The sequence below is a fragment of the Ambystoma mexicanum genome, chromosome 5q, assembly GCF_040938575.1.
Source record: "Ambystoma mexicanum isolate Mex_15411 chromosome 5q, UKY_AmexF1_1, whole genome shotgun sequence".
NCBI lineage: Eukaryota > Metazoa > Chordata > Amphibia > Caudata > Ambystomatidae > Ambystoma > Ambystoma mexicanum.
The window spans coordinates 1,325,059,971-1,325,204,149 of NC_090933.1; the positions used below are offsets into that span (position 1 = coordinate 1,325,059,971).

Consider the following 144,179-nt stretch of genomic DNA (forward strand, 5'->3'; position numbering starts at 1 on the left):
TCCGATTTGTTGGTCTGGAGATGATCAAACCTGATGCAAGAGGAAGAAACAGAGCCCTAAGATTACGGCAGAATGAGGCCAGACTCATTTGCAGAACACGCAACACGGAACTTGGTCTCAGTACCGAACACAAATTGAATGTCTTTCTGTGAATTACTATAATGCCAGACTTTATTGTGTCCACAGCATTCAAACCAGCCATAATTACGCATAATGAATATATATTGAACAACGAACTGAACAGAAACATATCGAGTGTATATTGAATACCGAATTGAAGGAAATACTAAAATCAAACATAACGAACACACATTGAAAACCGAAGGGAAGGGAAACTTGAAAATAAGCAAATTTAATCTTTGTTGAATGCCCAACTAAATGAGATCTTGCAAATAAGCTTATTGAATATGGAACTTTATGGACAAAGCAAAGAACAGCCAAATAGAAACTGCCAATATGAAACCAACATATAGGAAAGAGCGCAAGTGTGAAAGATTGCCATAGAAAGGTGGGAGAGAAGCAAAACCACAAAAAGAAAAAAAGTGAGCTTCATGAGTAAAGGTAGTGTGGCAAGGCCCAAAGGCTGGCAAGAGGTGTGTGACACGTTATGGCAGAGCCAAGAGACTAACCAGGAGAAGCCAGAAAAGTGTAAAAATGCATATAAATCCAAGAGGCCAAGACAGAGGAGCCACGTGGAAAAACCTGTGTATCTTGAGTTGTCTAGGGATCCTGGTTGCGTGACCTGTGATGGGTGGACTGTGTGGTCTGTCAACTGCGCCTAGACCAGTGAGCCCTAAACTGTGTGAACAACTAAAGACATTGTGAGTGAAGCAATCCAGAAAGAGGGGCAGCCATGAAGTATACCAAGGAGAAGCACTGCGAGAGAACTGGTGAAGCAATCCAGAAAGAGGAAAAGCCATGAAGTATACCATAGAGAAGCACTGCAAGAGAACAGGTGAAGCAATCCAGAAAGAGGGTCAGCCATGAAATATACCAGGTAGAAGCACTGCAAGAGAACTGGTGAAGCAATCCAGAAAGAGGGGCAGCCATGAAATATACCAAGGAGAAGCACTGCAAGAGAACTGGTGAAGCAATCCAGAAAGAGGGGCATCCATGAAGTATACCAAGGAGAAGCACTGCAAGAGAACTGGTGAAGCAATCCTGAAAGAGGGGCAGCCATGAAATATACCAAGGAGAAGCACTGAAAGAGAACTGGTGAAGCAATCCAGAAAGAGGGGCAGCCATGAAATATACCAAGGAGAAGCACTGCAAGAGAACTGGTGAAGAAATCCAGAAAGAGGGGCAGCCATGAAATATACCAAGGAGAAGCACTGCAAGAGGACTGGCGAAGTAATCCAGAAAGAGGGGCAGCCATGAAATATACCAAGGAGAAGCACTGCAAGAGAACTGGCGAAGCAATCCAGAAAGAGGGGAAGCCATGAAATATACCAAGGAGAAACACTGCAAGAGAACTGGCGAAGCAATCCAGAATTAGGGGCAGCCATGAAATATACCAAGGAGAAGCACTGCGAGAGAACTGGTGAAGCAATCCAGAAAGAGGGTCAGCCATGAAATATACCAAGGAGAAGCACTGCGAGAGAACAGGTGAAGCAATCCAGAAAGAAGGGCAGCCATGAAATATACCAAGGAGAAGCACTGCGGGAGAACTGGTGAAGCAATCCAGAAAGAGGAACAGCCATGAAGTATACCATAGAGAAGCACTGCAACAGAACAGGTGAAGCAATCCAGAAAGAGGGTCAGCCATGAAATATACCAGGTAGAAGCACTGCAAGAGAACTGGTGAAGCAATCCAGAAAGAGGGGCAACCATGAAATATACCAAGGAGAAACACTGCAAGAGAACTGGCGAAGCAATCCAGAAAGAAGGGCAGCCATGAAATATACCAGGTAGAAGCACTGCAAGAGAACTGGCGAAGCAATCCAGAAAGAGGGGTAGCCATGAAGTATACCAAGGAGAAGCACTGCACGAGAACTGGCGAAGCAATCCTGAAAGAGGGGCAGCCATGAAATATACCAAGGAGAAGCACTGAAAGAGAACTGATGAAGCAATCCAGAAAGAGGGGCAGCCATGAAATATACCAAGGAGAAGCACTTCAAGAGAACTGGTGAAGAAATCCAGAAAGAGGGCAGCCATGAAATATACCAAGGAGAAGCACTGCAAGAGAACTGGCGAAGCAATCCAGAAAGACGGGAAGCCATGAAATATACCAAGGAGAAACACTGCAAGAGAACTGGCGACGCAATCCAGAAAGAGGGGCAGCCATGAAATATACCAAGGAGAAGCACTGCAAGAGAACTGGCGAAGCAATCCAGAAAGAGGGGTAGCCATGAAATATACCAAGGAGAAGCACTGCAAGAGAACTGGCGAAGCAATCCAGAAAGAGGGGCAGCCATGAAATATACCAAGGAGAAGCACTGCAAGAGAACTGGTGAAGCAATCCAGAAAGAGCGGCAGCCATGAAGTATACCAAGGAGAAGCACTGCAAGAGAACTGGTGAAGCAATCGAGAAAGAGGGGCAGCCATGAAACATACCAAGGAGAAGCACTGCAAGAGAACTGGTGAAGAAATCCAGAAAGAGGGGCAGCCATGAAGTATACCAAGGAGAAGCATTGCAAGAGAACTGGTGAAGCAATCCAGAAAGAAGGGCAGCCATGAAATATACCAAGGAGAAGCACTGCAAGAGAACTGGTGAAGCAATCCTGAAAGAGGTGCAGCCATGAAATATACCAAGGAGAAGCACTGAAAGAGAACTGGTGAAGCAATCCAGAAAGAGCGGCAGCCATGAAGTATACCAAGGAGAAGCACTGCAAGAGAACTGGTGAAGCAATCGAGAAAGAGGGGCAGCCATGAAACATACCAAGGAGAAGCACTGCAAGAGAACTGGTGAAGAAATCCAGAAAGAGGGGCAGCCATGAAGTATACCAAGGAGAAGCATTGCAAGAGAACTGGTGAAGCAATCCAGAAAGAAGGGCAGCCATGAAATATACCAAGGAGAAGCACTGCAAGAGAACTGTTGAAGCAATCCAGAAAGAGGGGCAGCCATGAAATAAACTGGTGAAGCAATCAAGAAAGAGGGGCAGCCATGAAATATACCAAGGAGACACACTGCAAGAGAACTGGCGAAGCAATCCAGAAAGAGGGGCAGCCATGAAATATACCAAGGAGAAGCAATGCAAGAGAACTGGTGAAGCAATCCAGAAAGAGGGGCAGCCAGACCTTGAGTTGTGTTACTGGAGAAGGGAACCCTGAGACTTGAGGAACTTCAAGTATTGTCTTGAGAACAAAGTATCAAGACCGTTTTCTTTTGAACTGTGTCATTTGGAACTTGGGGAAGGGAACCCTGAGGATCGTGTGGAACTGTATTACCTTGAACGTGAGGAAGGTCATTCTAACACTTTTGTGTAACTTTCTTGAACTTGGGGAAGGGGAGCTGAAAAGGAAGATAAGAGCTGGAAGAAGCTCAGAACTTTGTGTGGATCACCATTTCTTTAATTATTGATATCCCTACACACGGTGTAGCTTTAGTTGTGAGGGCAAGCATAGGTTTGGGACACAGACAGACTTTTAAGTTGAACACTGGGTCCAACTTTCCTTTGTTGCGTTCAGGTAGGGACATCCCATCTTAGTTTAGGGCAAGTTAAGCCTGTAACCATCCTGACATTTAAGTTAATAAATATCTTTTGTTTGAACGTTAAGTCTGTTGTCTGTGTCTTGCTTCATGGTGCCGTCCCAAGTAATTGAAAATGAATACAGTTTTCTATAATACGCAAGTGCATCCGGCTAACTGCTTGGGACCCTGTGGTATAATGGTAATGAAATCCCGGACCTCATTTGTGTTATGTTCTCAGTTCAATGTTCTTTAGGTCATGAACACTCCAATGGTCAAGGCTGTGCCTTGTACGTGGGGCAACTTCCATGCATTTCTGTGCATGTCCTTAGCATCAATGAGGCAATAATTGAGGGAATACTTGATTTACATGTGTGTCTTTAAAGTATGAAATGAGTCCTTTTGCAGTGTCAGGCAGATAATTCCAATGTAATTATAGACCTGAAACAGCCAAGGAATTCAGGGGAAGCGCTGAGCCAGGGTCCAGCCTGGGGTCGGCCTGGCTCTTAGGGCCAAGCACAAGCCGAGCCGGGGAAAAGGCTGCACCAAATGGGCGAGGGACCTGTGTCAGGGGCTGGGGGATCAAAAGGGACTCGGGGCAACAAAAGGGTCGAAAAGGAGCATAAAAAGAGGCGAAAAGGGATTGGGTGAGAAAAAGGGCGAAAGGGGGCAATAAATTGACTAAAAGGGACTACGATAAGAAAAGGGGCAAACAGGACAAGAAAAGGGTATTAAGGGGCAACAAAAGGGGCTGGAGCAAAACATAGGCTACACGGGATTGGAGGCAAGAAAGGGAGTTGCTGGGGAAGTAAGAAAAGGTGCTATAAGAGGCTGGGGCAAGGAAAGAGTGTGCGGAATGTGGTGTTGAGGGCAACGCAGGTGTTTTGGGGCGGACATTGGGGCAGGAAAAAGGGGATAGTGGCATTTTGCAGGGGTGGGAACCGCTTGTGTTTTTGGGATGGGGAGGTCAGCTGGGACAAGATAAAAAAGACGGTGGAGGTTTGAGGGGCAGAGCCAGTGTTTTTGGAACATTGGGGAGAGGTGTGAGCATGGCAAATAGCAATGGGAGCGAACACCGGAGGAGCACAAAGGATTGGTAGGCACTGCTACCAACTCTTGTGCCCACTTACCTTTAAATTCACCACCTGCTGCTGCAGAGTCATGCCAGGGAAGCACCCCTGCCCTGTCCTAGCCAATCAATGAGTGGCTGGGGCAGGACAGGATGTAAGGCAGCCAGGACAAGGAGCATGTTTTAAAAAAAAAAACAAAATAAACATCTTCTGGCGTGGGATGGAGCAGACAGGCACTGACGCAAGAGGAGGGTCAGGCCAGAGTCCAAGCTTTGACCCAGTCTCTCCCAGCTCTATGTAATGTGATGAATCAGACCCAATTCACACAGAAACATTGGTCAGAGACTCCTCGCATGTGGCCATGGCACTGCAGACACCTCCTGATCCAATCCCTGATGGTGGCGCTGTGTGGGCAGATCACATGGGAGGAGAATCCAACCATGGGCAGTGAGAGAACAACTTTCCCAAAGACCTTAATGTGTTGAGGGGCTATTGTGCAGCTACAGTGGTGAATCAGACTAAGTTTCTGTTAGAGACTTTAAGTCCCAGAATCCTAGTGGTTCTGTGACAAGGAGGAGTGAGACAGAGGCACGAAGATGCCTATTGGGAGTAAATGGGCTACACCTGAGGGGATTTGAGCAGGATAAAAGGCCCCCTCTGGTGCAGGCCATTCGAGAGCAGCAGAAGCAGTTGCAGTTTGAGAAGCAGAAGGAGCACGGGTCGTGTATGCTGCAGGAGACAGGAGTAGAGGAGCTGGTGGACTGCAGAGGCTGTGCAGCGGGAAGCGTGGAAGAGGAATGCTTGCCTAATAATGTCCTGTTACAGAGAGAAGCTGAAGCAGGAGAGTCGTGTGAGGTAGCACAATGTGCAGCTGATCTACCACAGAGGAGGCATGGTAGTAGCTGAGGCTGTGGCAGGCCGTTAGAGACTGCAGAGTGCACCGAGACCATGAGCTCTGTAAGGCTGGGGTCGAATCTTGAGAGTGGTAAAGGAGTCGCTGCTCCTTTCCGCAGAGGTCGCGCAACGGCAAGCGGTGCTGAGCTGGGCCGTTCCCAGAGAGACTTAATTACAGGCTCGTTATCTCTGGGTGTCAGGAGTACACCAGAGTGTCTGAGGGGTAGTGTGAGACCCCCGTGGCAATGCGAGCGGCAGGAGACTGAAGGTGGAGAAGGATTCACAGCAGGAAGGTTTGCGGTGCAAGCAGAGGCAAGCTGAACGACCATGCAAATACCTTGTAAAACTGTAGCAGTAGATGAAGTGGAAGCATTGTTGATCCGATCCTAGCATGAGAGCCCAATACACGAGCAAAGACAAAGTAACCAGCCATTGTGAAAGTCTTTAAGGTGTCCACAAAGACAAAGTAACCAGCCATTGTGAAAGTCTTTAAGGTGTCCGCAAAGACAAAGTAACACGCCATTGTGAAAGTCTTTAAGGTGTCCCCAAAGGAAAAGTAACCAGCCATTGTGAAAGTCTTTAAGGTGCCTGCAAAGACAAAGTAACCAGCCATTGTGAAAGTCTTTAAGGTGCCTGCAAAGACAAAGTAACCAGCCATTGTGAAAGTCTTTAAGGTGTCCACAAAGACAAAGTAACCAGCCATTGTGAAAGTCTTTAAGGTGTCCGCAAAGACAAAGTAACCAGCCATTGTGAAAGTCTTTAAGGTGTCCGCAAAGACAAAGTAACCAGCCTTTGTGAAAGTCTTTAAGGTGTCCGCAAAGACAAAGTAGCCAGCCATTGTGAAAGTCTTTAAGGTGTCCCCAAAGGAAAAGTAACCAGCCATTGTGAAAGTCTTTAAGGTGTCCGCAAAGACAAAGTAACCAGCCTTTGTGAAAGTCTTTAAGGTGTCCGCAAAGACAAAGTAGCCAGCCATTGTGAAAGTCTTTAAGGTGTCCCCAAAGGAAAAGTAACCAGCCATTGTGAAAGTCTTTAAGGTGTCCGCAAAGACAAAGTAACCAGCCTTTGTGAAAGTCTTTAAGGTGTCCGCAAAGACAAAGTAACAAGCCATTGTGAAAGTCTTTAAGGTGTCCCCAAAGACAAAGTAACCAGCCATTGTGAAAGTCTTTAAGGTGTCCGCAAAGACAAAGGAACCAGCCTTTGTGAAAGTCTTTAAGGTGTCTGTTAGGCAGAATCCTGTGCAGTGCCCTTAGGGACCACTACACACAATTAAGACTGCAAGTGGTAATACAAGTTCACCTTTGGTACAAGCCTGCACTACACTGTTAAAGTGGTGGCAGTAGCGGAGCTGCCAGACTTATCTCAAGAGAAAATGAGCAGTAGTAGAGATTACACAAAGTACTACAGTTACTGTGACTCAAGCAAACACTGACTCAAGGTTTCAGGTAAAAAATATAAGTATATTTATTTTTAAACCATCTGTTATAAAACACCTCACTTCTAATACTTTAAGATCACACGTAAAATACACTACACATAACCACTTTCACTTGTTCCAATGAATTCAAGCTAAGTACATTAGGATTTGACAGACCGGTGTTGCGATACTAACACGTAACCACAGATAGAAATGCTCACAAAGTTAAAACACACTTTGTACTTTACAATTTCAAACAAGGGGAAAAGATGGAAAAAATCACAAATACTTTTGTCATGGCAATAGGATCAGAGGGCTTGTTCAAAGATACAGCTAGAAGTCAATAGGCCTGCGCCAGTGTCTATGGAGCAGATGCTCTATTGCCGAGGATCACATGTTGAACAGTTTGAGATTCAAGATGCCAAGAGTACTTAGATATTGTCAGATGGAAGGAAAAGTTATATGAGGGAAGGAAGAAAGGACAAGCCTTCGTGGAGGAAAAGGGTTCACCCCGATTCCGGATGGTCAGATGGAGAGAACGACCAAATGTGCACAGTACCTTACTCCGTTGAAGAAAGCTGGTGCCACGGCAGTTGTTCCTGGTAGTTCCTGCAGACTCTCGGTTCCTGCGGCTTCAGTCGTGGGGACAAGAAGGAGGACATCTGGAGCGATCTGCACTACCCAGGGATGAGGCCAGCAGCAGCGAAAAGGCAACAATGACTAAAAGGTGCGCTCCTTTAAATCAAGAAAGGGCACTTCTGATGGCTATCCAGACCACTACAACACAGCAGTGATTTTGACTCAGGAGAGGATTCTCTGACTGAAGAAAGGGTGAGCTGGTTGATCCCACCAGGCTCAAGGGAAGAAGATTCAGGACTGGATCTTCTCTTGTCATTGAAGGGTAGATAGCTCAGGACTGCAGCAGGGCTTCTGTCGAACAGGAAAACATATTGTGCACCTTTATTGTATATATTGGCCTAAGCCCAGTCGCTCTGCGAAGAAATCTGCATTGCAATGTCCTGACCTTAGATCAGTAGTAGGCGCCATTTTAGGTTCATCCGCCATTTTAGATTCTCACTCTAAAGTCACCCTGTGTTCTAAGATGGTGGACAGTGTCCTTTTGAATGCAACATGGTCGTCTTGACCTCTGCTTACAAGTTAATGTATAAAGTGCCTGCAGGCCAAATGTTAGGGTCATGTACTGAGACCTTGTCCTTCGTTGACCTGTGTATAGAGGATTACCTGTGCCAACAAAGCTAATCCATGAGCATATATTGTGCACAATACTGTTTGAGAAACTTATGTGAACACTTGTTTTACTATATTGTATAAAGATATGTGCGAAGGCACAGCGTGAAATCCAAAGATAAACTGTTGCTATTGTAACTTGTTGGTGAATGTATTAAGGATAACCCCTAAATGTATAGTTGCATAAATTAGGAACGAACTCGGCACAAACCCTAGATCCGAGATTCATTAACCTGCAAGTGGGCTGAACATCAGAGTATACATTGTATAAAAAGTGTGACTATTCTACTGTACAGCCCCACTCACTGAGCACACCGAACAGGGCTGGTATTTCGCTCTGTTGTACCGAGGGCCTGATAGCTATCTGTTACTTCATTCTTTGAAACTGTTCAGTTGTAGAATAAAGATCTGTGTAACTTTTGAACCCGTGTTTCGTGTATTTCATTTTGGGGTACTCAGCCTCGATATTTTCTTTTTGCTTTGACACTTGACTGGGACTCGGGGTTGCAGCAGCCGTCTTCTTCGCTTCGCTTCGGTTCTTTGCAGTTCCAGTGGCGACTCTGCCTTCTAGCTCAAGAGTCCTGTCTTTTAGGCCCAAAATCCCCCATTCACACAGCCTGGCTGTAAATCTCACAGCAGGGGGGGTTGTCCGACCCGGATAACAACCTCCGCCAATAGACACAAAGAGCGACTTAGGTTTCCAAGGAAACCCTGTGCAGGGGGGTGACTACACCCCTCCCTCACATTCAGCCCACCTAGACACCCAGGCGCTAAAGGAGGGCTTCTGGTCAGAAGCCCACCAAAGGTTAGCGAACAAAGGAGGCAGACCTGGCTTTACGCGCAAAGAAAGACCCAAGAAGGATGTTAACAAGAAGAAATGGGGATTAAACCCAACCAGAGCCGAAATAAAAAGTATTTGGGCAAGCGGGTTTAAAGTTCGAGGCTACTAAAATAGCCTAAAACATTACCACGTTATGTAATATAATTGCGGTAGGAAAATTAGGGTAGATACCACTGCCACCAGTCAAGTCTTAATGTTAAGGGAGTGAAACAACGCTCCAGGATACACAGGTTAAAAGGGCAATTAATTAACCCTTTCCAATACTCCATGCAAGATGAGGTGTACAGGACCTGTGGTTAAAATGTGACTATGTAAAGTTAATAGCAACTTTACCTTTTCTGGGGGACAGTAGTCAGCCCCAGATTATGGAGTCAGTGGGAAGTCTAAAAGACGACCCTGTGTCAGTGCACTGAAGGTACTGTGTAACAGAGAGCAGGGCACTTGAAGTGGTGTACTCCAGAGCCCACAATCACAAAAACAGCATAAATACACATGGCAAAACACAGGTAAGAGTTGGGGAAAAAGCTCACACTCTTACCAAGTGGAAAAAATAAACTCCAGCAAAGCTGCTGAGGAACTCACTAGGTAAGGGAAATTAGCCATAGAATGAGAATTCTCCCTAAGAGTGTCCACGAAGGTAAAGTAACCAGCCATTGTGAAAGTCTTTAAGGTGTCTGCAAAGGCAAAGTAACCAGCCATTGTAAAGGTCTATAAGGTGTCCACAAAGACAAGGTAACCAGCCATTGTGAAAGTCTTTAAGGTGTCCATCGAGAGAAAGACAACTTGTGAGTAAGCTTTCCTATTTTCCGAACGGTTGAATCTTTGTATCTAAAACCATTTAACACCGAATCAGCGGAAAGGGGGGAAAGAACCTTGCACGCACATTGCCCAAGCCAAGATGGTGTTGGGAATCTTGTAAAACAATACTGGGAAGTTGTTTGTGGTATCGGAAGGTTTGTTCAGAGGATTTGTGTTGAACTGGCATTGGCAAAGCCAAGAGTTTGCGGATGTTTAACGTGTTACACGAAGCATCAAGTAGCTGCTAAAAATAAAGTGCCAGTAGTGGTAGCAGCTCAGTCTTGGCAGGAGAGTGGACCAGGGCAAGGGACTTTAGAGTAGGTTTGGCAGGAGAGTGGACCAGACAGAACCATGAACTATTGATGCTGCAAAGTTGATGGAACTATGAAGAGAACAATCCTGATGTATGTTTCGGTTGCAACCATCCTAACTGACATTTTGTGTTGTTGCCTTATCAGAAGAATTGATTGGCACTTTATCCTTGCTGGCAGCGGAACAATATAAAAGACGATACCTTTACTTTGTAATCAGATCACTGGTTAAATCCTGGGTAAGGGGAACTGTTGGAGGTACATGTTGAGAGTTTATGTTAAATGCCATTTATTTATTGTTGTGTTTATGCATTAGTGTCAGGAATAGAATACTTTTGTTAGAGTGTTTGTTCATTAATGTTAGGCAGGGAATTGTGCGTTAGGGTAGGATAATGAGACATGTACCCATCCTTTTTAGGTTAGTAAAATGGCTTTTGTTAAATCCTGATGCAGCAGTTGTCTGCCTCACATTCTCTCTCTACAATTCTCAGCATAACTTCAACATTGATAAGCCCATCTATAAATTCAATTAACAGGCCTTAGGAATGTTGCAGTCTTTTGAAATTCACTTTTACTCTTTTGAAAAATGTTCTTGGGCATGTGCGCTACTATTTGCCCCTCTCATTTTACAGGGGTATGCATTTTCATCATGGCATCTAGTAAGATGTGCAATCCAACTGGAGACATGAACTGTGACTGGCCTTTCTCCATTCACTTTATGTTTGGACTTTGCCCTTTGCGCCAGAGATTCTTACACTATACTGTACCTATCCTGAAAGGAACATTATGTAACATCCTGCAAACACATGCACATGTCGAGCAAAATTAATATGTTCATAGATTAACTGTCCCTATCCTGAAAGGAAAATTATAGTCGCAGCCTGTATATATACATAAACCTTGTACTGTTCTGTGCAGCCCCTCCTCTTCCTATCTTCTGCCACCCCTATGGAACTCACCATCTCCCCTATCTTTTCTAATTGCTATAGTATCTCTTATCCCCCCTATCTCATGATATCTGGAAGAAAAAAGCTTGAAAAAGGCATCCTGACAACTAACCCTGGCCTAACTATCGCAGGCACCTATGTCAGTGCAACATCTGGACAGATCTTCACAGATATCCTCTTCTCTGTCCCATCTTCAGATCTATGGACTCTTCATTTCATCTCTCCTCCCTCACATCTTCACACATTAATGATGGCACTAGATGGGAAGTACTCTTGACAGACTTCGCACTATCTTGGTTCAGGGTCCTCAACCCAACTTCCTCCTCTTTGACCGGTGCCTGCCATCCCTCATCAACTTCCTTCCCACACCTGCTACTCCTTCTTCCACTCTCTCTGCCCCTCCTTCCGACAGGTGTACCACGCCCCTGTACTCCTACCCAGAAAACCTTCAAAAGTGGTGACCTCTTGCATCTAGCAATGCTTAATGCCAATTCTGCCATCACACACTCTGTCGACATCTGCCTCCTCCTTGAAGACCTTGACCTCGATATCCTTGCTCTAACTGAGACGTGGTTTCAATGCCAGCTCAGTCACTGCTTTTAACTCCCTTCTCCATGATGGCTATAAGATCATCTCCAAGCCTCGCTGTAACAGTGCTGGCAGTGATCTTCCCAGCCTTACTCTTCATTCGAGAGCCGGGTTTCCAAGCTGGTCATCTCTCCCACCTCCTCTCTGACCATTGCCACTATCTACAGGACACCGGGCTCTATCACCATGTTCCTCTCTGAATGGGTTGATTTCTCCTCCTCTCTCCTCACAACCACCTCTAAACTCCTTCTTCTGGTTGACTTCAACATCCACCTTGGCCCCTTAATCATGGCTTCAAATCTCTTCTGTGACCTCTGCACCTCACTCTCCCTCTCCATACTCCCTTCTGGTCCTACCTACTCATCTGGACACATCCTTGATGCCTTCATCTACACTGATCTTTCATTCTCCCTCCCACTGATCACCCCGCTCTCCTGGTCAGATCAATCTCTCCTCTCACTTGGGTCATCTGACCACACCTCCTCCAGCCCTGTCAACTTCGTTCACGAACATCCATCCGAAGAAATGAGTGTCAGCTACCCTTAACATCCTTTCCCCAGTCATGAGGATATGCCTGAAACATGCCTCCAAGTCCAACACCTGGTATGACTCTGAACTTGCACCCATGAAACGCAAGAACAGAGCTGCGGAACGGAAGTGGAAGACCTCAGGTTCACCCTCTGACAAACTGGCCTGTCACCTGCTCCAAAGGCAATACCGACTCTCCATTCACGCCAAGAAAAGGGCCTACATCCAAGCTTGCGTTCTGATGTATCCAACAACACGGCTGAACTTAAAACTTGCAAGGAACTAGCCAACCCTTCCACAGTCTCCTCCTCACCTCTTCCCTCTCAGGCTCTCTGCAACACACTGGCCACACACTTCACTGCAAAAACTCAGGACATCTTTGCATCCCTCTCCCCTCTCTTTCCACCACCCTCTGCCTCGTATAGCTTTTCATCCCCCTCTGCCTTTCTCTTCTCCTTCTCTCATATAACAACTAATGAGGTCACCAGAGCTGTCTGCTCCATGAAGGACTCCTCCAAACAGGTCTGCCCCTGTTCCTCCAGAACCATTAAGGACAATATTGACTCTCTTGCCCCTGCACTTGCTGATTTCTGCAACCACTCTCTTGCTGCTGGATCTTTCCCCTCCTCCCTCAAGCACTCCCTTGTGCGCCCCCTCCTGAAAAAACCTTCTGCAGCCCGTCTTGTCCAGCTAACTACCGCACCCATATCGATCACCCCTTCCTTGGGAAACACTTGATGAAGGTGGTCTTTCCCCACTGACCCAGCATACTGAACTTGTTGGTTGCATACACAGCCATCAATCTGAATTCCGAGCATCTAGTGGCATGGAAACTGCTCTTCTGAACACCTGTGACAAACTGCTTGCATCTCTTGACTCCAACTCTCCAGCTGTTCTCATTCTACTTGATCTCTATGTAGGTACCTCAGATCGGGCATTAAACTGGCTGACCTCCTTCCTCAATGACCGTCCATCCTAGGTTATTCTTGGCTCTTTCTCCTCCCCTATGGCTCCAACCTTTCTCCCTGGCTCTTTAACACCTATTTTGCTTTGCTTGCACACCTCAATTCCACCTTCTCCCCAATTTACAGTGTCACGCAGATAACACCCAACTCTCATTACATCCTCCATCATTCCTGACTGCCTATCTGCCATCCAGTCCAAGTGCTCTTCCAAGGATCTCTGCTTCAACGCCAGTTAGACTGAGATCATTCCTCTTGGGACTACTGCTCCCTCTTTCTTCCCCTCCCTCCAGCCTTGCTCTATAGGGTCTCCCCCTTCTCCTTCATCTGAAGCCAGAAACCTTGCCGTCATGTTCGACTCCTCTCTTTCCTTCTTCCCTCGCATGCAGGGCCTTGCCAAGAACGCCCACTTTCAACTACACCTCCTCAAAGGAATTCTTCCTTTCCTCACTTCCCCCAGAAGGTCAATGTCTCTAAAGCTCTGGTTCTGTCGTGGCTAGACTACAGCAAAAGCCTTTTCCTTAATCTACCCTCTTGTTCTCTACAACCCCTCCAGCCCCAGGGCTGCAAGACTTATCCTTGGCCTCAATCCCACGTACTGCATCTCTGCAGTCCTAAAATCTCTCCACTGGCTCACGGTTGCTGAAAGGATCAAATTCAAATCCCTCTACATCATCCATAAGGCTGTCTGGGACTGGGGACCATGCTATCTACAACTAAATACTCTCCCTCCAGATCTCTACGTTCCTCCGGCATCAACTCTCTGTGTGTCAATCACTTTGCTAAACAGCAAGCTGGTGGCGATCTATTTCCTTGGCAGGCTCCTTCTGTGGACCATCCTATCTTGAGCCGGATCTCCTCAAATTCTGAAAGCTCCTCAGGACCTTCCTTTTCAGCTCCTCCTTCCCTTCCTCCCTCCCTCCTCTTCTAAACCCCACATTTGCTGAGATTTGTGACCAGGGCCCTTTTGTGCCCTCCTAGGTCCTGGCCTCCCGCACCCAATTGCCTTCAGCCTCCACCCGCTCCCCAGCACTTGCCTTGGCACCCACTGGCCTATGCCACCGCAGGCCTGCACTTATGTTTTGGCAGCTAACCACTCTCGCCAAGTCACTTAAAAGCTAATTACTCCCCAGCACTTCCCTCTTTGGTACACCTAGCACTTACCCCCTTTGCTACACCTAGCACCCCCCGACTCCCTCATCGCTTCTTTCTCTCCCTCCCTCTCTCTGCACTTGGACGTTCTGAATGCTCACAAGGCTTAGTAGGTCCGCCTCTATCTTTCATTGTTATATTTGCTTTTCATTTCCATATTCTCTCCCTGTTGCCTTTGGGAACTTTGAAACACATTTACTTGATGTATAAGTGCTTTACAAATGCACAATCAATAAATAAATCTCATTTCGGTGAAAGTAAATGCAACACAATATGGGGTCAATTGCTAGAGTGAATTTCAAACATTTGAAAATCCTACAATCGTACAGGCAAAGAAAGAGGATAAATAAAATGAGAGCCGGGTCGGATCCTTGAAGCAACCGCCATCGTATGCTTTTCTTGTGGACAGTCAGGACATTTGGCCAGGCAATGTCTGTCAAATAAAAAGAAGAACCATGGAGATTAGATATATGACAGGAAGTGAAGGGGAGGAATGCAGCCTCCTGAAGAGAAATGGATTGATAGTTTTTTTTAAAGGAGATAGATACAAAATATACACTAATCATCTCATCACCAAACCTCTGAAACTCTGATTACTCGCCACACTACATCCTGACAAAATATACTGTATGCATAGAAATATCAAAACTCATAGTATACATTTATTCAAAATTATATTCAATGTTAAAACATAAATTGACCCTAGACCAAAACACAGTGGAAACAAAACCTAATACATCAAAGATTTGTCTAAAACAACCTAACAAAATTCAACAAACACAAATGACAATACACTGATACATTCAACTTTCTAAATGTGTCGTAAAATGATTCCCGACATGTTTCTGTTCTTTCAATTCCTCAAAGGGTGAACATTCTTCAGGGAAAACTCTGTAAAAACTGTAGACTGCTTCAACACCATGTTAAGGGGGTCATATCAAACCATCACACAAATGGATGTAAGTACACCTAAAATACAAAAGGGGGGTGCTTATTAGGAAATGTATTGAATCAGCAAGAGGTTCTTCTGCAGGGTCATGCCATTTAAGACGCATGATTCCGCAATAGTAAATGGGATACCAGTCAAAGCCTTAATTGAACCAGGCAGCAAACAAACAGCAGTAAGAGCCAATTTAATGTCGACCAGAGACTTGGGAACGGGAACCCTGAAAAAATCCCCTGCGTCCATGGGGATGAAGAGGTACATCACAAAACCCCAGTTACCATCGAGTCCAGGGAGAATCACCCCAAATACATGCTGCTATTATTCTATTGGGCAGTCAATGATATGGCAAGCATAACTACATGTCATTAGTTGATTATGAATAATTCAATTCTGTACTAACCAGGGTAATTTTTTACACACCCTGGTTAAAACCCAACAGGAATAACTGCCTTTTTGTGGTTTTCTCTGTTCTTTTTACTAATTGTCTCATTGCATTATTTTCTATTCCAATTATTTGTTGAAATCATAATGTACATATAGTTTGTTGCATGCCTCCTTTTCACCTTTTGTTATGTTGTTTTTTTTAAAAACTTGTAAAAAACTTTTTTGAAATACGTTAAAGAATATGTTTCTTTGTATAATAAATCTATTTTCATGTACTCCTTAGGTTTTTTTTCCTTTGGCTCTGTTGTTCCTGTGACTTTCCTTGAAAGCATATGCCTTATAAATAAGATGGAGATTCAACCATAAAATCATTGACAGAATTTAGGACTGTCTTGTGCGTCGGTTCCTTTCTGAGGTTCCTTGTATTTAATTATTCCCGGAAGAAACTGTATTGGCACAGACTTGCCACGTTTTTAAACCCTACAGAAAATTGCTAAACTGTCCTCCCTTTCATATTCCCCTTTTGATTCCTGGAAAGAAAATGGGTTTGTACCAGAAAAGCCCTGTCTGGAGATGGGATATCAAGGGTGAAGAACACAATTAGTTACCCAGAAGAAATCACAAGCTGATGCAGTCATTACTTCTCTTCCGGAGGTAGACCCAGAAAAGAAAGCCCTTGGGCGGAAAGCCAGATCTTAGGGGGAAAGAAATGTGATGAATCCGATGGAGTCATCACTTCTCTTCCAGAGGTAGACCGAGAAAAGAAAGCCCTTGGGCGGAAAGCCAGGTCTTAAGGGGAAGGGTATGTGATGAATCCGATGGAGTCATCACTTCTCTTCCAGAGGTAGACCGAGAAAAGAAAGCCCTTGGGCGGAAAGCCAGGTCTTAAGGGGAAGGGTATGTGATGAATCCGATGGAGTCATCACTTCTCTTCCGGTGGTAGACCCAGAAAAGAAAGCCCTTGGGCGGAAAGCCAGATCTTAGGGGGAAAGGAATGTGATGAATCCGATGGAGTCATCACTTCTCTTCCGGAGGTAGACCGAGAAAAGAAAGCCCTTGGGCGGAAAGCCAGGTCTTAGGGAGAAAGGAATGTGATGAATCTGATGGAGTCATCACTTCTCTTCCGGTGGTAGACCCAGAAAAGAAAGCCCTTGGGCGGAAAGCCAGGTCTTAAGGGGAAGGGTATGTGATGAATCCGATGGAGTCATCACTTCTCTTCCAGAGGTAGACCCAGAAAAGAAAGCCCTTGGGCGGAAAGCCAGGTCATAAGGGGAAAGAAATGTGATGAATCTGATGGAGTCATCACTTCTCTTCCAGCGGTAGACCGAGAAAAGAAAGCCCTTGGGCGGAAAGCCAGGTCATAAGGGGAAGGGTATGTGATGAATCCGATGGAGTCATCACTTCTCTTCCGGGGGTAGCATCTCCCCATGTGGCCAGAGGACGCAGCCGCTACCTGATCCTGACCCTGGGGGTAGCTATATGAGGGAGGTACACATGGTGGGAAGCAGCCAGCGGGAGGGTGTCATGACTTCATCGGATGATACATGGTATCCTTGTTTCTTTTGAGAACACCCCAGCCATTCTGCATGCATTGATGGCTTATTGTCATATCTTCCCTCACCCACCTAGGAAAATCCCTAAGGACGTTCTCTTTGACTCTCTGCATTGATCAAATGAGGACAGGACTTTTAACACCATTCAAACACTCTGCCCAACTTTAATAACAATTTGTCAATACCGAACAATCAGTGCTATAAACAATAGAATACTGAGACGAGACAGATGTACCGAGTAATGAGCATTACTGAGCGCCCAAAGCACACGCTGTACTCTAGTGTTTGGGAAAGTCAACCCGAAACCAGGAGATTTAAACGAGCGATACAGCTGAGAAGGGGTCAACCTCACTGGCTGGAGAAAGCGACCTCATTTGATGCAGAGCAGGAGACAGAGGACTGAGATGGTGTCTGTGGAGCGAAGAGGCATTCCAGAAAGGAAGTTTCAGTAGCAATGTAGGACCAAGGAGAGGGTTTTGCCGGTACACATGCAGAGCGGGAGTCATTTCTTCGCAGCCATGAAGAGCCATTCTACCATTGATTTGATAAATGCAACTTGTGTTAGGTACTGTCACACATTATGAAATAATGTTACTCCCTCTGCTCCCAGCTTTGCAAATTATCAAGGTCCCCCAGTCCATTCTTGCCACCCCAATTGTCTGTGCTCTACTCTTATCCTCTTGATGACTGTCTGCTCCACCAAAGATCAGTCGCACTCTCCGAACACCATTACACTCCCCCTTCTCATTTCCTCCAATCTCTTCTTTCCCTCACTACCTTAGCAGGAACAGCACTAGTCCTTTGGTTTGCTGACACTTCCCGTGCTTCCTTCTATCCATTTTCATCCAAGATCGCTTAAGGTGCCGACACCGCTTCCTTGCACCTACTTGTCTCATGTGTTCAACCTCTTCCGGTTCACTGCTATCTACCTAACCTACATTAGGTTGCCCGCTGTTCTACTCTGTCACTACTTCTAATCAGGGGAATGGATAAACACATAACAGCTAATGCCGTCAACTCTGCTTTACTCGTCATGTCTCACTGCTCCCCATTTCAAATTTCATGAGCTCATGGTGTTCAGCAGCATCGTCCTGAATTAGGATGCATGGACTCAGCGGCAACCTCACCCAAACACATTAACAGATGCCCAAATCCCATTTGAATTCCACAGTGAAACAGCACTCGCCCATGCTTCAAACCTGTTCACCACTCCCACACTTCTCTTGGATTTCTGATGCCTTCTGTACTGTTGCCAACTTCTTCCTCTTTGACTGTAGCATCTCGGCTTGCAGGGCAGTGCCCAAGGGTGTATTGCTACCTACTTACTGAAATGCCAGTTTCTCTCCTCCTGGCATGCCACAACATCCTCTTGAACCCCTCTTTCAGATGAGTTCCTCAAGTGTCTGTTCTTTGATCTCTACATGTTACTCTTTACTTCCAGCTCCTAAGAAAGCACATCTACTGCTGTGAGTTCCCTTACGAGCTCTTATCCAAATACTCCCAAATCGTTCTCTTTCCCTCCTTTACCCACATCTTTCTTCCCCACAGCGCTGACTACCTGTGTACTATTCAGCACTGTGCAACAATTTACCACCCAATACTCAATTTCTCCAAAACACAGGTCATCGGCCACCAGTGTCTTTCCTCAAATTCTCGTCTCTTTCCCTCCACCATGACAGGTTCACATTCCTCATGACTCGGACCCCAGAGTGATCTTTCTGACTCCAATATCGAACTACAGGAAAACAGGTGGATTCTGGGAGGGCACAATGTGTTTATACCCTGAATGAGGCAGGAGGTTAAAACATTTTTAGGTATGGGTTCCGTCAATAGGTGGAGCACCTTCACTAGAAAGCAGTGGGACAAGGAACTGCCATATGGAGGTAATGCAGACTCCCATGCAAACACCACCAGAGGAATCACTACCCCATGCAACAACAAAAAACACCAGAAGAATCACAATCCTGGGCAAAAAACACCAGAGGAATCACAATCCTGAGCAAAAAACACCAGAGGAATCACAATTCCATACAAAAAAAACACCAGGACTCAACATCTCACGCACAACAAACACCATAGGAAACACAATCACATGAAAAAAAAGAAAACACCAGAGGAATCAATCACAATCCCGTGCACAACAAACACCAGAGGAAACACAATCACATGAAAAAAAAGAAAACACCAGAGGACTCACCATCCCATGCAAAAAACACCAGAGGAATCACAATTCCATGCAAACAAAAGACACCAGAGGAATCCCAATCCTGTTAAAAAGACACCAGAGGAATCACAATCCCATGCAAAACGCACCAGAGGAATCACAATCCTGCGCAAAAAACAGCAGAGGAATCACAATTCCGTGCATAAAACACCAAAGGAATCACCATCCCATGTGAAAAACACACCAGAGGTATCAACATCCTGTGAAAAAATGCCAGAGGACTCCCAATCCTGTGCACAAAAAACACCAGATGAACAGAGTAATCAAAATCCTGTGCATAAAACACTAGAGGAATCACAATCCCATGCAAAAAGCATCAGAGGAATCACAATCCCGTGCAAAAAAACAGCAGAGGGATCACAATTCCGCAGAAAAGTTCATCCATCGCTTTTGTTAAAAGTGTAAGAAAAGTGGCAGGTCATGCTAGCAAATGTTTATATGAAAGACAGGAAATGTAGAATGTGAGATTAATTCACTGGACTGATTACTCAATTTATATCAATTCATTGATTTGTAAACACTTATCTTAATGTCCTCCATATACATGATTTTTTCTTTAATGCCATATCTTTGTTAGCTGAGGGTTAAGGAATGGAAGGGCACACCCTGCAGATTTGACAACCACCACTACATTCTCTTTACCCCACATCCCCTGTCACTACCAGGTCCCTCCAGGTTCACCTCTGTCCCGCTTCTACACTGAACCTATTAACACCTCCTTCTCTTTACCCCACCTCCTCTGTCACTACCAGCTCCCTCCAGGTTCACCTCTGTCCTGCTTCTCCACTGAACCTATTAACACCTCCTTCTCTTTACCCCACCTCCTCTGTCACTACCAGCTCCCTCCAGGTTCACCTCTGTCCCACTTCTCCACTGAACCTATTAACACTTCGTTCTCTTTTCCCACCTCCTCTGTCACTGCCAGCTCCCTCCAGGTTCACCTCTATCCTATTTCTCCACTGAACCATTTACCACCTCCTTCTCTTTACCCCACCTCTTCTGTCACTACCAGCTCCCTCCAGGTTCACCTTTGTCCCACTTCTCCACTGAACCCAATACCACCTCCTTCTCTTTACCACACCTCCTCTGTCACTACCAACTCCCTCCAGGTTCACCTCTGAATTTCTATACTCCCCAACCTCGGTGAGTATTACTTATCTGAGATAGACTAACACTTTTGAATGTCAGCCAACACAGGGTTTAACTAGGGGTTTCACTAATAAAATCACATCAAGCCAGTGATCATGTGCTATCACACTTCCGACAGGACAGCTTTAGGGAGCCCACAACAGGGTGAGGATTTCATACATTAGATGGAACTGGCATCACATGCGTAGTAGACCACGCATCAATCTTTATGATGCAAGGAATGATGTATGGCCACTATATTATCTGATAGGGGAATCCCTCTGTGGTTATTTATTTATTTGCATAGTATAGCGCACTTGCAGCCCGGAGGCATGAAGTCCAACATGGCAATGTACAACTGTAATTGAGAAGGGACTCATGTATGAGGTTGAAATTCAAGACTCCTTGTATGTAATATTCAATTTTGTGTATATATGTTTTCCTCCCTATACCTTCACATCTCTCCTGACCTTGACCAACCTACCGTATGTAATAACCAATGTGGTATTCATATGCATATTATTTGTGTTCTTGTTATGTTATTCAATGTTGATTTGTATGTGGAATATTTGACACAAACTGTATTGTGATATTAACAACAGCCTTGAGGACGACCAACTGGTCGAAACATGTGTCGGCTGTGGATTTATTGGGGATTACCAATAAACCCAACTTTGGATAATAACACTTGATTTTCCATTAAGACTTTGGTTTTAGCTTCATCAATATATGGTCCTTGTGCAGACTAACAACTTATTACTCTGTATGTTTCTAATTCCTGACTGTGGGTCACTCCTGCTGTGTGGACCATGCCCAGAGAAGTCCTTGCCAAAATCTTGAATTCCAAGCACTTCTCGCACATGTGCAGGGAAGCACAAGCTCAATGGTTTGCGGGTAGGGGGTATATCTAGCTGTCTGCTCGCTGAAATGTTTCCCCACGAGGCCTAGCACCAATTTACCTGTGCTTTGGAATGCATTACAGTTGTTTGTGTTGTCTTCTGTGCAAGGAAAATACTCCCAATCACCTGCAGACGATCCATATAAATGAAGCAACAGACACTGCTTGTGTCTTCATCTGTTAAAGAGTCACTGGAACCTATGCCACCTGTGACAAGCTCTTACTCCTTTTCCCTGGGGGTTGTGGGGGTGAAAATACTTCCCACTTGGCTCTCCCCTCCCCAGAAGCCAGGTAAGGCCCCACCGCCACCCACCAGACAAGGAAAGGAACACCCGCGGCCAGGCCCGCTTCCATCCCCAGCCCTCCACCCCCATCCCAGCTCCCCTTCCGCATCGCAGCCCTCCTGCCTCCCATCCCGCCCCCGAACCCTGATTGGAGCCTAACTCTGTGTGTGTGCCCAGGCCTCCAGAACCACAGAGCCACTCGGCTCACCCCTCGCCAGAAGTCAGGTAAGGCCCCAGACCCCCGCCACCCACCAGACAAGGAAAGGAACACCCGCGGCCAGGCCCGCTTCCATCCCCAGCCCTCCACCCCCATCCCAGCTCCCCTTCCGCATCCCAGCCCACCCGCCTCCCATCCCGCCCCCAAGCCCTGATTGGAGCCTGGCTCCGTGTGTGTGCCCAGGCCTCCAGACCCACAGAGCCACTCGGCTCACCCCTCCCCAGAAGCCAGGTAAGGCCCTTTCCTTGTCTGGTGGGTGACCCCCGCCACCCACCAGACAAGGAAAGGAACACCCGTGGCCAGGCCTGCTTCCCTCCCCAGCCATCCACCCCCATCCCAGCTCCCCTTCCGCATCCCAGCCCTCCCGCCCACGAGCCCTGATTGGAGCCTAGCTCCGTGTGTGTGCCCAGGCCTCCAGACCCACAGAGCCACTCGGCTCACCCCCAGCCAGAAGCCAGGTAAGGCCCCAGACCCCCGCCACCCACCAGATAAGGAAAGGAACACCCGCGGCCAGGCCCACTTCCCCCCCAGCCGTCCACCCCATCCCTGCTTCCCTTCTGCATCCCAGCCCTCCCGCCCCGAGCCCTGATTGGAGCCTAGCTCCATGTGTCCAGGCCCTAGACCCACAGGGCCACTCGGCTTATTCCTCACCGCAAGCCAGGTAAGGCCCCACAGCCCCCAGACCCAAACCGGGCCCCTTCCCAACAAGGAAAGGAACACCCACGGCCAGGCCCGTTTCCCTCCCTAGCCCGCCACCTCCATACCAGCTCCCCTTCCGCATCCCAGCCCTCCCGCCTCCCATCCCACCGAGGTCACCAGGTGAGTGAGGAGTGTTTGCCTGGCCCAGCTCCCCCTCTAAAGCACCTATTTGCCCATCCAATGCGTGCCCTAGGCCCTTTAAGCACCCCTCCAGCCGCCTCTCCCCCTTCCCGCACTGTCCTCTGTCCCGATGCCTCCCGCCTTCCGACCCGCCCCCCCCTGCTCTGATTGGTCCACCCACACTTCATCACTGGTCCTCCAAGGGCAGCCCCCTGCCCGTACAGCCCTGCGGCTAAGGGCCCCAAGGCCAAGGGCGACTCCAACAGAGGCGGCTCCAGGAAGTGTCAGCAGGTGCCCGCAGGGGAAGCCAAGCCAGTGGCCAGCCGTCAACCAGCAACTACAAGGACCAGTAAGGTAGGGTGGTGGGGATCGGGGAGAGTTACAGCTCTACCCTAGATACGTGGCCACTAGGCTAAACCAATGTCTACCAATATGATCACCCCTGTCACCCCAAACTGCATTATTAGGCCTCTCTCCCACTATACAGGTGTATCAAACTTAGCAGGGCCGCTGTGCCCAAATTGCATTGTCTGTTCTCCAAACTGCATTGATAGCAAGGCCGCAGTGCCCAAATTGCATTGTCTGTTCTCCAAACTGCATTGATAGCAGGGTCGCAGTGCCCAAATTGCATTGTCTGTTCTCCAAACTGCATTAATAGGCCTCTCTCCCACTATGAAGGTGTCTCAAACTTAGCAGGGCCTGTGTGCCCAAATTGCATTAGGTTTGATCCCAAACTGCACTGTTAGGCCTCTCTCCCACTATACAGGTGTCTAAAAATTAGCAGGGCCTCAGTGCCCAAATTGCATTACTTTTGATCCCAAACTGCATTGATAGCTCGGCCTCTGTGCCCAATTTGCATTATGTTTGATCCCAAACTGCATTGTTAGGCCTCTCTCCCACTACACAGGTGTCTAAAACTTAGCAGGTCCTCTGTGCCAAATTGCATTAGCTTTGATCTCAAACTGCACAGTTAGGCCTCTCTCCCACTATACAGGTGTGTAAAAATTAGCATGGCCTCAGTGCCCAAATTGCATTAGGTTTAATCCCAAACTGCATTGATAGCTCGGCCTCTGTGCCCAATTTGCATTATGTTTGATCCCAAACTGCATTGTTAGGCCTCTCTCCCACTACACAGGTGTCTCAAACTTAGCAGGGCCTCAGTGCCCAAATAGCATTGTGTGACCTCCAGACTGCATTGATAGGCCCCTCTCCCACTATACAGGTGTCTCAATCTTGATTAACCTCTCTCCCACTCCACAAGTATCTCAAATCTAACTCACTCGCACATTTAGCAAACTCCCAAGTGAGACAGAAACCACCAGCGAATTACGATGGTGGGTCGCTCTGACTAGGGCCTCTCGCATCACAAGGCGAAAGTCCAAACTACGCCCGTCCAAGCCACCTCCAACCAGCTGATACCCTACCCAACCCACACAGCCTGCTTACCACTATGAACCGAGCTTAGGGGGACGGACAATAAAAGAGAGCCACCGATAACACCCAACTGAATAACCCTACCACCCCCTTCCCCCCCAGGACAGCGACTGAATGAGTCGTCAACTCCAGCCGGAATACCACCCATAGGCAGAGCCAAATTAGTAGCGGACACCCCCTCACCAGCCACCACACCACAAGACAACTGGTCCAAAGCAGGACCAATTAGACGTAACCAAACAAAGACTAAACAACTCTCAACCCTACAATGCCGCGCAAACGACCAATTCCGAGAAAAAGACGAAAAGAGGAAAGAACAAACACGCCAGAACAGCAACCTAGAACAACCATAGACTGGACCCCTACAGGCAGGAAGACAAACCGAAGGAACTCTGAGAGAAGAGAAAAATCCCTCTACCTAACTCCATACCTCGCAGACAACTGGCCACCACGCCAATCCAACCCAACATTAGAAGCAGCAACATCAATCAACCTAACACAAGCAAGTAGAAAGATGACCAAAACAAACAACATACAGACGACAGACCCAATAACCCCCTACATCACCAAAGCAAGAGGAACTTCCAATCAACAACCACAACCCCCGGAAGACGAACCCGATGAAAATACAAAAAACCCAAGACAAAACCTAGAAGAACTCTTCGAAGACGCTGACACCCCAAACCCCGCAGCCCAACAAGTGATCGACCAAGAAGGAAACCTCAACACCGAGCGGAAGACGACCTCGACAAAACCCAAACCAAACAACAACTCCAAACTTCACTGCAATCCAATAAACGCAAGATCACAGAAACATGGCTGGATGACAACTACAAAATCACACTCCAAAGCTGCCTTCCGACAGACTTCAAATGTCTACAAATAAACAGAAAAAACAAAAAAGGAGGAGGCATCGCTATAGCATTCAAAGAACACCTGAAAATAAAAAAAACTGACGAACCACTCAACATCCTCAACTGCGAAACCATGGTAACTCACCTAATAGCGAGCCCAAAAACCAACATCACATTCATCCTGGTATACAGAACACCAACATATGATGCAACATTCGTCGATAACTTCATAGAAGCCATCACCAACTTAGCCATCAACCACGAACACCTAATCTGGAGTATTCTCACCACTTTAAGGTACCGTGTCCGCCAGGCCTCCCTTTCTAAAGATTGCTACAAGGTAATAATAACGCCTTAACCTTCTGGACTGGGCTGGCCGCCTTGACCCTCTAACTGGTCCATTTCTTTGGTCCAACTCCTTTTTTGAACTGTTACAAGACTTTTGTGCACTGCAACCGTGTGACCTTGGACACATTTTGTTTCGATCCTCTTAAAGCGATCCAGCCTACTGACTCTGAATTCACTATGTTACTTTTCCTTCCTCTCTTGTGTGTTCGTGAAAAAGTGTTGGGATCTGTTTCAATTTATTCTCTGCTTTTCTCTCCCTTTTTAAAACAAATTATTAGAGTGCCATCTACGTTAAGCGCGCACCGCTGTCTGAAAATCTTTACTTAAGACTTGTCTAATATTCTTTTAAGGGAGTGTATATCTTTTAGTGACCGTGTTTTTGAATTGCTTACTATTAGTGCCTGTGTGTTTTTCTAGATGTGGTTTTAAATAAATAATTATATCTCTTTTACACCAAGCCCTGGTCAGTGTTTACTTGTTCTACGGTGTTCTCTTGGCCTATTGTGAATACTCTGTATACTGCCTAAATCTTCTTGAGGGAAGTCTGACTGCTCAGCCACAGCTACCAAGTGAATCTGTGTGGTGCAGACTGCTACCAAGTAGGTTTACTGTCTAACACCTATAGTCTTAAATATTTTGCAGTGGTCCCAGAGGGAACTGCACAGGTTTCTGCCTAACAGATGGGTCCATATAACCAATGCCACCTTTCTTAAAATGTTTCTGTCATGTGATCAACAGGTGGGTCCATATGACCAATGCCACCTGGCTTCAAATGTTTCTGCCGTGTGATCGATAGGCGGGTCCATATGACCAATGCCACTTGGCTTCAAATGTTTCTGCCGTGTGATCGATAGGCGGGTCCATATGACCAATGCCACTTGGCTTCAAATGTTTCTGTCGTGTGATCAATAGATGGGTCCATATGACCAATGCCACCTTGCTTCAAATGTTTCTGTCATGTGATCAATAGGTGGGTATGCACTACTGTGTGCTCATCACAGGTAACAGAAGTCAACAACTACAATTAGGATTTGGTCGAATTGAGGGGAGTTGTAACTTGTACAGCACATCTCTGACCATCTTATCTGCTAATCACTGACCTGATATGATCAAAGAAATATACTTTCACTGCCTGCTCTGTTATGTAAAACAGGATAACGTTTTAAAGGTTATGATATGATATGGCATTTATAACGCGCCTATAGACAAGTGTTTCAAGGTGCGACGAGGCAGAGAGGGGGTACAGAGGGAAGACAGAGGCATCAATCCTACTATGCCAGGTGGCATTGAGATCGCGCAAGTGCAGGGGAGATGGGGAGGGGGCAATGCAGTACATGGGATCAACAGTAACAAATAAGTAAAACAATAAGTAACAAAATTCGGCCTGCTGGTGGCAAGTGCAAGGGTAAGTGCAGACATCAAGTGTCAAGTGCTGGTAGGGGACTGTAGGGATACAGATACAGCCCCCACAGGGCAGGGGTTGCCGGGGAGGCAGTGCAGGTGTGCGACTGTCGCGGGAGGAGACCTGGGACCGAGATTGGAGGGTAGCCAGATGACTAGTACAGTTTCAGTTTCAGCCAGGAGTTCAGCAGGGGAGAGGAGAGAAAGCAGAAGCACAGAGGAAGGTTTTGAGGTGCTTCCAGAACCAAAGATGGTTCTCCTCAGGTTTCAGGGAGGCTTTTCCAGAGGGTGGTCCCAGCTGAAGAAAGAGATTTGCCACCAACTTATTGCTTGGAGAAGCCACTGACCCTGAGTGAGTTGGAGGCGGATGAGCAAAGAGCTCGAGAAGGAAGTTATTTAGGAAGAGAGAGTTGAAGGTATTGAGGCCCCAGTCCCCAGGAGGCCTTGTGGACAATGCAGTGGGTTTTGAACTTAATGCTCGCAGCCACTGGGAGACAGTGCAGAGATTTCAGTCCTGGAGAGATACGATCCCTGGGCTTGAGGCCAAGGACAAGTCTCGCAGTCCTGTTCTGGATGAGTTGCAGAGGACGGAGAGTAGAGGCAGGCAGATTTAGAAAGAGGCTGTTGCAGTAGTCCAGCCTAGAGAGAACCAGAGCTCTGGAGACTGAGCTTCTGGGGGAAGGAGAGGAAAGGAAGAATACCTCTGAGGAGGTGCAGCTGGTAGTGTGACTTCTTAGAGATGTCAGAGATGTGAGTAGAAAAGGAAAGTGTGGAGTCGAAGATGACCATGAGGTTTTTAGCCTCACAGGTGGGTGCATGAAGAGGGCCAAGAGAGGCTGGCCAGAGAGCGACAGGAAAGAAGGGAGTGGGTGTGCCGATGAGGGTAGGAGAAGAGGTGGCTGAAGGGAGCCTGAAAATGAGCTGTCATCCGCATAGCACTGAAAGTTGGGGCAGAGAGTGGCAATGCGGTGGGCGAGAAGTGCCAGGTATTGGTTGAACAGCCAGGGAGAGAGGTTAGACCCCTGGGAACACCACAGGGAGATATAGAGATAGAGGAAGGACCCAAGTTGGACCTGGGACGGTCGATCAGAGAGAAAATAGGTCAGGCAAGCCAGGGCCTGATCAGTGATGCCCAGGTTATCACGGAGACGGTTGAGCAGGATGGCATGGTTGACCATGTCAAAGCGAGAAGAGAGATCAAGTAACATGAGGACACAGGGGGTGTTGAAATCGATGTTGGAAAGCAGGTCTTCACGGATGTTCAGGAGAGCAGTATCCGTGCTTCTGGCAACTCTGAAGCCAGACTGATGGTCATGGAGACAACCAACAGATTCAGCATGAAGATTAAGTTGGGAGATGGCCAGCTTTTCCAGGAGTTTTCCCAGGAAAGGAGTGATGGAGATTGGACGATAGTTAGCTGGGCAAGAGGGGTCAGTTGTGGGTTTCTTAAGATGAGGGTGCAGGGGGGAAGGGAAGACTCCTGTGGCAAAGGAGTGGTTGCAGAAGTCAGCTAGAGCAGGGGACCAGGTGTGAATGTGGTCCTTGATGGTTTGGGAGGAACAGGGGTGAATCTGTTTTGGCAATACTTTCATAGATCGTACTTGTGTAGAAACCTCGTCTGGGGAGAACAGGGGAAAGGCAGAGAAGGTGCGAGAAGAAGGGCCAGAGAAAGAGAGGGGAGTAGAGGGAGGAGGAGAGGAAGCGAGCGAGGACAGGATGTTCTGAGTTTTAGAGATGAAATGAGAGGCCAGGGCCGTGCAGAGGGCCTGGGAGGGGACAGGAGAGGTAGAGACTGCAGTAGGATTGGACAGCTCCTTGCAGATTATAAAGAGTTTGGCCAAGTTGTTGGATGCCGCAGAGATGCAGACTTGGATGTGGGCTCTCTTCTTGGTGCAGACAGAGCCTTTGGGGCAGGCAGCAGGCCAGTTTGTCAGAGGATGTACCGGAAGCACATCATTTCCTCTCAGCCACCCTGCACTTGCATTTAAGGGTGGTGAGTTCTGAGTCGTATCAGGAGTTGCACTTGGCTTTGGGCTTCAAGTGGATCCTCATGACAGGGGTAAGAACATCGAGAGTATCAGATATAGCAGAGTGGAGCATGGAGAGGGCTGTGTCAGGGTGTGAGTCAGCCAGAGGTGGAGGGGGGTGAGAAAATGGCAGCGAAAGCCTCAACTGACACACGCTTCATGGGTCGGATAACCGAGAAGGTAGGTGGCAGTGCTGGAGTTGGCTTGGCCTGAGGGGTGGAGAGAGTGAACTGAGAGGAAAGGAGAAAGTGATCACTCCAGGAGAGAGGAGTGGTGAGAGGGATAGAGATGGGAAGGTCTGTAGAGATAAGAACATCAAGAGTGTGCCCTGCAGAGTGAGTTGGCCAGAGGGGAGGACAGAGAGTGAGAGAGACGCAGAGGTTGCAAAAGAGTCCACAGGAAGGACAGGAAGCATCCAAGTGGATGTGAAAGTCTCCAAGAAGGAGGAGTTGAGTGGTCGATACCAGGAGGGAAGAGGAGAGGTCTGCTGCTCAGAATGGAAGGAGGAGATCTGATAAGGTGGCCGATAGATGGTAGCCACAGTAAGGGAATGGCTAGGAGAGAGAGCCTTCATACGAGGCATTCGAAAGAGGATTAGGTCTGCGTAGGAATGACAGAGGCAGGAATCCACTCGGGGAAGATCAGGGCTACACCCCTTCTGCAACGGTTGGACCTGGGCGCAGAGATGATCTTGTAGCCATCAGGGAGGAGAGTGTCAAAGCTAGTGACAGAGCTGGCTGTGAACCATATCTCGTGAGGACAACAAGGTCACGTTCTTTCAGGAGGCGGCAGATGTCAGAGGAGTGTTTGACAGCTGAGTGAAAGTTAAGAGTGGCAATATGGAGAAGTTTGCCTTCCTTGAAAGACTTCCAGTGAGGGGTCCAAATCAGAGGTATGCCCTGCGGAGGTGTAGAAGAAGCCCAAGGGGGGTAGAAGAGGAAGGAGAAGAGGGCAAGGTAGCCAAGGAGGAGGCAGCAGGGGGAGACAAGGAAGCCGTGGCGAGAAGAGATGAGACAGCAGGAGAAGGAAGGAAATTGATGAGGCATGGGAAGCATCTAAAATAGAGGAGATTGGCCTGAGGGCATGGACCAAGACGGTACCATTAATGTAAACATTTATGATGACCTTGGAGGAGTCGAAGGAGGCCAAGAGGGCCTCCCACCGGGTGCCACCATTAATGGGAGAAGAAGAGAAAGGAGAAAGCACAGAGACGATATGAAGAGGCCATAGATCTGGCGAGGGAATGACAAAGAGGATGTCAGTGAGGGTTTGCCTAGAGGAGGCCCTGTTATAGGTGTCAATGATAGGGAGGCCTGGTTTGGAGACCAAGATGTCATTTTTAAACATCTTCCTACTCGATTTAGTGAGAAGAGCAGGATAGCCGATAGAGAAGCAGTTAGAAAAGATAGGAGAGACAGATAGCATTATAGTGTGGAAGAGAGAAGAGGAAGGGAGGAATGGAGGAGGGGATAGGGCAGGGAGAACACTCCAGAAGGCCGCAGGCAGGGGCGCAAGAAGATGAGACAGAGAAAGACGAGACAATAGTAGGCAATTGGACAAGACGACAGGCGCTCAGACAATGCAAGAAAGTTTGCTAGGTGAATGCTTTGCTAAGAAGTCAAAACCACAGAATGGCACAAATTGCACAAAGTAGTTTAGGTACTGGAGAAAAAAACACACCTAAGTCAGAATCCTGTGTAAGGAGAAAAAAGGGCCTAGGTTTCACAATGCAATTTTAAATACTTGCACAATGCAATTTTTAAATACCAGAGAAAACACACCTAAGTCTGAGAGTCCTGTATAAGTGGAAGAGTGCCTAGGTTTCACAATGCAATTTCAAATACTTACACAATGTTTAAATACCGGAGAAAAAAATATATACCTAAGTCTGAGAATCTGTTATGTGGGAGAGTTGTCAGAGTAGAGTGCACGCTCTATTACTAACCCGGGTGACTCCTACCTTGCTTAGTTGCTGCTGGTTGATGGCTGGCCACTGGCTTCCCCTGCTGACACCGGCAGACACTAACAGGAGCCGCCTCAGTGGAGGCCACCCTTTGCCTTGGGGCCCTTAGCCACAGGGGCTGCACGGGCAGATGGCTGCCCTGGGAGGGTCAGTGATGACCAGCAGCAACCCAATCAGGGGAGGTGGGCAGGCTGGGAGGAGGGAGGGAAACAGGGACCATGAAATGGATGCCGGGGAGGGAGGTGGAACAATGGCGCTGAGAGTGCTGCGAGCAGCAGATGGAAAATACCAAATAAGGCCCAGGAAGGTCTCTTGTCTCGAGGCTCACCTGAAGATCACTGCCAAAGTGGTGAGAAAGGAGCTTAACGGGCCGGTAGGCTTGATGCACTGCAGGCAATCACACCAAATCACGGGGAGGTGGGCGGGCTGGGAGGAAGGAGGGAAACAGGGACCAGGAAATGGATGCCGGGGAGGGAGGGGGAACAATAGCGCTGAGAGCGCTGCGAGCAGCAGATGGAAAATACTAAAAAAAAAGCCCAGGAGGTTCTCTTGGCTCACCTGAAGATCACCACCATGTCAAGAAACTTGGTTGACCAAGATTGAACAAGGATAACTTTTGGTGAATTAGTCATTCCCTGAAGCACATGATGAATTGAAATACCTGTTGGTGTAACTGAGATATGCTACTGTGTGTGTTTATACATTTTAAACCTTAATGATTAGCTTCAAAGATATTCAGGAATAAGGCATTATTTAACTATTAAGTTCACTTCTGCTCTGTACAGCCTTAACATGTGATATGATTTGTATTTCTTTCTACCTGCCTTGCAGCTGTTGTTTGGTCACTCTTTCCAGCAGTGCTAATGAGAGTCGGGGTGGTTCAGTTTAGTTTGATGTTTACATCAGCAGCTTTCTACTTCCTGTCTGCCAATCAGATTGCAGAGAACAATGGGTAAATCTGCCACAGGTAGCCGCTGAACCCTGCTCTGGTATGTTCCAGCATGTGCCGATGTCTCTCACCAGTCACTTCCACCTCACCTATTACCCTTCCTGCCATTCCTTCAGGAGTGGTGTGATTTTACAGGTGGGCAGTGGGTGCACCGACACTTGGGAGTTGTTACATCATCATCTTCTGTATTTTCAAAGCACCCATTGTTCATACGTGCCTGAATCGTCACAAATCATACTCTAACCATGTTACAGCCCAGTTTATTTTTTGAGATTGATATGGACTGATCTGTTGAATGAAACATAAGTTGAGAGAATTCAATCAAATAGGATTCTACGGATATAGCATTACTCCTGTTGTGGTCAGAATTGTGTATCCTCAAGGAAAACTCAAAGAAATACAGACCTGTTGACAAGAAAGTTTAAAAGTGCACAAAAACATTCACTGCAGCACAAAACTGGAACAGAGGTGGTCACCCCACTAATTAAAACAAATGAATCACCTCTGTTCCAGGACGCAGTTTACACAAAATGTCAGGGAAAAAGATTTAAAAAAAACAGAGTTACTAACATTTCATTTTTAATGTTAACACAGTGACATATTGGCTGAAGCTCAATATTCATTTCATCAGCATTTCACTCAGTGTATGAATCCCGCTGGAGGCTTTTACATTAGACATGTCAGTTTATCCAAGACCAGCTTTATTTTGTAAACATTTATGTCCACTATTCCTTCTTGAAATTTAGAGAACAGCTGTGATATCATTCAACCCACAACTCTCATTTCAGACAGAAAGACACAATTTAATTTCCAGATGTGCACGACTTTTATCGTCTCACACCACAGAGGATATTTCTATTCCACTTGCTCTTTCGACTCTATTCACAAAATGTCACTTTTCTAAAATACATGTCCACGTAATTTAACAGAACACTTGACATCTCCTCTGGGCCCCTCACATCAAACTAATTTCTTATGAGATAGTGCTTTAATAGTGGGCATGCACCCGCCCTTTTGTAATCACACCCCCACATGGTGATCCCAGGCTAGGGAACCATCTACTAATCCTAAATTCTCCAACAGAGACAGGCAATAGTGTAATACACCAGAGGGGATCCTGGGGAGAAAAGGAAACTGTAGTGCTGTAGAACATGCAACATAAAGTGGAAACACTGCAGCATTCAGCGAGGATGGCACTCCAGGTGAGGCATGCATTTCTTGGAAACTTACTTCTGGAGTAATATTGGAGATTCCAGTTTTATGGATGCCATTCTCCATGCTTTCCATTTGCAAAACAGTCTTTGCACATGTGTTGTGCCAAGCTCAGTCTAACTGCCATATGAGAAAATAGCCTTTTCCATTTCCATTTTTAATATTCAGGAGGGCTCCAAATAATTTAGATATGGGGTATTTTAATCCCTATGTGTTGATGTTCAAAGTAAAATTACTTTATGGGGGTGTACAAATTTAATTCCCAATAGAGGCATTTCTAATGGATTCCTTCCTGTCACTGATTTCTCATCTAGAATATCCAGATCCTAGCACAGCTGTTCCTGCTATCAGGTGGCTCAGCACAACTCTCCGTCAGGTCCGTCTAAAGCCTCTATGTGCTTTGCACCAGAAACGACATTGAGGTCAGTATAAGTAGTGGAGCCATGCCCCATGACCCATGACCTCAGTTCCTTTTTTCCATGCATTCACACTTCAACAACGCAGCATTGTGGACTCCGCAGGAATATGTCCCACATCCAATCAACACTTTTATATCGAAAAAGTATGACATTTACAACGAGGAAGGCAACAAGATCCCATAGGTTCTAGAGAGGAGAGACTTCCCCGAGGAGTTCTATGGGAGTGGCAACATGCTGAACCTGGCAGCTGACCTGCCAGGGGCAAGAGGTCTGGATTGGGCATTCTACCAGCACCAACACCAGGTAAACCTCATGCTGCTTTTTAGTGCGTGATGGGAAAGGTGGGCGATACCCTGGGTCCCTCTGCGCCGCCCACGACAAGTGCAATACAAACTCTGCAACATTCTGGATGATGCACCAAAGAGGCGCTGCTGCCCTGCAATGTGGTGGTAGGGGCACCAGTGTTGGAAGCGTGGGAGAAACCTGCCTCTGTTGCCCCTAATGGGCACAGAGCTATCATGGAAGCACTGTTCTGCACCTTCTGACCCAGCTTTCCTCTCTGACCACGCATCACCTGAAAGCCTGGTGGTATAGGCCACTACAGTGATCCTGAAAACTTCTACCTTTCCTTCCCTTACACTGGACAGGGAAAGCAAAAGGCTGGACGCATGGGGCAAGAAAGTGTTCACGTCAGGCAGTAGTGGTGCGAGCCATGAACGCATCTTGTGCCATGGTGAAGTTCTCCTTTGGCCCCTGCTCAGCCTTAGTCAGTGCAGCAGAGCACGTTCCAGAGGGCAGAGAAGCAAGAAGACTGTGGTTATGGAGAACTGTGTCTCCCCGAAGGTGGCTCATCTGGCCCCACGGGAGAACATCACATCAGATGCATTGAGCAGAGAGACCTCAGCCTACTACAAGTGGGAGCTCTGTCAAGAAGTTCTGGAGGAGATCACTCTTAGGGGTGGGGGGTGACACACTCATAAAGTGGACCTCTTCCCTTCCAGTGCCAACCGAAAGCGCGAGTTCCGCTACAGAGAATGTCTTCATTAGGGAGCCCACCGATCCCAGTCATCCCATTGGCCCTCAGGAGATCCCGTCTGTTCAAAACCACACTGATCCTGATCGCCCTGGACTGGGCCAGAGAACGAGTAATCCGGAGTTGGACAGTTCCATCTGCCCTTCCTTGCGCCAATGAGTAGACTTGAGAGGGGCTGGTTCTCCACCTGAACCTCAGCATCCTTACACTTCATGCTGGACTACTGAGGTGCTAAGATACAAGGGGTGGTCCTTTCAGCTCTGAGGCCAACTACAAAAACCATGTATGCCTGCAAGTGGCATACATTTTTTCAATATGGTGCCGGGAGAGGGTCCTGGATCCTTTGTCCTGTCCTCTGCCCCATGTGATGGACTTTCTGCTTTGCTTGGCCCAAAACAGGCCTGCAGATGGACACTTTGAAAGGTTACCTTGCCACTATTTCTGTGTTCGAAAGGTCCCTAGAAAAGGGCTTTTTTTCACAATCAACACTGTTATGCAGTTCCTGTGGGGTTGATATAACCACTTTCCTCCCTGACAGTTTGTAGTTCAGGTGTGGGATATGAATTTAGTTTCAACTTTTCTAATGGGCGCTCCATTCGGGCCCTTTCATTCCTGTTCCATTAGATTGCTCACCATTAAGGTGATTTGGCTGGTTGCCATCACGTCCGCGAGATGGGTGAGTGAGCTCCAGGATTTCTTTTACCTCCCCATTTGTTTTTTTCCAAAGAGAAGGTGACTTTGAGAGCGATACCCTCTTTTCTGCCAAAGGTGATCTCAGAGATTTCCATCTCTCAGATCCATCTTCCTGTGTTCTTCCCTCCACCTCACCCTTCCAAGGCAGAGGAAAGATTTTTGACTGGACCCAATACGGGTCCTTAATTTCTATGGGCCTCATTACGAGTCTGGCAGTACCCGAGACAGAAAAACTGGCAGGTTACCGCCGGATTCGTATTACCATTCCGCCTCCATGATTCCCGGAATTACTGGGGCATTACGACCCCGGTGACAAGGGAATTCCGGAGGCAGAATTGTGTAAGTCCCCATTCCCGACTCCATGGGGGTGGGGACAATGGAAACACAGGTTCCGTCTATGACGGAGCCAGTGTTTCAATTTCTGCCTGGAGGCGGGTGGTGTTATACCCACCAGGTCAGACCTGGCGGGAGTGACACCTCCCGCCTGCAGGACTCTTAATCATCCGGTCCAGAAAGAACGGTGGTGGCGGTTTTACCACCACTGTTCTTTCCGGACCAGCAGGGTCATAATGAGGCCCTATGCCTCTCATACTCGAGAGGCTAGGAAGGATGACCAGATTTCTGTTGGCTGCGCTGGTGCTCATGCTGGCAGGGCTGTGACCAAACAGACCCTGTCCAGGTGGATCATTCTCTGCATCTCAAAATGCTATGATCTGGGTGTGAAAGATGTGGCCGAGGGTCTCAGGGCTCATTGTACGAGGAGGGGCTGCCACCTTTGCCCTGCAGAGGTGGGTGCGGTGTCCTGAACATTTGCCAGGCAGCAACGTGGGCGTCACTGCACACACTCGGTAATCATTACTGCTTGGATTCCCTTGCGGGCCAGGATACCCATTTTGATAGGGTAGTCCTGTTTTCTGGTTTAGGTGGTGTGCTGGCTTTCCTCCCTCCTCCACATTATGTACTGCATTGGAGTACATCATAGATGAGGAATCCGTGGCAGGAAGGAATCCATTAAAAGAACAAATGATTTTCCTCTCCGTAATGTTCCTTCTGATGGATGTTCCTGCCATGGATTCCTCATTGCACTTCTTACCTGCCCCTCTTCTGGAAAACTAGTACACCATCAATTCTACAGTCCCTCAGCATCAAGAGTGCTAGGGAAGGAGGGTGGAACTGAGGTCATGGGGCACAGCCAGGCTACTTATACTGGGCCAGATATAATTTTGGTGCAAAGAGGAGTTTGACCGATACAGAGCTGTGCAGCGCCCCCTAGCAGCAGAAAAGTTTCTGGAGAACAGCTGCACGAGGATATGGATATCATAGATGAGGAATCTATGGCAGGTATATCCATCAGAAAAAAAATTGCAGAGGCGCAAGTCATGTGTTTTTTTTTTTACTTAAGTAGCAAGAAATTGCAACTTTGTAATTCACATTACTTTACGGCTAGCAATTCATGTAAAATAAAATATACATTACTTTATAGTTTCTCGACATATCAAGCAGAAATCCCTGTAGACCACCATCTACTGGTACTGCCTGGCTGGCATCACTGGGCTGAACATAATCATGAACCAGAGTGGGAGAAAGCAGGAAGGTTGGCACCGATTTGTCCATTGCTTCCAATTGTACAGTTGGGAGTTTGGCTACTTTTTTGAAGGGAGTGTTCGCCAATTTATGTGGAGTAAATAGTTAATACACAGATTATCTGTAGGGTTGGCATCAAGAGATGCCTTATATTTGTTTATTAAGAACATCTTTCCCTATGGCACTTATTCACCCAAAGGTTTATGGGTTCTAACAGCAGGTGGACATTGAAACAGGAGAATCCAGCACAATTAAGGAAAGAAACCACAGATGAGTCTTCTGCAAGCTTAGACAGAAGGTGTTCCAGATATAGGGAGTAAAAACCAAAAAAAAAAAAAAAGGTTCACCACCTCCTCATCTAGAGGAATACATTTAAACGTACAGGAAGGTCAAGGGTAGAAGGATAAAATGCAGAAAGCGGGGACTTTTGCCATAAAAGGCACAATGAGTTAGACAAAGCACAGACTCAATCTGAGGAGGTCACAGGAAACCATACGGACTGTAATGAAACAGTGTTATGGCCACATTTCTCAATGGATGAAAAATGCAGGTTGGCACTTTGTGCCACCTGACGTTAGTCACATATGCCAGTGAGCACAGAAAAAAAATGGCACTGCCATATTCAAATGTGGAAATAATTAGGGTTATAACAACTGACAGAGTATGAAGGTTGAGAAGCAAAGGGCTGGCTGACCTGCTGAGGCGATGCTATGCTGGGATCCTGTCAGAGGGCGTCAGGATTGGGTTAGTATTGCAGTGGGGTTTGCTTGACTGAATAATGTACTCCAATTTTGCTATGCATTGAACATTATGATATACATTGAAATGTATTACTTGATATATGGTGATTTGCCAATGGATAGGTTTGACGAGCCTATACAAGCTATTACTTTAGGTTTAAACTATGTGATTTGCCTTTAGAAATGCAATGCCAGTTTATACATATTGATTCAGTGATGGAGCGGGTCTATTGGGACTTTGATTTTCCTGAAGCAGAATGGAAAAGGCCAACAGGACTTTTGTGTCTTTGTCAATGGAAAGGCGATTTAAACCCGAGGTGGAGTTGGACAGGGCTTTATATGCTTGACATGTATTTGAATTCCCTTGACTAAAGAAGTGATGTAGATTGATTTGATGCTTACCAAACAAATGTGTTCGAATTCTATGTGAGCGTGGAGAGTTGGAATATTGTGTTATTCTTGCAAGAAAGTATGAAGGATGTGTATACATGTAAATAAATACTTTCTTTTTACAAAGTTAGTCTTCTTGGCTCTAAGACGTTGGTCCAAATGAAATGCTAATTGATAACACGGTTATGTAATGCATATTATGCATGCCTCTCTCCAGGAAGCCTTTCTGTTTTGTGAAAACCTTCTCTATCCATATCTGCATGAGACGCAACAGGAACTGCCGTGGATGTGTTGCAGAACCTGGGAGTAAGTTGTAAGGGTTGTACGTTGATAGAGCTGTGCAATGGAGTTGGGATGGGAAATGCACTCTGAGCCCCTCCAAATCCACTTTTAGAATCTATGTAGAAAGAGCATAATATCAGTACTGAAAAAGACAAGATGCCCTCTGGGTTTCATTTCAGTAGATGGAAGCATCCCTGTTGCATGAGGAGAGCGCTAGACCTTAGCTAAGCCGAGAGATGGGGGGAGACCTCCACTTAAGGTCAGAGCCCTTACTAGCTGCCGGGGTCCCAAGGGACACCCCATATATCCTACAAGGGTCTATAGTTATTGATTCAACCACACAGTCTTTTAAGCTTTTCCAAAATGTTGGTGCCAATTAATTTGCATGAGGTCCTTAGGCAAAGTGTTCCATAGGATGGTTACCTTAATATAGAAGGTACAGTCTCACTTCTTAATATTCCAGAAGGGATGCATTTCAAACAGCAGTGATTCAATAATCATAATCAGCCATCATTCGTGTGCCCAAGGAAACCGAGAACAGCTGCAGATGCAGGTTCTTCACAGTATTAGTCAGCCATGCCAAACTCAGTATCATTGTAGAAGCACCTCCTTCTATCAGAAGCACCTTCAATTGCAGAAGAGATGTCACCACCTACATGTTCTGTCTCATGGCAGATAAGAACATCCTGTGTACTCAAGTATTCGCCACATTCACTATGCTGAAATAGACCCAGGCATGCATGTTTTGTCTGGTGCCTAATAAGGGGACTGCTCCAACTGAAGCATTTTCCACATTCAGTCCATCAATCCGTTTTCTCTGCTCCATGTATTCTCTGGTAGCGAATAAGATCACTCTTCCAAAAGAACCTCTTCTACGTTCACTACACGTATGAGGTTTCTCACCTGTATGTAAGGGCTGATGGTAAATATGACCTGCTTTATGACTAAACCAGTTCCCACACTCATCGCAGTTATGCGGTTTTCACATGTATGTGTTCTATGGTGGGTAATAAGACTTCCCTTCCGAGCAAACCCTTTCCCAAATTCAATGCACTCCTAAGGTTTCTCACCTGTATGTGTTCTCTGGTGACGAGTAAGATGTTGCTTTTGAGCAAACCCTTTGCCACATTCAATGCATGCATAAGGTTTTTCACCTGTATGTGTTCTCTGGTGAATAGTAAGACCTCCCTTTGTAGCAAACCCGTTCCCACATTCAATGCACTCATAAGGTTTCTCTCCTGTATGTGTTGTCTGGTGTTTAATAAGATGTGCTTTAAGAGCAAACCCTTTCCCACATTCTACGCACTCATACGGTTTCTCTCCTGTATGTGTTGTCTGGTGTTTAATAAGATGTGCTTTATGAGCAAACCCTTGCCCACATTCCATGCATACATAAGGTTTCTCACCTGTATGTCTTCTCTGGTGGCTTATAAGATTTCCTTTATGAGCAAACCCTTGCCCACATTCAATGCACTCATAAGGTGTCTCGCCTGTATGTGTTCTCTGGTGGCTAATAAGATTTCCCTTCCGAGCAAACCCTTTACCACATTCAATGCACTCATAAGGCTTTTCTCCTGTATGTGTTCTCTGGTGGCTACTAAGATCTCCCTTCTGAGCAAACCCTTTCCCACATTCAATGCACTCATAAGGTTTCTCACCTGTATGTGTTCTCTGGTGGATAGTAAGTTCTCGCTTTGTAGCAAACCCATTCCTACATTCAGTGCACTCATAAGGTTTCTCACCTGTATGCATTCTCTGGTGAATCCTAAGAACTCCCTTTGTAGCAAACCCTTTCCCACATTCAGTGCACTCATAAGGTTTCTCACCTGTATGTGTTCTCAGGTGGATAATGAGCTCTCCCTTTGTAGCAAACCCATTCCCACATTCAGTGCACTCATAAGGTTTCTCGCCTGTATGTGTTCTCTGGTGAATATTAAGAACTCCCTTTGTAGCAAACCCTTTCCCACATTCAGTGCAATCATAAGGTTTCTCACCTGTATGTGTTCTCCGGTGCTTAATAAGATGTCCTTTCTGAGCAAACCGTTGTCCACAATCAATGCACGCATACAGTTTCTCACCTGTATGTGTTCTCTGGTGGACAGTAAGCTCACCCTTTGTAGCAAATACTTTCCTGCATTCAATGCACTCATAAGGTTTCTCACCTGTATGTGTTCTCTGGTGAATACTAAGAACTCCCTTTGTAGAAAACCCTTTCCCACATTCTATGCATTCATAAGGTTTCTCACCTTTATTAATTTGCTGGTGGCTGATAACTGTAACATGCACATGGACGCCATTATCAAATTCAGTGCACTGATAAGGTTTTTCACCCATGTCCTCATGCGGGCAATAATTATGTTCTTGAGATGGCAATTGTTCCCACATTTTGTGCACGTGTAAAGTATCTTGCCAGTTTATTTCGTCAGGTGCCTTGACTTAAGCAGACCCTTTTCAATAAACCTTTTTCCAAATTCAAAGCACAAATGAGAAATGCTTTTCTTACTGCACATAACACATTGTCATTTTCGTGCTAGATATACCTCTCCCCCAGGATTTACAGAATCAACACACTTAGTTACTGGATGTTACCACAAAGTGTTTGCATGGAAGGAAGTCATCATGTATCAACAGGCTTCGCAATCCCAGTTCCTGAATACTCTGAAAAGGCAACTGGACTCCAAACTTGCGCTCGTCTAAAATGCTTAGAAGTTGCATTCTAACAATGAAGCCTTTCACCGCGTTAGTCCAGAGAATCAAACAATCACTGTTGTTGCATTTCTGGGGCATCAGTCACCTATTAACATAAAAGGAGATGCACATTATTAGCTTCAACACGTTCACAATTGCAGGCAGCACATGTAATAAGACTCTACTCAGTAGTAGTGATGTTAACTCCTCACATAGTAACTTATTTGACTTTGAAGTGCCATCTATTGGGGAAAGGCACCCAAATAGGTGGCAGAGAAGTGGGGCTCCAATGGGAACATTTAGTGGAACTGAGGTAACATGCAGCAGGAATAATCTGATTAATTTTTATTTAGAAATGTTTTGCATCGTAAACACTAGGAAAGAAAACAGGCTGGGTGAACAAACATCTTAAATGCATATTTTAATCCTCAGGAACATGTATATATTCTACCAATATATTTATTCAGAAATGACTAAATTTGCGCATGGAAGCTCCCAATTTCCATACACAAATGATAAAGGCAGGCGTTTGCCACCAATCAGACGCCTGCTTGAACAGTCCTTTGTGTAATCACTGATGACTTGTGTAATGGCCCAAATATGAATAATATAACCAATAGCACAATCGAGGAAACAAGGACAGAATTGTGATTTAAAGGGAAAGCGTTAATCTCTTCCCATGGTGAGAATGGCACAGGCCATGCTGCCACTACATTCAAACATTGGGGGTCATTACAAGGTTGGCGGTAGCCATGCCGGTAAATAGTGGCACGGCTGCCGCCGGAGTCATGAATTTTCCGGCACCCAGGAATGGGCAATTACCAGGGCATTACAGCCCCGGCAGATCCAGTAATTGGCCATTCCCGGGCGCCGGAAAAATATTACTCCCCATTCCCATTTGAGTCCCATTGGATTCAATGGGAATGGGGAGGAGGGATGCACCGGCACCATTCATGAATTCTGTCAAGGTCTGCTAGTAGACTCGTAGTTTGCTGGTCCGGTAACAACGGTGCTAGTAGCTTACCGGCACCATTGTTACTGGACCGGCAAACTTGTAATGAGGCTCATTGACTTTAAACCTAGATAAGCTTGATTTTTTTCTGTCAATCTTGGAGATGAGGGATGGGTTTGGATTTTGTGTCACAAACCAAAACAAAGTGTATGAGAGACTCCACGAACTCCACAATATCAGCCCATTTGCCTTCCTAATTGTTTATATAAATTCCGCATTGCCAGGTACTAAATGTAATTGGCCAGAGGGATCCCACTTCCGTTTCCCTGTACAAAATACCACAGTCTAGTTTTATAAAAAAAAGTTTTAATTTTATTTGAACTTTGTACTTAATCCAAAAAAAAAAAAGATTACAAAGTGTGCTTTTTGTCGTGGACTTTTCATAAAAGATCTTGTCTCTCGCCCTCGTTTTCAGCTATATCCTCGGCAAATTTACTGCTTCCAATATCTTGTATGTAGCTATTTGCCATTTCATTTTGTCTACTCCAATCAAACGACACCAACATATTTGTTTGTCCGACATGATAAAATCCGAGAAGATGGGTCTTAAATATCGTTCTCTTATATGTTGGTTTGCAGCACATTTTAGAAGTAGGTGACAAATTGATTCTTTTTCTTGTGTCTTGCAGAAGCGGCAAAAATTTGTTTCAGTCTTGCCTCTAATGGCCAAGATTTCATTTGTCGGCAACAAGTTGAGGCGGGCACGTAGCAACATGTCTCTCCCCTTCCAAGATGGAAATTTCTTAATGTATTCTTGGAGCTCGTAGACCTTTTTGGTGTTTGGAGGCAGGTGTGTGGTTAGTTTGTTCTTTAATGCTGTTTCCAGGGTCGATATCCAGTCGAGCTCTCTTATTTTTGTGCGTATTTTCTTTGGATTATTGATTAATGTTTCTTCATCAGCCTGTCTCCTCCAAGACTCTGATGTTCTCTTCTTTCCAGTTTATGAGCCGTTTGCTGGTGTTTCGTTTTATTTCCTGATTTACAAGATTGTAAATTGACGGAGGCCATGCCATTCGACATTTCCTGTATAGCATTAGTGTTGATTGTGCCACTGTACTTACTTTTGAGAGACGGTAAACTAAGCTCTAGGCGGATCGAAGCCCCCGAGGTGGATTTCGGTAACGTCGGCACTTTCCTCAAAAATGTAGCCTCCAGTTTTGACCAGGTGTTAGTAGGTAAATTAATCATTGCATCCCCTCCATATGTTGGTGTTGGCATCACCTTTTTCTTGTAGAATTCTCGTACTGGAATTAGTGAATATCTACCAAATTTGTTGTCTATGTCCCTGGCTTGGGCTGTCATTTTGTTGACTTTCATCATTAAAGCTGCTTGCATTGCTTTGTCCTGTTTTGAGGAGTCTAATGTGACTCCTAGATATTTAAAATCAAAAACTTTTTCGATCGGCATTCCTTCCAGGTTTAATCGTGGTTTTTCTTTTTTTCTAGAAGAAGCCTCGAATGTCAGTAATTTAGTTTTTTTTACATTGATTTCCAGTTTGTTTTTTTGCGTGTAGCTTTGTCAATTGACGTTGTAGTCCTATTGGAGTGTGGTCCAATAGGACAAGGTCGTCCGTGTACAGAAGCAGCGTTATTGAAGTTTTGCAGAGTTTTGGTGGAAATTATCGTATTTCTGTGTCTTCTTTGTTAATGTCACCAATAAATGCCAGGAAGAGAGTCGGCGCCAAAGGGCACCCCTGTTTCACACCTCATGCTGTTGCAATTGGAGATGACAAAAGTAAATTTTGATCCAGACGGATGCGCATATTGGTGTCGGTATACAGCACCTTAATTGGGTTCAATAGGGCAGCTAGACAATCCCAGGCTTCCAAATTTGACCAGAGACTCGGCCTGTCTATACGGTCAAAGGCCTGAGTGAGGTCAATGAAAGCGACAAAGATTCTTGCACCCCCTTCCAATACTTTGGCAGCCGTGCCCATGTTTTTCTTAAATCCCGTTTGGAAGGGATCGTCGCAGGGGACTTTAGAGGCCCAGATCTTGAAGCGGTCGAGAAGCATCGAACCAAACACTTTCCCCATTACATCAAGCAACGCGATTGGTCTGTAATTCGCTGGGTCCTTTTTTTCTCCTTTCTTGAAAATTGGTACCACTGTAGCCGATTTCCATGAGGGCGGTATCGTTTTTAAATCCGTACATCTTCTGAAGATTTTGCTCAAGAGACTGGCCCACTCCTTTGGGTTTGTTTTTAAGTCCACATTTGTGATCCCATCGGAACCTGGCACTCTTGAGTTTTTCAAACCAACGATCCTTAATCGGATCTCCTCTGGGTCGTCCACTCTTACCCATGGGTCAATTTTGTGCTCCGTTGATGACATTGTTGCAGTTGTTGGAGCCAGGTACATGTTTGTGAAGCATTTTATTCATGTTGTTTCACCAATTTCACTTATTTTAGATTTTTCTTGTACCTCGATGGTAGCTCTCAGGGTACTCCAAAATTCCCTTGTATTTCTGCCACTTTGATTTTTAGGATGTTTTCTGAGTCTTGTTGGTAGAGGTTCAGTCTATGTCCTTTTACCCATGACTTGTAGTGTTTTGTTGCAATATCCGCTTCTTTTACTGCCGCTGATGTTGCGATAAATTTAGCTCTGCGCTGGATTCTTCGAAGCTCGCAGCGTTTCTCGATCAAAGTTTTATCAAACAGGTGTCTTGGAGGATTTCCGCCTATCTTTTTTGAAAGTGACGTCTTTTTGTACTTTGTCAAGAGAGGAATATAGTCAGTTTTGTTTGCGCCATTTGTCTCCGACATAGAGCTAAATCTATTTTCTATGTCTGCGATAGACTCTCTAGACAGTTTTAATCGATTTCCCTGGGCTTTGATGGTTATGTTGAATTCTATATGGTCATTCAAAGGACCTAAAGACTCCCAAGTGGTCGAAAGAGGGTTATGGTCACTGGCTCTTACACGTGTTATTTCAAATGATTTAGTTACAGCCAGGATCGGTTCAGTAACAAAAATGTAATCTATTGTCGCATTGGTTTTATTTATTTCCCACGATGGTGGACGCTTTGAGTCTGGAAAAGCTTCATGGAGGTTGTGTAGGTTTCTCGAGTCCATCAGTCGGGACCATAATTTGCCCGCTGTTCGCCTGTCGAGTTGTTTACTTGCTTTTTTCTGGATTCTGAAGCCCCTACACAGGTGGCAATCAGGTCGCCACAAATCAGGAAGTATTTTACCAGGTGATCTGCCAGTGCCTTGTCTATTACCGCCTCTATTTTTTTTTAGAAAAACAGTTGTTTCCGTAGTAGATGGATTACAGTAGATATTGGCTATTATTAATGTAGATTTTTCATACCCTGCCTTGTTGTTTGCCTGGCGAGTCCATGAAGCCTTAACCATCAGTATCATTAAATTACTAATCAATGTTTCTTCCAGTTTGATCCCACAGCCATTTTTGCAGGTGATCAATAGCCCAGATGAAGGTCTTCCTTGGCGTACTTGTTTGGCCGGTACCAGGATAAGTTCAAAACCCCTCATTGAGGGTGGTAATCAGCCAGGTCTCCTGCAGGCATACTAGGTCATATGACCCCAAGTCCATGTCGCTCGTGGATAGTAGATGAGTATGACCTCTCGTGTTCCACAAGCACATCTTTATCAACCGATTTTGGTGGATCAAGCGAGGTCTTTCCCGATGGATGTCTCCAATGCATTGCTATCTTTGCTTTTTTTCCGTTAACGCTTTTGGCAACCAAGACCAGATCCCTTTCATTGGCTCAAATCTTTTTGAGGGTTCACACTCAGTTGTTTTTTCGTTTCGGTCTTCTTGTGGACTAATTCCCCTGCATCTGTTGGTCTTTCTTATGTCTTTTGTCTCTGCTGGTCTGTCGTAGTTGCTGTTTTCTTTGAAGGTAGACAACTTCGCCTCCGGTCTCCTTTCTTGTTTTGGGGCTTATATGAGTAGTCTTCATTTGGATTTTAGGGATTTGCTGTTTACAGGGCTTTGAGTCTTGCTTTTCCTGGCGCGTCTTATCTTCTTTGCTTTCTGACGTATTTTTTTCAGTGCCGGTTGCTGAGTACACTTTTAACTCATATCCCACATCTTCTAGTTCTGTTTTACTGTTAGTGATGATGTTTTTTAGCGTTGTTGATGCTATGTGCAGCATGGTTCTGGCTTTGGCATCTTCATGGCTTGGCTCTACCACCAACAGCTCTTCTGATTTGATGTATTTCAGGTTTTGAATATACTTGAAGAGTTTTAACACCGAGTTTCTATTCAATGTTATTTTGTCTCTATTTTCTTCCACTTGAATCAACTTGATTCGCCATTTTGCTTGGTCCACTTTTCTTGGTTTTTGATTGTGCGTTTGCATCTTAGATCTGTAATAAAAGCCTCTTACCCTTGAGTCCCTTGGTGAAAGGAAGCGGCTCTTCTCATTGTTTCTAGGTCTAATTGTTCTTAGATTTGGTGTGGGGCCGTGTTGGTGTTTGCCTTCTTGGGCTTTTTCGGTTTCTCCCTTGATCCTCCCGAAGATGCTGAGATTCGTCTTGCTGTCTCCTGTCTGGTTGTTTATTTTCATGGGCCTTCTGCTGTGAGTGGGAACGCTTTTGCACTTTCTCTGAGTATCTGGAAGTTCATTTGTCTGGGGTTCTTGATCTGGCCCTTTCTCTTTCTTTTTTCATTACTTTCATCATCTGTTTTAAAATTATCTGCCTTGAGGTTTCTGGAGGCCGACTGTCTTTTTTGTTTTGGCTTTTCTCTTTGACCATAGTTTGTTTCGCAAAGTTCTCACTACTCTTTACCTTCTTCCTCGGTGAGTACTCTGTTTTGCTGGTTTTCCTGCTAGTTTGGGGGTTTGGTGTTTCGCTAGTTCTGTCCGAGTTTGAGGCCATCGGAACATGTTCTGATAGGTGTTGACTCAGATTCATCAATTTATCATTTTCAAGAAAATCATTTGTCGTCGTTGGAGACGGGCTGCCTTTTTTTCTTTTTCTTTTTCCAGCCTTTCTTCCTTTTTCATTTGTTGTGCATTTACGTCACACTCTCCAGTTTGTAATGATTCTTTTTGAGTTACTGGGCGCGAGAAAAATTGGAAGATGCCTTCTGCTGTTTGAGTTCTGAGTTTATTCAGTCTTGGTGAGGTTATCTTTTTTGTTTTCAGTGTAGTGTCAATTTGACCTGGTTGTGACTTAGTATTCACCCTTTTGTTTGTAGCCTCATTTGGTATTTTATTTGATGTTAAATCAATCGTGGTGATGGTTTGAGTCCCTATTGTTTTTCCCACCACTATCTGTTCTTTGTCTTGCCGCTTCACTTGTTGGCATGTAGGCGCTGCGACCTCGTTGGCTTCCAAGGTATTTTTTTTCCTTGCTTCTGAGGCAATGATGTAGGATTCTAAGAAGATAACTCTGCTGTACATCATCGCTTGTATGCTTGTGTGGTCTTTCAGCGAGTCTGCAATAGCTTCATAAAGCTTCATGAATGGTGATAACGCTATATTTACTGATGACATGATGGAGAGTAGGTCCATCTTTTTGTTGGGAGGGTCCGCTGGACTTGCCGATTGTTGTTGCGTGGAAAGTCTCCTAGTTGGTGAATCATTTGAAGTTATCGTGTTTGGCCATTGGCTTCGTACCGGCCTTGTAGTTTCTAATGAGCCTCTTTGATTTCTGTTTTTGTCTATAAGGGGGCTGTAGCTTTCATTCCCAACCGTATAAATTATGCTGTGGTTTCGTGGCTGGGCCTTGGCTTATTTCGGTCATATAAGGCGGGAATTGTATATCTTCGGGGATTAACCTCTCCGTCATCCTACTCGACTGCCGTGTAGGTGTTGCCCGCTCAGTTAGCTTTGACTCAGACTGCTGAGCTAGTTTTTCAGGTGTTGTGTGAACTCCTTCTGGGATTCCTTTTTTTCCTTTCTGTAGGGACAAAGCCGTTTCTCCCGTCAATGTTGATTTGTCTGATGTTAGTTGGGAGAAACCCTCATTTGTTTCTGTTATTGGACTGCTGGAACCGTCCATTTCATCAGTGATGTACATCTTTTCCTGAGGGTTTTCCTTTTCAATTTGAGTAACTGGTAAAGGTTTCCCGTTAGAGACACTTTGTCAGAATTCACCCTCTCTTCACTCATGTTTGAATCGCTTTGCGGGATCAGGTTGACATGTGGTTCTGACAATTCTTGTGGCTTCGTTGGCGGAGATGCCAGTTTGGGTTGCTCCATGTCTACGCTCTCTCCTTGGTTTGGTTGATTTAATGTCCCCTTACTCTCATCTGCAACAGCAAATTTTTTGGAGGTGAGCTTTTCACTAGCATTGTATTCCAGTCTTCGTAGTTTGGAAAAAGGTAAACATTCATTTAGGGCTTCCAGAATTTCCAAGTCCGAAAACTCCATGGGATAGTGTCCATTCGATGATCTTTGACTTCCTTGGGCCGTGAAATAGTTTTACAGAATTTTTGGCTGACCCTCCCTCCCGTCGTTTGGTCTGTTTTTCTTTGACTTTGTCCAAGGTTGTTTGTTGTATTTGTTGTGTTTGTTTGGGCTTTTGCAGCAACTTATTCATTTTGCGTACCCTTTTACTATTTTACTAGTCCGCCGCGTGGAGAGAGGCCGGATCCAGGACACACACCGAGGCGGACACGGCAACAGGTATAGTTTGTGGCTGGTGAAGATGTTGAGGCCTCTCCTTAAGCATGTCCTCCAATGGAGAAAGGGGGGGGGGCTGAATGAATTTTGTTTTACTGCTTCCATTGAAACAGCCGGGTCCTTATACATAGACTGTTGACCGTCCACCTCTGTTTGAACCATTTCGTTGTAGCTCCAAGACTCCAAGCTTGTACGCTCATTTGTCCTACATGGGGTGATCAGCGTCTGTTCCTTTAAGATGTTTATCTGGTGTTTTTGGCCAGATTTCTGGGTTGATTTTGCGCTTCTTAGGCGTCGACCTTCCTCTTCCTCTCTAGAGGAGTCATTTAAGTCAATAACTCTGCTTGCTCTGGCAGCCCCGACAGTCATGACTGCAGGACTGCCACTCGTCGTCCACTCCGCATCCGCTCCGCGGGTGGGTGGAGTTTTTATGCAGGTCCTTCCACAGAGGTCAGCACAATGGAAATGAGAGACAGACTCTCCGACAGCACTGCAGGACTGCCACTCGTCGTCCACTCCGCGTCCGACCGCGAGTGGATGGAGTTTTTATGCAGGTCCTCCCACACAGGTCAGCACAATGGAAATGAGAGACAGACTCTCCGACAGCACTGCAGGACTGCCACTCGTCGTCCACTCCGTGTCTGCTCCGCGGATGGATGGAGTTTTTATGCAGGTCCTCCCACACAGGTCAGCACAATGGAAATGAGAGACAGACTCTCCGACGGCACTGCAAGACTGCCACTCATCGTCCACTCCTAGTCTAGTTTTCAGGAGGTGGTACACACTCTGCTTTACTGTTAAGGAGTGGGTGTCTGTTGCTTACTAGGCTCCCTTACCCGACCCAGACCCTTTTTTGTGGATTCTGATCCTTGTACCTTAGGTTGAATCTCAGCACGCCCTTGTGCCGTGACCAAAAACTAATTTCATCACATCACTGGTAACCAATGGGGATGTTGCCCCATCACTGCCATTATCCACAAATTGATGCCACCATTTAGTGATAACACACATGCTTACTGTTGATCTACTGTGGAGATTCTACTCACCTTACTTCAGGGGAATCCGCTCAACATAATCCCACAGATCCATGATCTGAAAGGGATGAGAATTCCAAAGTCAGCATCTCTTGCAACCCATATGGCAGCGACCCTGGAATAAGATGTACGTGTGAATAGTATGCATAGTCACCCCACAATGCATGAGACAACAAGCGTCCACCTGTTTGTCAGTCCTACATTTATTGTGTGTCTAGTGTAGGTAGCTATCACAACAGTATATGCAAGAACCTTTGAGCTTTCCAGTATGCGGGACAAACAACAGTTTGAGGTGACACGATGAAGTCATTTTTTGGGAGTGCTCTATGGTCGGAGTGGATAATCCTTAGAAGAAAAGCTCCCCCTCAACTGTTCTCAGGTGCGTCGTCTGTGCAGCCACCATCTTAGGCTGTGTGAGCTTTACCACCCTCCAGAAGCAACACCTCTTTTTTTGTAGGATGTCAAGGCCCACAATATTTAACAATATTGGCCTACCCAGATCCTTGTGTGGCACATATCAATCTCGAGTCCCCTTTGAATCCAATTTCCGTGCTCCCAGAATGTTGATCCATTTATCTGGCCACAATGTACTATAATAAGCAATTGCAATAAAAAGTAGAATGCTGTACCTCAACATCCTCCATCCTAGTCTCTACACACGTGCTTCTGAACTTGCAGAGTGAAAACGAATTAAAACTCCATCATTGAGGTTCTTTACTAAGAAGCAGAATGAGCCAGATTCCTGCCCTTGACCCAGTACCCCTCCCAACATAGCAACGACCATTGATTCATTCATGAGACATATCTTTATCATCTTCCTCTACCACAAAAGTAATGCACAGGTTTTCCCAGATCCTTGCATTGTTTCACAAGTTGGTGAACTGTTTTCAGCTGGGCTGTCAGGAACCTACAGCCGAACACTACCACAAGTTGGCAATTTAATTCTAGCAGGAGTAAAGGCTGTGCATGGCCCAGGCCCTCTGCCTCCCTGCATCATTAATATTACATCAGCCTGCTGTGATACTGTGAATGATATTGCCTGCTAGTGCTTGGTCTATAAAACCACGCCCTCCTGCTGCCTTCAGCCATGCCCATCTCTCTATACTCTAGTGCCTGGCTATAAAATGCGTCCCTTTCCCAGCAGGTCTGACCAATGGACCATCCCACCATGGTAGGGCTGAACCTGCAGGAAGCCTGAGCAACTGGTTGGTGGGAGGACTCTGGGAAGCCTAGATATGGATTGCTCCTTAGTCCTCTCCTCGGCCTCGGAGGTGTTGTATTGTGCTGTTGCCTTCCACTGCCCTTCATCTCTGCATTGGGTATGCGTGAAGAACGAGACATACTCCTCCAGACCAGATGATCCATGTCCACTTGCCTTTCTGACATTCCCCTGCTGGGTAGTGTTGGAAGGTTTGGGGTCTAGGTGTGGGAGTCTGTGAGATGCCATTTTGGCAAGCATATAGTTTAAGAGACAGTGTATATGAAGAACCTATCATAGTATACAATAAGTGGAGAGCACTAACATTACTTGAGGAACTATAAACCAAACTGGGGTGACATCTAGGAAGCAAATCTCATTGATGTTGGTCTCAAATTAATGTATTCATATGCACATTATATGGACCCTATTGAATAGTCAAAGATGATCGTTGCACGAGATGTGACGGAGGGCGTGCTATAAAAGGGCAGGGTGACATTATTGGTGTGCAGACCACATAGGGAGAAGTACAGAAAAGCCAACAGCTTTTACTTTTGGGTAGTACAATTCTTTTTCCAGGGATTGGTATCAAATCGAAAGTTAGACATCAGGCGGTCAATTCAAATGGAAGCCACTCAAATCATTATCAGGTATTGCTATTATGTGCAAGATACTCGCACAATTTGGCATGCGTTTTCCTTGCTGGTGCCTTGACACTCCTTCCCACATTTGGACGCCTCTCACCCTTAACTAGTCATGGTCGCCAGTGCAGAGCGGAGGGGCACGATGGGAGAATGGGATAACCCTGAGGTGTCAGGAATAAGTCATTGTTTGTTTCTCACGAGAACCCAAGTACTGCCGTGAAGATGGCAACAGCGGGCTGGAGAGTGCTGCTTCCCACGTGCCACAAGTTGGCATGAGGGCCACCAGGGGGGAGAGGGCCCCTCTGGTGGGCAGCCTCCTACTGGGTTCTGGCGTGACCTGGTACAGCTTAGGGAGAGCTCGGATCAGGGAGAGTCTTGGGGATATAACTACGGTGTGGGCACAGGTAAGCAACTGACAGCACTATGATATATGATATGATATGGCGTGTACAAAGCGCCTATACACAAGTGTTTCAAGGCGCGGCGAGGCAAGGGGGGGAACAAAGGGAGGACAGACAACGATCCTACTAGGCCAGGTGTTATTCAGATCGCGCAAGTGCATGGGAAGGAGGGAAAGGAAAAGTGCGCAGGGGGAAGGGAGAGGGGAAAGTGCAGTACATGGGAAAGTAGAATAAATAAGATAAATAAAATGGCCAGCTAGTGGCAAGTGCAAGGAAGTGCAGACATAAGTGCTGGTAGGGGGACTGTAGGGATACAGAAAAACAGGTCCCCAGGTGCAGGGGTAGCCAGGGAGGCAGTGCAGGTGGGCAATTGACGGGGCCTGGGCCAGAGATCAGAAAAGGTGGCCAGGTAACCAGTACAGTTTCAGCCAGAAGGTCAGCAGGGGAGGGGAGGAGAGAAAGCAGAAGCAAAGAGGAAGGTTTTGAGGTTCTGCCGGAACCGGAGATTGTTCTCCTCGAGTTTCAAGGAGGCAGGAAGGCTATTCCAGAGAGAGGCCCCTGCCAGAGAAAGTGATCTGCCACCAACTCATTGCTTTGAGAAACAACTGACTTTGAGGGAGTTGGAGGCGGATGAGCGATGAGCTCAAGAGGGAAGATACTGCCTCACAGCTCTGCTCTATACACTCACGGAACATCACCATAAATTATAATAGCAGAGCACAGTACCATGCCCTGTTAACAAGGCGTGTCCCCTGCATCACAACCTAACATATCACTGCTGCATTACAACCCGGTGGGAGCGCCCACTCACCATTGGCGGTACCAGTAATTCCATCGAGCAGAATTACCGCCAAAACAGAGTCCATGGCGGTAATTATGCCCATATTTGGTGGAATTACCATTACTGCCAGAACAGGAAGCACAGCGGTGGCCATTTTGAAAAACTCAATCCGCTCTGAATCCACCACTTCCTGTATCCATGTAGACCCACAGGAGAGAGAAAACATGTCCAAGGGGAAGGTGCCAGGACAGAGGCTGACAAAGCAAACATTTTGCAAGGTGGAGCTAACGGTCCTTACTGATGAGGTGATGGCCCATGCCAAGGAGCTATATGGCTCCCAGCATCTTAAAATATCAGTACAATGGAATGCAGCCTTCTAGTCAGGCATCTGCAACAATGTCACAGCTGAGGGCACAGTCCCACAGGACAGTGAGGACTGCAGGTAGCAGTAGAATGACCTAATGGCCAGTGTCTGCAGCCTCCTGTCCAAACACCAGCAGTAATCATTAGACACCCGAGGCAGCACCGTGGACCCCCTTGACCTGCTCCCCATGAGAGAAGGCCAGCTCCATCCTCCACATGGAGTGGATCAAGGGAGTTGGGAGTGCCGAACCCTAGAGCCAGCAGCCAAGCTGAATCTGATGAGTTTGAATGCACATCCCCCCCCCCCACCTCAACCCTTCCGCTCACAATGCACTGGGCAAATGACCATAACAAGCATGCAGCTCTCAGCATAGATGGGCCTGATGGACAGGTGAAGATATCATCACATGGTTATGCTCACAAAGGAACCCCCATCCTATGCCTTTCCCAGCAGAACAGGGTTCAGGCATGGGCGATCAGGGCAGTCGCACCACATCAAAACCCCAACCCAACACAACAAATTGGAGTGGTCTTACAAGGGCACCCCCTTGCTGGTGTGGTGAAGGCATCCAATTGCAATGGAGAGCACCCAGACCCCGTGCTGGAGAAGGGAGTTGATGATTTCAACTGAGCACCTCTGCCATACCAGCATGGGGGTAGCCTTCTGGTATTACGGTGGTGCTCAGTTGAAATCATTAACTTCCCGCTCCAGCACAGGTGCTGGGTGCTTTCCACTGGAATATGGCACTCAAGCTACACCAGCACGAGTCTGCTAGGCCGCCCTATGTCATTGTGGCACAGCAACCATAACGCAAATATTTTTTCCGAGGCGGTTTCAGGGCTAATGCTGGCACTGTAGCCAGGCATTGGTGGGCAACTGTGCACGTGCCATGAATGTGCATGGGTGGGCAACTGTGCACATGCCAATGCACAGCAGTATGAATGTGCATGGGCGGGCAACTGTGCACGTACCAATGCGCAGCAGTATGAATGTGCATGGGCGGGCAACTGTGCACGTGCCAATGCGCAGCAGTATGAATGTGCATGGGCGGGCAACTGTGCATGTGCCAATGAGCAGCAGTATGAATGTGCATGGGAGGTCAACTGTGCACGTGCCAATGCACAGCAGTATGAATGTGCATGGGAGGTCAACTGTGCACGCGCCAATGCACAGCAGTATGAATGTGCATGGGAGGTCAACTGTGCACGCGCCAATGCACAGCAGTATGAATGTGCATGGGAGGTCAACTGTGCACGTACCGATTCACAGCAGTATGAATGTGCATGGGGGCAACTGTGCACGCACCAATGCACAGCAGTATGAATGTGCATGGGAGGTCAACTGTGCACGCACCAATGCACAGCAGTATGAATGTGCATGGGAGGTCAACAGTGCACGTACCAATGCACAGCAGTATGAATGTGCATGGGAGGTCAACAGTGCACGTACCAATGCACAGCAGTATGAATGTGCATGGGAGGTCAACTGTGCACGCACCAATGCACAGCAGTATGAATGTGCATGGGAGGTCAACTGTGCACGCACCAATGCACAGCAGTATGAATGTGCATGGGAGGTCAACTGTGCACGTGCCAATGCACAGCAGTATGAATGTGCATGGGAGGTCAACTGTGCACATACCGATTCACAGCAGTATGAATGTGCATGGGAGGTCAACTGTGCACGTACCAAAGCACAGCAGTATGAATGTGAAACAGACATCCCACTCCTTACACCGCTCATCAAACCCAACATGAAATGCATTATATCCTTGGAGATCTTAACCTAGGATTCAATGGTGACCAAGACTCTAAAGCTGCATCCCTTCACACAGCACTCAAGGACATGAACTTTAGCCAGCTAGTGAATGCTCCCAAACATGTCAAGGGAGAATCCTGGACTGGATATTGTCACTTAACACCAATCCAACCATAGAGGCCATCACACCTCTCGGGTAGACAGACCATTTCTGTATAGCGTTCACTCTCATGAGTGATGAACCACACCCTCCTGTGACTAAAACAACAGACACTTTCAAAGCCCGAAATCCCTGCAAGCTCATGGCAGAGGAATTCACCCCCACCCTCAACAAACTTCTCGAAACCAATGTAGTCATTAGTAACGACCCAAGTATCATTGTTGACTACTACCACAAATGCGTCACTTACTAGTGACGAAGTAGCACCTATTACTACCAAAACACGTCGCAGAGACAACAAAAACTATTTCTGGTTTAATGAAGAACTAGTGTCCCTGAGAAGAATTAAACGTTCCCTTGAACATGCCCATAGCAAACATCCCACACCTGACACTTCTAAAGCTTTCAATGAAGCAAACAAAGGCTATAAAACAACCATATTCTCCCACAAAGCCAATGCTTACAACACACGTATCAACAATGCTTCATCTGATTCGAAAGAACTCTTTGCTATTCTTAGACAATTAGAAAATCCCATTCCAATCACGACTCCCGCCAACGTTAGTAAGGAATGGTGCACTACCATTCAAGACGCACTCTCTGCTAAAATTGCTCTGCTACAAAACAAAAAAAGTCTACCAAAGAGGGTTACTCGCAAATACAAGCGCCCCTATTCCCAGCCCCCCTCCTACAGACTCTGAAATAACTAACCCCCTATTCCACTTCACTCCGGTCACCCAAGAACTGGTGCTCGACACCATGTCCAAATTAAAAGCCTCCAACTGTAAAGGAGATAGCGTCCCAGCTAAACTAGTGAACGAATGCCCATCCACCCTCGCCCCCTCCATTACCAACTTTATCAACTCCTCTTTCAACACAAACTCAGTCCCAACGGGTCACCCCATTGGACCCCACAGTACCTACTAATTATCGACCCATAACAACAGTCCCTTTCTCACTTAAACGCAGACAAAATAGCATATAGACAAATACAATCACTTCTTGAGCAGAACCAACTCCTAGGAACTAGACTATTAGGCTTCAGGCCCAATCACAGTACTGAAACAGCCCTCCTGGATCTCAAGATCCACATGGACACTATCAGAGATTAAGGTAAACTCTGTATTTTCCTGCTGCTAGATCTATCCGCAGCATTCGACCTCGTGGATCATGATAAACTGTGCACATCACTAACTTCTCCAATGATGCCACTATCTGGGTGAAATAATTTCTTGCTGAACGTACATCTAGAGTGGCTATTGGTAGGGAAACGGCTGATCCCATACCAGTACCCATTGGAGTACCTCAGGGCTCATGCCTATCCCAAACACTCTACAATGCCTACACTAAGCTCCTCTTCTCTACCCTTGATGATATGGGTGTCATCTACACCAATTTTGCTGATGACACCCAGATCCTCATACCCATCTCAGGGGACTATGACCAGGACACCTTAACCATCAACAAAATCGACTCCACCATCCAAAACTGGATGGTGCTAAAAAGCCTCTGTCTCACCGATGAGAAGACTGAAGTACTCATTGTGGGATCACCAACTAAAATAGCGACCCATCACTCAGACTACTCCACTATCAACATTGATGGCACCCTGATCCCTGTGCTCAAGCAAGTTAAAACACTAGGCGTATTCCTACACGCCAACCTCATGATGACCAAACATATCAGCACACTTGCATCCTCCACGGCCTACACCTCCAAACTTATAGCGCTAAGCCGTCAATTCCTGACCCCGACCAATTGCTTCACATTGGCCAGAGCCTTGGTATTATCCAAGTTGGACTATTGCAATGTGTTACTACAAGGGATCTCCAACACTAACATCAATAAAGTGCAACTCATGCAAAATAAAGTGCTAAGCGCAGCACTAGGAATAAAAAAACGGGATTACATCTCTAAGATCCGGAAGAATGCCCACTGGCTACCCGTCGAAGCCAGAATTATCTTTAAAACCCTCTGAATCACTCAAATGTTTTGCTAAAAAAGCCCCAGTGATTCTTAACGCCATACAGAAAAAAGGAATTGTCTGATCACTGAGATCAAATGACAATCAACATCTAGTGACACCCCGGTACAACAATACCAGAGCAGAGGGTAGCAGCTTCCATGTTTTAGCCCCCAAACATTGGAACTCACTCCCAACCTACCTCAAAAAAGAGACCTCCTTCCCTGGCTTCAAATGGCAGCTGAAAACCTGGTTGTTCAACCAATACTAGTACACTGCTGAATCTATACTAGTGCAAACTGTTTAAACTTTAAATCACCGTGCATTCCCTTTTGTTTGTTTTGTTGATTTTGAAAATATGTACGCTCTATATGTAAACAACTTCATAAGATTTTTTTTTTCTTTCAAATGTATAACCAACTACTAAGATGTCTGTAACCACGCTGTGATACCCCAGGGTCTGGGTGTGTAGCAAATGAAAAATAAATAAATGCGTGGGAGCACATGCAATTCTATGCCGCACCCATGTTCTCTGAGAAAGGACAAGTACCAAAGTGGACCCCCCCAACCCCAGGACAGTCGTACATACAGACCATGTTGGCAGCACAAGAGGCAAAGAGCACATTGTTAAGGATTTCAATCGGGTGACACACACCTTGGTCTCAGCCTAGTATGTAGCGCACAACTGGGATGCCTTTGTCTTTATTTTATGTGGATTTAATTTGAAATGGTACACAACTCGTCTTACACCCCCTTTTTAAAATACCCCGGTCACAATGGACCATGAACCAGGCTGGTTGGTGAAAATGCAATATTTTATTTACTTTAAGATTCAAAGGAAATCATACAATTTTAATATGGGGCAGCAATCACCAATGGGGGGATAATTACAATGACAATGGATGCAATGCACTTGGTTAACCTTCTCCTAGAACATATACAAAGCACAAGTGAATAGGAGCACTTTTTGAATTAGGATAGATAGCACCCAAGGTAAGGTTTCCCCCTGAAACAATCCCTGAACCCCCACGATTCTGAGTGGATAGAAAGAAGCAGCAGGCAGTCAGGAATAAGGGGCAGAAAACTGAATCATCTGACTTTCCCTCCCAGAATAAGAGGCAAAAACGCTTTGCAAAGGCATGAAATGACACCCGGAAATGGACAAATAAATACTTAATATGCAGTTAAATATGTGAGGCAAATATGATTTCTCCCAACAACAGGAATGCAGAAACACTAGCAATCACAATGCAATGGATCATTAAGAAGCATTCAATTTGAAAATGAGTGGAGAGTTAGAACATGCTGCAGCCGAATGACACGTTGGAAAGTTGCAAATTTCTCAATTCCCGTTTAAAATTACCCAAACGTTTTTTTTATAAAAACGGGTGAAATACTGAAAAATCGCAATGCAGTTTTTGGTCTGGGGAACAGATGTATATCACAGGGACAATATTAAAGTGAAAGAATGGTGGTAGCTGAAGATTTGGATGAGATTTTCGGGGTTCAGTTTTAGGAAAAATAGAGCAGTTAAAATGAAAACTTCAGTTTTGAGAGAAAGGCAAATGTTACTTAAACTAAATTATCTAGACTATATTGTTAAAGAGGAACACAGTAAGCTCCAAGGTTGATTCGCGAGGTCAACCTTATCACCCCAGTGCTCAACTTTAACTGTAAATTAGATTGATTACTCAAAATATAACTAAGGGCTTAGGATTTACACCAGACAGAAATGCAAAGAGATGGCGCTCGCACTTAGAAATCAAGGACAGAGTGCACAGAGAATTTTAACAAGTTACCAGGGTATAAATAGGATTGCTTAGAGAGTATAATACAGATAAAATGGTCAAGATGGGGAGACTATGTGTTTCTCTGTGATGGGGAGAACCTCACATTCCACACTTAGCTTTGGAATTATGGAACAGCCAACTGGGTCTGGTCACCACACGGCGGGCGCGCCTTACAGCAAACAGGTGGGCAATTCTGGTCACCGGATGGCAAGGACAGCTGGATGCCAGGGTTGCAGCGGGCAGGCAGGTAGTGGGCAGTAAGCTCGTCTGATTTCAGGATGCAAAAGGTACCACAGCTTTTCCCTTTTTTAATGAGATTTTAGTGGTTTTTCTCTGGACCAAGGGCCTTGCTGGGACAGGATCAGCAGTGCTTTGGCCTTGCAGGAGTAGAGTCAGCAATGCGTTGGCCTTGTTGGAGTAGGGTCAGCAATGCTTTGGCCTTGTAGTGAAATCTGGAAACAGCAAGATGAATGGAGCAAATCAGGAACGCCGGCACAGGAAATTCAGGAGAGTGTGTGTCTCTGGAGCTCTGTCAACCACTCTTATTTATAGGGCATGGTGACATCACAGAATTATTGGTGGGCAGAACTGAGCTAGATCTACCGCCAAGAAGCGGATAGGACAATCAATGTTGGTTGCCTCCTCGAGGAGGAGTCCAAGTTTATGAGGTTGCATTTTATGAGGTAAAAAGCCATACCACAATCCTTTTTACTAAAAATCAGTCATAACCTAATTTAGACATTTATACATTTGTGGCACTTTAACAAATCACATGGGCAGATTACATATTGTATATAGAGCATAGCAGTCCAATCCTCACGGTTGTGGGACCTTGTTTCGCCCTTCTACCAGTTTTTCGCCCTTTTCAGTGAGAATTATATTACTTAAAATTCTATAACTTTACACATGTGTATAGATTATCATTAGGCGTATCAGTGTCAAATTTGACAGTGGCATCCTATACACTTTCCGTGGAATACCCAATTCTCTGCCATTTCTATTCCCCATGTTTCAGTGAGGTTGATGACATTTTCAATTAAAGCCCATAAAATCACATTTAAACAGTCAACTTTTCACATTTTTGCAAAGTCCTGCTGCAGAGGTAAATGTCTAACATTTTTATTAATAAATAGTCCTTGGGGGCAAACATCAGTATTGATTCCCATATATGGGCATGCCTTTCCAAGGATACCCCCTCAATCCAGGGTTGTCACAGAGATTTCCTTTGAAGCTTCTTGTAGAAGTCATGAGTAGGTGTGATTTTTCACTTCACACATCCATGTCCTAGAAGTTCCATTTGTATTTGTATTTCTTTATTTGTATAGCGCGCATGGACAAGGGGCATCTGGGCGTTTATCTTAGGTTACATAGACAGTGGGCCTCATTACAAGACCGGCGGTAACCGAGGCGGTAAAACCACCTGGTTACCGCCGGACTCGTATTACCATTCCGCCTCCGTGATTCCCAGAATTACTGGGGCATTACAACCCGGTTTCCCGGGAATCACGGAGGCGGAATGGTGTTAATCCCCATTCCCATTGAGTCCTATGGGACTTAATGGGAATCATGGAAACACCGGCAGCATCTCGTAATGCTGCCGGTGTTTCCTCGTCCACCTGCAGGCGGGCGGTGTTAAACCCCGCCTGCAGGAGTTGTGATCGCCCGGCATGGAAACAATGGTGGCGGCAGGTTTACCGATGAGGCTCATTGTGCATTAACAGTTGCAAAGGAGGCAGGTACAGAAACAGTTGGTTACAGGCAGAATTTACAGATCATATTTACATTAGAGACTCAACGCATGACGACGAGTCACTGGCGCATAGCTTACATAAACAGCATCAGTATACAGTTACAATTGCAGAACAGGGTATACAATGGCAGGTGCAAAGGCGACTCAATGGGAGTGGCAGTGGATGAGGGTAGATCAGAGAAGAATTAAGGTTGATGTGAAGGGCAGTGTATATCTTGAGCCATGATCCAGAGTTTGGCTTTGCCCTTGAAGGCCTGGAAGGAGGGTTCTGATCCAAGTGTAGTGGGCAGTGAGTTCCAGAGTTTTTAGAAAAGGACCGGGAAGCCGATACTCAGATTTCTGTAGTTTGAATCTGCGTATGGATAGGCAGTGAACTTGGGCTGCTCTCTGTGGTCGGCTGGAGGTATGTGGAATGAACCGGCTGGCCAGGTATTGAGGTGCCTTGTTAAACAGGCACTTATGCGTGAGGGCAAGCGGTTTAAGAGAAACTCTGTCTGATATGTGTTGATTTCTCGGGATGTTCAAAGCAGCCCTAATGGCATTATTTTGGGTGACCTAAAGTTTACATAATTAGGGTTCTGGCCAAGATAATGCAGTTCGATAAGTTTGCACAAATTGGCAGATGCAGAGATCACAGCATTATAGTTTGTCTTGCGAGGGATAAGGTAGAGTGTCAAGGTGGAAACCTAGAGTTTTGGTGTCATTGAAACATTTATAAGATTACCATTAATGATACAGGATTTGAAGGTGTGGTCTAGTCGACTAAGTCGGTTGGGTGAGCCCAGGATGAGGAGCTCTGTCTTATCATCGTTAAGACAGAGCTTGTGTTGAGCCATCCAGGCCTGGATGACTTGATTAACATTGTTTAAGGCTTTGGAGTCCACTATGTGATCACCCGTGATAGGGATGAGTATCTGGGTGTCATCCACATAGTTTGTGTAGGTGACACCCAGATAGTCAAGAATATCAAATAAGGGTTTTGTGAACACATTGTAGATGAGATGGGTGACACGCAAGAACCTTGGGGGACCCCGCATAATACTGGTGATGGTACAGCAGAGGCCGCGGAGGAGAAGACCCTCATGGATCTGTTTGCCAAGAATGATCGGATCCAAGTAGTGGCTTTATCTAAGAAGTGGGCAGCCGCTTTGAGGTGTTGACACAAGATTTGGTGGTTCACCAAATCGAACCCGGCCGAAGAAGTGGAGGGCCATCTTGCCTTTGTCTTTAAGATCCTCAAATTTGTGTTTTGAGGTCAATGAGTGCAGTTTCGGTTACGTGCTTGGGACGAAAGCCTGATTGCCTGAGGCCAAGGAGATTGTTACATTCCAAGTAGTCCTGGATCTGTAGGTATGCTGCTCGGTCATAGATTTTCAAGAGGAATGGCATGGTTGTGATGGGTCTATAGTTGGTAGGTATATTAGGGTCCAGTGTCAGTTTTTTCAGGAGTGGGATAACCCATGCGTCCTTGAGGTTATCAGGTACGGTGCCTGTGCTGAAGGATGTGTATATTAGTGCTGTAATGAAGGGTGCTAGTTCATGGGCGGACTCCTTTATTATGGGAGCTGGGCATTCCCGGGAGGATAACTCAGTGGCAGTGTGCTCGCCTTGGAAGCAAGACGACACGAAGCAACACAGGTTCGATCTCTGGGTCCGTGCTTAGAAACCTCTGGGTATTTAAGCGCGTTATAAATATGCAACTAAGACAACAACAAAAAAATTCTGTAACAGCGCCTCAATGCCCCCGGGCTGTGTGAGCGCTTTCAAAATGAAAATAAATAAAAAGAATAATAAAAAATGAATCACCCTGGCAATTAGATGGTTTGAGTTTATTTATGATGTTTTCAACCTTGTGGACCGTTAGCGGTGAATAGCTAAACGGTTTAAAGGTGTGTAAGGTGTGATTAGTTTTGGTAGAGTGGGAGTTAACCTGGAGGTTAGACTGGAGACTACTTTTTTTGGCAATGATTTTGGATTGTGATGTAGTGATTTTGTCAAGGAGCGCTTTTTGCATGTTCGAGCACCATGTGCTGTCTTTAATGCATGTATCAGGAGTTGTGGGAGGAATTTCAAGTTCTTTGAGGATCTTGAAGAGATATTTGGTATTGGATTCAGCTTGCAAGATACGTGTGTTACAAGTGTCTTTTTGCAAGAAAAATTGCTTTTTTATAGTTAAGAGAGGCTATGATGAGGCTATCCTTGTTGGTAGGGGTAGGGTGGCTTTTCCAGTGGTCTTCGCTAGTTCTTTATTCTTTGCGTAGTACTTTCAACTGTGGTGCGAACCATGAATTGAGGTGTAAGATGGCTCAGCCCAGACCAAAGTATGAGGAGTATGTGAAGTGTCTTTGTCTTGGTCAAAGTTTTCCAACCTAGTAATTATCATCCAGGTGTCCTGGAAGTTTATTTAATGCTTTAGTTGTTAGCCTAATATATAGCCAAACAATAATAAGCATGTAAATGTCGATTGCAAGCACTAAGTATAACCAATCAGATTTAGGTAAGTACATCAACTTATGCTATTATACAATAGCACATGCATCGAAATTAATTTGTCCAAACAAAAAGTAAAAGATTGAACCTGTGGAATATACAATCACGTAAATATACTTCCGTATAATAGGAAACATGAAAAGCAAAAGAACAGCATCACATTATCATGCAGCACTACTTAGCATCCATACAAATGGACCTGTGCAGCTGGAAAAGTAAAAAATAAAGTATGCCAATTGTGTGGGAAAGAACTGCACCATTCCCATACCAAGATGGCACATTGCTGCGGACACGTGATACACACTACTAAGTGATCACGCTTTCGCACAACGGTAATCACCGGGAAAAGCAACTAAAGAAAGGAACACCATACAGGCATTTAGATGCATGTCTACGCATCTACAATAAAGGGTTCATGCAGCAGCAAGAAGCACTACATTGTTCCCAAACCAAAATGGAGGAGTAGCGATCACGTGATGCAATCCATCACGTGACTGCGACATTGAACAATCATATAAGCGAAAACGAGCAGGTAAGCATAACGGTTATCAGGCCGTACAATCCCACGCATATGAGGATCGAATACAGGAAGCATCGAACGCTAGAGCAACAAAAGAAAAGGAAGGTTAGTGTAATAAGAGGAAACTAAGGGAGCAGACATACCATTAGATCAAGATTAAAGTGATAGTAACTAGGTGAACGCCATAACTTATTCATCATATCCGATGTTCCTCTCTCCCCAGCTTTACTTTAAATTGGGACAGCAAAAAGGGTAGAACGCTCCTTTAAGCAAATTCAAGACACATATAGAAGTTTGGGCCAGAAAGAAAAAAAACACAAGTGAGTGCGCTTCAGTACTATATATATGTGTACTAAATAGCTATTTGTTTTCAAGGTTTTTTCTACACTGCAAAAGAGCAATCAGGACCATAAAGGTTTAGACAAGTAAAAATTGTGTGAAAGTTAACCATGCTAGAAGTGCTTGCAACACATTTAAAGGACACTAAGCAAAAACATGTTTTTCTTTATTTTCAGACAAATATCTCTTTTGTTATGATATTAAATGTGTCAAAAAAGGATTGAATATGTCACATGACTCGGAAAAATAGATTTGTTATTCCCTCCTGAAGATCTGTCTGGAAACTAAAGACAGTGAAACACATGTAGAGGGCATTGATTTGAGGACATTGATTTATCTTTTTGAAAATAAACAAAGTTTTATGGATAAACCATCAAAATTGGATTACACCTTTCATTATTTTTTTCAACTGGAAAGTTCGCTCAGGGCGCATGACATTTGGTTTCCATCTTTTTGCTTAAAAGACAATTTGTTGTCCTGGAAGTTTATGGTGGATCCCTTTTGGGGGAAGCCTTAGCGTTGACCACCTGGAATAACCTGTTTTGGGAGCTTGCAAAATCCAGCCAATGCAGTTTAACAGTTTTATTTTTCTTTTATTTTATCCTGAATCAAAACAAGCCTGTTGAATAAATCTGCCCATATATGTTTCCCCACCAACAAATCCCTTTACATTGCTAGGCACGGATAAGCTTTCATTCAACATTGTACTTTTTCAAACAGGCATTTTTGTTCTCTGGTTTGTAAAAGCCCATTTTGACACGTGGTCAATGCTGCAGGGATTTATCATCCATCTACTTCCTAACATTGTTCTGTAACTGTAGCCAGCTTGTTTTACACACCAGTCTGTACAAGGTAAAAGTCTTCATGAAATTGACATGTGCATAGAAAGCTATGATTTTTTTTTCAAGCAGTGATTTTTGACATTTTGTAGCAAACTGTAAGATTTCCCTGTGTAGCTGAAGGAAAGCTTTTGCTGATTTTCTCAGATTTTGCTGGCACAGTCTGTCATTCAGGAATAAGGCTCTTTTCTGATGGAGCACAATGTGAATATGGCTGGGCATGACAGGGTATTTTTGCTAAAAGTAGTGTGATGAAGAACAGGGACAAATAGCATCAGAGCGGCATCATTTTAAAGGTGAAATATTCCCTTTTTCAATAGGAATTGTGGGCTTGCAGCAAAACAACGCTGCTTTTTCACTCCATTTCGTTGAGACAAACAAGAACACACCCTAGTAGCCTTTCTCGGGGTGCTCCCTGTTCCATCTTGCCCAATGGCGCTTGGCAAAACAGTGCAGCCATCCTTTTGTTGCACCCAAACATAGTTTGGGTGTAATGGTGCTCACAAGAGCCGCCGCAGCCATTTTGCTGGTTCTGTTGAAGTGCAGCTTGGTGATGTGGGGAAGTACTGCTGATTGGGTAAATATATACCACAACATGCCAATGAGGTGTAAAGCCTCAGAAGACACTACCACCACATTGCTGTGGCCATATGCATTGGCTTGCAATAAACCATACCATTCAATCCACATGTAGGATGTCCCTCCACCATTTAGCGCATGTGTGACTAGCAAACCCACATACAAGTACGCATGATGACTAACAGCATGTCATTGTTCACCCAACAGGTTCACAGGCGACAGAGGAGGAAGATGCATGCTCATCTACATCCCATGGTCAGGTCTCCAGGTCAAGACCAACAGCCATCACCCCTGCACCTCTAATCGGTGGGAAGGGAATGGGTAGAATTGTGACAGCAGGGCCCAGCAGCCCTGCACATGCCAACACAGGCACAGCACCAGAGAGCAGCAATCATGACACAGCTGCAGGCAAGGCTCCTACAATTACCTCCCCGCCCCCAACCTAACAGCCGGCCTCTACGGTCGTGACAGGGGATCCAGATCCTGGCAGTCGCACAGAGGCCACTGTGCACGCACCAAGGCCCTCGATACCCTCTCGTCACCTGAGTGGGGCACCCAGCCACATTGTCACTGGCCAGGTGACAGCAATAGCAGGTCATACGGATCAAGCTACATCCGTCCCAGCCCTCCCCATAGCCCTCAACCCCATGCATGTCAGGATGCCATATGGAGGAGGCTGGACGCTATGGAGCAGCACCAGGTGCGCTTGAAGACCTTTGCGGACACACATATCCAACACCTGCAGGCCAGCATGCTCTCAACAATGCAGCTCTCAACAATCCAATGCATACGGGAGTCTGAGTCAGACCAGTCCTCCGTCACCCCCACAGAGAGATCCTTGCCCAGCACCCCAAAGTGCAATTGTGTATGCTATCTGGCTCCAAAGGTGCTGGAGGAGACTAGTAAGGGTAAGAGACTATGCAAGAGACTGTACATTTGTGTATAGGCACAAGGGAGGCAGATTTGTACCATAACTGGCGAATTGCAGGGGTTTTTCGGTTTTACCTTGAACCATAACGTCCCTTTATCAAATTTTATTTTACTGAATGTACATATTCATAGTGTAAATTTGATAGATGTTTACTAGGATTCCCTTACTTTATATACATGTAACATAGAACATGCCGACCCCCCTGCTAGTGATTTTGATGTCTGCGGATTGTGCGTATGTCCGCGGACAGACGCGGACAACAGAAACACTACCCAAACACTCAGCGGGTATCTTAGATTGTTCTATCATGCCATATAAACACTGAACAAGTTCAAAAAGCAGCACATACACACATTATATATAATAATAAGTAAGAAGTGAAACCTATCTATGAAACACATCAACCGTTCATTTAAATAGCCTATGTACTAAAATGGAATATACCAAAACAAAAAAAGATATGCTTCCAACATAATTACCTCACAAAAACTGCACAGCAGTAAGAACACAATTTACCAGAAACTAGTAAGTAAACTTAATGTTTCTTATATCTTTCTAAACTTTCTGTATTAGGTACACAAAAAGTAATATATTATTTTTTACACAGAAATGTTCAGTACTTTGGAATGGCTTGAGGAAAATTTCCCACGTGAGGAAATGTCTGAAGACAGTGATACTAATGGTAGACACTTCTCTTTATAAGCAAATTAATAATCATTACTTTATGTGCACTTAACATATATATATTTTTTTAACAGACCATACAAACATTGAAAATAATACACCAAAAGAGAAATTACAAAATACTCTGCAGCGCATTGAACAAAAAATGGACAAGCTTATGGAAAATTGTAATCTTTTGAAACATTTTGTGGAGGACCACATAAAAGAAAAAAATAAATATCATTGTCCCACATGCACCTGTTCCCCCTCTCCATGTCCCAGTGAACTATACCCAAACCCTCAACACCAAGAAAAACGTTTTGATGAGACTTCAATCCGTCCTCTCCAAACCCCTAATTCCCCTGTATTTGAGTCAGTTTCTGCTTCCCCCCTCTCTTTCATAAATGTTGTATCTGTATATAATAAAAAAATATTATGTGCCTTTTAATTCAATCCTTTGTGTCTTATTTTTTTTTTAAAGTCAGTTGGGTTGTCCGCAGGCAGCGCGCCTGTCCGGGATGTCCGTAATTAGCAAAATAGGGGTGTCCTAAGGACACTATACCTGTCTGTACCGTTTGTAAGCAAGATGGACTGTTCTTAGAATACACCCAGTGTATTGGATGTTCGTAATGAGCAAAATGGAGTTGTCCTAAGGACACTATACCTGTCCGTACAGTCTGTAGAACATCTACGCACATGCGCACCGCAGCCATAAATCCTACGAACATTGCGCCTGTCCATAACTATCCGTCTCACTTGTGTCGCACTTTTATTTGTTTGAGGACCCGAACACTGTTCGTAGAACAACCGCGCACATGCACACAACCGTTCCTGTGCATTTGGTGTCCTGCGGACACCTGTTCCCTTCGCGGACGTGTTCCTGAAGTCATCATGTGACCGCACCCATGCTGAGCGTGTGTCCTGATTTGCGGACACTGTCCAGTTCCCGAACATTTTAAAATACATTTTTCAGACAATCCAAAGTATTTTACAGTAAAGATTCACCATTGCACATGTCCCAGATAATGACCCTGGCTTTCCACATACTTTTTGGAACTTTTTGAGGTGTTCAATCTGTCTGCGAAGCGCACCCCTCTACCCCTATAAAAGGCCACACCCCAGAGCTGATCTTCATTGTGCTTCTGGCTATTGCAGATTGACTTTTGCTGCCTTTGCTACTCTTGCTGAGATTATCTCATCCATCCTGATGGCATCCATGGCTGCCGTTGCTACATCTGCCTCAGCACCACCCCCAACCCCTCCACCACCACCACCTCCCTAAGGGCCTGCAGAGGGGAACAGGCGTGAGGATGTAGAGGACGAAGATGAAGAGGATGAGGTAGAGGAAGTCCCTACTACCAGCACTCGCCGGGAGTCTTGGGTGTGGCGGTTGTTTACCATTCATGGTAGCGTACCAAAAGCATGTGCGAACAAGGTCACCTGCAACCAGTGCAAAATGGTGCAGAGTCGTGGGAGGCGTGGTTCGTACAGCTTTTGTACGACATCCATGAAGTGACACCTGAAGTCGTTCCACGGTGGGGCCGTTTGCAAGGTTGTACCTTGTGATGAACGTAGTAGGTTGAGTTCCTCTACCATATGCTCCGTTTCTGCTCCTTTCACCACAAGAGACACTCCTGTGGGAGAGCGCATCCCTCCAGCTGCCTCACAGGCCATTCACGATGCTGTTGACCCTTACCTTTCGAGGGTCACAATATTGTGTATGTACTGCAACGCGGTATTCTGCAGGGGGGAGAGTCTTCGAAGTGCTTTCGAGACTGCGGTCACGGAGCACAGAAGACCTGCTACCTACCTAAGTAAGGCTCACCCCTACAACTTCCTCTCTCCACCTGCCCTTTATTATCCCATGGTTGGTGTCCCTTCATTACCCTCCTTTCCCCTCCTCTCCTAGTGTGTCTTGTGTAAAAAAAACAAATAAAATAAATAGAACAAAAATAAAAAAAAATAAAAAAGGCTCTTTTCAGAGCCGCCTTTCACAGTTTAAGAAGTGGCAAATAAACAGTGCAGGGCCCTGTGCATTTTTTAGAAGTCCGCGGACAGTTCTAGGACATAAGGTTTTAGGGTGCTGCCCTAGCAAAACCAAGGCACTTTTCTCTGGGATGAAGTGGTGGCTCTGAAAAGAGCCTTTTGGTGGTGTTTTTGTGTGTTTGAAAAACTTGAAATCGTCAACATCTACTACAAACTAGATTACTGTAATTCCAAAAAAGGTCGCAATGCATTTTGTACATTTCTCAGAAAAATCTGATTGCCAGGATAAGTAAGATGGACTCTATCTCTGCGAAAAATGTATGTGCTACAAAACATAACATTTTCATTGTGAAAAGAGGACATGCCAACATCTCTTAGACAGGCACAAACAGCCTTATTGACATTGTGTCTCACTTTCTCCATTTGTGGACCAAATGAAGAAGAACGCAGCCACATTTGTCTTTGCGCAATATGAGAAAAAATTACTTGGGAATTTGGAACATGCCCATGACCTTCCCAAGTCCTTCTTTCATTGCAAATTACAATGAAATTCCAGACACATGTCCGAAACTGTTCCCTCCACAATGAATTATAATTATGTCTGGATGATGCTCTGTCTCTAAAGTAGCACAGAGAGGTACCAAGTCCAGCCACTTCATTCCATGCTCTCCATGACAGTGCACTTCCACATGAGGGAATCCAAGATCTGCAGCTGCTCCACAGCATTCTGCATGCACCTCCAACCAATGTATCCATGAGTCTCCCAAAATCCAATTAATCTGTTTTCTGAAACACACATCCATAGCTATCTGTTCTTCTCTCAGGAAAAATAGACTTTGACAAGCTCTCTCCTTACACAACACAGCCAGTAAACTTTACTGACAAATCCCTTGCTCTGTCATTTTCATTTGCATGCCTCTCCACCCCAAAATCCATGTATGTAATACGCGCTGTCCGCGGACTACCGCCATGTCCGCAGACATATCGAAAATCTGAGCGTGGTGAATGTAAATTTAAATAGTGTGCCCCATTTCCCCTTTGAGGTTGGCTCTGAAAAGAGCCTTTTTTTTTGTTGCAGATGTTTCATAGACACCTGTTATTTTGTATTTTTTTTTCTTTTGTATTGGTTTTCTAACTTTACTCCTACAATTTTCGCATAACCTTCTCCAAAGCAACCCTTACATTCCAGCATGGCATTTCCCGTAAAAGATAAAGAGATGTCATCTTCTTTAAAATAAACAGCATTATTGGAATCAATATTCTCATTATTACAGAAGATCATACCAGCTCTAAGCATGAAAGCACACGCCTCGGTTGATTGCACACCTATCAATGTTTTGCTGAGGACAAAAAACACAACTATTGTCCCACATTTCCCTAGGTAGTAATCCAGAATAGATTACTTTGGTATTTGGAAGGATGTTCATTACTGCTTGAACCAAGTGTTCCAAATCTGCCAACAAAGTTGGGGCACTGACATAGCCAAAATGGAAAGTGCCATAGTGCAAAACTACCACATGGGGACTGTTCATCCTGCCAATATCTTCACAAACCTGTTCAATTCCCTGTACATTGCAATCAGGCACAGTGCTCCACACCACCTCCACTCCTTTAACATCAAAATGGTTTGCCACATGCCTCCATTGAGCATACTGCTGTAAACCATGGACAAACACATCCCCAAGCACCAACACCCTGACTTTCTCCACCTCTGCCATCTTCACTACACAGTCTCTTTCAACACAAATCCACAACCTCAACATCTGATTGGCTGATCCCTACACTCCCTTTTCCATGCTGGATTTGCTGGAAAACCCCAGATGTGGCACGCCCTGACCGCGGACAGCCACGGTGTCTGCGGGCGCGTAACTCTTAGACAGCCCTTCTACCCTTTCCACATCACTCTCTGTGCCATTCCCTCATTGGATACAGGTAAGCAGTCACACAACCATCCACCAATCACATCGAAGACCTCTACATCTAACTCCATCATCAGAGTTCCACACGTCAAATGTACTATTGATCACTCTGAGTACAAGTCTCATATCATTAGAAAGCACCTACTACAAAAACTACTCTACAAGTCTCCAAGATTTCTACTTGCAGCTGCATGCATATCCACATGCATGAATACAAACTACAGGTATGCATATTTTCTGCACAGTACATGTACAACTCTTATGAATGCATATAAACAGAGTAAATGCCACTTAACCTGTATAACCTAGAAAACAAACTTACTGTCATTTTTCCCCATCTGCTAAAATCAACGGTCACTTCCAAACCTGTCTGCTATCTATTTTTTTTTTTTTTTTACACACACAGCTATCTAAAAAATTATAATATTAGAAGATGGGAGAAATAACAGTATAATTGTAGAAAAACACTTAGTAGTGTATTATAAATTACACACAGCCAGGATAAGATCATGCATCTTCATACACTCTCCAAGATAGATACTATCTTTGGAAAGCATCCAGCTGCAATAACACCACTGCCTGTAAATCACACCCTTCTGATTTATTGCCCACACCTTCACAAATGCATACATGCCATGCTTTTCTATACAGTATCTGCCATTTACCTTATATCAATTGCAAAATAAGTATATCATGATTTCTTCTTTCTCCTAACATTCAATAACACACCCTTAAAAAAAGTGAGTTTCATACCCTTAGTATTCTACTCATTTTCAAAACATTTTGAACTAACATATTGTAAGTAAAATATAAAAGCTGCAGATAGTCAAAGGAAACTGCATGCACACACTATGTTCATATATCAAACAAGAATACTACTACAAAAACATAAAAATCGATGTCAAAATTAACATCAGTGCTATAAACACACAAAATTACATTCTTTTAAAATTGCAGTGAAGACCACTCTCCTGAAAACCAGCAGCATCTGAAGTATAAACAACAACTCAGAAGAAACCTGCTCATTCCACACAAAAAGAGTAAGTGCAATACTACCATAATATTCTTACTGTTACTCAAACACACTGTGGGGTTGATTCATGGAATTTGTGCACCAAAAAACTCAGATTTGTACACCATTCTGCCCACAAATCCCCATTTGTTAAACAGGGATTAGCAGGCAGAATGGCGCACAATCCCCCTTTTTCGGCGCACAAACGACATAACTAAGCCCCTAGATTGTTAGTATTACAGAACAAAGAACTGTTTTAATTCTATACCATTAGATTAAGTATTAGTGCTTCTCCTCACCACTATCTTACTTTCTACTGTCATCTGAACCCCAGTATAGTAACACACAAATAGAATAGCCTTCCCAACTAGTTGTAGCTGCCCAATGCACAATCACACACCACCACATACATCCTTACCATCATACTCAGACACTCATGCACACAGCACACATACATTGCAGAACAGCCCAACCCATACCTTCTTTTTGTTTTCAAAAGACCCCAAAGAATGCCTACTAAAAAGAAGGTCCATAGAAAGCAACGCAGAAGTAGAGCAAATTAAAATAAAACTGTCCAAAATAAGCATCCATCTCTAGAAGAATGTGTAAAAAAAGTTCAAACAAAACAGCTAATGCAGTCATTAAGTGAAACAAAACAAGCCTCCAGTACAGAAACTTTGCCTCCTCTATCAAAATGTAAAACAAAACAGAAAGTGAGTAACAAGAATTTAGCTACCACTACTGCTAACACTGCTCCTATACATCATGATATACTGGCAGGTATGCATACCAAAAAAAGTATTTTGGCAAAAATGTTCTGCCACAGAGTCCTTCAGAATCTTATAAAAACAGGAGACAATTCATGCACAACCCTTAAAACCTACCGTAGAAAACTAATCTTAGAAGCTTTGATAGACAGTGCAATCCTTCTCAAAAGGAAGTTATTTATTTTAGTGTTAAACAGAATGAAACCACTAACAAAACTAACTACTAAATTACAAAAAAGACTTCTCAATAAATGGAATGTAAACAAAAATAACTTCTTAAATATCTGTGGAGGTGAATGGAGTCACACCACCAGCACAGAACCATATTTCAATGAAGAAGCTTACAAACCAAAGCAAACAAACACAATTGCCATACATAGCAGTGGACAAGGGTATGAAAAACTTAATAATACCATAATAGAACAAGATAGACTACTTACAAAAAACTCAGTATCAACTTTCCATTCAACTGAACCTGAACGTCCAGTATACAAATGGCCATGCACGTCAATGAGTAACATTGCCAAAAAATATTTCAAATCTTTACGCCAGTTCCTCAATCAGTATGTGAAAGGCAAATACAAAATCAAAATGAAACTGCTACAAAATATGGATACCTGTCCAGTGCGCAAATACACAGGACTACAAGGACATTCATTAGCCTGCATTTCAGGACCCATTTGCAAAAGCACCTTCCATCATATCAAAATGATATCAACACATCATTCAACTATAAGAAATCTAGTCTATAAATTGTACTATGCTAAAAGTCCTGCTTTAGCACTAGCCAATTTAAATAACAATCTTCTACATGGTACAGCCAAAGACCTATTTACAAAATGCAATAGCTTTACAACAGACTAGCAACAATTGTACAGATGGCAACCTTCTACTACACACATACAAAAAAGAAATACTAACATTTAAAAGTACATCAGCCGAAGTACCAAACCATGTGTGTGTGTGTTGCCGCAGAAATTTTTATAAAAGTAACACAAAAACTATAGACATAACATACAAAATAGAAGACAATGAAGATTCCAAATGGTTTGAATTAGCTCTCTACCTTATAGCGGAAAAAAAATACGAAATAACTGACCCCTTAATACGTTGTAGTTACTGCACTACAAAACTTGACAACAACCAAACTCCTTCACGTGCTATCACAAATAACTTGGAATTATTCCCACTACCAAAACCGCTGCAACCACTCAATTTATATGAGAGCATCAGAATTCAAACAGTGCACCCATTTCAACCAAAAACAGCAAAATTACTTCCCTCTGAATTAATGAAAGACATTAGTGGCAAAGTAGTTTATTTACCATTAGATCTAAAAGAAAATGTGCACACTCTGGGAGTGCAACGTCCAATAGAGCGATCTTTAATTGTCTAAGTAAATGGTGTACCTACAAAAGACAAACATTTTGGCAACAACTCATAGACTTACATAAAGTTAGACAAGCCTTGCAATATCTAAAAGACAATAGTGAATACTACAAAGAAATGAATATTGAAGAAAACCTGAGGGAAACCACTGAAATAATTCAAGAGTCACCAGAAACTGGTCAATTTGAACTTCTAGATCCTGCTACAGTATCCAATATTTTAGAACATTATACAATTCATCCATTACACTCTAATGACACCATAGATGATGCACTGGAACCGTACCAAATGTGACAAACCAAAGGATCACCAATCAGCATATGGGAGAAAAGTATAGAAGCATGTGCTTTTCCTCTACTCTTTCCTGCTGGGAAAGGAGGAAGGTACGATGATAGAAAAATTCAGATAACAGCATCAGAATACCGCTTGTTGCGAATGTATTCTGAAGGTCCACATTTTCTCTAAATCTGGGAATACATATTCCACCTCCTCTTTGAAATTGAACTAGCAACTATGTTAGAGTTGCACACACATTGAAATCATGAACCCACTTTCAAAATAATTCAGCTAAGCAATTACTACAAAAAGTGCAAGAAAAAGATGAGGTTTTACAATCAAGCATTACAAATGTGTTAGCAAACATGCGTGGTACTAAAGAGTACTGGTTCCGACGTCACGGAGATGTACGTTGTATGATAAAAAACCTTGGCCCATCCACTTGGTTTGTTACATTAAGTTGTGCAGAATATGCATGGGAAGATTTACGTGATTTCCAACGCATATTAAACAAAAACAAAACAAACAGATATACTAACACCTGGAGAACTTTGCTCTCTAGATCCTGTTAATGTTTCAAGATATTTCCATCATCGCTTCATTGCTATGCAACTGTTCCTCCCCTCGGAGAAGTGCAACACTTCTTTTGGAAAAAACAATACCAAGCTAGAGGAGCACCACTTTTCCACATGCTTTTAAGGATTAAAGATGCTCCTAAATTTGGTCAAAATAGTGATGCCACTGTTTTGCAGTTTATCGAAAAATATGTCACTTGTAAAATTTCATCGGAAGCAACAAATAGTGATCTTCATGCACAAATTGTACAATTTCAAAGACACAAATGTGGGAAATATTGTCGTAGCAAATGCAAAAACAAAAGGTAAATACTACACCAAATGCCACATGGTTTCCCCAGACCAGTTACAGAAACAGGTGAAGTGAACAACTTCATGTCTTCCGTTAGACTATCAGGCCGAATCATGGAATGAATGTGCGCTGAAAAAAATCGGTGCACGCGTGCGAAAACGTGCGATTCGCAGTGCTACAGGAAAAATCGCAGTGCAAGTGGGAATATCGCAGGGAAACCAGCGCACATCTATTCATGGAAGTCTGTGCGCGAGTAAAATGTGGGATGTGCGCTGAAAAAGTGCGCTGCGCACGCCGGCGCACAGGTCATCTAACGGCGTGCGCTAAGGCCACAGCGAAAGCGCACATAGCGCGGCGCACATAACAAAAGTAGACGGAACACGGGGTGTGACACGCGGAATGGGGAACAACTCGTGAAAATGTGGGCATCACGGGGGAAGTACAGGAGGCAAGTGCGCGGAACGCCCACACGCTCGCCTACAACACGTATTCATGGAATCGAATAGGGCAAATCAGCGCACGGGCAAAGACACGCACAGGCCCATACACGTCCGCCACACGAAAGCAGGCGGTAGCGTCCCTATGCATGAATAAAAGTGCGCCAAAATGTGCGCTAACAAAAAGCACGTATACACAGCTCTGATAAATGTCCCATACTGTGGCCCTCTAGGACAAATGACGTGCAAAGGGGTGCGCGACAAACACGGACACCCGCTGTCTGAATAATAGCGTGTGCGTGTATTTCTTGGGTGCGTGGGAAGTTTTACACGCGGTCGGGCCTGGGGGAGCGGGGTACGTGTATTTCAGGGGCTCGCGGGATGTTTTACATGCGATTGGCCTGGGCACGTGTATTTCAGGGGTGCGCGAGAAGTTTTACATGCAATTGGCCTGGGTACGTGTATTTCAGGGGTGCGTGAGAAGTTTCACACGCGATTGGCCTGGGTACGTGCATTTCAGGGGGGCGCGAGAAGTTTCACACGCGATTGTCCTGGGTACGTGTATTTCAGGGATGCGGGAGAAGTTCCACACGCGATTGGCCTGGGTACGTGTATTTCAGGGGTGCGTGAGAAGTTCCACACGCGATTGGCCTGGGTATGTGTATTCCAGGGGTACGCGAGAAGTTCCACACGTGATTGGCCTGGGTACGTGTATTTCAGGGGTGTGCGAGAAGTTCCACACGCGATTGGCCTGGGTACATGTATTTCAGGGGTGTGCGAGACATTTCACACGCGATTGGCCTGGGTACGTGTATTTCAGGGGTGCGCGAGAAGTTTCACACGCGATTGGCCTGGATACGTGTATTTCAGGGGTGCGCGAGAAGTTTCACACGCGATTGGCCTGGGTATGTGTATTTCAGGGGTGCTCGAGAAGGTTCACACGCGATTGGCCTGGGTACGTGTATTTCAGGGGTGCGCGAGAAGTTTCAAATGCGATAGGCCCTGTGCGAGCGGGGTGCGTGTACTTGAGGGGCTTGCGGGAAGTTTCACACGCGATTGGGCCTGGGCGAGCGGGGTACATGTATCACTGTGGTGGGCATGGAAGTACAGGATGCAAATGCGTGGAACGCCCACACGCACACGCCAAAAAAGTTGTGCTAATCCAGAAACACGTACGCAAGCAGGAAGCAGGCGTACGTCGACCCGCGCAGCATAAAAGTGCGCGCAAACAACAAAGAAGCTCAGACGCCAGGATGAATATACTGTTCCTAGCAGCAGTGGCCGTGGGATACCACAGGAGGAGGAGGAGGATAGCCTGGGCCAGAATTTTTACACCCAGAACCAGCCTTTTTGGGATGCCTGATGACCACGTGTATGGGAGGTATAGGTTTCCACCTCACATAATACTCGACCTGGTCAGTGAGTGGGAGGATGACCTCACATCACCCACCCTCTGCTCCCAAGCACCGAGCCCCCTGGTGAAGGTCCTTAATGTACTGCACTTCTTGGCCACTGGTTCATTTCAGCGGACAAGTGCCATAGTTGGGGGCGTCTCACAGGCCACGCAGTCACGCTGCCTACACCAGGTCTCGGCCATCATGACTGCACGCCCATCAGTACACAGGCACATATACCTGCCCAGAACACCTGCAGAAAGGCAGGCTGCCGTCCAGGATTTCTACAGGGTGGCACACTTCCCCAAAGTGCTAGGTGCCATTGACTGCACCCATGTGGCACTACGTCCCCCCAGGGCAACTGAGCACATCTATAGAAACCGCAAGCACTGGCATTCCATCAACGTCCAGGTAGTATGTGATGCCAAGGGAATCATCACCTCAGTATATGCCAACTATCCAGGGTCCACCCATGACAGTTTCATTTACAGAATGTCAACCCTAAACCGGGACCTAGAAGCTGGTCGGCATGGCGATACATGGCTGGTTGGTGAGTATAAATGCCACTGCATATGCATGCATGTCAGATACTGAGTAATGTCACAACCCCACTAATGATACCCATCACCACCTCCCCAGCAGACAGTGCCTACCCTCTGAGCACCCACATGATGACGCCAATTCTGAACCCCACCACGCCACCCCAGGTAAGATACAACACAGCCCATATTGCAACCCGGGGCATATGGGAGCGCACATTCGGAGTGCTCAAGTCACGCTTTCGCTCCCTTGACCGCTCTGGTGGGCAGCTGCTATACGCTCCCCCAGTAGTGTGCAGGATCATAGTGGCAGCATGTGTCCTGCACAACGTTGCAACATGCAGGGGCCTGCCGGTGGACATGGTGGTGCCCCCACATCCCCAACCACATGCATGCCCGCTGTGCATGGAGGGGAAAGGGCACGGGGTGAGGCAGTCCGTACGCAGCTGGTGGCTAATTACTTCACCTAAAATCACACCCATGTGGAGTGCACACAGCCCTGGCACATACCAGCTGACTATCAATGATGACGATTCAACTGACAGTCAACTGTCACAACCATACCAGCCTGAGATTGTTCACCTGGTAGTGCTCCATTGTGTGCATCTCTACCTACACAAACAACACCAATGCTGTGTCATCAAAAGACACACTTCTATGCTGCTAAAATCATTACCCCCTTGCAAGATACAACATGACAACAGTGACTTGTCACCCAATACCTCCCCAGCACCGCCCCCCAACACACCATGGCATGTCATGCTATGTGAGAGCAAACAAAGGAATCCCCAAAACATGACAAAAGTGTCACAAAGTACAGTGTCCCGATGGGAAAATGGCCACACACAATGTGCTCCCATTAATGTAGAACTGACAACACACATGACCAAAGACTTACCACAATACAATGCAGCTAGCCACCCCAAACATAGCATTCACATGACAGTACTAAGTAAAAGGATACGTAGACTTACAACCTGGTGATGCTAGCACGTCGACCACCCCCAACTGTACAGTGTTGGTGCCACGCAAATCTGGAAGTGCACTGCTTACAACATGAACTCCATTTCCAAAGAAGACATGTGGAATGAACCTGCAAATTAGGAGGGAGACATGGATGCACAAGCACACATCAATACACCATGCAGTGTACAATACTACAACAATATGCACTAGGAATGTATACACAGTATAGACTACAGACTGCCCACAAATGTCATGGGAGTCCAACGTCACTGTGTAAGTTGCTGTCACTTGGGCACACCCTTTGCAAGCCCATGGTAACAGGAAGCAGGAGGGGTGTGTGTCTCACGAACCCAAGCATCTAACCCAAACTCAGGACAAGCCTGCATGTGCCCAGCCGCAATACAGTGGATGCCCACAGGAGCCACACAAGGCAACACACTAACAAAAAAGCAAAAATCAAAAACAAAAATCCAAAAATCAAAAATGGCCATGTGGTGGCCAGGGGGGTGGGGGAGGCCACCCAGGAGGTACGAGGACAAGGTGCACACCAACAGCCACCTGTGTGGATGTTGCGGAAAAAAAACACCTCCATGGGCTCATGGCCTGCACGGCTACGCTAATGTGAGATTCTGAATTGCTGTGCTCGCTCTCATCACCCTGTGCTACTGCCACCACAGGGGGTGGTGGTGCTATGGGAGGCAGCCGACGCAAAGCCCTCGTCTGGTCCTCCATGGCAGCAAGCATGCGGGTGTGGAAGGTCTTGTTCTGGTGGATTATGGTGCGGAGATCCCCCATGCACCACCTGACGTGATGCCTGGACCTCCTCCCGAGTAGCCTGCATCTCTGCTGAGAGCGTACGTGTGACACGCTCCAGCGGCTGTTCTGTCCTTGCTCCACAAGAGTCTGCCTGAGGTGACGGACTTCTACCCTCAGGGCTTCCCTCTGGCCCTGGGACTCTATATAAATGGCTTCCCGCAGAGTGTCCAGGGCCACCCGTCTGTCCCTGAGTGATTGGCAAATGGAGTCTGTTGCCTGCTGTAGTTGCTCCATCTGCCTCTCTGGGGTGACAATGGAAGTGGCCACCCTCTCCATAGCTTGAGCCATCATCTCAGATGCTGCTGCCTGTTGGTTTGCCATACCGTATATGGAGCTCTCCCATGCGGTATTGCCTGGTGGCGTACGGCCATCGTGTTGGCGGGCACCACACCTGTCTGGGGCAAGGCAAACTGTGCCTTGCTGTGTCGGCACTGCCTGAGGCTGCAGGACTGCATTCCCCCTCTGATCTGCTGGCCCAGGAACAGGATCAGATGTTGCGGAGTGTGGCCCTGCATCCGTAACCACCAAAGGCGGACCTACCAACACTGACATCCCCTTAGTGGGCTGTATGTAACCCTGGTGCATGTGGGTCGGACAGAACAGAATCCCTCCCAGAAACACCTACCTGCGAAGCAACATAGGTTTCATCATCCGAATCAACACCCGAAAGGAGTTCTGGTGAGGTGCACCCAGAGACACCCCTGGAGAGAACGGTCTGCAGAAAGAGTGGGTTCTCAGCCACCACCACACCCCGTCCCCCACTGGTGCCCGGTCGTGCCTGAGATCCCTCCTGGGTCTGCATCATCTCCTCACCCTCAACAGCATCAAGTGCGTCATCCCCTGCAGAAACATGAAAAACAAAACATCGAAACAGGCATTAGCACCATGCACACAATTAGGCCTCATGACGTATAGAACCAGTACTTGATTGACACATGTCCCACATGACTATAACCCTCCCATGCATGCACTGTCACTGAGTTTGAAGGGGAGGAAAATGTCACACACTGATGACACCAAGATGGAAGAGCAACACATTAGCTGCATGCTGGCTAGCAGAGCCATCACACATTGGCCTGTGAGTGGCATGTCCAATCCACATACATGACAATGCCATCACACAGATGGCATGTACCATAGGCATGTCACATATCGTTTGACAATAGGGCTCAGATACGCGTAGTGAAAGTGGGGGGATTGAAACAATCAGCCTGAATGAACAATGAGAAATACGGAACAATGTTGTAGCAAGATGCCACTTCAAGGGCAACTGGCGTGAAGTTGCACAAAAAGTCTACTGTGGGCAGAAGAGAATGTTTTGGATGAAGCACATGGGTGACCCAAACCACTCAGGCGCACACACACCCTCACCTGGCACTCAATCAGAACCCCTCACACACACAACATACACATGGATCACACACACATGCATGTGCACTCACCGGACAATGCCTCGTAATCTGGCAGATCTCCCACGCCTTGGATCTGTTCCTCTGATGTAGGTCCCAGCAACAGACTCATGTACAGTGAGTTCAATGTCCTCTTGTGGAGACCCACCTCCAGTCACCAGACTAGCGGCATGACTTGAGGCCAGCTTTTTCTTTGCCCTGCGCTTAAGGTCATTCCAGCGCTTGTAGCACTCACCAGCTGTGCGCCTCACTAATCCAAGGGCACTTATGATGTCCGCGACGGTCTGCCAGTGTGCCTGACGTCGGACAGGTGTGGTCTTGCACCCTGAAGTGCTCAACATTTCGCTGTCGTGTGCGGACACATACTGCACAAGTGCATCACGTTCGGCATCATTGAAGCTAAGCTTCCTTTGCGTGCCGGACTGCGTAGCCGTGTCTGGGGTATCAGCCTGTAGTGGACGAGCACTCTTCCTCTTTTTTTTTGGAAGGTGGTGGGGATCCTGAGTGGCCTACGCCGCTCTGGCCTCTAGGGGCAGGAGCACCGGTGGACTGGGGAGTTGGAATGTGGGAATGCACACTGAGCATGGGACTTGGTGCAGGCATTGGCTGAAGTGTTACGTAGTCAGGGGGAACGTTAGCAAGATGGACTGGGACCAACACTGCCCTGGCTGGGAGAGTCAGAGCTGGGGTGGATGGAGCTGCAGCTGCCCCTGCAGCCTCCCCACCCTACCTACTCGGGGCAGCAGATGACATAGCTGCCCCTGATCCACGTGGCCTGGTGACACCAACTTGCACCGCCACATGTGTCCTAGACTTGGCGACCTGGAAGTCAGCCTCGGAGTCACCCTCTGCCAAGTCAGGTGCCACAATGGGCTGGTCCAACAAGGGCTGATCAGAGATGGTGTCAGCCACGTTTCCCTCAACTATGGGGGGGGCATGGGTGTCCCCGACTGGTCCTCCACACATGGGGGCCTAGGGGTACCCTGCAAATCCCAGCCACGTCCCCTACCGCGCCCCCCACGGCTACCTCTTGAGGCTCGGCTACCTTTGCCACCCTTACCGCTTGGTCGCCTCCCAACCATGGCACTGATGTTGTTGTGCGTATGGGAGTTGCAGTAAACTATTGTCCTGGGCAATTGTGTGTCAAAGGGGTAGGGTACTAGATGGAATTCGTACCCTAGTGCTCTAGCAAGGCTGTATGTGACCCCTGGGGAAAGATGACAGGTCACGCAACACACAGGCACCCCAAAAACAGAATATAACGTGCACGCAACCCCTCGTAGACCACGTGCGTGGAAAAATGAACCCGCACTAGGCTGTGGCACCCAGAAACACAAAAATGAAAGTACGCGTGTTAAACGCAGCCCACAATGACCTCTGAAGGGGTACGCGACACACGGGGCAAGCACAGTTGGTAAATACGTGCGCGATTCACCATCTGCCTGGAAAATGAGCGTGAAAAATACGCACGTGTGCGCGTTGGCAACACGCCCGCCAAAAGAAGAATTGTACATTGTCTGCGGAGACAGGACAAAAGAAGAAGTGAACACTGTTTGAGGAAACAGGCCCAACAGAAAATCAGAAAAAAGCTGTCGGAGGTAACAGGGAGTACGAACTAGAAAAGCTGTGAAGTAAATCGCGGGTGAACCGACAAGAAGTACAGAATTCACCTACTCGCTCTCCACGAAAAGCACGTACAAGGAAATTACGTCCTACACGTGCCTTTTGTACCGGCCCACACGTCCCACGTCACTTCCCCATATACGCGCTAAGGCCCTATCCTCCAATTACACGAGCTGACACTCGGACGTGCAGTTCTTGGACGTGCAACATGCACCCGTGTACAGGGAAACGCCTGCGCACCCCTGAAATACATGTAACCAGGCCAATCGCGTGTGAAACTTCCCGCGCACCCCTGAAATACACGTACACAGGCCAATCGCGTGTGAAAATTCCCGTGCACCCCTGAAATACACGTACCGAGGCCAATCGCGTGTGAAACTTCCCACGCACCCATGAAATACACGTACCCAGGCCATTCGCGTGTGAGACTTCCCGCGCACCCCTGAATACACGTACCCAGGCCAATCGCATGTGAAACTTCCCGCGCACCCCTGGAATACACGTAACCAGGCCAATCGCGTGTGAAACTTCCCGCGCACCCCTGAAATACACGTACCCAAGCCATTCGCGTGTGAGACTTCCCACGCACCCCTGAAATACACGTACCCAGCCCATTCACGTGTGGAACTTCCCGCGCACCCCTGGAATACACGTACCTAGGCCAATCGCGTGTGAAACTTCCCGCGCACCCCTGGAATACACGTACCCAGCCCATTCGCGTGTGGAACTTCCCGCGCACCCCTGGAACACACATATCCAGGCCAATCGCGCGTGTGAAACTTCCTGCAAACCCCAGTTATACACGTGCCACGCTCGCACAGGCCCTTTTGCGTGTGGAAGTTAACGCGAAACCCGAAATACACGTTCCACGTTTGGCGTTTGCTGTTTGGCAGTCTGGTAAACTGGTTTTGGGTTGGCGCAGACCTTTGCGCTGGATTGGGGATTTTGATGCCTTTTCCTTGCGCGAGGGCGTTCTTGGGGGCGTAACTGGCGCTGCTGCAGGGTCGCTGCGCCACTCTCGCCAAGGCTGGTTTTGGAGGCTAAAATCCATGAATATGCTGTGCGCTGAAATGGATTTTATCGCACGCGGCTGGCGCAGTCTATCGCACGGGAACAATGTGCACCAGCCGCCTGCGCCACTTTTGATCTCTACATCTAACTCCGTCATCAGAGTTCCGCACTTCAAATGTACTGTTGATCACTCTGAATGCAAGTCGCATATCATTGCAAAGCACCTACTTCAAAAATTACTGTGCAAGTGTCGCAGGTTTCTACTTACAGCCCCATGCATATGCACATGCATGACTACAAAGTACAGGTATGCATATTTTATGCAGAGAACATGTGCAACCCTTATGATTTCATTTAAACAAATTAATGCCACTAAATCTGCATAGCCAATACATACCAACACTCCCCCTTTAAGTGCAAGACTTCCAATTTTTCATTGAGAAACCGTTCTACTTCTTACTGTCTCCCGCTTAACCTATACATAAGTAACAACCCTCCCGATTAAGGTGCGAAACTCGATTTTCCATTAGAAAATGTCACAATTTTTTACTGTCTACCGCCTAAATGAATGCTACTTCCAATGCGATCGTATGAGAAAAATGCGATCATATGAGAAAAATAAACGTTCCCGATTGCTGTGGTGACATCTCCCTCTGAGGTTCTCCCGATTTTTCGTATTCGTACTTATAATATGAAAGTAGTCAAGTTTTTACCATTTACTATAATCACCTATCACTTAAAAACCTCTCTGCTATGCACAACACAGCTTTAAAAAAACTAGGGATTTTCATGAGATGAAAATTGTACTCATTTGCAAAGCAGGTTCAACATAATGCAAATAACATATAAAATCTGCACATAGTGAAATGAAATGCACACATGAACTGTGTTGAAATATGAAGAGACTACTCCGAAGAAAGATGCAAAATGAACGTGTACATTAACATCACTGCTTTAAACACACAAAGTTACTAACTTCTTCCTTTTACAATTGCAGTGAAGACTACTCTCCTGAAAATCAACAGCATCTACACTGCAAACATATCTGAAGAAACCTGGTCATTCTGCAAAAAAAGTAAGTACAGTACTACCTTTATATTCTTACTGTTCCTCAAACAGACTGTGGGGGTTATTTATGTAATTTGTGCACCAAAAAAACATTGATTTCTGAACCATTCTACCCACAAATCCCCATTTATTAAACAAAGAATAACAGGCAGAATGGCACATAAATCCCTGTGTTTTTGGAACACAAATAACATACAGAATCCTTAGGATGTTAGTACTACAAAAGAAATACCTGTTTTAATGTTATACCATTACGTTTACTATTAATGCTTCTCCTCACCACTAGCTCACTTTCTACTCTCATCTGAAGCACAGCATAGTAATATACAAATATAAGCCTTCCCAACTCATTGTAATTGCCCAATGCACATTCACATGACACCACAGAGCTTCCCCATCAAGCTCATGCAAGCATGCACATAGCACACATACATTGTACAACAGACCAAACCATACCTTTTTTTTTGCAACAGACCCCAAAGAATGCCTACCAAAAAGCAAGTCTGTAAAAAGGAAAGCAGAAATAGAGCAAATGAAAATAAAAGTGTCCAAAGTAAGCATCCATCTCTAGCAGAGTTTGTAGAGAACAAAACAGCTAATACAGTCATTTAGCGAAACAAAGGAAGCTTCAACTATCGAAACTTTGGCTCCTCCATCAAAATGCAGCACAAAACAGAAAACGCTTTACAAAAAAATTGGCTACCAGTACTGCAAACAATGCTACGATGATTCCAGATATAGTAACAAGAACCCATAGTAAAAAAAAAAGCATTTTAGCAAAAATGAGTCCTTCAGAATCTAATAAGAGGAGCGAAATCATCCTCAATCCTTAAAACCTAACGTAGTAAATTAATCATACAAGCTCGCGTAGGCAGTGCAATCCTTCTCAAAAGGAAGTTATTTCTGTTAGTGTTAACTAGGACGAAACCACTAACACAACTAAGTACTAAACTACAAAAGAAATTTCTCAATAAGCGCAATGTCAACAAAAATAACTTCTTAAATATATGTGGAGGTGAATGGAGTCACACAACAACCACAGAACCATATTTTAATGAAGAAGCATACAAACAAAATCGAACAAACACAATTGCCATCCATAGCAGTGGACGAGGGTATGAAAAAAATCAATAATACCATCATGGAACAAGAAACACTGCTTACAAAAGAATCCCCTGAAAACTCAGAATTACCTCTCCATTTGACTGAACCAGACTGTCCAGTAAACAAAAGGCCATGCACATCAATGTGTAACATTCCTAACAAATCTTTCAAATCTTTACGTCAGTTCCTCAATCAGTATGTGAAAGGTAAAGGCACAATCAAAATGAAAGGGCTGCAAAATATGGATATCTGTCCAGTGCGCAAAAACACAGGACTACAAGGACACTCATTAGCCTGCATTTCACAACCTATTTGCAAAAGCACCTTCCATGATATCAAAAGAATATCAAGACATCATTCATTTGTAAGAAATCTAGTGTATAAACTGTACTATGCTAAAAGTCCAGCTTTAGAATTGGCCAATTTAAATAACACTCTTCTACATGGTACACCCAAACACCTACAAGAAGAAATGGACCGTATCCAGACACAATATTTTGGAAGTGAAAGCCACTTACAAAAAGCAATATTTTTAGAACAGACTAGCAACAATTCTGCACATAGCAACCTTCTATTACACACATACAAAAAAGAAATACTAAAATTTAAAAGTACATCGGCTGAAGTACCAAACCATGTGTGTGTGTGTGTTGCCGCAGAACGTTTTACAAAAGGAACACAAAAACTATAGATGTAACATACAAAATAGAAGACAATGAAGATTCCAAATGGTTTGAATTAGCTCTCTACCTTTTAGCAGAAAACAAATACAAAATAAGTGAACCCCTAATATGTTGCAGTTACTGCACTACAAAACTAGACAACAACCAAACTCCTTCATGTGCTATCACAAATAATTTGGAATTATTCCCACTACCAAAACCCCTGTAACAACTCAATTTGTATGAGAGCATCATAATTCAAACAGTTCACCCATTTCAAGCAATAATACGCCTTCAACCAAAAACAAATTACCTCCCTCTGAATTGGTGAAAGGCATTTGTGGCAAAGTAGTTTATTTGCCATTAGATCTGACAGAAAATGTGCACACTATGGGAGTGCAACGTCCAATAGAGCAATCTTTAATTGTCTTAGTAAATGGTATACCAACAAAAGACAAACAAATTTGGCAACAACTGGTGGACTTACATAAAGTTAGACAAGCCTTGTAATATCTGAAAGACAATAATGAATACTACAAAGAAATAAATATTGAAGAAAGCTTAAGGGAAACAACTGAAATAATTCAAGAGACATCAGAAACTGGGCAATTTGAACTTCTGGATCCTGCTGCAGTATCCACTCTTTTGGACCATTACAAAATTCATCCATTGCACTCTAATTAGAACATAGATGATGCACTAGAAACTTACCAAATGCGACAAATCAAAGGGTCACCAACGAGCATATGGGAAAAAAGAATAGAAGCACGTGCTTTTCCACTGCTATTTCCTAATGGCAAAGGCGGAAGATACGATGACAGACCTAATCAGATTACGGCATCAGAATACCGCTCATAACAAATTTATTCTGAAGATCCCAGATTTAGACAAAATGTGGAATACATATTCCACCTACTCTTTGAAAGAGAACTAGCAACCCTATGTTACGGAGTTGCACACATATTGAAATCGGGAACCCACTTTCAAAATATGTCAGCTACGCAATTAATACAAAAAGTGCAAGAAAAAGATGAGGTTTTACAATCAAGTATAACAAATCTGTTTGCAAACATGCGTGGTACAAAAGAATACTGGTTTCAACGCCACGGAGACGTACGTTGCATGATCAGAAACCTTGGACCACCCACTTGGTTTGTTACATTAAGTTGTGCAGAGTATGCATGGGAAGATTCACATGAGTTCCTACGCATATCAAACAACAACAAAACCAACATAGATATACTAACACCTGGAGAACTTTGCTCTCTAGATCCTGTTAATGAGTCAAGATATTCCCATCATCGTTTCATTGCTATGCTACTCTTTATTTGTAATAAAACTGTTTCTCCCCTCGGAGAAGTGCAACCCTTCTATTGAAAAAAAGAATACCAAGCCAGAGGAGCACCACATATTCACATGCTTTTATGGATCCAAAGGTGCACCTAAATTTGGTCAGGACAGTGAGGCCACTGTTTTGCAGTTCATCCAAAAATATGTCACTTGTGAAATCCCTTCACAAAGGACACATAGTGACCTTCATAGAAAAATTTTACAATTTCAAAGACACAAATGTGGGAAATATTGTCGTTGCAAATACAAAAGCAAAGGGAAATACTGCACCAAATGCCGCGTTGGTTTCCCTAGCCCAGTTACAGAAACAGGTGAAATAAACAACTTCATGTCTTCAGTTCGACATAGTGTTAAAGGTAAATCACCTAAGAACACGTATTACATAAAAAGAACAGAAGAATCATCAAAATATATCAATGATTACAATGCAATCATTGTCCTCTTATGGAATGCAAACATAGATGTGCAGTACATTGCAGACAATTCCACTGCAGTTGCACGATATGTTAAAGCCTACTTAACAAAAGCAGAAAAAGACAGAGCTTCAAGACCTCTAGAATGACCTATCATCAGACAAAACACTATCTCAGAAATTGTACAGCCTAGGTATAAAAATGCTCTCTCAGAATGTGGTACCTATGAGGTGGCAGATCGTTTAACCGGTACTGCTTTGTATGGAAAAATCAGAAAACATAGTATGGCTAAGTCTTGGTCCTGCTAAATCTAGAAAAAGAGTTCCGAAATCATATGACGACATAGAAACAATTGCCAGAAATGATCCCAACAGCCAAGACATTTTAAAAAACAATTTACTGGACACATACTATCCGAACAGGAATACCACTTTGGAAAACATGTGTCTATACCACATAGCTCAAAACTTTGCATACAAAATTAATATAAAACCCGATGAAAGCAAAGGTAGATAGAGTGACAGATTGTGAAGGCAGTTTAGTGAAACTTACCAAACAAAGCTTAATTAATCTTGTAAAATTGTCATTAAAAACTCAACAGAAAGAACTATATTACATGTCCCTGCTACAACTTTTTTAAACCATGGAGAAAAGAGGGAGATACTAGATAACTATGACTGCAATGAAGATGCTTTCAAAAGCAAATGAAAGCACTATCACTGATGTGAACTTTACGCAGTACAAAACAATGTTGCACAATGAACAGCAACACGAAGAAGAACTTCAGGCCCAACTAGATAAGGACACTTCCGACAGTAGTCAACCTTGTGTAACAGGAAGTCAAGAACCACTAGGACAGCGACTAATAGCAAATGAGGCAGAAATAGCTATGACAGAAGTGGAAACCACCATGTGTCAGTATGAAGAAGCTACAGAAGACTTAACTATAGTACAAGCAAAACTTAAAGATCAGTGCACCATTTTTGAAGAAGTAACAAAAGAAATTGCACATGGTGTACAACACGAAAAAAAGAATGTACCTGCCAAAATTACAAACCTATACTGCTGTACGTCAGTGGTGAAGCTGGGTCAAGAAAAACATTCTTAATCAAAATCATCAGCAATTTCCTTCAACAATTGACAAATAACAAACTGTCAGCTGTTGTAACTGCCCCCACAGGTTTAGCTGCCTACAACATAGGCGGTGTCACTTTACACCGATTACTAATCCTTCCAGTAGAACACCAAAACAAATTAGACTATTACAAACTTTCTGCAGAAGTTGCAATGGAACTACACAGAGCTTTAAAACAAATTAAAATGCTACTAATAGATGAAGTGAGCATGGTCTCCAACCTAATGTTGGCTTTGATTCACCTCAGATTGCAAGAAGTACTTAAAACAAACTACGAAGAACTCTTTGCAGGGAAACACATTATCGTTTTCGGAGATCTTCTACAATTGACCCAAGTGAAAGGTGAACCTATTTTTAAAACCTTAGGACACAAACTCTGCCGGAAAACTGTTGGCAGCATAGGAAATGTGAACCTTTGGCAACATTTCCAATACAGAGAATTAACACAAAACATGCGTCAATCTGCAGATCTCACTTACGCCAACATTTTAAAAAGTATTAGAGTTGGTGTACTACCTCAAGAAGCACAAGCAATATTGAAAAACCGGCACATTTATGCACTTTATGGTGATAACTCATGTGCTACTGATGTTACGGAACAATTAGCACACAAAAATGTCAATTGTATGGCCTTAATGCCAACTCTTGCAAGCTGTTTCAAATTCAATGAAACAACGTTGAAAAAAGAAATGCAACCAATAATGGAAATTTGCTCCACAGACAAACTAGACGTACATGGTACGCCACTACCCATGTGTCAACAAGCCACAACAAGACTGAATGACTTAGAAAATTCAATCTCCAACACAGCTGGGTTGGAAGAAATATTAAAATTATCCTTAAATTGTAGAGTAATGCTTAAACGTAACCTTGACGTGGCGCAAGGGCTAGTTAATGGGGCACTCGGTACAGTTGTTGGCTTTCAAACATACCCATGTGACAACAACATTCACGGTGTCAATATTCGCTTTGACAAACTTTCAGAAGTGAAAAGAATAGGGTGCTCAACTGCTCGATTCCTTCTCTTCAAAGACATGTATGTACGTAGAGAACAATTTTCTCTAACTCTTGCATATGCAGTCACCATTCATAAATCCCAAGGTCTTACCCTAGACAAAGCATTGATAGATATAGGAAACACAGTCTTTAAAGAAGGCATGAGCTACGTAGCGCACTATCACGCTTAAGTACACTTGACGGTCTATTTCTAATCAACGTTGATGCAAGTAAACTGAGCGCTGATATTCCTTGCATTTTAGAATCCAATAGACTGTGTTCACTGTACACCCCATCTAAAATCATATCCTGTTCCAGAAAAAGGAAAACGTGGTAAAAGAAAACTAATTCAAACAGAAATGCAACAGAATCTGACAGCAAATCCTTCAAAGAAAACAAAAGAAAGTAAAACTTCATCAATTACCACAAGCAAAGAAAAACCTATTAGGGAAAGTAAATCTGGTACTTCTTCAAAGAAGGAACAGAAACTCAGAAAAATCACTCACAGACAGAACTAGCTGGTCCATTTAATTTTTTTAATGAAACTGGTGTAAGCTGCTATGCAAATGTAGAAATGAATATTCTATTTCAATTGCCACCAATTGTTAACAATATTTACTTACACAGTACAGACCAACTGTGTTTGCAAATGTTAGTCCTTCATAGAAACGCAACACACAATCCTGACAACACGTATAGCGTTCACAGAATAAGACAAGTATTGGACTACTGTGCTGGAATGGTGAGATTCACTATAAACTCCAAGAAGATCCACAATAATTTCTAATGTACTTACTACAAGTACTGGAAAACAAAAACATACCTATAAATGAAATCTTCCAGATTTCATACATGTGGAAACATACATGCACTCTCTGTAACAATGTAACACAGGAACAAATCCCAAATGAGCGGTTTGTGTATGTATCCATACCTAATTGAGACAATAGGGAGTCAAACTCTACCAATCCTGTGTTTAAGGCCCAGTCGCCAATCAAATAGCCTCCAGGGAAGGGTTTGACTTCGTAAGAGGCCAGGACTGGCTGAGTGACGTACCCATGGATACCAGGTGAGCGTTACACCAGGGCCTAGCGTCTTGGGAGTATGGCCTACGGTTTACGGCCATGCACCCAAGACTCTAGGCCCTGACCACAACTACTGCAGCATATCACACCCATGGCGCCGTATAAATCAATAGCACACCCATACAAACAAAAAATGTAACTACGTCATGTACTCAATTTTAATGTCCGCTAACACCACGCGTGTCCTAAGAACAGTTTCAAGTTGCCTGCGCGCACCACAGACTGAAGTACTATCCTTATGATACCCCTGATTTTCAGTACATAAACATCCCGGACAAGGCGGTCATATTGAATACATCATCAACACCTGCCGCCTAAACAATTACAGTATTTCACCCATCTCTACCAGATACATAATCGATTTTATTGTTGTGATATATGAATGTGATGTGCTGCAGTGGTTGTGGACAGGGACTACACTCTTGGGTGTATGGCCTGCAGCCATGCACCCAAAACTCTACGTCCTGCCCACAACCACTGCACTATATAAAACCCATGGTGCCTTATAACTGCAGTGCTTACAACTTTGGTCAAGACTCTACGTACTGGCCACAAGTACCACAGCATATTGCACCCAAAGTGGCTTATAATTTCGCTACGTAGAAATTTGATCTGGGGTGCATGGCCAAAGGCCATGCAACCAAGACTCTAGGCCCTCCCCACAACCACCTCATCAATATGCGATACTACTGGTGTATCTATAGCCTTGATATGCGGCAGTGGTTGTGGCCAGGGCCTAGCGTCTTGGGAGTATGGCCTACAGCCATGCCCCCAAGACTCTTACTCTTCTCTTATTATTATTATCATTATTAATTATTATTATATTATTATTAATCTCTTACTCTGTGAACCTCCCCAAGCACTTTGACACACCAAAACAGTTTCCGAAACAGCATTTTGCATCAGGTCGCTGCCTCGCTGTCGGCAGATCCAAGATGTCGGGCGCATCCAAACAATCTGACGCACATCATGGCTCATTACAGCCAATCGGCGGAGACGTCGCGTGTCCTCAGTCATGACGCCAGCCCCTTACCCAATCGGTATCTTGTCCGCGGAGCGAACAGGGAAGTGTGACTGTGGAGCGGACATAGATAGCACACATTTTTTTAGACCTACTTTTTGGTCGTTTTAAAGAAAACTACTGGACGGATTGTCACAAAATTTACAAAAGCACGCTTTCAGAACCGAGCCCCTGCCGCAATTTTGGTGACAATCCGTCCACCGGTTTCGCCTTTGGCTGTGCACAAAGTTTTTCCTCCATTCAGTCTATGGGGAAAAAAGACGTTTTGGGACCCCCCCTATAACTTTGCCCCCCCCCCCCAGACCAAACATCACCAAACTTTGCAGAAAAAATCAGAGTGGCCCATATACTTTTTCTGCAAAGTTTGGTGAGGATTCGTCCAGAGGGAGCCAAGTTACAGGCCGCCCAAAAAGTGTTCTTCATATGGAAACAGCAACTTAACCATAACTACACAGCCACTACCGTGGCTGTGTAATTATGATACATTCCTCACCGTAATCGTATTTCTGATGCTTGTATCTGCTTAGATTCACATGCTGTGCATAGGCAGACATCTAGTGGAAGCTGCAGAGTATTACAGTTGTTTTCAAAACTCGAAAAGGGACGTCGACATGGCGTGCCAGTAATACTATCCCTAGTGTGACGTCCACTGTACCCATGATCCCTCACGCGTCGAGGTCCCTCAGATTGTTATTTTTCTGACATGAGGTGTAACGCGAGTACAGTTGTATCCAAGCAGATACGTATCAGACAAGCTCATAAGCATCCATGCGCCTTCTCTCAGAGGGGAGGAAGGGCGGGTCACATGTGAATTAAAGCAGATACAAGCATCGGAAATATGATTAGGGTGAGTAATGTATCCCTTCTGAGGCTTGTGGAATCTGCTTAGATCACATGCTGTGCATAGATTAGCGAGCAGTGGAAGAAGGAGGTGGGATGTGAGAAGCTTCATGAGCAAATAAATGTCTTAGAACCGCATGTCCCACTTGTGTATCTTTCTTGGAATGAGTGTCAATGCAGTAGTGCTGAGTGAAAGTATGTATTGAGCTCCATGTAGCTGCTTTGCAAATACTGTCTAAGGGGGCATTTGCAATGAAAGCCAGAGTGGCTCCAGTACCTCTTGTGGAGTGGGCCCTTTGCGTAAAAGGCCGTAGGAGGTAAGGGCTTACTGGTACCGGTATTTTACCGGTGGTTTGTGTTTCTGGCCTAAAGCCTGACTGGAGAAGCCATGCGTGCCTTTTTATAATAGTCCCCTCTGCAATGACTCTCCTGGCATTGTCAGCTGCATCAACATTTTACTTGAGGATACGAGTAGATATGGTCCTACTGTCTGCTGCCACTTGAGCTAGTTGTGATTTAAGTGGCTCCGGGGCGGACGAAAGTAATGCAGAAACCTCCTCCCACTTATGGCAGTTATAACTTGCCAAAAGGGTAGCGTTGTTGGCTATTCTCATCTGGTAGGCCGCAGAAGAGGCGACCTTTCTGCCCATTGCATATATCTTCTTGCTTTCCTTATCCGGTGGTGCCTCGGAGGAAGCAAGGGGTGTGCCTGCTCTTTTTCTTGTGGTGGTGACAACCAATGAGTCCGGTTTCAATTTGCCTCTTATGTATAAGGGGTCTGAAGGTGCAGGCCTAAACAGTTTCTCCACATGCGGGTTAACGGCCCGTGTGAGATTGGGAGTCTCTAGGGAAGGTTGTATTCTGCGTTGCACCAATTTTAGCAGTGGGATAAACTGACCTATTGTCTTTTTGTCCCCCAATATTTGCTCAGCGAAGTCTCTATCTTACTGTACCTCCTGTATGTCAATACAGAAGTGTTCCGCCGCTTTCGCTAAGACCTCATTGAGAAGGGGTTGATTGTCGACAGGGGAATCTACCACTGGGGGCTCTTGATTAATAGGAGGATCTATGGAGTACATGTTTGCCTCCTGGTCTTCGTCTGGGTCTTCCTCATCCCCATAATAAAGTTCATCTGTTTCCTCTTCAATAAGTTGAGGGTCAGATGTTTCACAAATGAAAGGTCATCCTGGTCTTCTGGGTCTATTTCAGGGTCATATAGATCTATAACCTTGCTTTGTATGGGGACATTAGAGCGAGACCTCTTAGCAAGGGGTTGAGAGGGTAAGGCAGAAACTTGGGAGCCTGAAGGGGCTGAGGTGGGAGGAGTAGAGTGAAAACTTTGAAAGTAATCTGAGTTCTTTTCATAAAAATTAACCATAAAGGTCATTCTTCGCATAACCCTATCGATATCTTGCGAAGACCATTCCTTCGAACTTGGGATTACAATGGGTTGAGTGGAAATACCCATATTCTCATTAGTGGGAAGTACAATCTTTGGCCTAGAGTCTTTAGGTTTCTCTATGGGCTATGACAGTATACCCTTTTGTGACGACTTGTCCCTAGTAGGACTCTTATCCCTATGAGGGGTTTTAGATTACTTCTTGTGATGTTTTCCCCACCCTGGGGCTCAGATGAGTGTTTAACAGACTTCTTGGAGCCTGTTGTTTTATCAGACGATGAACGTTGAACTTCGGGTGTGGGAGCCGAGGCTTTGTCCGGGGACGATCGGCCTTCGGAAAGAGTTTTTCATGCGACTCTCTTGCCGTCTTTCGACGGTTGAACCCTGTCGTGTGGCGCTCTTGAACGAGATTGCCCAGAGGACCGGGACTCAGTGGACCTTTCATGGGGTGTCGAACATTGTTGAGTATTTGACTCATCTGCCGAAAGTCGACTGGGGCTTATGTGCTTGGGGGTGTGTGCTTTTGTAGTGCTGCTGCATCCAGGTGTAGTCCCCACAACATGGCTGCCAGCCTGTCCTACGGGATCGGGGGTCTGCGCTTCAGTAGCTGAAGGCTCCTTCTACTTCCATGGCCTCGAGTTGCCTGGCGTAGTGGGCCCAGCGTTTGGTGGACCGGTCCTAAAACGTCTTAGGCTTGAAGAGTCTGCACGCTCGACATGACGTTTCGACGTGGTCTCTCGGGAGACACAAATTGCAAACTAAGTGTTTGTCGACCCAGGGGAATTTGCGATTACACTTAGGGCAAAATTTAAATGGTGTATTTTCCATAATTATGGGTTATGGAAATGGCAGCGGGGGCGAACAAAGTGTAGGAAGGGGAGAATATGCATTCTATAACGGCCTCCTAAAATGGCCTCCCCCGTCCCTCCCGCTACTGTCTGGGCCGAGGCCCAAGGCGGCTTTCTAAGGCCGTACGGTCCATCGCAATGGTTTCCGACTGGCAGTTTTCTTTCTCTTTCCTCGGCGTGGTGTTACGGCAGTCCATGAAAGGATAGAAAGAAAAACTATCGTAATTGTATAAAGTCAATGGTTTATCGCCGAAAGGAACTCAGCTGTACGCGTCTGTTAGGAAGAATTATATGCAGTACCCTTTGGGAACACTACACACAATTAAGACTACAAGTGACAGTACAATTTCACCTTTGGGACAAGCCTGTACTACACAGTTATAGTGGTAGCAGCAGCGGAGCAGCCAGACTTATCTCAAGAGTAAGTGAGCAGTACAAATAGTTACACAAAGGACAGCAATTACTATGATTCAGGCAAACACTGACTCGAGGTTTCTAAGTAAAAGAATATATATTTATTTACTCAACAGTTGTATAACATTTAACTATTCTGAGCAAGTTAAAAATCACAATCATAAATACACTACACCAATTCCCTTAAATTCCAGACAAGTTAAGCTCACAAAATGAAGTGAGAGCAAAATGGCACTCCAGCAATTTAAAAGGGAGGGAAAGACAAAGTTATTAGAAATTGGGCAAAACCAACAGGTCAGTACTCAGGGCAATTGAACAAGAGAGACTACAGCGAGGAGATCAGCTAGAAAAGGCTTAGGGCCAAAGTCAATGGGTCAAAAGTCTTTTGCTCAAGATCACACAGTTCAGGGTAGTTTGCGGTAAAGTTCGTGGCACAGATTCCGGATGAGGTTGGTTGGTAGAAAAGTTAGTTCAAAGAGAAGAGAAGGACAAGCCCTCAGATTGGAGAAAGATTTCAAACACTTTCACCGCGGCTGACCGAAACGGACAACCGGATTTGCACAGTACCTTAAAACTGAGAGGGAGCTGTAGCTGAGGCGGACGTTCCTGGTGGTTCCTGCAGGCTCACGGTTCCTGAAGCAACTGTCATACTGACACGAAGTAGGAAGACTGGAGGGTCCTGCGCCACCCAGGAAAGAAGCCAGCAGCAGAGCAAAACAACGAATAAAAGGGGCGCTCCTTAAAACCCAAGCAGGGTCCGACCTTCCTGGCTATCTGTCCCACTGTAGCTCTGTACAGCAAATTCGACCAGAGGAGGGGTCCTGGCTTGTAGTTTGGGCAAACTGGTTGGTCCCACCAGCTCAAGGGAAGAAGTTTCCTGGAGGATCTTCTCTGTCGTCGGATTCTGGCGATTCGGACCTGCAGGGTTCTCTTCTTCCAGTTCCTCGTTGGTTCTTTCGTTCCAGTGGCGACTCTGCTCTTCCAGTCCCACAGACCTGCTTTATATGCAGTTTTCCCCCATTCATACAGCCTGGCTGTCAATCACACAGCAGGGTGGCTGGCCTGGCAAGGCCAGTCCCCTTAGCCAATCAGACCAGAGTGTGACTTGGGTCACCAAGGGAACCCATGGCAGGGGTCCGAAGATCCCTCACTCACATCCTGCCTACCTAGACTATCAGGTGTTTTAAGGAGGGCTTCTGTGGAGAAGCCTGCAAAAAGACAGCGAACAAAGGAATCATCCCCGGTTTGGCGCGCAGAGAAAAACACGAGAAAGACTAACAAAAAGAAATGGCGAATAAACCCAGCCGGAACCAAAATAAAATGTATTTGGTCAAGCGGGTTTATGTTCGAGGCTAATATAATAGCCTGAACCAATACCACGTTTATATAATATAATCATGGTAGAAAGGTTAGGGTACCAGCCAAGTCTTAATGTTAAGGGAGCGAAACAAGGCTCCAAGAGGTATAGACAAAAAAGGATACGAGTTAACCCTTTCCAATACTCCATGTAAAATGAGGAGTACTGGGTCTGTGTTTTAAAGTGACCATATAACGTTAATCGCAACTTTACCTGTTTCTGGGGGACAGTAGTCAGCCCAGAAAAATGGAGTCAGTGGGAAGTCTCAAAGACAACCCTGTGTCACTGCACTGAAGGTGCTGTGTAACACACACAAAAAGTGGTGCACATGGAGTAGGTGAGGCTCCAGTGCCAAAGATCACACAGAAAGTAGAAATACACATAGCAAAACACGTGCAAGAGTGGGATAAAGGCTCACACTCTTACCAGGTGAAAAACAATAAATCGAAGAAATCCAGCAAATCTGCTGAGGGACTCAGTAGGTAAGGGAAATCAACCATTTATGAGAACTCTCCCTAACGGCGTCCATATAGCATGGCGGAAAAAACAATCTGAGGGACCTTGACGCGTGAGGGATCATGGGTACAGTGGACGTCACACTAGGGATAGTACTGCTGCGCACGTGCCGACGTCCCTTTTCGAGTTTCGAAAACAACAACTGTAATACTGCGCAGCTTCCACTAGATGTCGGCCTATGCACAGCATGTGATCTAAGCAGATTCCACAAGCCTCAGAAATATACAGATATTTTATTTGTATCTGGTTATCAAGAACCTTTTTCAAAAGAGGTTAAAACAAATATAATTATGAAAAGTTGATCAAATACTGCTGAGGACATATATTTTTAATGAAATTAGAAATAAGGAACAAGTTACTTACCTGTAACTGTTGTTCTCCAGCATGGGTCTGGCATGGATTCACATGCTCATGAATATTCCCTGTCGTCAGGCTGGGAATCCTCGGTAAAAGCAAAAACAGTTTCATTTCTGAACTGTATTTCTCCGAAAAACCAATCACTGAGTCATTCTGCCCCCAGCCAATAACTGCCCTCTACCTAAGCCCCTACCCAGGCAGCCATCTTCAGATTTGGTAGCACGTAAAGTGACAGTAAGACCAAGAGAAGAACCTCCGAGTGGTAGGCGGTAGGGTTCGCATGTGAATCCATGCTGGAGAACAACAGTTACAAGTAAGTAACTTTTTCCTTCTCCAGCATGGGGTCTGGCATGGATTCACATGCTCATGAATAAATAATACATAGCAGTACACACATGCACAACCACGGGAGGTGGCAAGGCTTAATAGAAGCAATCTCTTACCTCCTCACCAGGCTCACCTTCAAGCAAACAGGTTGCGCAGCGCTGCTTGGCCGACTCTGGACTCCTCCCTGGAATCCCCGTCAATGCAGTAGAATCTCGTGAAGGCGTGCGTCGACCTCCATGTAGCAGCCCTGCAGATGCCCTAGACAAGAACGCCGTCGTAGCAGCGATTGGTCTGGTAGAATGGGCTCTCGGATGGCCAGACAACGGTCGGTTCGCCAACTGGTGACAATGAGTGATGCAGCCGTAGAGCCACCTGGAAATGGAAGCCTTGGACATGGCCTTCACCTGGTTCACAGGCTCAAAGTTCACAAAGAGTTGATAAGTTTTTCGGAAACTCTTTGAGCGGGCCACATAAAACTTAATTTGCACAAGCCACATCCAGCGAGTGCAAAGTCCTTTCAGCCGGCAACAAATGCGTCGGAAAAAACACAGACAACACCAAGGGTTAGTTGAGATGGAAGTCCGACGGAACCTTGGGCTTGAAAGAGGGGTGCATCCGCAGCACCACCCTCATCTCGTGGAAAGTAAAATACGGTGGCTTGCAGGACAGGGCCTGGATCTCATGTACTCTTCTTGCAAAGGTGATGGCCACAAGGAAAGCTGTCTTCCACGAAAGAAACTTTAGCGGAGCCGAATGCATATGTTCGAATGGAGCCCCCATGAGCCTAGTCAGCACCACATTGAGTTCCCACGCCGGGGCCGAAGCCGGAGCCTTCACCTGCGAGAACGAGCGGAACAGTCCCTTGATGAATTCCTTGACCAGGCGGTGCGACCACAAGGAGGATCGTCCTGGAGATCTGGTGCAGCGGGAAAATAGCCGCTAGATGCACATTTGTGTCTGTAGCATTTCAAAGTCGACAATGCCCTGGCCTTGGCGTGTACCTTGGCCCCAGAAATCCTTGTGGACGATGCAGAGGGTCTTGAACTTGACCTTGCAGCCACAGAGAACCTTAGTGTGAACATACATACTGATAACCAATGCGCTTTTGGGGTGGTCCACAATTTTGGCTGATTATGGGCTGAAAGAGGCTTTCTGACGTCACATGGAACTAAGATTCAACATGGCACTTTGATAGTGAGACTGTTGTCAGCACTTGCGCTTCCCAAGTGGTTAGCAATAATGAAATGTAAAGCACATAAAAAGATAAAGTGTAACGTAGGAAAGGGAAATGCATTTGCAGACCGAATCGCGAAACAAACTGCCACTGATTTGCACACGAAAATGTATGTTGAAACAACAGAAAGGGTGTCCTGCATGATAGACGATGGAATTGAGACAATTAAAGAGATACAAGCATAAGCCACTCCTGAGGAACTAAAACAATGGTCCAAGGGTCCAGCAGAATTAAATCCTGAGGGTTGTTGGATAGACAAAGAAAATAATAGATGGATGTTGCCAAATGCATATGTTATGGCAATGGTTACCATGGCCCATAGTCCAACACATATATGTGCGAAAAAATTGGCTCAGCACCTTGATTCTGTATGGTACAATGGAAACATTAAGAAAACTGCAGAGAGATTAGTTCAGAATTGCATGACTTGCTTACAGCATAACTTCGGGAAAGGGACATTGACACCAGTAGCAGGTTTTGGTCCACCCTCTATGCCATTTGAGGTCATCCATTTGGACTTTATAGAAATGGAGAGATGCCACCACTATAAATATGTCCTTGTAGTGGTCTGTGCATTTAGTAAATGGATGGAGGCCTAACCCATGAAGGATTGTTCAGCTATGTCAACAGCGAAATACATGTTAAAAGAGTATTTATCTCGGGTTTGGGCTGCCCCGTGTCATATGGTCAGACAATGGCCCGCATTTTATAGCAGCCGTGATATTACAGATTTGTGCAGGCCTCCAAATCGATAAACGCTTCCATTCAGCCAGATACCCGATGAGTGCCAGTTTGGTAGAATGCCATAACGGTATCTTTAAAAATAAATTGCCAAGATATGTGCTGAAAGCAATTTGAAATGGCCTGATGCATTACCACTGGCTTTGTAGTGTATGCACACATCTGTGCAGGCAAGGACTGGTCTCTCACCATACAAAATAGTTATGGGAAGACCAGCCAATGTCTGGAATGTGCCACGTCTGAGAAAGTTGAAGGATGCTGAATATCCGTTATTCACCGACTATTGTAGACAGTTGACTCAAAACGTGTGTTTGATTCATCAGCAGGTGCAGGAGGCTCTTCCTGTCAGATATACAGGCCCAGGACATTGCCTGCAACCTGGAGATTGGGCCCTTGTGAAAAACTTTGAAAGAAAATCTTTGCTTGCACCGCGCTGGAAGGGACAGTACCAGGTGCTACTGGCCACGCAGACTGCAGTCCGAGTGAATGGTCGAAAGCATTGGATCCACGCTACGCACACAAAAAGAATCCTGTTTCCTTTGCCACATGAGAAAGAGACCGATAATCCTGATGTACAGAGAAAAGCAGCCCTGATCGATCACAAAGACATTGCCAAACTTCAACCAGAACTACTTCCTAAGCCCCAGAAGGGGATTGGGGAAATTGCAACGAAAATTGAAACATCAGGTTACCTCAACTTTGCTCCTCTGCTGAATCATCATCACTGATTGCATCGCCAGTGGGCACTGTTTCTGCATCTGCGGCAGACAATAACTGCATTGTTCATCGATCACACTGTACCTGGAGCTTTAAGGTACAATCTGCGTCCACAAAATCGGAAGTAATCAGCAGCCTTTGTTTTTAGCTCACGGACGGAGCTGGAAACGGAGGCCTAGGGAAAAGGAGCGTATGAGCTGTATCGGACAAGAGCTCCGACACGTGGCTTCCCGGTGCTATCTTTGAAAGTGAAGGGCTTTGCAACCTAGCGTGAACAAGCGGGGGCAAAAGGTACCGACACTATGAAAAATTGATATTGATACTTGCTCCTGCCTTTTTGGAGCAGTTGAAGTAAACACCAGCTTGCTGCCATCTTAAGTAGCTTGAATTCCGAACTTTGCTGACTACTCATGTGTTGCCGTGGAGAACTTTTCCGACTAACGCTGAGAAACTGTAATTGAAATAAACTTTGTAGATCATGCCTGTATTAACTCCTGCTGCCGCATGCGCTGATGCTGCTATTGATAGAACAATAGACACTGACATTGAGTCTGCTCCAAGAAAGACTTGGTTCACAAAGACTAGCCTGCTCCTAATCGTTATGTTTATCTGCATCATATCTGCATTAATTCCGATGTTTTGGTACTTAGAAACTATGCATCCCATGAACACGATATTACCCACTGTTAATGCTCCAACTATGAATACCCCAGCTCATGTGCTTTCTTACACTCTTCCGTCACGAGATGTGAAACACAGAAAAGGTTATAACAATACTCCATTGTTGAATAGATCAAACTGCTGGGTGTGTCCACATTTACCCCAGCACAGAGAAAGAGGAATGGGTTGTTATATACATCCTCTACCCCTTAGTACTGCCTGCTATGCATCATTAAGAGCTCTATTTTTTGGAAGGTGGAATGATAGTACTACAGGAAACTTTGATGGAACGAACATAAATGAATTTGAAAGATTGGTATTAACGCCATTGGGTTGTTCCGTGTTTACAGACAGAAGTAAAACGAACACTGTATCACCTAGTCCCATTGATAGACTCTCTAGGCCTTACCAGTCCCTAATCACTTTCAAAATGGCTCCAGTTGGAAACAAAGATGCCATGCCTCGCTCCTATACTATTAATCATTGTCCACATTCTGTTCCATTTTGCTTACGGAAAAAGGGTTCCCACTCAGTGGGAACATTTACTAGATTCATGAAGATTCATGAATACCGCTGTACTCGAACACGAAGAGAAACCATTATATATATATAGGGATACTATTACCTGGTGTATTCCTCGCCAAAACTTCTGAAATAGCAAAAACATCCAGATCTTGGCCACAACGAGATGATACTGCTGGGCACATTTTTGGAGACATAGCAAAATCCTTTATACCTTTTTTGGGGACAAGCAATAAACTCATGGAATATCAGAAAACTGTCCAAGGTGTTAGAGAAAACAATTAATGAAACCACTGACATACTTTACAATATGACCCTGGAACAAAAAGCAATCAGGTTAGTTGCACTTCAGAATAGAATGGTTGCATTGTATTTTTATTTGTATTGCGCACCAGACCCACAGGTAGCAGGGCGCAGAGCATAAGATAATTCAAAGCTTAGTTACACAGAAGGTACAAAAATAACCAGTTAAACACAAAAGATGAAAGTGGTACGGACAGCATACATGATAAATCATAGTAACCTTAGTGACATTAGGGGAGAAGCTGTACATTTTGAGGCAGGTATTTACAGTCAGTATTGGCAGTTAAGGTGGAATACAGTGGTAAGTAGCAACTATAAGTCTGAGTTTTTAAGCCATTTAATAGTATTCTTGCGGAAGTTGTGGAAGGACTGGTCGACTCAGAGTCGGTGGTAGTGAGTTCCACAATTTAGCAGCCTTGACGGGGTAGCTGCAGCCCCCGATTCTAGATAACTTAAATCTGGGAACTGCCAGATAGTTGGTATTGGAGAGTCTAGTGGTCCTAGTTGAAGCCATCTTGTTCTAGATAACTTAAATCTGGGAACTGCCAGATAGTTGGTATTGGAGAGTCTAGTGGTCCTAGTTGAAGCCATCTTGTTGAATCTTTCCGACAGGTAGCTAGGTGCAGCTTTGTTTAAACATTTGTGGGTTAGGGTCGCAACTTTCAGCTTAATTATGTCATGTGTAGCGAGCCAATTATGTGCTCTACGGGTCGGAGGTGTGGAGTGTACCAAGAATTCAGGTGTGCCATGGGTTTACTTTTTTTATTTTTAAAGGTGCTATGGAGTCTAGGGAGGCGGCCAAAATTTGATTGAATTCTTTGACTAGGACATCCGGATCCATTAGATCTGGGAGAGCATTGAGTGTGGGGAGAATCAGAGGGAGCAGGTTGTCAATTGTAATATTCTTTTTACTCCTGGTTAGAGTGGGAGGGGCAAGAGCAGGCATAGTAATGGGTCTTTCCGTACTTAGGGAGAAGGAGATCATGTGGTGGTCAGTCCAGATCTGGGGAGATATGGAGGATATTGTAGTCTTGCAATTATGGTCTGCCACCCAATCTTGGGTGCGGCCTTTGATATGGGTGGGGTCAAACACTCTGAGTGAAACCTAGTTCAGTTAAGGTATTTGCCACCCTGGCTGCCTGTGAGTCCTTGGGGTCGTTGAGGCCTAGATTCATATCTCCTAGTATTAGTACCCGAGAGGTATTTTTAAGGTTATTGGACACAATATTAGAAATGTCTTCCTCAAAGTTACTAATATGGCCTGGGGGTGTGTACACCAGGTGAATCGTGAGAGTTTGGGTTTTATAATAGTAAGTTTGGCTGTAAGGAGTTTGCAAGATTTGATGTTGGTCAGAGTTATTAATCTGATAGGTAGATCCACTTTGGTAATGAGGGCAATGCCTCCTCCTCGCAAGTCATTTCTATCGGCTCTAAGGATAGTGTAACCATTAGGTATAGCTAGGGAGAGAGCTGGGCCTGCCGCTGCATGCAGCCAAGATTCAGTAATAGCCAATATGTCAAGGTTCTCAGATTGGACGAGGTCTGCTATCTCGGAGGCATGAGCTACCAGAAACCTAGCATTTAGCAATGCACCTTTAAGGCAGTGGTTGGTAAGTGTTAAGGCTGGTAGGGCTTTAGGCTTTAGGGTCTTCGGTGCAGTATGGTTGAGGAGTTATATGCAGAGCGAGTCTTTCGAAGATTTACGTTTGTGGGATTAGAGGCTTCTGGGTGGGGGTACAATCTTTTGTTTGGGCAGGTAAGGGTTCTGGTTAAAGGTTCAAATATTTTTGCAAGCCTTGAGCGGAGTCGATTGTTTCTATCATGCGTGTTGCATGGGTAAGAGTTTAGTGTAAGTTGTGGGAGGGGCTCCATATTTGGTTTGGCCAATTGTCTAGAGTAGTTTGGAGTTTTTGGGTGGGTAGTGAGTTGAGTAGTACTACCATTAGGGATGATATACGCGACATGTGCAAGGGGAGTACTGTATTTATTCGATAGACATGTTTTTAACAGAGGCAGTAGATACATTAGAATGAACATTTTAAGTATGGGAGGAGCTCTGGGTCAGGGCAGTAAGATCTTATATTGGGTAGATGCTAATCAGGTACACACTGGGATGAGATGTAATCCAGCTGAATTCAACTATTGCCTACGGGGAACTGCAGGGTCAAGGAATGAGTGGGGGCTAGACATTGAACTATGCATAGTATATTAACATGTATCTAGGCTTATAGGGCGTCTGTGTCTACACATGATGACACATGATAGATGACAGTGCAGTTCAGTAAAGCTAGGAGTGTGCCAAGCTGCTATGCAGTTTAAATCTGCTAGATTCCACTTTCTATGGTCACCAAAAATTGCAGAGTAGATAACCAAAAAGTGCTGTTAAAACTAGTAAAGCTTTCATACTAGAAGCCTTAAAGCTCTCGATAGTGGACACATCCATACGATCGTGCAAAGCAGCATTAAACTAACAGATGTGTAATGAGGCAGAACTATCACTAGTCGTGTAAAAGGTCCATAACTTTGTTATAGGGAGGACTAGGTCGGCAGATCAAGTGATAGGCAGGCAGTATGGAACTAGCAAGTATTGTCACATTTACAGGCAGTAGGAGTCAGGGCAGGTAGTAGGAATAGTGAGGTGAGTACTGTAAAAACTTGATAGGTGTAGCCATAAGGCTGAATAGGATGACGTTTGCTAAGGATTTGCACACAGTAATGGTCATTTGGCTCGGTAGATACAGATAATCATTCTAAGAATATACTTTGCATGAGAATGAAAACAGTTCGGCAGACTGCCTTGCATAAATTTGGTCCACAGCTTGTGGTGTTTGACTTAGTGTTACTCGCAGTTTGTAATGCCGCGATAGTAGCAATTGTGGGCACGCTTATCGACACAGTGTACAATGCAAGTGGCAGGGGGAAGACTTGAACAGTGCAAGTTTGTGGCTTCTTTGTATGCGAGCCATCGCGGTCGGATCAATAAGGGGACAAATAGTGTGGTAAATTCTCTATTACGCACAGGTGGGAATTGGGCAGCGTTTCTTGCACTGGGCGCTGGCAGCCGCTGGACAGCCAAATCGGCTAATGATGATGAGGAAGGCTCCAGCCAATCCTCAGACAGCTTCACTCGGGCTGGACTTCTGTAGGTGAGGTGAGGCAGCTCCGAAATTGTGGGCATCTTGACATTATTCTGGCTGACTCTGGAGGTGTTTGCAAATTAGTGGGATCAGCATGCTGTGTATTTGTAAGTGACTCCTCCCCTACAATATTTGAAGCAATTAAGAAATTACACGTCCTAAGTTCTGAAATGCAGGAGGCTGGAATCTAAACGTAAGTTCATGGTTCTGGGAAGTGTTACGATCCTGGGGATGGAAACTAATTGCAATTGTTGTTATGATATTCAGTATCCTCATATTCTGCTGTTGCTGCATACAATGTTTGGCAGCCATTTGCTCCACAATTACAAATGAATGTGTATAGACAATTAGTACAAAGATAGTTAAGCCCACTCCTCATACGATAAATGGTCGTCTCAAACATGAAAATTAGATAATCAAAGAGTTTATGTCAATAAATATTTCTGATGATGTTTATAGCGACATGGGTAGTTCGGAAACTGACACTTAGTCTGACGAGGACGCAATGTTTGGATGATGATGACATTGGCTTATGGCCAAAAGGAGAGTTTGTTATACTGTAAATGAAATAGCATAGCCCGAACATATGAATAGTATGTTGGCCAGAAGCAAACCGCATCATGTGACAAACATTGCAAACCATGAAACCCGAATGTGGCCACTGGCACTCCATTTTGTATGCTGGCCAATTTGTTTTCTTAACGCTTTGCAAGCATATTTTATGCTTCAGATCCACACACGGTGCCAGACCGCAGCTTGAACTCTGAAATACTAACGTAGACAGGAATGTAGAGCCATGTCTAATCAGTAGCCCAGGTGCCGGTTTGTCTTGCAAGCGCTGTTGTAAAACTCAGTTAAATGTGAATTATATGCAATTAACGGTACTCCTTCACGGAAGATGGTATTTTCTCTGCCTTAGAACTGTTTGACCCTTAGCTCATGAGCCGCAGTGAACAGTGAACAGATAACGTTGGTTGGAATGTCTCTAGAACAAGATATCCTTCCCTGCGGCAGTGCCCCGTGTTCCCCATAATAGAAAACTGTCTCTGCAGCCTCTGCTAGAATACTAATGTTTAGATTGAATGAAGACTTGTTATAACTGTCAATTACCGAACCCTAGCTGGTTCGTCATGTATAATGGCGGGCCGAATGATATTGTAAAGGATGATGTATTATGTATATATATATGACTGCTTTGGCGCTGCTCGCTCTCTCTCATCTCAGGGTGTCTGGGAACACACGTCGTGAGGCCTTGGGACCCGGTAGGCCGACTGAGATACTTTATGAATAAACCAGACTGGTTTGGAATTCGAACCTCACGACTGGCGTGTCATTTAGTATATGGTTATTGTGCCTTTATTCCATATATAGACTAACAATGTGGGCCATCAGCTGTTTACTGAAGAGAAATCGGGAAAGCATAGGGTAAAGTCCAGATGTAGGGCCGTAGTCTCAGATAGGTGTCTTCCCCAGTGGGTACGATCGCCAAGTCGTGCCACTGAATTGTTTCATTTAGACCTATTAGGAAAAATTTCATTTTATATGCAATTTTCCCTCCAGTTGTACACCCCCAAACCTTTTGCTGCTGTTTTATACACCTTAGTCTGACTTTGCCAGAGAAGCACAGCCTTCAGCTGCACTCCTCTGGGCTTTCACTTCACGAAAAAGGTGGCCTGGCTCCAAAATGGCCATGCCACGGGGTTCTTTGTCCTGTTCTTTGGCCATCTTGCCCCTTTGCCTTCCCCAGGTCGAGTCGACCTGGGTCAGTCCTTATTTGGACATGCAGTTTCCCGCGAAACGCCAAGCTTTTGCAGACTTCTGCATGCCTTGAGTGTTTGCCTCCAGGATTTGGGCTGGTTTGTCTGTCCCCAATACACATCCTGGGTGCCAGAGAGTCTGGAGTGCTGTGAATGACTGGGACCACCGTGGTCCATGATTGGTCCACGTATGGAGTGTGCGTTTGTGAGCAGATCTCCCATTGGGTCCTCTCGTTTTGGCGCGAAGGGAACTTTGGATAAGATAACTTTGGCAGATATTTTTGATGGAGCATTGAGCATTGCCAACAGTCGCTAGTGACACGGATCCTGTCTTGCGCCTTTTTTGTGAATGGGGACCAAAGTGCTAGTGCTACAGGTCGACAGGAGTTGCTGGGTAGTGCCTATCCTAGTACACAACCAATGTAAAGCCCCTGTCCAAACACACAGGTCATTCTTGATGAGTTGATTGCATGTACCCTCAGGGCCGGGGGTTCTGGATGATTTACACGTCCCAACAATTGTTAGGATATCATCCCGCTGCAGACAATAAACCCATCGTTCTTTAGTTGTTACATAACTGGATGTCATGCCTGCGCCATGGGCGCATACATTGGCAATCAATATGGACAAATTGTTATTCATTTATCTACAGAAATCTCCTGGATCAACCGCTATTCACTATTTGGACTTTATTTCCCATTTGCAAGACTTTGGTGCCTTTTTATTTTTCCCAGAAAACTACACTTACCATAATGCACTTGGCTATAACCATCCATTCCTGGCTATTCCTATTTTTTTTTCATCAGAACTACAATCCCCAGAAGCCCTAGGGATTTGCTCTGCTTCCACCAGCTCAGGAACAGAGAGGGAGGTGGCCGATTGTCTGCAGGTGTGCTGAGCCAGGTGCAACCAATTAGCCTGCTTCTGTGCTGGGCTGGGTAGTATAAAGGCTGCTGCCTGCGAGAGCTCAGTCTCTTGCATTGAGTGTCCTTCCGGCACCTTATTTGCTTCGAGCTACAAACTTTGTATGCTGTTTCCTGATTTCACCTGCTCTTTGTTCCAGTGCCCTGCGGGGCTCTCCACATTGCAGCCGATCACGCTCTGCTGCCTTCCAGCCTCCGCCCTTGCCCTGCCGGGCTCTCCACATTGCAGCCGATCACGCTCTGCTGCCTTCCAGCCTCCGCCCATGCCCTGCCGGGCTCTCCACATTGCAGCCGATCACGCTCTGCTGCCTTCCAGCCTCCGCCCTTGCCCTGCCGGGCTCTCTACATTGCAGCTGATCACGCTCTGCTGCTTTCCAGCCTCGGCCCTTGTCCTCTGGGCTCCCTGCTCTGCAGCCTGCCTTACTCCGGCTGTCTTCAGCCCTTGTCCTCTGGGCTCCCTGCTCTGCAGCCTGCCTCACTCCGGCTGCCTTCAGCCCTTGTCCTCTGGGCTCCCTGCTCTGCAGCCTGCCTCACTCCGGCTGCCTTCAGCCCTTGTCCTCTAGGCTCCCTGCTCTGCAGCCTGCCTCACTCCGGCTGCCTTCAGCCCTTGTCCTCTGGGCTCCCTGCTCTGCAGCCTGCCTCACTCCGGCTGCCTACAGCCCTTGTCCTCTGGGCTCCCTGCTCTGCAGCCTGCCTCACTCCGGCTGCCTTCAGCCCTTGTCCTCTGGGCTCCCTGCTCTGCAGCCTGCCTCACTCCGGCTGCCTACAGCCCTTGTCCTCTGGGCTCCCTGCTCTGCAGCCTGCCTCACTCCGGCTGCCTTCAGCCCTTGTCCTCTGGGCTCCCTGCTCTGCAGCCTGCCTCACTCCGGCTGCCTATAGCCCTTGTCCTCTGGGCTTCCTACTCTGCAGCTTATCACGCTCCGCTGCCTACTACCTACCTTTTTCCGCTGGGTTCTCGGCCTAGCAGCCCTCTACAGTCCTCTGCAACCTTCTACGGTCAGCGGCCCTGCCCCTCAGGGTCCCCTCCTTGCTGCCCGGCCCTTCTGGGTTCCTTACCGTGCAGCCTGCTTTACTCTGCTGCCCTAAGCCCTTTTCCTCTGGGCTCTCTACCTTACAGCCCTGCTCCTGTGGGCTTGCTCATTGCTTTCCTGCTCCTCTGAGCTCTCAACCTTGTTCCTTACTGTCCTCTGCTATCCTATCCTGTTACACGACTTTCCCTTCATTTTCTTCTGCTAGTTTGCTATCAACCTCCTTTTCCTGGATTTGTCTGTAAGTATCTTCTCTTGTCCTGTTTGTAGACCCTTTTGTACAGAGCTTGTCTGTTGGTTCCCATCAGTCAACCTCTGCCCCTTCCCTTGTCTCGTTTCTACATTACAGACACCCATAGCTGCTGTTCCAAGCCATGAGCAAACAGCGTGGGCCTCTGTTATAGCAAACTGTGCAGAAGGCTTGAGTATTTCCTAAGGTTCGTGGAATACTCTTTTCCTATATCTGCATACACCCCAAGAGGGAATTCATTCTGTACCTTTTCCTTGCTACTCTTGCCTACTCTTCGTTCTCTTTCCTTTCAGCTGTGTGTGTGCTTCTCTGTCCACTTTATTTAGGCACAACCACCCAAACCCTTTTTGGGTGTCCTGTGCCACTCTTAATAGAGTGCCATCCCTGACAGAATGCAAGAGCCAAAAATGTCTTGTTCCATAGGCAGGAAAGGCACACACAGACCAAGGATGCTTTCCTTTCGGGTTAAGAAACCTTTGCAAAAATCTATACTTTCCCTAAAGACAGCAAACAAGAACCTTAGTCTAAAGAACAGTCTTGCCTTAGTAAACAAAGATTTACAAGCACGGTACTACACTCACTGGCTTGCTGACCCTTCTTCCATGTATAACTATTATGACAATTGCGACTATGATCCGCAGTCCTTATCGGTTGAAGAGCTACAGCAAGATAATGAATTCTTACAGATCTTGTTAGCCCAAACAGTGAAAGACACTCCTGAGCCTGATAATTTTTCTAACACTGTTACAGCCAAGGATATTGCACTCATTGTGGGGGTCTCTAAACCAGAGTACGCTGTTGCTAGAGTGATATGTTCAAGATCTGTTTGGCAAGCTCCCCAGTCTACTGGAAACCCTCATTTGACAGGACACGGTATTATGTATCCTGAGGTTAGTTCACCTAGTCCTGGGTACAAAAGACCAATACTGACCATCGGTGGTCTTAATACTTCCCCAGTATCTACCAACCACAATAACCTTAAGGTCAGTCTTGCCATTGCTACAACAGAATTTTCTGCCACACCAGATTCTGAAGCTTTAGATCAGGCTAATGATACATACCTGCTACAAGAAAAACTCCTACGCCTTAAAAGAAAAACCGAAGATCTCTATGATGACTTTGTTTATTTACATGGTAAAAATTCTATGAAGGGACACAATATTCCAGACCTTTTGACACAATGTCCTACACCCGAAATACTGTCTTTAGAGATCAACATGGTAAGGCCTGGAATTGCCACGCAGAAAAGGATACAGATTTATACCAAGCAGATGGAAGACCTAAATTTAGCATATGCATCCCTTCTAAAGTCTGACACAGCTCTTTCACTTTCCAACCACAGTAACTCAGGTTCTGGGACTCTAGACCATGATTCCAATCCTGAACAATACCCGGTACCTGCCTGGAATCCAGCCTTTCCATCAGTCAATACCCCAGACCCACCAAGTAATTTGAGCACACCAGACTTTGAAGATCAGCCTTCAGAACGCCTACCTAATCATGACCCCACATCTGTCTTATTACCTGTTCCTGTATCTGCTAGCCCAATCTCTGCTGCTCCTCCTGCTAATACTTCTAAATCTGCTACTTTTGCAGCAGCTCACATCTCTCTTTTTGCAGCAGAAGCACCCCCTTCCTCTCTCCCTGCAAGGACAGAACCTGTTGCTAAGTCAGATAACAACTTTTCTTTTGGGACTACAGCTCCGGTTGTTCTTGCTGGCGCCTCTGCAGCACTAAAACTACCAGACTCTACTCTATCAGTCTCAGGTGCGTCCCTGTCCGCTGGTTCTTCTATGGCACCCACTCTCCCAGTTGCTACAGCATCGGAACTATCCACAGCCATTCATGATCTCTCTGCTGCGGTGGCTTCTGAAATTCCTACAAATCATGGAGAACCCGCCACTGTGACTCATGACGTTTCTGCGGCTAAACTTGACTCTGCCATTGCTGTGTCTGATGCCTTGGGAAACCTTGCTAAAGCAACCAACTCTGCTGTACCTCTGGCTCCACCTTTCACCGCCTTACTGTCACCTTTCAAAGCAAGTTTTGCCATGGAACCTGTAACAGACATTGGGCCTCATTACGACCCTGGCGGTAAGTTACCGCCAGGGCCGTGAATTTACCGCCATGGTGCTAACTACGTTAACGCCATGGCGGTAAGGGGATTTACCGCCCCATTCCGACCTTGGCGGGGCGGTAAATCCCCAATCCCCATTTACCCTTCCCCATTCCCATTTTTGCCCCATAGGGCATAATGGGAGTGGGGAAGGCGTTAATTACGCCACCGTAAATTACGGTGGCGTAATTAACACCAAGTTCCCTTACCGCCATGGTTTTTTACACCCGCTACAAGCAGGTGTAAAAACCGCCATGGCGGAAAGGGAACTCGTAATTGGCGGTAAGGGGTCGGCGCAGCTAACGCTGGCGCTAACCCCTTACCGCCAGGGTCGTAATGAGGCCCATTCACAGTTCCTCTATTCATGAACACTCTGTTGGGTTTTGTGCTCCAAAGACTTTGTCTTTTCTGATTTCTACCGTGAAGGTTCAGCACATTGATACCGTCTCCACCTTTCAAGACTCCCACATTACAACCTTAAACAGTTTTTTGTGCTTCATGATATGCCTTTTTGGAATAAGACTCTTTCACGGTGTGACAGACCTTCTTCCTGTTGGTCAGTCTTCAGGGAGCCTGGAGAGGGGCCTGGAGAGGGGCATACGGTCATGCCTGCGCCATGGGCACATACATTGGCAATCAATATGGACAAATTGTTATTCATTTATCTACAGAAAACTCCTGGATCAACCGCTATTCACTATTTGGACTTTATTTCCCATTTGCAAGACTTTGGTGCCTTTTTATTTTTCCCAGAAAACTACACTTACCATAATGCACTTGGCTATAACCATTCATTCCTGGCTATTCCTATTTTTTTCATCAGAACTACAATCCCCAGAAGCCCTAGGGATTTGCTCTGCTTCCACCAGCTCAGGAACAGAGAGGGAGGTGGCCGATTGTCTGCAGGTGTGCTGAGCCAGGTGCAACCAATTAGCCTGCTTCTGTGCTGGGCTGGGCAGTATAAAGGCTGCTGCCTGCGAGAGCTCAGTCTCTTGCATTGAGTATCCTTCCGGCACCTTATTTGCTTCGAGCTACAAACTTTGTATGCTGTTTCCTGATTTCACCTGCTCTTTGTTCCAGTGCCCTGCGGGGCTCTCCACATTGCAGCCGATCACGCTCTGCTGCCTTCCAGCCTCCGCCCTTGCCCTGCCGGGCTCTCCACATTGCAGCCGATCACGCTCTGCTGCCTTCCAGCCTCCGCCCTTGCCCTGCCGGGCTCTCTACATTGCAGCTGATCACGCTCTGCTGCTTTCCAGCCTCGGCCCTTGTCCTCTGGGCTCCCTGCTCTGCAGCCTGCCTCACTCCGGCTGCCTTCAGCCCTTGTCCTCTGGGCTCCCTGCTCTGCAGCCTGCCTCACTCCGGCTGCCTTCAGCCCTTGTCTTCTGGGCTCCCTGCTCTGCAGCCTGCCTCACTCCGGCTGCCTACAGCCCTTGTCCTCTGGGCTCCCTGCTCTGCAGCCTGCCTCACTCCGGCTGCCTTCAGCCCTTGTCCTCTGGGCTTCCTACTTTGCAGCTTATCACGCTCCGCTGCCTACTACCTACCTTTTTCCGCTGGGTTCTCGGCCTAGCAGCCCTCTACAGTCCTCTGCAACCTTCTACGGTCAGCGGCCCTGCCCCTCAGGGTCCCCTCCTTGCTGCCCGGCCCTTCTGGGTTCCTTACCGTGCAGCCTGCTTTACTCTGCTGCCCTAAGCCCTTTTCCTCTGGGCTCTCTACCTTACAGCCCTGCTCCTGTGTGGCTTGCTCATTGCTTTCCTGCTCCTCTGAGCTCTCAACCTTGTTCCTTACTGTCCTCTGCTATCCTATCCTGTTACACGACTTTCCCTTCATTTTCTTCTGCTAGTTTGCTATCAACCTCCTTTTCCTGGATTTGTCTGTAAGTATCTTCTCTTGTCCTGTTTGTAGACCCTTTTGTACAGAGCTTGTCTGTTGGTTCCCATCAGTCAACCTCTGCCCCTTCCCTTGTCTCGTTTCTACATTACAGACACCCATAGCTGCTGTTCCAAGCCATGAGCAAACAGCGTGGGCCTCTGTTATAGCAAACTGTGCAGACGGCTTGAGTATTTCCTAAGGTTTGTGGAATACTCTTTTCCTATATCTGCATACACCCCAAGAGGGAATTCATTCTGTACCTTTTCCTTGCTACTCTTGCCTACTCTTCGTTCTCTTTCCTTTCAGCTGTGTGTGTGCTTCTCTGTCCACTTTATTTAGGCACAACCACCCAAACACTTTTTGGGTGTCCTGTGCCACTCTTAATAGAGTGCCATCCCTGACACTGGATGCCTTCATTGGTGAAATTACCCCCCAAGGTAGCCTCTAGGTCCAATCCAGTCCATCTCCAGTACCTTACAAACTACCCTGCTACAATCTTTGCTAGAATGTATAATCCTCCAGAATATGTTTTTATCGTTGGTAATACTGCCATGTACCAACACATTTCCTGTCCTAGAAATACATCCAGGTGCAACACATTTCATGCCCCCAAAATGCATCCAAGTGCAACACATTTCCTACCCCCAAAATACATCTAAGTGCAACACAACATCTGCCCTCCAGGGACAGGTATCTGGCTATCTAAGGTGAGAAGCAGGTAATCTACAGAATGTTCAGATTTAGTGGTAGTAATGAAGAAGCGGTAGGGTTTTGATCGAGCACAGTAATGTCTGTGCTCACCGCCCGTAACACCTTACCTTAGTTGTTGCTGTAGGGTGCTTTGTCAGGCGACCAATTGGCAAAAGGGGGCAAACAGGGATGAGAGCTGCCCTTTGCCTCTGTCCAGGCACAGCTGCCCTGGGTTCCTCTACAAACAGGACAGCTTTCGGGGGAGGAAATCCAATCACAGGCATGGAAGGCAGGAAGCGAGCAGGGAAAAGGACAGGGGTGGGGTCTGGAGCTCTACTGGTACGGTGAACGGTCCTGGGGCTTTTAAGCAAAAAAGGGGAGGCAAAAAACACAAAAATGGGCAGGTAAGGGCACAAAACGAGGGGCCCTCATACGAGGCCAGGACGGTATAGCAGGACCCACTGCATGAGCTCCAGCACCTGTGTGCGTTTCCTAGCTAGCTGCCCTGTGAGGTTAAATCACAACAATGGGCTCCCCAACTGGCCACAGGCATTTGTTGAAATGGTAACTTGCACTGGTGGATTGGTAAAAGGCTTCCCTTATAGCAGATTTTTCAACATCCACCGCTGAAACTGGCCGCATGTTGAGATGCGCATGGGGAATAATGAAAATGCGTGACGCCATCATGCCCATCACGTTTCTTTTTTCTTTTCATTTCTGTTAATTGGCCACCGGCTGTATAGGAAGGGATTACACTTTCCTGAGAGGAATACGCAATTTCTATTTGGGGCCCCCAGAAGTTGCTTAGTTTGACTTGGAACGAGGCTTGATTGTTCTTTGTTGATAGGAAAGCCCAGTTTGTTTCCTGCGTGCGTTTGTGACAAATTGATGGATTCCCTCCTGTTATTAGCCAGTTGTCCAGATATGGGCATAATGCTAAGTTTGGGGCGTAGACCACCACTGCAAATGACTTGGTGAAGACAAGGCGCCCGTGGAATACCAAAAGGAAGAGCAATGAAATAAAAAATGATGGTTTGCTACATAGAGCTGCAGATATTTGCAGTGACCTGGGAAAGTATGCATCATGTTGCCATGACACCGCCCTTCTTTTGCAGAGGGATATCTTGGAGGGTAACCATTCTCAATTTCTGGGATTTTTCACATTCTAACACTGGCCTTTTGGTTTGTCTTTATTGGGTACAAGGAAATTGTGAGAAAATACCCCCTACTTGCCAAGGGGCTGGTACTGGTTCTTTTGCCCCTTTTTGTAGCAGTACCTTGACCTCGTATTGGACAATGAGAAAGTGTTGTGTGGAGGCAGGTCCAACTAATTATCTGACCGCCCTTAACACCCACTTGTCTTGACATAATCCCCTCCCATGTGTGGATGAATGTTGTTAATCGGTCCTAGAAACCGCCACTTACCCGGACCAAATACATAGACTGAGAGATCACTACATCTGCAACCCCTGGACCCTCTGCAGTTGACTAAAGTGATCCCTACTGGTAGTTCTTAATTGAATTGGAATAAGGGGGACACGCTTGTATAGGAATTATACCGCGCACACACACCCCACAACAAACAGGCTTAAGGGGTGGAAGGTGGTCACCCTACCTCTTCCTTAACTTGTCGTGATTGGTGTAGTTCTGGCCAAGGCTAGACCACTAGGCTTCAGAGCAGTGGTCTTCAAACTGGGGGGCCTTCCCCTCGGGGGATGGGAGGGTCAAGGAAGTCCAAGGGGGGGTCCAGACTCTTTAAGATGATGGATTTTAATAGAAACTATAAGCAGTAGAAAATCTGCTTATATTTTTAAAGTGCATGCTGCCTTCTGGTCAACCTTTGCCCTCCCCCCGGAGGGCAGGGGGGTGTCAACCCCTATATGGGGAGTCCAGAAATAATATTTGTACTCAAAGGGGGATGGGGTATGGGTTTGAAGACCACTGTACTAGAGTGATGGGATTGGGAAAGGACACCTATTATTCCACACTTAACTTGTTCTTTCATCACTGGAACAGTTGACTCATCTGTTGGCTTTTAACTACTTCAAAGACTCTTGACTCACTACAAAACATATATTCTTGGAATTTAAGGGCACTGGGTCTACCTACCTTAACAGGGAAAGGTTAAGTGCTAGATGGCTTATTTCATAAGAGCGGTACAATAGTTTTGTTGCTTTTTTTAAAGCAGTTTTTGTATTTGTATCTGATGTATTGAACGCTTTGGCCAAAGCGCTTTACAAAAATTCGAAATACAATGGTACAGTAAAAATGAAGCACAATAACAAAATCAATTATCAAAGCTGAAGAGGAAATAGAAAGAAGAGGAGTTGTTAATTAGGAACGAAAAATATGATGATAGGTAGAGGGTGCACGGATAGAATGAGGTAGAGCATTCCAATGCTTAGGTGCAAGAAGACGAATAGAACGGAACCGAGAAGCACAGGGCGGCTGATTAATGACAAGAAGGACAATGAGAGGACAGAAATCAGCGGCCATTTTAAGCAAAGTTTCCAAGATAGCAACACATTTTCCAAAATAAAAATCTGGATTTCCCCTCCTTGGAACGAGTAGGTTTATCTATCTTTGCTGCCCGCTTTCACATATAATTGACTACATCATGATTTACAGTGAGGCGGGTGCGGGTATGTGTAAGAGAGAGATTATTCCTGAAAACAAAATATATTGGTTCTAAAATATCCACGTTCCTCCACAGCATGTGGTACCATAACACCAAGGTCAGGTTACTCTGGCCTAAAACCACGACTCTTAAAGCTATACTTTCACATAAAGGCTTTTTCACATCAGTGATTGAGACTTTAATGGATAAGGCCCATCCCTCACACCTCCTGCCAGGGTGGTCCAAATGTCTGGAATTTTGATATGATATGACATTTATAACATGCCTGTAAACAAGTGCTTCTAGGCGCAACAAGACAAGGAGTGGGAGACAAGGGAGGACAAAATAATTATCTTACTAGACCTTGGGCCTCATCACGAGTTGGGCGGTAACGCCAACGCTAATAGCCCTACCGCCAAACCCCCGGCACTATTAGCGCCGGATCACGGGTTTGGCGGAAGGGTTATTGCCCATTCCCCATTGGGCCCAATAGGGAAAATTTGTGCTATTACCACCAGCGGATTTCCCGCCGGTGGTAATCACACCGAAAATCGGAAAATTTGCAGCGGATTTCCCCCAGCTTAACGGTGGGGGGAAATCCATCAAAGCCATGATCTGGCGGACCCTTAAATGCGGCGGTAATAGCGCTACTGCCGCATTTAAGGGTTACCGCCAGACTCGTGATGAGGCCCCTTGTGGCATTCAGATTGCGCAAGTGCGGGGAAGTGCATTTAACTTACAAGTGCAGTCAGCGTGTGGTTCATAAGTGCAGAGAGAAGGGACTGTAGGGTTACAGATACAGACTCTTAAGAGCTGGGGAGCCTGGAGGCAGTGTGAGGTCCTCTGGACATGCAATGGTCTGGACCGGAGTTCAGAGGGCGACCAGTGCAAAGAGCAGTCAGGTGCACCAGCAGGGGAGAGGAAGATAGGAAGAGAGAAAGCAGAAGCGAAAAGGAAGGTCTGGAGTTGCTTCCAGACGAGAAGATGATTCTGCTCAAATTTGAGAGAGGCAGGGAGGCTGTTCCAGAGGGAGGTCGCAGCCAAGGAGATAGATCTGCCCCCAACTCTCTGCTTGGAGAAGCGTCAGACACTCAGAGTTGGAGGTGGATGAGCGGAGAGCTCGAGAAGGAAGATGTTTTGGAAGAGTACGTTGGAGATAGAGCAGTCTCAGGCCCCAGAAAGCCTGGTGGACAATGCAGAGAGTCTTGAAGTTGATCCTCGCAGCCTCAAGGAGCCAGTGAAGAGATTTCACAGCTGGAGCGATAGGATCCCTGTGCCTGAGGCCAAGGACAAGTCTCGCAGTCCTGCTCTGGATAAGTTGCAAAGGTCTAAGAGTAGAGGCAGAAAGATTTAGAAAGAGGCTGTTGCAATAATCCAGCCTAGAGAGAACCAGACCTCTGGAGACAGTGAGCTTCTGGGGGATAGGGAGAAAAGGAAGAATACCTCAGAGGAGGTGCAGCTGATAGTTTGACTTCTTAGAGACGTGTGGAGAGAAGGAGAGGGTGGAGTCGAAGAGGACACCAAGGTTCTTATCCTCACAGGAAGGAGCAGGAAGAGGGCCCAGAGTGGGCGGGGGGAGAGAGAAGAGAGAGAGAGAGAGAGAGAGAGAGAGAGAGAGAGAGAGAGAGAGAGAGAGAAGAGAGAGAGAGAGAGAGAGAGAGAGAGAGAGAGAGAGAGAGAGAGAGAGAGAGAGAGAGAGAGAGAGAGAGAGAGAGAGAGAGAGAGAGAGAGAGAGAGAGAGAGAGAGAGAGAGAGAGAGGAGAGAGAGAGAGAGAGAGAGAGAGAGAGAGAGAGAGAGAGAGAGAGAGAGAGAGAGAGAGAGAGAGAGAGAGAGAGAGAGAGAGAGAGAGAGAGAGAGAGAGAGAGAGAGAGAGAGAGAGAGAGAGAGAGAGAGAGACCCAATGAGGATGATCTCAGTCTTACTGGCATTAAGGCAGAGATCACTGGCGGCACACCATTCCTGAATTGCAGCCAAACAGTCTGGTCTGAGAGAAGAAGCAGAGGTGGCTGAGGGGAGCCTGAAAGATAACTGACTGTCATCTGCGTAACATTGAAAATTGGAGCAGAAACGAGCGATGCAGTGGGCAAGAGGTACCAGGTAGTGATTGAAGAGCCAGGGAGAGAGGCTAGACCCCTGGGAACACCACAAATAGAGAGATGGAAGAGAGGAAAGACCTCAGTTGGACCTGATAGGTTTGGTCGGTGAGAAAAGAGGTCAACCAGGCCCAGTGCCTGCTCCCTAATACCAAGGTTGTCACGGAGATGATTGAGCAGGATGGCATGGTTAACTTTGTCAAAAGCAGAGGATAGATCAAGGAGAATGAGGATAGAAGGGAGATTAGAGTCAAAATTGGAGAGCAAGTCTTAACAGTTGTTCAGGAGAGCAGTTTCCGTGCTTCTGGCAGCTCTGAAACCAGACTGGTGGTCATGGAGGCAACCAACAGATTCAGTATGTAGATTAAGCTGGGAGATGGCCAGCTTTTTCAAGAGTTGGCCCAGGAAAGGAGTGACAGAGATCGGGCGATAGTTAGCCAGAGAGGAAGGATCGGCCGAGGGCTTCTTTAGAAGGGGGTGCACAAGAGAGTGCTTGAAGGGGAGGTGAAAGTTCCAGTGGCAAAGGAGTGATCACAGTAATCGGCCAAGGCTGGAGCAAGGATGTTGATGTGGTCCTGGATAGTTCTGGATGAGCAGGGGAGAACCTTCATTAATGAGACTTTCATAGATAGGACAAGTCTAGAAACATTGTCAGGGGTGAAGAGGAGACAGGAGGAGGAGAAGCGGCCTCAGACAGGGCCAGGAGTAGTAGAGGAGGAGGAAGAGGAAGTAGACTAAGAGAGGGTGGACAGATCCCTCACTTAGCACATCATGCAGAGCTCGAGAGGTGTTATGACTGAATCATGATGCTGTTAGCAACAATATCTGCAGGGTCTGAGCTGCGAGGACTTGATGAAGACCTAGCACAGTTGATGGAGCCACAGTTTGGAGCTTCCCTCCCAGGGCAATGTGTGGGACAGTGCTTCAAAGTTGGTCTTCATCAGGAATGTGCACGTGGTGCTAGCTAATAGGGGGCCCTAACAATGCCAGTTGGCCAATATTTCCCATAACTGGAGACAAGAAGTTAATAAATAAGGGATACAGATGATTTCAGGAGCCTGTAATACTCGGATCACCTGACTTGCTAACTGCTCACGAACCGGTGCAAGCAGACACGTCACTGTCCTTGACTCACGTTCCATCACAAACGTCAGAAAGGGGCTTTCATTTCAATCACCTCATGTTGTGGCCACTCTAGCAGGTGGGCAGGAGAGGGGGGCGTGGGTCTGTCACACTTCTGCACTCCACATCTGTTAGTTAAGGGAAAGTATGTTTTTAAGATTTGATCACAATTTACTGGAGTAGTTGTTCACGTGTTCTATGACCAGATACTTAACACCCAGATGGACAAGATGCCGAAATCACTCACCAAAGTGCAGACCTGGTTATTCAGCCCCCCTCAATCCCTTGCTCCCCAGGTGATCTGGAAGGAGAACTAATACTACTTGCAGCTACCAATGTGCCTATGTAATTCACTTTTAAAACTCTACTCATCTGCCCCCTATAGCGGAGTACTGTGATCCACCATACAGATCGAATAGCGAATTACCAATGGAGTTTAATATTACGGCAAAGAGGAAGGTATTAATATAATAGGTATGTTTGAGACGTGCACCCCTCTCCCCACCCTGGTGCATGTTGGTGTTATATTACAGAAGGTAACTGATGTGCATTGTTAAACAACTCAGTGGTACTCATTCTGTTAATCTTGGATGGATGATGTGCTGGGTGGACCTGCAGGGATTTAAACCAGTGACTATGAGGTCACACACACATGGATCCTTCTAGAAAATGCACTGGACCCTAAACCTGGATCTGGACACCCCTTCCAGGAAGAGGGAGGGATGGTGACAAGACAGGAGAGAAAGGGGCATGAAGGGTCCAGGAACGCAGGGTGGGAGACAGGCTATCTCAGAAGCATAGAACAACCTGTGCAGAGAAAAAAACTACAACAGTCATTTACCTTTCGGGGGGCCTGTGCTACTTGCGCTTTGCAGAGCAGGATGACAACAGTGTGTTTAGATCTAGAAATGGAAGACATTATGTTATTAAATACTACAAACACAAGACATCATATAACGCTATATAATTGAAACGTCCAAAGAGGAGCTTCCATTCTCCTGCAGCCACTCACCCACAGAAAATTATTCCCCAATGGTTCCTTAGAAGATTGTGATGTATTTCACATTTTAAAACGTAGCATTTGAGGTCCCAGACGGACAATAAATAAAGAGCCCATCCACCGCTCGGGTCCTTGGAGAGTGACTGCACATTGGCCCGCCCGCGAAACAAAAGAACAGACATGCGCAGTGCTGAGATACTGATCAGCAGAGCATGCGCAGTGCTGAGTGATCAGTAAGCATGCGCATTGCTGAGAGACTGATCACAAGCACATGCGCAGTAAAAGAATGCATAATCGGGCAGAAACCAAAGCCACCAATTGCGCATGCTCAGCGATTTCCTCCTAAGCGGTGAAGAACAGCACGGTGCAGACAAACCGATCACCCGAGCATGCGCAAGATCAGAATACTGAGCCGGGCGTGCGCGCATTTCGGAACGTACAGCGCATGCTCAGTGATCGAAGTCCAATCAGAGATGAAAAACACGCGCAGAACCGAGATACGAATCACCGAAGTATGCGTGGGAAAGGATGAGAAGCGGGGGCGGGGCAGGCATGCTCATGGGTAGCGTGCACATGAAGAAATTAAGAATCACGCAGGGCATGTTAGGAGGAAAGGCATGCCCGCTCGGATTACTTACCGGTAATCTTCATTACTGCTAGTTGTACTCTTCCTCCTCCCAGTACTTACCATTGAGTATGTCCATGCTCATTGGAACTCTTTTTTCAAGGAGCTATAACCTCCCGTTAAATTCATGCGTGCAGGGAACCAATAATCAAACAATCACGTTGAATTCTAAATATTGCGAGGATCCAGAGGTGTAAAGGTGTAACTACCAACTTTGCGGTAGCTCCCCCCACACCACCTGACCAGCTGCCACCCTAGCTAGATAGTGAAATGGTACAAGCTAAACACTTGTCCCCTTAGACATAAACATAGGACATTACATCTCTCCCTTGTTTAAACAGAACATTTTGTGTTTTAACCCATTTCCTCAATCCATTTTAAGGGTCTGCGAATGGTTCTTCTCGATGGGCTTTGCATTGGAGGAGTACCATTTTCATGGCCCGCTTCACTGTCATCCATGTCCACATCCCCATCCGTGAACTCATCAGAGGAGTCATCTGAACTGGTTACCTGCTCGCTCCACTGTGTCAGATCACTTTCGCCCTGTCTGAAGAATGTGGAGTTTCTTGTAATGTTGCCTGTAGGACTTCCTGCGGTTACAATGGATCCTGTGATGTGTGTCACTGTCATGGGCGTAGGGTTGAACGCTGGTATCTCTTTAGACCCTTGAGTCTGGCGTACGAAAACTTGGTCTCCCACATGAAGAAAATCATTTGCTCTCCTTCGGCTGTTGCATATTATTTTATTTCTTTCGTTGACTTCAAGGAAGCCTTTGATTCTGTTGACTGCTCTCTAATGTTGCACAAACTAGTTGCCATTGGCTGCCCTTTTCCCATAGTAAAGCGGATATCGATGCTTCACTCAAATACTTCCATACGCATCAGGCTCTCCCTCGATGGCCAACTTACTGTACCCGTCCCTACATTTCGAGGCCTTAAACAAGGGTGTATCCTCGCAGCTACTATCTTTAATCTCTTTATTCTTAATATGGGTGAAAGGTTTAGAGATGTCAACTCTGATGCTCCCAAGTTGGACCCTTGTCAAATCCCATGGGCCCTTTATGCGGACAACCTTATTCTTTTATCCAAGACTCAAGTGGGTCTGCAAAGATTGATTAGTGGTTTAACATCTTATGCATCTGAAAATACTATGACCATCAATTTGGCCAAAACTCAGGTCATGGAATGCCATAATCGTAACTATAAGATACGGAAGCAATTTATTTGGACACTTGGTCAGGAACATATTCTAACTACATCAACGTATAGATATCTAGGAGTTACTGTCAATCACTCTGAGAGTGATGCAATTCATTTGGCTGACATAAATTCAAAGCTCCAAGCCCTAATCTCTCAATCGAAAGCAATCCTTTATAAATTGGGCACATTTTCATGTAGTCCTCTTATCTCCTTTTATTCTTTGAAAGTGATACCTATCCTCTCCTACAGCTCTGAAACGTGTGCTCCAAAACGACGTATCTTTTGGGATCGGCTCGAGGTCAAGTTCTGGCGTTCGATTTTTAATTTACCCAAATGTGTACCTATTGCCCAGATCTGTTTTGAATTAGGCTTATTATCCTTGTAGAGTATGATTGCTTGGAAATTGATTGCATTATTGAGAAAGTGTTTAATCTCCTTACAATATAAGGATATTTCTCAAATTTTGCCGCAATATTTGCTGCAATCTAACCATCACTATCCGCTAAATTGGCGAAATGTGCCCACAAACATTCTTACTGATGCCGATATCACAATCGATATTTTAATCACTAACCCTAATCGTGCCAAAGTAAAACTTTATCAAAGAGATTGGATCTACACTAGAGAACTGTGTTTAAGTTATAAAGACTGGAACTCTGCCAAATTTGGACATAAATGGTACAGAACTCCAGAGTCCTATCGAACTAAATACCCTTCACATAAATTTAGAGGCGATTATATGAGGTTTCGTCTCAACCTCTGGCCCACTAAGGATATTCAATGCAGACGAAAGATTTGGAATCTAATGAGAATGTTTGTAGATTCTGTAAATGCACTAACTATCCAGAAACTTTGAAGCATATTGTAACATATTTCCCCGAATTGTATACTAAATGCTGTAAATACTTTACACAATGTTTTAATCAATTAAGATCCATTGAGAACGAAGAATTCTGGCTGCTAGTATTTGGTACTAGACAAATGTCTGTGAAATTAGCTACGATTGGCTATCTGAATGAACTAGATTTGTAGATATGAAATTGCAACTGGACATGGATAGAGGCAACATTTATGAGAAATCTTATTTTTCTAATTATGAATTGTTTTTAGCTGTCAATAACTCATAAGGGAGGATAGGGTATCGAACCTCTCTCCCGAACCACAGAAGCCGAATAAATCGACCCTCCCGCCATGGTTGGCACAGGCGTTTGAATATTAATATCACAGATAACCACGTGGCACGCAAATGGGGGAAGACAGAGTTAGGGAAAGGGTGTGGACTGACGAAGGGAAGGTGGGGAAGAAAAAACATGCATATCTCTATAGCTAGCACAAATACCTATTACTGAACAGACTATACTTCTGATCCTAACCCCCACCCTAGTTACGGACTCGCCATACTCATATCCTACCTACCTACATACATAACCATACTAGACAGTGCCGTGCACATAACATACCAAGATCAAACTAACATGAACCCACATTCTGGACATACAATTAGCAGCAAGCTGGATGACACAGACAAGGAAGCTGATTCCAGGATGAATACACATGACACATGGCCCAATGAGCTTGCAAAGCACCATAAACATGATTTCCTAATGTGACAAGAATCTGAACCCCTGCAGATGCATAAGTAGATTAGCCTGTTGCTACTTGATTTGCAAGGGCCACTTCCTGCGTGACCTGGATGGTCAAGTTATACCCAACACTCTGGTACCAGTCTTCCTGGTGAGTATTACTTCATACGCCGTGACCAAGATTGCCAGCAGGGTACTGCTATAATGGTTGCGTGCCCCTTAAATCCTGCCCTGAACCTGTGACTGGGCATACAGTTTGTAGAACTCAAGTGGCAGGATTAGGCATTGCCCCAAACAAGGATTCCTCAACAGAAGACCCGAAGCGCACCGTGCTTAAGAAAGGAAACAAAAATGCAGAAAAACACTTATCTGTTTGTCCGGGTGACTCGGAACATAACCCGGACTGCGTGGAATGACGCTGTGAATCCGCTGTGGCCTGACTGCTCACCGCCATGGGCCGGGCAGACAGCGAAGATAGAGTTCCGTACGTGAACCTTCAGAGGTCTTCACTCTGCTCACCACTGCGGGCCAGGCAGAGTGTCTGCATGCCCGTTAACCTCTCTGCTTACTCCAACTGCCCAAAACACTGTGCCCCCCCGTGCTGCACAAACGATAAGGATCAGCACCAGTGCACGGGCGGCCAACAGTTTAGTAGTCTTCCCAATAGCGTGCAGCTGGATCGTGGTACGAGTCTGAACTACACACACCCCACAGCCTGATGGGAAATGTAGTTTACCGTTCATTTCTTGTTATACGGCCGCCGTGGCTGGCCCCAAACCTTATTCCTGACATTAGCTCTTGTTTTATGTACGTTTTGTTTTCTGTATTTTGTATTTTGATCATAATGTGCTGTTGGATTTTTCTTAACCTATTTATTTTCTTAAACTATAATATGTAATTGTTATAAATTGAAAGGTTGTTTTTTCATCCAAAACAATAAAAAATAAAAAATATTCTTTTATTTTGTCTTTGCTTTCCTCATCATTTGCTCTGGCTTTGGCAACAATGATCACTGTCATCACCCGGCTGGAGTTGTGCGCAAGGGTGGTTCTAACAATGTGACCAAACATCAATCTGAGGGGCACACGCCAGTGGAGCTGTGATTGAACAGATTTGTAGGGTACGCTTCAGGTTGGCCATGAATCTCTCCACTTTGCCATTTGCCCGAGGCCTGAGAGGTCTGATTTTGCAATGTTGGAATCCTAGATGCTCTGCGAACATTGCGAAATTATGTCCGCTGAAAGGAGGTCCATTATCAGATTTCACAATGTTGGAAATTCCATAATCTGCGAAGGTCTTGTTCAGGACTGGGATGACCGAATGTGCTGCTGTGGAATGTATTAAGTGTATCTCCAATAATCCGGACATTTCATCCATAATGAGAGGGGTCCAAACATGTCGATGGCTACTTTGTCCCAAACATTTTGTGGCATCATTGTCATTTTGAATGGTTCAGGGAAAGTGCAGGGGCAACTGCTTTACAGGCAACACATTTTCCCAACATCTGTTCCACCTTGATGTCCATTTGTGGGAACCACGCCTTTGTTCTGAGCTGTCTTTTGGTGGATAGAATGCCATGGTGTCCCGTGTGTGCCATGTCAATTACTTGGTCTTGAAGGTTTTTTGTGATGATGATACGATTTTCTTTCAGCAGTAACCCTTCATGGGTCAGTTTAAAGACTGGAGGTGGGTGTCTGTACACCTGCTTTCTATACGGCAGAGGAGAGGCACAGAGGACCCCAGCCAAGATTCCCTATTGTGGTAGCAATGGACGAGCAATCAAGATCTAGCTTCTCAGGAGGTGATGCGGGCTGGTTCTTAAGTACAGTGTAGTCCCCAAGCACCCACATGGGAATGTCCACAGTGTATTAATGAAAAATAAGTCTTTATACAATTAAGGTTCAAAGTTATATACACTATCACAATAACTCACTTTGTATTCAGTTAATCTACAATGGCAAATATATACACAGTTCTACGTGGTACCTCAATTACTATAAGATTTCATTAAAGTGCATCAACTGTACGGTGGTCAAATGTCACACAAATCAATTAATAAAGGGAACCAACAATAGACATAGGAGGAAAGCAGGTTGGTTTAGAACAATTGTCAGAATACTGATCCAGCTACCTAGACACAGTTCTGTGTGGAGATCCCCCCAATTGGGCAGCCTGTAAAATAAAGATATAGTACAAGCCCAGTCCATATATTGTTCAATACAAGTCTTTCCAATAGTTCTGCAACCCCAATGTACCTGACATTGTAGAGTTCTTCATCGGGGAATTGACGGGCCCTTCTTGAGTGCACTCCCTTTAAGGCAGGAGCCACAGGTCGTCGAACTTCCGGTGATGAAAAGGGTGAACCACGATGGTGAGGCAGCAGCTTCGTTCCTAGCAGTGCTGGTCGATGATTGAGCGTAGACGTCCTGCGAGAAAGAGGTGTGCGGTGCACCTCGATGGCAATAGTTCAGGACCGCAAAGAGTCTATGAAGAACTTTGGCCAAGCAAGGACGTTGGGTCGTCATTGACTCTGCGGTCTTCTGGTGGCGGGAAACCCACCGGGGGATGCTCCATGGCGCGTCGGCGGGCTCAAATTTCTCCGGCGAGACAAAGTGGTTGACGGTGCAGGCAAGAGCGTCCTTGGATCAAATGTTCTTAGGCAACGGAGAACTGCGGCTTTGGTCGGCGACGGCGGTCATCAACAATGATGGACTTCAATGTCCGAGCGCTTCTCTTCATGATTCCACGGCAGTCCCCGTCTCTGGTCGGCAGCCTTTCGTAGGTGTGTCTACCAGGGAGCTTTGGCAAAGATCAGTTGGTGCATGATGGTCCCTAGTAGCTCGGTTAGATGTCTCCTTACCAGGTCCTCGGATCAGTTCTTGGAGACACAGTGCACTTCCCCACACTACCATATATTGAACTTCCACCCAACAGCCAGTAAGGGGGAAGGGTCAGAGTCAGGGCTTCCCGGGACTTCAGAAAGACAAGGTAGCAGGTGATGGATGGCAAGAGGCCATGGGTGCCATGGGATTCCATCAGGAATAAACAGATTCCAATGACAGGACGTGGGCATCCCAAAATGCAGGATGCGCATGACACCGGTCAATTCAGCACGGAACTGCCACCTGCCCGTACCGGCTCTGTGGGCCACACACAGGTGCCCAAAACATACACTAGGAGTACAGGGTTGTACTCCCACCCATGGGTCCCATAAGGGTATATCAAGGGTCTGTTCACCAAACCAAAAGAGAGAGTTGCACCACCAGGAGTCCCACATGAACTCCTGCGTGGAAAACACGACAGCACACGATAAAAAGCAATGAAGGACAAGGATACGTCCCTCCAATGCATTTCCAGCATCACAGTCACCAATAGCATGTGTTTTATAAGGTTTCTTTTCCATTTCAGACTGGGATGTTCCTCTTCTGCTTGCTTGGTGCCACCGTCCTGACGTTACGCAGCTTTTTACGGACATAAGGAGATTTTCTTGGTGCATGCCATCAAGTATTTGTGGTATGGTGAATGACTTGGGCAAAGCGTTGCTCAAAATGTTATTGAGGTATTGGTTGGCCTTGATGGATTGGCTTTCTTCTTTGGCTGGCAGTGGATATCTAGACAGGAAGTCAGCTGGTTTGCTTTCCTTTCCTGGTTGATGAATTATGTTGAATGAATATTCTTGGAAGCTGCAATCGCGCTGAGTGCTTTCCTTCTGCTCCGGTTTGCTCGCTAGCTTTCCTCCGCTTTTTTCCTCCCGCTCCTGGTCTCTCCCTGGAAGGTTGCTCCTCAGCTCTGCCGTCTTCTGGTGCTTTCTCTCGGCAGGCTGCCCCTCAGTCCTGTAACTCTCTGTGGCTTCGCCCCTGCAGGCTCCTTTGCTTCTCTCTCCTCGCAGGCTGCCCCTCAGTACTGCCTTTCTCAGTGGCTCTCCCTGGCAGGCTGCCTCCCAGGCCTGCCCATCTTTGCAGTCTCTCTTTCTTTTCCCAGAGGCCTCTGATCCTGTCCTGCTTACCTACTATTGTTTGTTGCCCTGCTTCCCCCTCATTGCTACCTTGCTTCTCCTTCCTCCAGTGCCTCCTTATTCCCTGCTTTCGTGATATCTCTGGAATCTATTTACTGGGAATTTGCTGTCAGCAGGGTCTGACACCTACCTGGAAACCCTTGGATCCTAACGACCTACATTTCAGGAAGGAAGGGTTTTTTGTGGCCTCAAGCTCAGTCTCCTGCCTAGGCTGTTTGTCCAGTGGGTATAGTGGCTACCTCCCGGGGTCAACCATTCTTCTACAAAGAAAGGAAGACATCTAAGAAGAAAGGTCCATCTACGCAATCCGACAAAGAGGTGGTGTTCTCGTCTGAAGAAGACGCAGGTGAGGACGTGGTGTCACTTCAGGATAGGCAGAGGCAATGCGCCTTTTGATCTCTTGGAACGCATATTTGCAGTCCATGGACCATGCAAAATCTTGTCCTTTGCAGATGAGTAGACAAAGGGGTGTGCTTACAGAAACAAAGTCCTGTATGTACCTGGTACAATAGCTCGCCATGCCCAGGAATCATCTGACCGCTGATTTTGATGTCGGCGTGGGTGCTTCCACCAGGGCTTGGACTTTGTCTGGGTCAGGTTTCAAACCGTTGTGCGAAAAGATGTGCCCAAAGAATTTGATTGTTGTTTTGCTTAGCTCACACTTGTCTGCGTTTAGGGTCAGATTAGCTTCTTCTAGCACCATGCACACTCAGCACAGTGTATCATCGTGAACTTCCTGAGTTGCACCAAAGATTAAAATGTTATTGCTGTATTTGAGGCATTGAGGGATGTGTTTGATTATTTGATGAACCTCGTTTTGAAAAATCTCTGCAGCGGATGATACCCGAAAGCTGAGGCGCTTGTAGCTAAACAGCCCTAGATGTGTGGAGAAAGTGGTTATGTAGAGAGAGTCAGGGTGTAATTCAAGTTGGTGGTATCCCTTCTTTACATCCAATTTGAAAAATACTTTTACACCATGTAAGAGATGCATCATGTCAGTCATTCTTGGGGACATGTGTCGTTCTCTTTCAATTGCGATGTTTGATGCTCTCATGTCTACGCTGATGCAGATGCTTTTGTTGTTTGCCTTTTTGGGAACAGGAACTATGGGCGATACCCATGGTGTGGCCCCTGTTGCATGTTCTATGATGTCCTAATATAAAAGTGACTGTATTTCATCTTCCACTTGCTTCTGGATATTTAGAGGTATTCCACGGTAGTGTTGTGCTACCGGTAGGATATTTGCATTGCAATGCAGCTTGATTTGTTTCCCTTGTAGCTTCCCTAGTCCTTTGAATAGTGTCGAATAGTGACATCTTTACCATCATGTTCTTTGGACTTGTCGTGTAGGCTGACATGATTTGGTACATTACGTGCACCAGTCCCATCTGTATGGCAGATCTGAAACTGAGGATGCTGCCTCCTGGAACTTCACCTCTAATCAAGAGGCCTTCGTCCTCTTGCCCTTGTATCTGCAGGTAGCCTTGAACATACCTTTGCATTTCAGTAGTTTGTTTGTGCCGTATGGGTATATTTATTTATGTATTTATTTATTTATTTTGCCATTTATAAAGCGCACCTAACACAGAGGCATCTGGGCGCTTACCTTACATAGTTACACACATAGTTACACGTAGTTGCTCACAGTTATATGGTACATTACATTATTAGTTACAGAAAGTATAGTACAGATTATGGAGTGTTCATTTCCTTACATCACATAGTTACAAGGGTTAGTTACAGCGACCCTGTGTAAAGAGGTGGGTTTTCAGTTGCTTACGGACTGTCCAGAACGAGTTTTCAGCTCAGTTTGGTTGGTAGGGCGCTCCATTGTTTAGCGGCTAATGTGGGGAAGCTACTGCCTCCTACATTTTGTAAGTGGAATCTAGGTGTGGCTAGTAAATTCATGTTGACTGAGCAGGTGGGCCTGTTAGTCTGGGATCTAACTACTTTGTCCGCAATGTAAGTGGGAGCTACCTTTTATATGCATTTATGATTAAGGGTGAGAGCTTTAAATTTGATACGTTCCTGGACTGGTAGCTAGTGCGCATTTTGTCTAACCTTAGATATGTGGAAGGCTTTTGGAATGTTGAGAGCCGCTCTAAGGGCATTGTTTCAGAGTGTTTGGAGTTTTTGGATATTTTGGGTCTTGGTGCCCACATACAGGGCATTACAGTAATCCAGTCTGAACAGTATAAGGGCTCTGGCCAGTGTGATGCAACTGTCAGTAGACAAGAAGGGTCTGCAGGCATTGATGAGCTTGCAGGTGTATGCAGTTGCAGTCGCTGTTGCATTGACTTGTTTAGTTAATGAGAGTGATGAGTCCAGGTAAAAACCAAGGGTTTTTACTTCTTTGGCTACTTTTATGAGGTTACCGTCAATGCTGAAGGTATCTCGTTCCTTCTGTGGTCTGCCATTGTTCCCCTGCTGCTTTCTGCTAGGCAACAGTTTCTCCACTATTTTCAAGCTTCTGGTGTGCTGGTCTGCTTCGCATGCGAATACGGTGAGCAAAGCGCTCTGCTACAATGCTGGCGAGCGCCCAGGAGCCCTATACTGCCTTCTGGCGTTCTCGCCATGTCATCCGCTTCCATCATCCTTCTCCCTTAAGGTTCCTGAGCCGGTGACCTCCACCAACTTCCTTCCAGATGTCCCTTTGCTCAGAGATGAGCAACACGCTCCTGCCAGCAGCCTATTTGTATTTCTTGCTTCAGTGATTTAAATGTCCCTGACACAGGTGTGCGCTTGCTGCCACTAGAGCACTGCCTATGCTCCTGGTGGATCCCTGTGCTCTGCATTACTCTGCTCCTCTTTCTCATTCAAGTGTTGTGCGAATAGTAGTCCCTTCCTGAAAACACTGTATTGATGTTAGCAGTGGGTTTTAAAGGCAAACTGGCTTTGGAAGAAGAGTAGGTGGAAAAAGTGTTTCGTAAATTTACAAGGCAATTTAGATTTTGAGAGTTGGCATTTTGGGGTGTAACCAAAGATGTGTACTACTCTCCATGGGAAAAAGAGGGAAGGTGTTACAATAAGCTATAGGCGAAGCTGTGCAGCTGAGGTGTGCAGTCGTTTTGAGGAGCGAGTCTGCTCTTACTTTCTATCACTGGTAGGCAGCGCGGAGCGCGCCGCGGAGCTGTGCAATCTGGAAGCGTGTAAAAAGCTTGAACGGTGCAGATTCTGGTTTTCAGCTCTGGCCTGCAGCTCTCGCACAAATTGGATTTTGGCCTAAAAGTAATAACACAGCCACTGTGCGACTTACGTACTGTCCTGTGCCTGTGTAGAATTTTGACTTCCATATATCTGAAGTGCTATCTCGAGTTTGTACGAGTGGTGAAGTAGTGAAGTAGTATGCTACCGGCCGGTCTGTGCACCAGATTGCAAGGGAAGCTACGAGAGGAAATGGCAACCTCTACTAAGTGGGCAAACAGGGTCCCTGACCACTAATGCTAAAGTGAATGAATCCCTACCTCAAGTCAATCTGCTAAGCGGCGGTGTGGAAGAACAAGAGGTAACCATCCAGCTCGCCACTCAAATGACCCGGAAGGTTGATGTGGGGAGTTTGGAGAGGAGACCTGTCGAGGGTGGGGGGGACGAGAGAACACTATCTTCTTGTCCGCAGTATCCTCCGACTGCGATAGTTTCAATTGACCCAGAGAGAACTAGTTCCCTTCCTCATGCCCTGAATCCCTCACCCATTTCTCAGCAAGATCGGCAGGATACCCCAGAGGCGAGGGGGGATCCCTTGGGAAATGGGGTCATGGAGGACTTTGATTTCAAGGAGGATGCTGCTTACTTGGAGGTGTTTTTTATCCACCCAGATTCCCCAGAGTATGCCATGAAATCGCCTCCCTCTGCCTCTTCCTTTTTGCCAGCAGATACTCTGGAGTGACAGCACCCTGCTCTGGCGGCACGGCTAGTCCAGATCATTGCTGAGTTGAACTCTACAAGACAAAACCAGCGAAAGCTAAGTGACTTCACCAACACCACCTGCTCTACTTGTGCTTTGAACCCCCTGAAGGGATGCTGCATGCCACTAAACCATTCACGCTAAGGAACAAACCACCAAATGCCTCACCCAGAGGCAATATGGAGGTGACTTTAGCAACATAAAGACGATTCCAAAGGATATCTTAAAAATGACCCAATTTCAAGTCACCAAATTCAAGTTTGCCCCATGAATCAGGATCATCCTCAGCCTCCTCCTTTGAATCTCGAGCGAGCTTAACCTCTATGAAAGAATGGACCAGCCAAATTGCACCAAGCCTTGCTATCTAGAGGAATAGACCTCATCCATCTCCAGAGCTTGATGATGGCTGCTTTCAATGTGTCAATCAATCCCTTTATAAAACTGTATGAGACTCTGAAACAATAAAGAACCAGGCCACTGTTAGTGATGATTCACACCAAGCTCATATTTAGGAATCCTTCTCAGGTTCAGTGCAGTAATGGCTCGATAAGGAAGCAGAATTATCTGCCCAATTGCAAGCTAGACTCTTCGACCTTGCTAAAGGTGACGAGGCGGAGTAAAACACTCTAAAAATGACTTCCATTTTGGAAATATTGAAATGGTCAAGACAGCAAAAGAGATTTCATGAGCCGGAGCTGATGCGAGCCAGTGACCAAGGGCCCTCGTACATCGTCCCCAGTAATATTCCTCCTCAAATGGATATGAGGGATGACTGATAGACTAACCATCCCTGTACATCCAGTGTGCTCATCATGTGGAGATCCTCATAGGATAACTGGGAGCGGAAAAGGCAAGATCTAGCCATGGTGGAATCTGCTCAACACCAACTTATTATGGTTCAGTCGGAACAAGGGGAGTCCGACATGGAAACCGAGAAGACAGATGCAGTACCAACAAATTGGTACTCTAATATGCCAAGAACAGAAAGTAGAAAGTTCTATTCTGTCTTTGGAAACTCGAGCATAGAGGATCACTGTTGCAAACCGGTCGTGAAGCAACCAAAAGAAGCAAAAAAACTGCTGCCTAAAAAAGTCAAATCAAACGGCTCTAGAGCTTTTATGCGGAACCTCATGCTCCCAAGACCTCTGAATCCAGAGAATTGTATTCCTGAAGGCTCAAGAGAAGTAGCCACGCCTTGGGTTGTATCTCAAAAGATTATAGACACACACAATGCAGTGGATGAGAACATGCTCCTGCTGATGAACTTATCAACCTATTTGGACACGATGAATGTACTTGTTTATTTGTTTGCTTGTTAAGCGCTTGGACAGCAAGTAAAATAGTTTCAAAGCACCCACAGGGCGAGGGGAGTAACAAGGGGGTGAAATACAATGCAAAACACAATATTTCATGAGAGCAGTGGAGGGAGAAGGAAGGAAGGAGGGACAGACCTACTATGACTTGTAAGTATTCAGAAGGTGCAAGTGTAGCAGGGAAGAGGACCGAGAGTGTAAGTGCTGGGGAGTCCGGGCTCATGGTTGAGCCACAGATGAAGTGCATGGGTTGTTGAAGTGCTACACGGCCAGGGGCCACATTGGGAGTAAGTGTGAACCTCCACGGTGGAGGGTATGCCAAGGCAAGTGCTGAGGGTAGACAGAAGCTGGGTTGATTGGGTGTGGGAGGTCAGGGGCCCCGAGGATGCATAAGGGCCCCAGACACCAATCACAGCAACTGTGGGATTAGCATAGAAGAGAAGAAGAGAAGAAGGGAAGGAGGAGGTAAAGAGGAAAGTCTTGAGAAGCTTCTGGCATTTAAGGAAGTACTGCTTAAGGTGCAGAGGTAGGGGAGGCTGTTCCATAGGAAGGAGCCACCTGAGGAAAGTGATCGACCACCTACCCTCTGTTTAGCAAAATGCTTTACACAAAGAGTAGGTGCCAGAGGAAGGTAGTTGTCTAGAGGGAGAGTATTTAGTGAGATAAAGTTGAAGATAGTGTGGTCCCTGTGCCCAGAAAGCTTGTGGATGATGCAGATGGATTTGAATTTTATCTGTGCAGCAATTGGAAGCCAATGAAGGTGTTTTAGGGCAGGAGAGCTACGGTCCCTAGAGGATAAGTGTCATTCGCCGTCCTGTTTGGCGTTTGTATCCGCGTTGGCGGTTACGCGCTGGAAGGGCGTGCGGAGGTTCCCCTACGTGATTTCTCTGTTACTCACCCTACGGTCTAGTGGTTTTCCAACATGGCGTCGCTGGTAGTATTTCTTTCCTCCTCTCCCAGCGATCGCTGCGTTGCAACCCCCTTCACTGCGCTAGCTCGCTCCTTTTTGTTTACACGCTAGTTTTCCAGCCTTGACCTCCTCGGTCACTATCTGTACTTTCGGTCCGCCTTCTCCGGACTATCTCTCTCTCCCTTCCTTCCCTCAGCTCTACGGTGCGCTGTTCTCCACGCCCGCCTCCTCTGCCTTACCTTTCGGCTGCGCTGTCATTCAGCCGCCCTGGTTCCTGTTGCTCCGGAGTTGTTTTCTCTGCTGGTACCCTTTCCGGTGGCTCTCTTTCTCTCCGGATCCTTCTTTGCTTTGGATGTCCGGCTTCGCCTGCTCCCATCAGCTAACTGCCTCAAGAACTCCACTACAACTGCTTGCTCCAGATCCTCTCAAACCGCTGCACTCCTCGGAGGGTTTTTTCTGCCTGAACAGGCTTTTTCCCTTCGTACTGTCTCGCCTCGGGAAGGGGGTCCCAGGCTTGCTATACTTTAGCACTCACTGTGGCTTCCTCTCGAGACAGATACTTTCAACACAAAAAGGAGAAGGACTATCTCTCTCACAGGCAACTGCAACCGGAGGACTCTGAATCAGGTGAGGAGAGTGGGGAGGAACGGGAGTTAGCGGAATCGGCCAAACCGGACAGATTGCAACGCCAAGAGATGTCGGCAGAAAAGCAGATACAAGAATTATGGAAGGCCATTCAGGGAATCTCCCAAGAGTTACAAACTGTTAAGGCAGAGAATGTAGTCTTGAAACAGATGATTACTGCCCGCGAACCACAATCCCCAGAACTTCCTGTCATGGCTCTTTCGGCAGGGAAGTTCGATGGAACTCCTAAAAAGGTCAAAGAGTTTTTGGAGGCCTGCTTAGTATATTTTACTTTCAGGCCCCGGCTGTTTGCCACCGACCAGACAAAGATCGGGTTCATGATTTCGAACATGACCAGCAATGGCCTGGCATGGGTCACTCCGCTGGTTACCGGGGCTAATCCCATTTTACACGATTTTGCTGGTTTTCAGACCCTGTTGAAGCAAACCTTTGAGAGACCCGAACTGACTTTCACCGCCTGCGAGGACCTGTTGGATATCCGACAAGGGTCATCGGATGTTCTATCGTACATATCAGAATTCAAGAGATTGGCTTCGGGTGCTGGGTGGTCTGAACAGGCACAATTTGCCATATTTCGGCGAGGCCTTAAGGAGGAAATTAAGGACGAACTCGCCAGGGCATCCAGGCCACCATCTTTTCCGGATCTGCTTTCCGCAGCCTTACAAATTGAATACAGACTGCAGGAACGAAGGTCAGAACGCCGAAAACAACGAACAACCGTTCATTTTTCCGATTCCACTGTCTCCTCCTCTCCTTCCCATACTTCAGACGAACCCATGCAGATTGGAGCTACTAGAGGACCTCTTTCCGCGGCTGAAAGAAGAAGAAGGAAGGAGAAAGGTCTATGTGCCTATTGTGGATCGGATCAACATCTCCTCAAGGAATGTACTGAACTTCCTCAGAAACGTCAGGGAAACGGTTTCCCTCGGCGCCAGTAGGGACCTGGTTCTGAGGGGCTTCTGATTCATCCACCAGTCCCTATGTCTCTCTCTCTATTTCGGCTCCATACATTCCTGAGGATTCCAGGCTTATGGTTCTACCTGTTATTATAAAGGTCAACGGCAGAACAGTCGAGTGTCTCGCACTCCTGGACTGCGGAGCCGCCGGAAACTTTGTCGACATCATCTGGACCAAAAGGATGGGTCTCCGTACCTTGCCTCGCAAAGAAGATCAAAAGGTAGAAGGGGTCGACGGTTCTCCTCTCTCTTCAGGACCTATTACTCACACCACCGAGGACCTATCGGTTACCATATTTCAACATTCTGAGACAATCCGGTTCGACATCATTCGAGCTGCCCATTTTCCGGTTATTCTTGGCATCACATGGCTCAGAAAACATAACCCTCATGTCAATTGGGCGGACAATCAACTACAATTTAGTTCCTCCTACTGCAAGCTCAACTGTTTTTCTGACGATAGTATTCCTCAGATTGTTACAGGGTCTACCACACAACTGGTTGGGGTTCATGCTCTACCTCTGTACTGTTCCCCTTACTCGGAGGTGTTCGTCGAAAGAAAGCCAGCGACCTTACCTCCCCATAGGCCAGAAGATTGTAACATTGACTTAGAACCCAATGCTTTGGTTCCATTCTGTAGGATGTTCTCTTTAACTCAAGCGGAAAGAAAGGTTCTTAAAGATTATCTTGATGCCAATGTTCAGAATGGGCTCATTCAACCTTCCAAGTCTCCGGCCGGAGCTTCTTTGCTCTTTATCAAGAAGAGGGACTCTACTGAATTGCGCCCATGTATCAATTACCGAGGCCTCAACAAGGTTACTATCCGGGATCGGTATCCTATGCCATTAATACATGAGATCATTGAAGCTGTTCAAGGTGCACGTTGGTTCACCAAATTAGACCTCAGAAATGCCTACCATTTGTTACGCATCGCCAAAGGAGATGAATGGAAGACCGCTTTTCGCACTCCTTTCGGTCTATTTGAGTACCGAGTAATGCCCTTTGGTTTGGTGAATGCTCCTGCTGTATTTCAACGGTTTATGGATCGGATGTTTTCAGACTTATTGTCTGTCTCCATGATCATATACCTGGACGACATCCTTATATATTCCAGCACCCTAGAGGATCACAAAACCCATGTCCAAAAAGTTCTGGAAAGACTTAAAAACAACCAACTTCTTGTCAAACCAGAGAAGTGTGTTTTTGCTGCTACTTCAGTGCCCTATCTAGGGTATCATCTTTCTGAAAGAGGTATCGCCATGGATCCCAGCAAAGTATCAGCTATTCTGGACTGGCCTTCTCCGACTTCGATCAAAGAGGTCCAAAGGTTTCTTGGGCTCTCTAATTTCTATCGCTCATTCATCCCAAACTTCTCTAAAGCAGTTCTCCCTATTACTTCTTTACTCAAGAAGGCCAACAATCCCTTTAGCTGGACTTCCGAAGCAGAACAGAGTTTTCACAATCTCAAGAATCTCTTTTGTACTGCTCCCATTTTGCGCCATCCTGACCAGAATAGACAGTTCATCGTCGAAACTGACGCCTCGGCCATGGCCATTGGAGCTGTTCTGCTACAAGTGTTCGAGGAACGAGAGCACCCCATTTGTTATCTTTCCAAGACGTTGACTCCCAGCCAACTCAACTACTCTGTACTGGAAAAAGAATTGCTGGCTATAAAACACGCATGTGAGACCTCGCGACATCTATTGATGGGAGCAAGGCAGACCGTTATCATCAGAACGGACCATAAGAATCTCAAGGTCCTTCAGAATATGGAGTGTGTCAACTCCAGGCAGGCTCGCTGGGCATATTTCTTTGCCCAATATGATCTGCGAATTACCTACTTGCCTGGTACCAACAATACTCTTGCGGATGCTCTCTCTCGGAAGGGTCCCAAATGTGAGGAGAAAAGACATACCCCAGAGCCGATGTTCAACAGGAATAGGATCTTAACAGATAATACCTTTGCTAATACCTTTTTGGAAGAGGTTCGAGCCGGTGTTGCTTCAGAAGGTACTGTTCCGCTACTCAGAGGAGAGACTTCCTACACCAGCAAAGAGGGTTTGCTATTCCTCAACCATCGTTTATACATACCTTCCGGTCCACTACGTCTGAAGATCATAAATTGGTGTCATGATTCACTCACTGCAGGTCATCGTGGGAAGCTAAATACCACAGAATCTATCACTTGTTCTTTTTTTTGGCCGGAACTCAAAAAGGATGTGGAGGAATACATACTCAGTTGCCCGGTTTGTGCCATGACTAAGTCCATTACCGGCAAGCCCTTGGGTCTTCTCACCCAACCTGAGGTACCCTCTCGCCCTTGGGGTTTGCTTTCTACGGATTTCATTGTAGAACTTCCTGTTTCCAACTCCTGCTCCTGTATTATGGTTACAGTTGACACCTTGACCAAACTGGCTCATTTTTCCCCATTGCCTGGTCTTCCTACTGCTACTGAGATGGCTGAGGTTTTCGCCCAGGATATCTTCCGTCTTCATGGTCTCCCTGACAAGATCATCTCGGATCGTGGCAGCCAATTCGTTTCAAAGTTTTGGAAGGCTCTTTGTTCTCGCCTTGGTATGGAACGTGCTCTGTCGTCTGGCTTCCACCCTCAGACCAACGGTCAAACTGAGCGCCTTAACGCCACATTGGAACAGTACCTTAGATGCTACAGCAATCGTCTTCAGGACAATTGGGTTTCTTTGCTTCCTACGGCAGGGTTTACTTATAATAACTCATTTCATACAGCCATTGGACTCTCTCCTTTATTTTGCACCTATGGGGTACACCCAAGATCTCTTCTTCCCTACATTCCGTCACCCACCAATTCCCCGACGGCTGAAGAGGTACTGCAGTCTATTTCTGATGCACACGTCACTGCCAGAAGGTGTTTGGAGAAGAGTCGTCAATACAACAAAACCCAAGCGGACAAACATCGTAGGCCTTGCCCTGAATGGAAGGAAGGGGACAAGGTCTGGTTGTCCACCAGGTTCTTGCCGCGATGGGTTCACCCTTCTAAACTCTCTCCTCGCTTTTTGGGTCCTTTTCCCATTCTTTCCAAAATAAATCCTGTTACCTTTCGACTTAAACTACCTCCTTACCTCCGCCGCATTCATCCTGTCTTCCATGCCTCTCTTCTCAAACCAATCATTCCGGACGTCCACCAGAGAGCTGTTCCCGACCAGCCTTTTCCTCAGGTGGATTCCTCTAGGGAATATGAGGTCTCTACCTTACGTGACTCCCGCCACTACCGTGGTAGGTTGGAGTATTTGGTGTCCTGGAAGGGTTACCCTAGGTCGGAGGACTCGTGGGAACCGGTTTCCAACATTCATGCCCCTCGGTTGTTGGCTCAGTTTCATGCCCGCTTCCCCTTTAAGCCGGGGGTCCTACGCTCTAGGAGGGGGCATACTGTCATTCGCCGTCCTGTTTGGCGTTTGTATCCGCGTTGGCGGTTACGCGCTGGAAGGGCGTGCGGAGGTTCCGCTACGTGATTTCTCTGTTACTCACCCTACGGTCTAGTGGTTTTCCAACATGGCGTCGCTGGTAGTATTTCTTTCCTCCTCTCCCAGCGATCGCTGCGTTGCAACCCCCTTCACTGCGCTAGCTCGCTCCTTTGGGTTTACACGCTAGTTTTCCAGCCTTGACCTCCTCGGTCACTTTCTGTACTTTCGGTCCGCCCTCTCCGGACTATCTCTCTCTCCCTTCCTTCCCTCAGCTCTACGGTGCGCTGTTCTCCACGCCCGCCTCCTCTGCCTTACCTTTCGGCTGCGCTGTCATTCAGCCGCCCTGGTTCCTGTTGCTCCGGAGTTGTTTTCTCTGCTGGTACCCTTTCCGGTGGCTCTCTTTCTCTCCGGATCCTTCTTTGCTTTGGATGTCCGGCTTCGCCTGCTCCCATCAGCTAACTGCCTCAAGAACTACAACTGCTTGTTCCAGATCCTCTCAAACCGCTGCACTCCTCGGAGGGTTTTTTCTGCCTGAACAGGCTTTTTCCCTTCGTACTGTCTCGCCTCGGGAAGGGGGTCCCAGGTTTGCTATACTTTAGCACTCACTGTGGCTTCCTCTCGAGACAGATACTTTCAACACAAAAAGGAGAAGGACTATCTCTCTCACAGGCAACTGCAACCGGAGGACTCTGAATCAGGTGAGGAGAGTGGGGAGGAACGGGAGTTAGCGGAATCGGCCAAACCGGACAATAAGTCTTGCTGCCCTATTCTGGATTAGCTGGAGGGTTCATAGAGTGGAAGAAGGTCAGTTCAGGAGGAGGCTATTGCAATAGTCTAGCGTAGAGAGAAACAGGGCTAACATTGAGCCTCTGGGGGAAAGTGAGGAAAGGGAGAATTCCTTTGAGAGGAAGAGCTGAAAGTGGGACTTCTTGGCAATGTCCTGAGTTTAAGGGAGGAAGGAGAAGGAATAGTCGAAGATGACACCAAGGTTTCTGGCTTCAGAAGAAGGAGCAGGGGGAGAACCCAAGGCGGAAGGCCAGAGATAAGGGAAGGAGGGAGCAGGGGTCCCGATGGGAAGGATCTCAGTTTTCAGGCATTGAGGCAGAGATAGTTGGAGTGCACCAGGACTGGATGGCAGATAGGCAGTCAGGGAGGATGGAGGCTGCAAGAGGGTAAGCAGCAAGTTTGAAAAAGAGCTGTTTCTCATCTGTGTTACACTGGAAGTTGGAGGAGAACGAGGAGATGAGGCATGCAAGAGGAGCAAGGTAGATGTTAGCGCCAAGGGGAGAGGATAGAACCCTTGGGAACACCACAGGTGGAGAAGGAAGTAGGACAGGAGAAGGTGCCCAGGAGGACTTTGGAAGAGCGGTCTGTAAGGATGTAGGTTAGCCAGTCCAGTACCCGTTCCCAGATACCAAGGGTATCGTGAAGGCTTTGTATGAGGATGGAAAGGTTGACTGTAGAGGAGAGATTGAGAAGAATGTGGACAGAAGGGGAGTTGGAGTCCAGAGATGCGAGCAGTTTTTCACGGGTGTTCAGAAGAGCAGTTTCTGTGCCTCTCGATGTTTGGAATCCAGATTGATGGTCATGGAGACCATCAACAAGTTTGGTGTGTGAGTTGAGTTGGGGCAATTCAATGCCAACTTCTCCAGCAGCTCCCCCAGGAACAGGTGATAAAAATAGGGCGGTAGATGGCAGGACAGGTAGGGTTCTGCTGACGTTTTTTCAGGATTCTGCGCACAAGCGAGTGCTCAAGGGAGGAGGGGAAGATCCAGTGTCAAGAGTGATTGCAGAAATCAGTGCGTGCGAGGACAAGGAGGCAATGTTATCCTTGATAGACCTGGATGAGCCAGGGGAAACCTGCTTAGAAGAGACCTTCATAGAGCGGACAACTCTGGTAACTTCTTCAGATGTGTTAGGGGAGGAGGAGGGTGAGCGGCCAAGGGAGGCAAGGGGGTGTGGGATGGGTTGGGAGGGTCGGTAGCAAGGGTATTTAGGATGTCCTGAGTTTGGTGGTGCTGTGTGTGGCCAGTGCATTGCAGAGAGCCTGGGAAGGGGAAGGGAAAGGGGAGAAGGAGACTGCATAAAGGTTGGATAGTTCCCTGCAGATCTGAAAAGTTCAGCTATGTTGTTGGATGCACTAGAAGCCTGTGCCTGAATGTGGGCTCTTTTCTTGGCATGGAGAGCCTGTATTGCCTTTGGAGCAGGCTTTAGGCCATTTTGTCAGAGGTTGAGCCTGAAGTGTGCCACTTCCGTTCCGCCGCCCTGCACTTTGGTTTCAGGGCTGCAAGTTCGGAGTCGTACCGGTTGTTACGCTTAGAGGCAGGTTTCAGGTGGATCATCTTGACTGGGGCACTAATGTCAAGAGTATTGGTGATGGAAAGGTGGATGTTGCTGAGAACAGAGTCAAAGGTAGAATCAGACGGAGGGGGGGTTGCGGGGGATGAAGTTGGAAGCAAAGCCAGCAGCTGACACTTGTTTCATTTGGCAGATGTTATTAAACAAGGTTGACAGGGCTTTTTGGGGGTCAGTCAGAGGGCCCAAGGGACCCATGTGGGAGGAGAGGAGAGAATGGTCTGACCAGGAGAGAGGGGTGATTAGAGGGGGAGAGAGAGACGTTAGAGTGTATAAGGGGGTTCAGAGTGTGTCCAGCTGAGTGGGTTGGCCCAGAAGGGAGAATGGAGAGGGAAAGAGAAGTACAGAGGTCAGTGAAGAGAGTGGGTGCAGAGCCAGGGGAGTCCAGTTGGATGTTGAAATCATACAGGAGGAGGAGGAGGTTGGAGGTGGACGCAAGTTAGGAAGAGCAGAAATCAGCCCATTCACAGAGGAACAGGGTGGTGGTGCCTGGAGGCCGGCAAATGGTAGCAAAGGTCATGGTGGGGATGGGAGAGATGACCGACTTGCAAACCAGGCTTTCAAAGGAAGGGTAGAGCTGGGCTGGTAACATGGAAGCAGGAACCCACTCAGGGAAAATTAAGGCACCACCGCTGCCAGGGCGGTTAGGTTGAGGCTTGGAGATCATTTTGAAGCCGTTAGGGAGGAGGGAGTCGAAAGTAGTGACTGAGCTGGAATTGAACCCTGTCTTGGTAAGAGTGAGAATGTCACGGTCAATGTCTTCAAGAAGGAGGCAGATATCAGTGGAGTGTTTGTTGGCTGAACGGGCGTTAAGAGTCGCCAGATGGAGGAGGTCTCTGCCTTTGAAGATTTTCTGAGGTGGTGTACAGGGGTGTGGTACACCAGACGGAGGAGAGAGAGAGCGTAGTAGAGGGAGAAGCAAGAGAGGGAAGGAAGTTAATGAGAGAAGGCAGTATCTGGTCAAAGAGAAGGTTGTGTTGTGGGCCCTGAACCAGGATGATGCCTGTGTGATGGACATTAATGAAGCAGCGAAAGGATGAGATGCAGCCAAGAGGACTTTCCACTTGGTGCCACCATTAATGGTAGAGTATGTGGAAGGAGAGAGAGTGAAGATGAGATGAGATGAGGGGTCCATACATCTGGAGCGGGGACAGAGAAAAGGATATAAGTGGAAACCTCTCTGGAGGAAGCACTGATGAAGGTGTTTGCGATGGGAAGTCAAGTATTTGCTCTCAAGATGTATTTTTTGTGCTTTTTTCTACCGGACCTCGTGAGAGAGAGGGCATAGGTTATAGTATAGCAGTTAGAGAAAATAGGAGAGATGGAGTGAGCCATACGGGCAGGAGAGGTTATTAGAGGAATCAAAGGAGACTGCTGCACCGCACATTCGAGCTAAACTCACCACGTGGCAAAGTGAAAGTAGTCACAAAGACATAAATGCAATCCAGAAAGGAATATAATATCGAGGTGCACAGATGTAAAAAATACAAACAATCTAAAATCGATTTTTTTTAAAGAGGCGCAGGGGCAGTGTGATGAGAAGTAAACCAGTAGAGGCAAAGTGGGCAGAGCACAATGCAGAGTAAAAAGGTTCAGTAGGATTGGTGGAGGTGGTAATGATAGAGTTCAGCTATCACTCACTTCTAGTAATACAGGGAGCGTGATGTCCAAGGATCAAGTCTGGAGGCTGAGGAATAGTTTGTGGGGGGCTATCCAGGCCCGGACAGCCACAAACAGGGCCTTAGTTGAGGGTCTTGGGTGGAGGGTCCGGCTTCCGCCTTCCAGTGCCCCCGATTGGCCTAAGTACAGTCTGGCAGCCAATGATAGATGGGGCAGGCCCGTAGAGGGTTAATGGCTCCTCAGCCATGGGCAAGGGCGGCCATCTCGGACAGTGCAAACCCAGCATTAATGTAAAAACATTACTTTTAAAAGTGCTGCGCAATGTAGTTGCAAGATAGAAGGTGGAAGCGCTACGTTGGAAAGTCCATTTTCCTTAATATGGCCTGATTTAGAGCAGGCAGTGATTTTTCAAATATAATGCAGATCACATTGCATTATTGTCAATAATGTCCCTGCAGCATTACAAGCCCCATTGGGTTTACCTTCTGATGATTGCTGCTCCAGATGGATGTGGGAGGGTGCAGCTGCTGAGATCACGATGTTCTTCTTCCTCTAGCACTGGACAATGAGGAACCGGAAGAAAGAAATGATTTCACTTTTAAATTGGAGCGGAGAACCGTGTTAGTGGGAAAGATTGCCCCAACTTAAGTTACACCTGTGAACCCTTGCCCCCCTCCACTCTGCTGAAAACAACTAGGGATAATGGGAGCATCTTCTTTCAAATCCTGGAGCAAAAAGGAGAATCTTCGATAAAGAAAAAAGAGCAAGCTGTCATACTGCCTTCTAGTAGCACAGGGTAACGAGAAGATGGTAACAGGAGGGGGTCGTTGAGTTCTCAGGCTCCAGTGCAATCTCAAGTTTCGATTGA

At 46.0% G+C, this 144,179-nt stretch overlaps 1 protein-coding gene across 1 annotated transcript; it reads right to left on the minus strand.

Annotated features, from left to right (window-relative positions):
• Window positions 1-32,056: 32,056 nt before the first annotated feature.
• LOC138498515 (zinc finger protein 432-like) lies at window positions 32,057-120,899 on the minus strand. Its single transcript, XM_069622291.1, has 4 exons — window positions 120,759-120,899; window positions 120,588-120,648; window positions 49,506-49,608; window positions 32,057-40,957 (listed from the first exon to the last, which is right to left on the minus strand). Exon 4 carries the CDS (start codon window positions 40,546-40,548, stop codon window positions 39,220-39,222), a length of 1,329 nt encoding a protein of 442 aa, XP_069478392.1. The 5' UTR covers window positions 40,549-40,957; window positions 49,506-49,608; window positions 120,588-120,648; window positions 120,759-120,899; the 3' UTR covers window positions 32,057-39,219.
• Between the last annotated feature and the right edge of the window lie 23,280 nt (window positions 120,900-144,179).

Excerpts from the sequence above, each read along its gene's own strand:
- LOC138498515 (XM_069622291.1), bottom strand. The coding sequence starts at position 40,548 with ATGTGGGAACAATTGCCATCTCAAGAACATAATTATTGCCCGCATGAG.